Source organism: Pinus tabuliformis, chromosome 6, assembly GCF_031772625.1.
Source record: "Pinus tabuliformis cultivar Carrire ecotype Pingquan chromosome 6, CPIR1, whole genome shotgun sequence".
Classification (NCBI taxonomy): Eukaryota; Viridiplantae; Streptophyta; class Pinopsida; order Pinales; family Pinaceae; genus Pinus; species Pinus tabuliformis.
The window spans coordinates 942,195,032-942,339,210 of NC_142292.1; the positions used below are offsets into that span (position 1 = coordinate 942,195,032).

Here is a 144,179-nt window from a genome sequence, read left to right on the forward strand (position 1 = left end):
TAGGATCCATTGGAGGGAGGGTGTGGAACTAACATGAAGGCAGAGGCTATGGTGCTTTGGGGGATGCTCTGGATCGCAGACTTTCTTGACATCCACAACATCAATATTTATGGAGACTCCCAAGCCATCATCAATCATGTCTTGGGATCTTCTACCATTTCACATCCCCATCTATAGGGTTGGTTGAGGCACATCACATATCTACAGGACACTCTATAAGGTGTCACTATACAACACATTCACAGAGTTCACAACACTGTTGCAGATTCTTTATCTAAGCAAGGTCTCCTCGACACATTGGAGGGGTTTCATATCACTCTGGAGGTGGATGGATGCTCGATAGATGTTGGTTTTATGCCTTTTCCTTGACTTTTGTCTACACTATTTTTTCTCATTGTGTTTGTTTCTTTTGCTGTGTCCACATCAGGATGCTCATTGGGTTCATATATTTATGATATTTATGATATTTTTTTGAATGATTTTATCACTAAATGTATTTCTCCTTCCATTTTTGTTTTTGGAACAATGACTGTTATTATATAGATCTGGACTATGTGCACACACTGGACCAACCCTATTTTTCAATATACACTGAGCAAGGCTACTATTAATTTGTGCAACAATATAAATGACATATCTAGAAAAATCATAATGTACTGATTTTAATATATATAATAAAATCAACATTTTTTCGTTTTCTGAACCAAAAAAAGAACTACTTAAAATCCGATCTTATCCACATTTCCAAACTCTAAAATCATTTTACCATAAGCATGGTCATTGAACAATTTTTTTTTAAGTTCCTCGAAAAGTGATTCTTATGAAATGTATCGTGAACATCCAAACTCTCAAATCATTTTACCATAAGTATGGTCATTGAACAACTTTTTTTTAAGTTCCTCGAAATGTGATTCTTATGAAATGTATCATGAACAAGTCAAATAAAAATATTTCGGGTATCTAACCCATTTCCAAAGGAAGAATGTAATAACTCTCCTCCAAAGCTCCTTTAACACGTCAATAATAATCTTAAATCGTTAGAAATATTTTCAATGCTTGCAATGTGATACCAATCAACGCCTATTCCTGCATCATACAATTTGAACTTATTTGGCATAATGTAAGAGTCACCAAATACACTTAGTTTAAGGATCAAGTCTCCAATCCCAAACAATAAGGAAATTATTTTTCTTAATAAGATAAGACAACTATGTTGTCATGCATGAAATTGAATTTTTTTTTTTTTTTTTTTATTTTTTATTTTTTTTTTCTTCAGAGAGAAAATCCACATATGGTCAAAGCCTACAGCTATTTTTTATAATATGGCCGAAGCCAGCAGAATTAATGGCCGAAGCCAGCAGAATACGGCATAGCCGTTCGAAATCGCCCAGCGAGGACCGCCGCAGGACTCGATCATAACTGAGGGGTGCGAAAACCAACCGCCCCAGCCGTCCTATCATGCACGTCATGTGCATGAAATTGAATTTTATTCTTACAATGTTAGAACTAAAATAAAACAAGCTCTCAATTTATAATATGATATAATACTAAACCGGGAGATTCGATAAGGATGTAACGTAGCATATTCCTTGCGAACCAAATCCTCGGAATTTAAATGTCGTTGAGAATGTAACATTATTTTAAACTTCACTTTCCTAAGCAAACATAATTAAATTAAGAGGGATTATAGTATATAACTACATATTCGATTGTTCAAATTTTAATTAATTTTTGTAACTCAAATTTCAATTAATTTTTCTAACTCAAATTTTAATTAATTTTTCTAACAGCCTCGACATTGAAGTGAGTCTAGCTAAGCAAAACTTGTGCACATGGGAGGCAGACGTAGACATTGAAGGAATGGAGTGGTCCCTTGGAAATATGAAGGGAGAGGAGGTTGATGTGTTGCATCACATCAGAGAAAAATGTAAAAGTGGTGGGCATACCCCAGGCATATGGGACACACCCAACAACCATATTGCTTACCCCTTTTAATGAATAAAAAGGTTCTATTTAAGCAAAACATCTCTTATTCAAGTCAACCGACTTTCATGTGTCAAAGGGGGAATGTAAGGTAAGGTAATTGTTTTAAGAAGGATGCGAAATGAGGATGATGTTTTGAATATGTATTATATAAAATATATAAATTTTTTTAGAGTAGAGAAATAAATGAATTATATGATTATTGAAGTAATTCCTTATTTTTTAAAAAGGGAGATTTTGAAAATGATTAATGTGAATTATATATTTATTTGATTGGCTAAAAATATATATTTTTAATCTTATTTTAAGATAGGTATGTGGATACTTAAAGGGAAAAGATTAAATTTACAGTTTTTATAGCATTGCTGCATTGCCCATTTTAAATTTAAGTGTACCATACATTTTTACCAACACTTTAAGATAGTGATGGGAACTTTTAAGGGGGAATGAAACCATAGTGTATACGTAAAGATATTATTTATATTTGGGAAAGGGAGAGGTATAATTTTTTCCTTTATCTCTTCGATAAAGACATTTATGATGCTTGTAAGAGGTGTAAGATCTATTTATCAACGTTTTGAATAAGTAAAAACTTTAAAACTTGGAAAAGTGGTAACATTCAAACCTCTTTAATGCTTGGAAGAGGGACAACATTCACATCTCTCTCTGGATGCTTGTAAGAAATGCGAAGTTAAAAGCTTGAAAGCGACAGAAGATTCAAATATTCCCTCTTAATGCTTATGTGAGGTGCAAGTATCAAAGCCCAATGTTGTTAATGCCTGGAAAATATGTAAAGGTTTTATATATGTTGTGGTTGCATTATTCTTCTCCATATTAATAATTACCCATCATTGTGTTGTTAGTGATTAGTTTCTACAATTTTAAACTTTCTTCTCTCCTTGTGTGGTATTTTATATTGGTTGTGAGGTTTGGTTTATTGCAGTGTGTAAGTCTTAATATGTCATGATCCTTATGCCAACGGGGATGTCCCCAAAGGTAGTGGTCCTCATACAAACATAATGGTTGATTTGTTGCAGGGTGAGTATGTGTGTTAACTTGGCCTCCCCCTCCTCTTTTTGTAGGATGTATGTCACATTTGGAGGTCCACTTTTGTAGGATGGTTCCAGTGCGAATATGCATGCACACTCAACCCTCTGTTTAATGTGTATGACAATTGAAGGATGACTAAACATGCTTAGTATATGATGAATATACATGGTTACTTAACATATCCTCATTTTGTATGTTGTGTAGGACAATTGTAGAGTGAATATGTACATGGGTTTGCCCTCTCCGCCTCTGTGGAACACTAGTTGAATATATGATTGCATGTTGTGTTTGTATGCGCGCACGCACATTCTTTACCTCACCACCCATCCATTAGGCATGAAATGTTGTAGTGAGGTGGGTAAGTAAGGAACATGATGTGGAAAGGAAGGGAAGATGGATAAAAGTAAGGCTCTATAGCAAGAAGGAAGAGGTAACACTTTTTAGCAGGAGGAGGCAATGTAAGAAGATGCGGTGAATATGCATTCTTTCTCATGCTCCCCTCATTTGTAGGACATCAATCATATATGTTTGTTTAACATCTTTGAACAATTTAATATCACTTTAACATCTCTTTCCCTTTATATGACGTGTATGATGATTAAATGATGAATATACATGCTATTCATCCTTCCCTCTTTCGCTATGACATGTTGGATGATTTTATATGTTTATTATGAGAGTAATTCATGCATGCTTATTCAACATCCCTTTCTTTTGTATGACACATAAAACAACTACAAGAGAGATGAATATGCATGCTTGCTTAATTTCCCCACCTCCTTTGTAGGACGTTAATTGGATATGCAACTATTGGGTAAATACATATGGTTATTTAGCATCCTCTCCTCACACAAATGTGTAAGATGGCTAGAAGATATATCTCCAAGTTTATAGAAGGATGAACATTCATGTTTACTTGTCCTCCTTTCCTTTTGTACAATGTGTATAGAATGATTGTAGCAAAAATATGCATACTTTTTTCGACTCCCTCTCCTCTTTCATTGAACACCAATTACATATACTAATACCATGTTTGATTTATTGGACTACTAGTTTGAATTACTTTAAAATCTTCTCTTCTGCATACAACATGTAAATAAATTATATGTTGAATGTGTCAACATCACCTCCTTTATTATATGTAAAATAATTACAAAATAAAGATGCATATTTACTTAATATCTAATTTTTCTTTATAAATTATTAATCAAATATACCATATTAGTATTAATAGTGGTGTGATTAATCCAAAAAACATGCTTACTAAATTATAAATCGCAAAAAACTAAAATCTAACAAAAATATACCATATTTAATATCTTTTTCATTTTACCATCTCTCTTCCCTTATAATATACATGTTTACTCGACCATGCCTCCTCGTTTCTATTTGTTAAGACATTCTTTGTTTTCATTTTACCATCTCTCTTCCCTTATAATATACATGTTTACTCAACCATGCCTCCTCGTTTCTATTTGTTAAGAAAATTGCAAAATAAACGTACATGTTTCCTCTCGCAACATGTAAGACATTTATACATCCTCTACTCCTTCCTTCTGGAATAGGTCTCCTCCTTTATGTGACGTCAATCAGTGTGTTTGGAATGAGTTTGTACGAATTTAAAATTCCATCTATATTTACTATTTCAAGAAAGGCATTGGAAAGGAAGAGGGGCAATAGAGGCCCATGACGATTGAAGGACTTTGACATTAACTATTTGACCTCTAAAGCATTTTGACATTAAATATGCGTTGCGGGAGCCACAGCCCACAAGCCATGGGGTCCCACCTAAAGGGCTATAAATCAAACGGTAAACGCTCTCCAGTGATATCGGAAGCCCCACATCGTGGGAGCGCACGCTTACGGGTCTCCCCTTCCCGCCCTTCGGTTTTGGCGGTGACACGCACGGAAGAACGGGAACATAAGGACATAGATGCTGCACCATATGCCCGTGGGGCGATCGCTAAGGGCGCCTCGGGATGCACTACGGACGGTCATTTATTATATTATGCAGGACGCTCTGTTTTGGTACACATACAGCTGCACACACCTGCTGCTGCTGCCGCCTGTATTCTGGTCTAACAGAAAGATGAGGTTATATTTCGCGTAATAAGAGGCGAAATGATTTCACAGTAGGCTTTGCTGATATCCAATGGTACATTATCAGTTGATGTGGAGAGCAATGTGTGAATGACATCCTTTTTGGATCGACCACTGAACGAATCTGATGCGGTCTCCGTGATTTCAGAGAGCTGAATACAGAATGCAGAGTGCGCGGCTGTTTTTTCAGAGTGGACTTTGGTGCATATGAAGTAAAACAAAGGATTTTCTGTTTTGTGGCGCTTCACTGATAAGTCCGTGGAACGGAGCGGAAGATTCACCATCTTCTGTAATTTTTTCAGATTCCCCTCTATTTTGAGGTCTTTTTAATCGGGCAGAAGTGTGGACATAATGACGTTCATGGCTTGTGAATGTGTAGTTTGAAGTTCGCGTAATTTCGAAGTAATTACGGTGAAGAACAGACGATTTCGCCAATTTATGAATATCTATCTACTAAAAAGACCTATTTGTTGAGCTTTTCCCCTTTTCCAACGGATGTTTAGACGCCTTTTTTACATCTATCATATTATTTAGGACGAACTTAACTGTGTTGTCTGTATTTTTTGGGACAGGATTCTGTTGCATTTTAAGATATTCGCGGAGCATGAGAGAATTTGCCTTTGTTGCTATAGCGGGAACCATTTTTGGCTTCAAACGCTTAGAACAAAGGATTTGGCACCATACAAATGATTTTTAGCGAATATTGTGCCGGCTTTATGAGCAGGTTCCCTTGTCTTTTCAAGATAAAAAGGTTCACTAGAGTGCTTTGCAGAGTATGAATTTTATGTTGAAAGCTTAGTGCAGTTTTTTTATGGAACAGATAAATCTGAGCAGGAACGAGCGACGGTGAAGGGCCCGGCATTTGAAGTCACAGCGCAGCAGAGCGATATAATTTTCCCGAATGTTTCTGGCGTTTTTGTCGAGTTTCCTGCAGGCGCCTTGGAGATTTTGGGACAGAAATGTATAAAGATTCCAAATCGTGGCACATCATTGCTGCTACATTGTGCCAGGAAGCTTATTTTCCGCTGAATTTCAACTGCAGAGTCCTACATTAGGTAGCAGAGGGAACGCTGCAAGCTGAAATAAATAGAGTTCTAGAGATCGATTCCGGCCGGCTTCGTTATTTATGGACAACTTAAATGGAGTTCAAATAATTACAAAGATTCAAAATTAAAAATACAGAACTGCAAATATAACGGTAAAAATCGGAGCTCCCGTACGCCATTGATTTACTACTGAAAAGATAATTGTATCAGAAGCCTTTAGACATAAGTTTACTTCCTGATTATGTGCGAAGCTCATGGCGGCGTGTGGAGTTGATGCAGGCAAAATTTAAATCAGAACCTCTTCCATGATGCGTACGATTCGACCCCCGGAATCTAAGCAAACGACCACGCTACTGGTCAGTGCTGCCGATTGATTTCCTCTGGGGTGTTTATGTTCTGACGCGTTTTCACCTGTTTTTTAATATATTTGCTTCTCTGTTCGCACAGGTGGCCGTTAAATCTCGGCCTTTAACAGCAAGGGAACGGATCAAATGCCGGGATATACTCAGGGTAGACGATGCAAAGGTGAGGTTTCAATCGTATTCGTTTTTTGGCTGCAATGAATCACTAATTTTTTGTTATAATACAGCGAAGAGGATTAGGAATTAGATCAACTGTAGAAAAATCTCCAATGCGTCTGAATAAATTGTATGTAATGGAGGATTATTAGTGTTTATCTTTAGGGTAATATGAGTGTGTTTCCGGGGTGTTTATGTGTCCAGGTTGTGGTTGTGTTAGACCCGGACGTGTCCAAGGAGTATCTCGATCGTATCCAGAATAGAACTAAGGAAAAGAGATATGCCTTCGATTTCGCGTTTGGAGCAGAATCAAAGAATCGAGTATGTTTCTTATCTTTTTTGTCATTGAAAGACAATTTATCTGCCACATTCGAGCATTCTTTTCCCCTGGATTGGTAGTGTTCATTACATAGCATTTCTAAATTTTCACTCCATGTAGAATCCACTTCCGAGAGATCGGAGGTTCCATGCAAACAGCTAAGTTCAACTGAAAATTAGCCTTGCAATTAGTTAAGAGTGCTGGTATACTTACAATAAAGAAGGAAACGGAAACGTTTATGGCCACTTACATTAAGAGAGCATTTGATTCAGTGATCTGACTTGATATTGCATTAATGATAACCCTGTGTTGGTACCGGACATCTGCTAACTACTTAATTGTTGGATTCAGTTTCTTTGTAGTAAAATTTAGGCTAGGGTCACATGCCCCTCCTTAAAGGCAGGGAGGTTTAAGCCCCTCTGCAGTTTGCTTTCTAAAGCAGGAGAAATGCTCAACTGCGTTTTAAGAGAGCTATTAAGAAACATTTATTTACTTTCACCAAGCCATTTCTGTCCAGATGATGGTGGCTGGCTTTTAAACTGAAGGTATCCCTTGTGGCCTCTCCTTCCTGCCATGATTATAACAGAAGTTCTCTGCTATTTTATAAGGCTAAAGTTCCTGTTTTACCAGTACGGCTATTGAACTATCACTCAGTGTCATCAACTGCGTCATGTTACAGGAAACAATGCCTATCTTTAAGCAACTCGATGAGACCATGCTCTTAAGTTGCTCCCAAAACCAGTTGACTGTGGCTTACTTCAAAATTTTCAAGAACTTCAACGTTTGGTAAAGACTAAAGCTAGAGCTAAAGTAACTTCAGTTAAGAAAAACTTCGCATAGATACAATTCTAACTTCTATCCATTTACAGATGCTATGAAAGTAGTCAACAGAGAGTACATGGGCTATGGAGTTGCTATAAAAGAAAGTTCGTCTTCTTTGAAATGGAATTGGCCTCTGGAATTGAACACATACTTTTTGGTGACTGTGGCCTACTTCAAAATTTTCAAGAACTTCAAAGTTTGGTAAAGGCTAAAGCTAGAGCCAAAGTAACTTAAGTAAAAAAAACTTCGCATAGATACAGTTCTAACTTCTATCCATTTACAGATGCTATGAAAGTAGTCAACAGAGAGTACATGGGCTATGGAGTTGCTATAAAAGAAAGTTCGTCTTCTTTGAAATGGATTTGGCCTCTGGAATTGAACACATACTTTTTGGCTTCATTAAGACAAGTTTGGTAACTTTGTTCAATTCCATCCTATTGGAGGCAAGGGTTGAATGTTTTATTCAACTTTTTACACAAAGCACAACTTGCTCCAAGGCTGATTTTTACAGTCATATCCATAGAAGTAGTAATATTTCAAGAAAATCAAACGAGATAGGACATTTATAGTTTCTGGTTAAGTTCACATTGAAGTCTTTGCACTGGTGGCAGAGGACAACTAGACTCTGACACAACTAGGTTCCTCTAGAAATAACTGCTTGTATATGTAGTAGTGCCAAATAGAATAAAATGAAACAAGAGGTATGGTGTATCGCTTTGTTAGGCTTCATATAGCCATAGCCTGCCAGCCATAAGCTTCCCAATTCTCACTCATCTAAGAAAAGATTGCCATTTCCTGAGGAGTATAATCAAGGAAAAGTACACTACAAAGTGAAATTGGCATTATTCATAAAGGCTTTGTTATAACAGTTAATATCACTGTGAACGGTTGGTGAATAAGGCTCAACCTTATAATATACTTTTGGAACAAATTTCTCTTTCTTTGCTGTCATGTGCACCAGCTCCACTCGCTGCATGCAAATATGAGATGGAACGACATGATATGTGATACACATTGCTCACTGCTGGACAACTTACAATGAGTAAATGTTAGATCAACCTACAGAAGCACTGGATGGTTCCATCTTGAGAGCTAATTTGGCATGAGCACCACCTCTGCAGTTTCATAGTAATGAGAAAAGAAAACCTTGCTCAAGAGGTCATGCTAGCATGATTATGGTATTTTCTACAATAGTAGTTTTACTTGCCAAAATCTCAAATTCTTGTGAGTCACACTCTCTTGGCAAGAAACTCTTATGCTGAAAGCATATGAAAGCTCACTTCGACCGGGGTGAAAGTCAAAAACTTAGTGAAAAACCTGTGAGTTCATTTAATTTTTTTGAAATGCTGAATAACTTTGCTAAAAGTTGGCCAAAAAGTGTTTTTGTCAAAATTTAAGTATATTGCATATCTTTGTGTTTCTGAATTTTTGTTGAGCTTATGATCTATTTGCAGAGTCCTGAGTTGATGTTGACTCTTCACTTTGCTAGTCTGAATTAAGCTTCTATGCTTCCTAATGGTGAACCAATCCAAGTCCTAAAAAATGAATATCCAACCTTGTGCATCCCATGAGCATTGAAGAATGAGGCTCTTTATCTAGCCACAACCCCACTGACATTGTGTTTTATTCTGAGATACCTTTTTTTAAAAGAAAAGTGACACATTTTTGAGGACTTGACGAGGGGTAGAAGAGAAAGGATGATAACAACAGTCTAGAAAACATCAAAATTTTAAATCATTTCAAAAGATATAAAGAAAAATGCTACTTCAAAGAGAACCACAGAAATTTCTGGTTTGTCATTTGTTTCTCTCCATCATCCCTATTATCTACACTCTCTGGTTCTTTTGTGGAGAACTTACACAGAAGATGTATTGAGAATTGCAGCCTTAATATCATTAAAGTACCTAATGCATTAGTGAATTGAATAATTGATATTCATGCACTTTTTATAAGGTCTAAGTAGCACACCTCATAAATGGTAAAACCTACACTTCTGGATTAATTATGTGTCATCAGCTAAATATCCTCTTGTGTTAATTATGCATCATTGATAGAATATCAGGTTTGTTGTGTTAGGCCAGGGATAGGTAATTCCACGAATGATTTGCATTTCATCAAAGTGAGCCATACATTAATACAATGACCTTTGGTTTCATGTTAGTAGATAAATTCAAGTCACGATCATACAAAACATCCATATCATTTACCCCATCTGAATATGTGTTCCCTACGTCAGCTCCATCATCATGACTTGTTGAGCTTCAAGTTCTTGTCTTTCCAACCTCATATGGACAAACACTTTCAAGTTTCTTTATGAGCCTCTTTGGAAATTTTTGTGATGGTCCAGGTTGCTCCACTAATTGAGATGGCGTTGCATTCCCATCAAGATTCAGCCTTTCAATCATCTTAATCACATCATTCAATTGAATTTCCTGTTTTGATGAAGTGGTTGGATCTTCTCACGAGTTGGAAAATCTAACTAAGTTTGGTCTTCATAATTTTCATTATACTCATGTCATTATGTATATCTTATGTTACAAGAAAAAGAAGAAAGAAAAATATTATTTTTAAGCATGGGTTTCATGCTCCATTTTTGTTGGTCAACTAGGTCAAGCATGCATTTCATGCTCCTAGGGTTTGTCAAGTCAAAAGAATATTTTTCTTGAGTCAAGAGAGTCTTTATCATTTGTATAAGACCCTATTGGGCAAGTTGTAACATGTAAAAGATATTATTTTTGAGTCTAGAAAGTCAAATTTGACCTCCAAGACCAAGTCGACCCTGCTAGAGGAAGTCGGCCTAGTTTGAGGTAATTCGATCTCATGAGAAGGCTATATAAAGGAAGAAAGTTCGATTCATTGGGATACAGTTCAACAAGTTCAATCTGCAACAAGACAAGAAGAAAGAAGAGCAAGAAAGTTGAGAAGAAGAAGGAAAAAGACAAAGTGAAGAAGTCTTGGAAAAACATCTTTTTTGTCCACACGTGTGAACTTGTCTAGGGTTTCTGTGCGAATTGCAGGCGCTGAAGTTGTAGGTTTGAAATTGCAGACGTAAAGTTGCAGTACTAGGATTTTGACAGAAACTGCTTTGACAGAGTTTGACCCTTGTTGACTTTTGCAGAGTTTGACTCGTTTGGGAAAGATCTTGTTGGGGGGATGACTTGGTGCTTGGAGGAGGTATTGGCTTTGGTCTTTGGGTCTTGGATTTCTCATTTGATCTGATTCTATAAGAATAAAAGAGATTCTTTTTGGGTTTTCTCCTTTGGAGGGGTTTTGCCTTGGCTTGGAGCCTATATCTTGTGTTCTATGTGTCTTTGTGATCTTCATGTTTTGGTAATTGCTTGATGAAGAAGAATTAGATGTAATAAAAGGCCAACTAATATCACAAGTAATTATCAAGAAGGAAAAGTCAAATCTAATCTACAAATACGTTGATTTTCCAACATGGTATTAGAGTTCAGGTTGATAGAAGGCAGATTGAAGATTACAGTATTATTGACATATGATCGATTCTTGAAGGAGCTCTCTGTATTGGATGAACTCTTGAGAAATTACTATGAATTGAATGAAGTCCTGGATCTCTCGTGGATACAATTTAATTTATGTGGCTTTAACAAAAATCCAGGTGAAATTTTCCTCTCTCAAGGAAAATATGTTGTGAAGATATTGGAAAGATTTGGGATGGTGCACTGCAAGCTTATGACTACTCCGATGGAACTTAACTTTAAGAAGTTATGTGGTAGTGTTGTTGGACCTAAATTGAGAAATGCTTCTGAGTATCGTCAACTCATAGGATCATTGATGTTCTTGGTGAACTCCTGTCTGGACATATGTTTTGCAGTTAACACATTGAACCAATATATGGTTAAGCCTCATCATATACGTTGGATTGGTGCTAAGAATATTCTGAGATATCTTCGGGGCACAATCACTCATGGATTGAGATACACTGGCGAAGATGTGAGGCTGCATGGTTATTCTGATGCTGATTACGCTGGTAGTGTGGTGGATCGCAAGAGCACTTCTAGATTCTGTTTTTCTTTGGGTTTTGCGTCGATATCTTAGATGAGCAAGAAGCAGAAATCGGTTGCCTTGAGCACCGCTGAGGCCGAATACATAGCTGCTAGTATGGCCTCCTGTGAATCTGTCTGGTTGAGGAAGCTCTTCAGTGCGCTGTTTGGACATGTGTTGGATACCACCGTGATCCTCTGCGACAACCAAAGTGGGATCCAATTATCAGAGAATCCCTTGTTTCATGATTGCTCCAAGCATATAAATATCAGGTACCACTTTATTCAAGATATGTTACAACGAGGAGCAATAAGGCTCCATCACATTGGGACTGATGAGCAGGTCGCCGATATTCTGACAAAGCCCCGGGGAAGGTCAAGTTCTTGGCCTTTCGAGAACGACTTGGAGTCGTGGAGAGACCCTCTTATGAAGGTCCTATATGAGATGGACATTGAGCTCTGGGAGCTCCGGGGGGCTTGGGGTACTTATTGGAATGATGAGCAACCATAGGGTGAGTGCTTCAGCCTTCCCCTAGTGGTTTGCTGTGTACAGGGTGAGTGGTTCAACCTTCCCTTGCGATACCCCTTGGCGACATGTAGGCAGGATGAGTGGTTCATCCTTCTCTTACTGAGACATCCTACCCATGCAGTTTGGGACTCATGGGAAGTACCTCTCATCTGGCCAATGAGTAGGGAAATGAAGATAGGGACCATAGTACTACCGATGGACGCATCGTGTACTACCGTACTCCTTATGCTTGGATGACCGATATTGATCTGGGATCAATTGGAACTGACTTCGGGCCAGTAAGAGTGGTATGGGACACTCTCGTTTGATTGGAACCGACTTCGGGTTAATAAGAGTGGTATGAGACACTCTCTTTTGGTTGGAACTGACTTCGGGTTAGTAAGAGTGGTATGAGATACTCTCTTTTTGGAATTGACTTTGGATCAGTAGAGAATGGTATGATACATTCTCGATCACTTCTTCTTCTTCATAGTTCAACAGAGCAGAGCAGTGCATTGATGGCGGAGATAGTACATATTGGTAGATGGATTAGCAGATGGAGTTCACCCTAATTGAGAGGGAGTGTTAAAATTGGCAACTGGGGCCAAACTCGACATTGGTCATCTTATTTATGACACCTGAGATTTTTCTTGGATTCCTCTCTCCGAGAGGTGTAGGATTGGTCTAAAGATCATTTGATTATGACATGTACAAATGAAGTTATGAATTTATTTTGATTATGGCCAAATTGTCAAGGTCAGCCAACAAACTTATGTAGGCTCAAAAGCCCAACAGTCACGTCTATTCATCCTCAACGTTGCATATAAATAGAAGGTGACTTAGCCTCATTTGGACGCACTTATCTTCACACTTCTCTCTCCCCTCATTGATTGGGTACAGATTTCTCGGCCTCTCTCTCTCCACACGTTCGAAATTTCAGGAGGCTGAAATTTCAGGAGAGCGAAATTTGCGGAGGTCGAAATTTCAGGAGATCGAATTTCTGGACAGAGTGACCAAGCGTTGACCAACATGCATTGACCTCCTTTGACTGTGTTTTTGTGAGGACTATCTCTGTTTGGGCAAGCTGCATTTCTGGGCATAGAAATTGAGGCTAAATGTTGACTGTTGACCAGCGTTGGTAGCAGCCAGGGCTGACTGCAGGTGGGTTGTTTGACCAGATTTTGACTGGGCTGTTTTGAGGGCTGATTCATCTTGCTGTTTGGAGGCCGAAGTTGACTGAAGTTGACTAATTTGTTGAGGGTCAAATCTGCCTTGTTGACCAACGTTGACTTTTCTGGTTAGGGCTCTTTTGCTGCTGTTATAAATTATCAGATTTGTAAATTGTACTATCTCTCTTTGCTGAACTATTGAAGACTAAAAGAAGATTTGATCAAGGGTTTCCCCACATTGGGGTTTGTCCCTGGCTGGTGCCACATCTTGTGTCCTCTTGTCTTGGCTTGTCTTCTACTGTTTATGTTTATGTTCTATTTGCATTTTACTATCATGTTGATGTGATTACTAATCTGAATATTGATACCGGGCTAATAAAGAAATTGAAGTAAAATTGCTCTAAAGCATAGAACATACCATTGTTCCCTAACAGTTTTTGAATTAACCCTAGAAAGGAATATGATAGAAAACCCTAAACCTAGCTATTTAAAATGAAACCCTAGCTCTTTAAGAATGATATCTAGGTCTTGGAGGGTTGAATATTTCTTGATATTAAAATCCCTAGGATATGTTCTTGAAAGTATAATCACAGGGTATGTGTTAAAAACCCTATCAAGGGTTGGAATCTGGATTAAGAGGGCTTGGAGTCGAAAACCTAAAATTAGGTGGTTCCATAAAATTCCATAAGGATGGATCAAGGAATGTTTAGGGTTTATAGCTAGAACCCTAGTAAATCATGGAAAAACCCTAGATTGACAAAATTGATACTATGATTTTCTCTTGGTATATTTTTCTTGTTTGCTCTTGCTAGTAAAAATTGTTGGTATAAAATGAAGTCATCTAGCTGACAAGAATGAGAAGATTGGGACCATCTTGCACATCATAGTTCATCCAAGTATTTTCTAACATAATGTTAGAGGTAGTCATCTTGCAGAAAGGATCATCAAGATCCTACTATAAGAACCATCATTTAGGGAAGGTTCTTTAACTTAGAAGCATCATGACATGACTGGTATATATTCCATATAGTATGGAAACAATAGTCTTAAAGGATGAAGAGATGATGATGGTCAAGTTGCAGTTTGAGAGGTAGAATTAAAGTCTTTCTCCTCTTAAGGGAAACTTATCTTCGATAAGGAAAGAAGCAAGCTCATTCAAAGAAAGGATGGCTAGATGGTCAAACAAAGAATTGGTCATAAGAATTTGCTCGATAACATGAGCATGAGAAGGCTTCCATGTAATGACTTGATACTTGGAAGGAATTTGGCTTGCTTTGGAATGGTTAAGGATCAAGGCTCTTCGACAAGTTGACATGACTTAGACTTGATGATATTGATCAACATTGAATATGATTTCCTGAAGAAAGAAAAAAGAGTTGATAATGATAACTCCAAGGAAGAAGAAATTGCAGCTTGTTGGTCAGTTTGTTCCATGAACCCTTTGATTACAAGTCATAAAAGGCCATTATATTGAGGTAATTTTGATATTGATGTCTTGGTTTTGGTTATCTAGTCAATATATGTTTTTGCTACCTAGAAGGAAATTGCAGAAATGCATAATGGCAGTTGAGGCAAATATATCTACAATTGTTGGTTTTGAACTCAATTCAATGAATACATGGATTGAGTGGATGGTTTTGGTAATCCTTGAAGGATTGTGTGGTCAATATGTTTACATCATCTTGGGATTAAGAGGTAGCAGTACAAGAGATAACATGATCATGTTTTGACGACGATGAAGATCACCACGTTCAAAGGGAGCTATGATTATGCTCTACTTTGATTGGCTAAATATAATGCCTTTGTTAATGATAACTAGAGGAAAGTGATATGAAAGGTTGATGGCCCGAATCCTATCACAACTTGGCTTCATTACATTTAGGAAGATGAAAGCTCAATTTGATGAAGATGCGAAGAAGAGGAGCCATGTAGCCACTTGAAGATCTCCATAAAGGACTAGTAGTTGATGTATTGATGAAGACAAAGCTTCCCAAATTGAAAGGAAGTAAAAGAATCTCCTCTATGATTTAAAGGAAGTAAGAAGTCTCGTTAAATGTTTGAGAAGGAGCAAGGATCTATTCCACAATCAAGAGGGAATGGGAATCTCCTCTCTAGGTTGTAAGGGAGTGATAATGAACATCATATTTATTCTCTTCTTCATGTGTCATGCACTAGGCTAGGACTAACGACCGTACGTTTAGTGAAGGCCATCGAGGGAGAATGGTGAATGGAGGATTGGATCAGCGTTTGAGATTCTTGAGGATAGAAAATCCAAGAGAGGCAGTAGACTGACACTCTTTGAGGATTAGACATGTATCTAAGACAAGAGTAGTTGAAGAGGACCAATATTCTTCGAGGGTTGGAAATCCAATATAAGAATAGTCCTAAAAGGACATACCTTGTGAACATCCAGATGGGGCATGTGCCTTGAGAGGTAATGTGGTGTCGCACGTAAAGCCTCCCAGCATTATGCTTTGATATAAATAGAGCTTGTCAAGTTAAGGCCTTACTATGTTGACAATTCAGGTTATGATGTTGATACTTTAAGATAGCTTATCAATCCGACTCTTCTTATGAGAACTCTTCAAATTTGAGAATATCTTTGTACTAGTTGTACAATTATGAATACCTCCCTAGTTAAGAGTGAGTGATGGAAAATGTAACTAGTTTCAGTCTTCATAATTCTCATTATACTCATGTCTTTATGTATCTCTTATGTTACAAGAAAAAGAAGAAAGAAAATTATTATTTTTAAGCATGTGTTTCATGCTCCATTTTGTTGGTCCTAGGTCAAGCATGCATTTCATGCTCCTAGGGTTTATTAAATCAAAAGAATATTTTTCTTGAGTCAAGAGAGTCTTATCATTTTTATAAAACCCTATTGGGCAAGTTGTAACATGTAAAAGATATTATTTTTGAGTCTAGAAAGTCAAATTTGACCTCCAAGACCAAGTCAACCTTGCTAGAGGAAGTCGACCTAGTTTGATGTAATTCAACCTCATGAGAAGGCTATATAAAGGAAGCAAGTTCGATTCATTGGGATACATTTCAACAAGTTTGATCTGCAACAAGACAAGAAGAAAGAAGAGCAAGAAATTCAAGAAGAAGGAAAAGGACAAAGCGAAGGAGTCTTGGAAAAACATATTTTCTATCCACACATGTGAATGTCTAGAATTTCTGTGCGAGTTGTAGGTATGAAATTGCAGACCTGAAGTTGCAGGACCAAGATTATGACAGATGCTGTTTTGACAGAGTTTGAGCCTCGTTGGCTTTGGAAGACTTTGATTCGTTTGGGAAAGATCTTGTTGGAGCATTGACTTGGTGCTTGGAGGAGGTCTTGGCTTTGGTCTTTTGGTCTTGGATTTCTCATTTGATTTGATTCTATAAGAGAAGAGATTTTTTCGGGGTTTTCCCTGTTGGAGGGGTTTTGCCTTTTCTTGGAGTTTACATCTTGTGTTCTATGTGTCTTTATGATCTTCATGTTTTGGTAATCGCTTGATGGAGAAGAATTAAATGTAATAAAAGGCCAATTAATATCACAAGTAATTATCAAGAAAGGAAAAGTCAAATCTAATCTACAAATACCTTGATTTTCCAATAGGGGAGATGGCACTTCAAAAGGAGATTCCAGAGATTGACCTAAGATAGGGGTCCTCCCTTCAAGATTGTGGAAACTCATGATATGTCTTTACTTAGATGAATCTATCTAAAGGATCAAGCTGCCACTCAACAATCTTGTCATTCTTGGTGCATTCAAGAGAAATCACATCTCTCGAAAGAATGAACTTCTTGTTTTACTCATCATAAAGATGATATGCCTTGGTCGTATTTGAGTTCACTAAGAAGATGCACTTTCAACTCCTTGCACCAAGTTTGTTTCCCTGTTCCTTAGGAATTAAGACATAACAAGTGGAATGACAGACCATGAGATGCGTCACTGAAGGAATGTGGCCACACCACATTGCATAAGGAAAGATGTTCCCAAGAACCTGAGATGGACTTCTATCATAGAAATGCATCAACCCAAAACATTCACATTCTTGAAAAATAACATTGAATGTAACATGTTCAAGAGTGTTATGTTCATTGTTTTGTTACACCATTTTGTTGAGGATTGTATGGAACAATGGTTCAATGCTTGATCCCATGTTGGCGAAGATAATTTTCAAACTCATTAGAAGTATATTCACCTCCATTATCAATATGAAGAGTGCAAATATGAGATTGTATTTCGTTTTCGATCCATAAATGGAAGTTCTTAAATGTTTCAAATGCTTGATATTTTTGTTTCAACAAATAAGTCCAACACATGCTAGTGTAGTCATTAATAAAAGTTGTGATATATTTATTACCAAAAGCAAATGGAATAGGTATGGGGGCACACAAATTAAAAAGTATTAACTCTAGCTTTCTACATGCTCTCAAAGTGGAATCATGAAAGGTTTGCTTGTTATGTTTACCAAGGATACATGCCTCACACCGCTTCAAATTCCTTGGAATGGTGGGAAAACTAGAAACACCATTTTTCTTCAACATATGAAGATTGTAGCCCACAGGGCATAGAATAGACGGTGATGGGGTGTACTGTTAAGTCACTCTGTGATGTGAAGGTCACCAGTTTGAAACTCCGTGGGCAAAAATCCAGTCATGTTAAGGGTTGGTGTGGTCCAAGCCAGGTGTGATCCCCGGGTGATTTTGACGGCTTAGATGTCCCTGGGTCGCGGTTTCTTAAGCCAAATGTTAAGCTTGTTGTCATCTTTGGATGACATAGACAACTTGACAAAAAAAACTCATGAAGATTGTCATAATTGATGTGCCCATATATGGCATGCCACAAGAGAGTAGAAGACAATGTACCTTCATCATGGTGAGAAAGGTATAGAATTTGTCCCTGTGCGAATGTCTCTTTTAGCTTCAATAATTTGTTATCCTCCCATTCTGTCATAATGAATGAAATGGCCTTGTTGTCAGATGTGCACAAGAGATAGAAAGTTCCTCCGTGACTCAAGAAGATAGAGAACTGTTGAGTTTTGTAGCTCGGGTAGGTATTTTTGCACAAGCCTAATTGTCTAGGCGTGTAGAAATCGCCCACAAGATCTCCATAGGATACTTGCTCTAGGTTGAGCAAGCTTCTTTGTAACTTTGGAAAACAGACATTAATATGCTGGCTTATTGAGCTAAAAGAAACTTTGGAAAAGTAAAGTAATTTACTTTAGTGATTTTATTTTAATCGTAGCCAGTGATCTCACGTGAGACGAGATCTAATTTCGACTGTTAATCACTTTGAGATTAGGGTTAGGGATTTAGCTCAATGTAAAGTCATAAAAGTAAGGCTAGGGATCAAGCACTAATCTAAGGAGATCTGCTGGATCAGTACTAAATCATTTGTATTTTCTTAGTTGGGCCATTTTCCCAGGACGAGAGCCCAAGTAGGTTCTGAATCATTGTTAATGAAGAACTATGATTGGGCTTAATTTGTTTGTCCTTGTGATTGGGATCAATATATTTGCTTCTACTGAATTTTACTGTGTTAGAAACCTAGCTGTGCATTTAAATTAGTGGATCAATTTTTTTGCTAGTTATTTAATTGTCGAGTGTTAGGTTTGCAGGAAATATAACATCGTATTAGAGCTATATCTCTGAAGGTTTGTACAAGATGGCTAGGCTAGGTTCGGTCGAGATTGTGCAAAGGCAATTTTTTTTTTGGGCTGAAGAAATTGACTAGCACTAAGTTTAAATTTGATTTTTGCGACTGTAACAGGGGGGCGATTTTTTTTAGATTTAAAAGAAAACAAAAGAGGAGGGTTGTGGGTGGTCGACAAGATTAACGACCCACCCAACGACACCCAACCGACACACACTGTTTAGGAAGCCAAGGAAAGACATGTTATAGAAACACGGTTCGCAGGAACGCAATTAGCTGAGGAAGCCCCATGAGTTGAAGGGACGACAACTCCAACTAATGACCATCGGTCACATACAAAGAAGCGTAGTCACAACAGAGAGAGGAACATGGCCCAGTGAAGAGGTAACATGTAACTATGTGCAGGGGGTGTGTAGGGGCCAACAACTTTGTCATTGATGGAGCGTTCAACTGCCGCTAATGGTGGTTGATGTAAGGGTTGAGCCGAGAACGTCACTACAGGTTCGAGACTGAGTAGCATGAGCCAGGGCCCAGTGTCAAAGGATGTCGGTCGATGTGAGGTAACTGGGGTCAGCCACCAAGGGCACAACCAACCCTGTTAGGGAGGTTGTATAGTCAAGCCAACACTGTTAGGGATGTTGTACGGTCATATGTGGGGATCTTAATCATGCAATCATCGAGGCTGCATAGCGGTAACAAGTGGCCGCTGTGGTGCACGAGTTCAAGGTCAGAGCGCTTACAGGTGCTGAGAGCAGGGGAAGACGACGGACCAATTGCTGGAATTTTTTGGCCACCAACAGTGGTTCAATAGCATACGACACAACCCATTTCGAGGAGGACACAAACAGGGGCTATTGTGGACTAAGGTCGGGAGACAAAGGTTCTATGGATGAGCCAGTTGCAAAGGGAGTAGCAGGGTCCAGTCCAGGTAATGCCACTAAGCAGAGTAAAGGATCGTGCCACGGGAAAAATGCCATGCTGGGCATGATCAATTGTGGAATGTAGTGGCTAATAGAAGTCACTGTGCAAAGGATCTGTCATGATAGGCATGAGCCAGTAGTTGGCAAAGTTAGTTGTAACCAACAGTAGGTATGGAGAATAGTACTGACAAAAAACATGATTGACAGAGGTCAACCCTTAGAAGGAGAGAGGGAGATCGCACCAGTCGGGGAATTGGAAATATGGTTCGTGGGTGTCTCAAAGGATCGAGACCAACCCACAAGGAAGATCTTTGCAGATCTATAAACAATAACTTTCTTGTGGGTGCTAGAAGGACTTAGCATAGGGGTCACAAGGAGAAGTAGAGCAATTGTGCTAGAAGGACATAACATAGGAGCAATGACAAGAAGCATCACAACAACAAAGAATAAGGAACAGGAGGCTTTGAAGATTGAGCAGCTCAGAGGGAGTCGATCTTCAGGTTCAAGTAGGGAGGAGCAGTTGATCGATTCCTCTGAGATTGTCAAGAAGGTCTCTAGTACCAAGAGACCTTACAGGATGTTCAAGAGAAGGAGGCTTTTAGGAACAATGCTAAGGGGAGTTGGACTTTGAGGATCTTTCGAGGCTAGGTGGCAAAGAAGGCTTTTAGCTCATAGGGAGCAACCAAGGCAGCGAGTACAAGTCTAGGATCAAAGACAGTTCCATAGGACAAAAGTACCTCCCTCGCTAATAGGGAGGGAGTGTTGATTTTTGTAGCTTGGGCAGGTACTTCTACATAGGCCTAAGTGTCCAGGGGTGCAGAAGTCCCCCACAAGATCTCCTTAGGATACTTGCTCGAGGTTGAGCAAGTTGCTTTTTTGTTTCCACTGAATTTTATTGTGTTAGAAACCTAGTTGTGCATTTAAATCAATAGATAATTTTTTTTGATAGTTATTTAAGTGTCGGGTGCTAGGTTCACAGGAAATCTAACAAGACCATTATGCAAAAGAAAATCCAAGAATCTAGGCAATGTGAGCTTGATGATGCCAATTCTTGCAGGTTTGAGATTGGAACCATTTGCAAAGTTTACTAAACCCTCTACATTGTCATTCAACTCTTAAAAAAGTCTCACTAAAAATTCATGTGGCAAGTAGCACCAATGTTAAGCAACCAAGCATCTCTCTAAGAAGCAAATGAAGTTTTGAATAAATCTTCATTTATGCTAGTTTTGCAATGAGAAATAACTGATTGATTAGATTAGGAGCTTTACCATTGATCTTCTCCCACAAGATCCTACATGTCTTTGCTTGATGTCCATTCTTTCCACAATGGACATAATGAAGATTGATTCTTTCATCATGATTGTGCCTACACCCCTTGCCTCTGAAATTCTTCTTTCTGCGTCCTCTTGTACGACCTTTCCTCTAGAAGAATCTACTGGCTTCGTCAACTACAATGGATCCAACTCAACTTCGTCTTTTTCACTTTCTTCAATTATGTTGGTTGTATGTGATGGAAGTGGCAAGAATCACTATATTTGCAATGTTGGAATTTCTAAGTCTAACCCATTAGAAACCCTTCATGTACTTTATGATTTATTCCTACCTACTTGTTTTGTTAATTAACAAGTTATTTACCATTAAATACTGGAAATAAATACAAGTACATGCTCAACACATTACAGATCATCAACTGAAGGAAACAAAACGAACACACAGGTGACACCGTTGTTTTTGGACCAATGTCCCCGGAGAAACCCAATGTGGGAAAACCGGTGCAGCTATTTGAGTGTTTTATTATTATGCAGTTTCTGAATACAATTTGGGTGCAAAAACTGGCTCACCCAACAAAGAATAATCTCGGTAGTAGTACCTCTCCTTCGGAAACCGATGCTCACTGAAACCCCGGATAAACACTCCAGCAACTCCTTAGCTCCAATCTGCCCCACAAAAAACCCCAGCGTCAGCCTCTTCTGCCCTCTGCGTCGAGTTTCTCGGCAGTTCCCGACAGTTTCGGCGGTTCCCAACAGTTCCGGCTTTTGCCCTCTGCGTCAGCGTTCCCGGCTGTTCTGGCAGTTTCGGCTGTTCCCGACAGTTTCGGCTTTTTCCCTCTACGTCAGCTTTTTCGGCTGTTCTTGACAGTTCCAGTTTCTGCCCTCTACGTCAGCTTTCCCGGTTGTTCCGGCAGTTCCCGTTAGTTCCGGCTGTTCCTGACAGTTCCGGCTTCTGCCCTCTGCGTCAGCTTTCTCGGCTGCTGCGCTGATCCTCCCAGAACTATCTCTGCCTCTCTGCTTCTCTAGTCACTGCCCCTTAGCTGCAACTCTTATCACTCTCTCGACTTCCTCAGCGAACCTTGCCCCAGAAAGTCGAAATCTTGATCAACTTGGTGTGTTCTCCAAGTGACCTTCAAGCCTCCTCTTATACTTTTCTCGTTGACAAACCGACGACCGAGATTAAGTCCCTAATCAACGACTAAGATTATATCTGGCTTGAAACATGACTTTTGGACCATTCTAACACAGTTTTATATCTAAGTCACTTGACACGGGGATTTGGGATTCGTAGGATACGGGGATTCGAGTGTCGGATTCGGACACGTTGACCCCCCGGAACAGGACACGTAGGATTCGTTATATATTATTTTATTATATATATATATATATTAAAAATTAGATATTTCTTACACAAATTCTCATTAATGATACAAATTCATTGATTTCAAACATAGAGCATCTAGATGTTAGTTTTACTGTTTACAAAGTTAGTAACATTATAGCAATTAGCATGCATAGTACATACAAAATTCAAATACATGTCACATAAAATGATAAATCATGATTCATAAATGAAAGACAACTTATAGTTACAAGATAGTAAGATACAGAAACTGACAACTGTAGTTTTCTCATTAATTCATCAAATCAAAATGTGTTACATAGGTAATGGCAATGCCGTAATGGCAAATAGAAATAGAAAATATCAAACAACTACAGGTATACAAGCCTCAAGACAATAGGTATCCCATGACTCATGAGTCAAAAATCCTCATAGTCATCATCAGAATCAGCATCAATGCCCTCATCATCATGCTCCAAACCGTTAGCTCCTTGCCCACAACTCAATGTATGCAAAACTGAAAGAGAGAAATGGTAAATGACTGAAAGAACAACGCCTTTTTAAGCCCGCGGGTTTCATTTTTTTGGGATTTGAATCCCAAAATCGGGACACAGTTTGTCCTAACGGGACACGTATGGGATTCGTACGTGTCCCGTTAGGACACGACATGTCCCATTTTGGGATTCGAATCCCCAACGAATCGTGTCCGATTCTTGGGATTTGGACACGCAGGGGATTTCCAACGAATCCGGTTTCATAGTTTTATATTAATTCTCATTAATATTTTATTTTCCTTAAGTTTAGACTTAGGGACTCCATTAAAAATATTAATTATTTTAATATCTCCCAAACTGTTTAGAATATGCCCAAACGCTTTCTGGGTATTGGAGATCTCATGTGCCTTAGCCTCTCTCCCCATTTTCGTGGCTAGAGCACATTTGATGCTACCCCAAATCAACACTCCTCCTTAGCGAGGACTATGCTCTAGTAATACTCCTCACTGAGTATCACCTTGATCATTCAGCATCGGTCCTTGTGCTGATGCTAGGCCTGCTGCCCATCATCTGCATTGCTACATCCTGTATTGCTACCCATGGCCCTGCCACTGCGACTGCTGCATCCGTACTGCAACTCCCTCTGCATCCGTGCTGTTGCCCATGGCCTTGCCACTGCCACTGCTGCATCTGCACTGCAACCCCTCTCATCATGTTGCCCATAGAACTACCACTGCTAACTGCTACACTACAACTCAGTTACTGAGAAGTAACTAACTGATCTCCCAACTCTGACCTCTTTGTTAGGCTAGAGTACTCTTGATGCTGAAGCTCCCTTTGCCACTGACAAGTGCTCCCTCTCTGACCTTTGCGTTGCTGCAACAACTCCCTACATCTCACACCGTTGCACACCTCTCTGTGCCATCCTGCACTGGTGCAACACTCCCATGCCTCTCGCACTGTTGCAACCTGCTAGCCTTGCGCTGTCCTGGGAATTTTGCATTGTAGCTTTCTCTTCCGCTTCATCCGCATCCGTCTCTACCCACATCTACCAGTCCTGCTACTCTTCGGGGTTCCTGTAACATGGTCTAATCCAAGAGGCTGGGTACCTCGAGGATCCTACCCCTCATCGCCTGTAGTTTGTTTGAATACAACTTGATGTCTTGCCACTTCTTCTCAAGTGGCACATGAGTACTCATGGCACAATCGTCATCCCTCAAGGCGAAGGCCTTGATACAATGCTTATCTAGAATGGACAAGATCCTAGCCTTCCAGACCACAAAGTTGGACGCTCCGTCCAGCCTATCCTGATCCCTCATCCCATTCATGGCCATCCCTCTACTCCTCTGTCGACTCTTCCGAGTCTCTTTACTTCCCGCCTGGAAGTTCTTGGTTCGACTCCTGCTGAGTCTCTCTACTTCCCATCTGGAAGTTCTCTGTTCAACTCCTCCGAGTCTCTCTACTTCCCGTCTGGAAGTTCTCTTCTGGACTCCCTCTGAGTCCCGATTTCCCTCTTGGAAATCCTTCTGCCAACCGTCAAGTTGCCCCTCTCCGATCATTTTGTGCAACTACACCACTGATCTGGATTCCTTGGCTAGAAATCTGCCTCGACAACGACTCTCTCCCCTTGGTCTTGCCCTGTTAGGTACTGTTTTGACTACAATACCCCACCAGCTTCACTCTGCAACTTACCCACAACCTCCTATACCCCAGCAACTGAAGGATTGAGCCACTTGGCTCTACGCAATCCCAGCACCGGCAAATTAGCTCCCCCAACCAACTGCGTCAACCCTCCTAGCCTCTGCGTGAGCCTGATTTTGCCTCCCTTAGCCTCTGCGCTGTCTTTCTCTGGCCTAGAATGATGACACAGTCCCTCTGCGTCACTCCTTCCTCTGTTGCCTTCTACAAGGATCAGCTCTGTCACTCGGGACAATTGATTTCTGCTACTGCTGCTCTGCTCGGCTGATGTCCTCAGTTCTCCTGTGATCTGCAACCACGCTCTAATACCATGTTGGAATTTCTAAGTCTAACCCATTAGAAACCCTTCATGTACTTTCTGATTTATTCCTACCTACTTGTTCTATTAATTAACAAGTTATTTACCATGTAAACACTGGAAATAAATACAAGTAAATGCCCAACACATTACAGATCATCAACTGAAGGAAACAAAACAAGCACACAAGTGACACCATTGTTTTTGGACTAATGTCCTCGGAAAAACCCAATGCGGGAAAACCGTTGCAACTATCTGAGGGTTTTATTATTATGCAGTTTCTGAATACAATTTGGGTGCCAAAACCGGCTCACCCAACAGAGAATAATCTTGGCAGTGGTACCTCTCCTTCAGAGGCAGATGCTCTGGCTAAAACCTCGGATAAACACTCCGGCAGCTCCTCAGCTCCAATTTGCCCCACGAAAAACCCCAACGTCAGTGTCTTCTGCCCTCTACGTTAGCTTTCCCGGCAGTTTTGGCTTCTGGCTTCTGCGTCAGCTTTCTCGGTTGTTCCGGGAGTTCTTGGCAGTTCCAGATTTTACCCTCTGCGTCAGCTTTCTCGGCTGTTTCAGCAGTTCCTGGCAGTTTCTGGTTGTTCTTGACAGTTTCGGCTTCTGCCCTTTGCATCTGCTTTCCCAGCTGTTCCAACAGTTCCGGCTGTTCCCAGTAGTTTCGGCTTCTGCCCTCTGCATCAGCGTTCTCGATTGTTGCGCTGATCCTCTCGACACTATCTCTACCTCTCTGCTTCTGTATTCACTGCCCCTCAGCTGCAACTCTAAACACTCTCTCGACTTTCTCAGCAAACCTTGCCCTAGAAATTTGAAATCTTGATTAACTTGGTGTGTTCTTCAAGTGACCTTCAAGCCTCCTCTTATACTTTTCTCGTTGACATATCAACGGCCGAGATTAAGTTCCTAATCAACGACTAAGGTTAGATATGGCTTGATCCATGACTTTTGGACCATTCTAACACAGTTTTATATTAATTCTCATTAATATTTTTTCCCCAAGTTTAGAATTAAGGACTCCATTAAAAATAATATTTTTAATGATCTCCCAAACTGTTTAGAATCTGCTCAAACCCGTTCTGGGTATTGGAGATCTCACGTGCCTTAGCCTCTCCACCAATTTTCGTGGCTAGACCACATCCGATGCTACCCCAAATCAACATGCAAAAGCCCTATCGATAAAATCTGCAAATGTAATCATTAGAACTAGTTCCATTGGCAACAGATTTGTCCAATGTTTGGGATCGAACATAGTGGAATTGGCAAGCATTGCCATCTCTATTATAACCTCGTTGAAAATATCTACCAGGAGTAGGTAGCTTGCCATTAGAAGTAGGAGACTCACCGACGGGGGATTTGCGTAAATTTTTGCCTTGAATTTCACTATTTGAGTTTTCAACATTACCGCAATTCTAATCTAGGTGGGTTTTGTGAGCTTCTTGGTTCAAATTGGAGTTGGATTTCTCTATTTTAACAATGTAAGGGGTAGAGACCGAAACATCCTCACCAAAAACTTCTTCTTGTTAATCAAGGAATGGATGTGGGCGTTGATGAAAATCACATAAGTAATAATGACAATTTGGTTCTTATCAGAGAGGTGCTCATTGCTCTAGTTTGTCTTGCTTCACTAACACAGTTCTTTAAAAATAAAGTGTCATTTTGAGAGCGAGATTTGTTCAAGGTTATTGTTCTTGGTGAAAGTTGGTCAGGAAAGGTTCTAGAGTCTAGGTGTTGCTTTCTATAAAGGAGTAGATGGTTGCTACTCGTGTTGATGTAAATGTGCTCAAGTCATTTGATAACCTAAACAATTGGTGCAAGGTTGTGTGAAGGTTCTTTCTAGAGAGTACACTGAGTGCCTACACAATACACTGCAGAAAATAAATGATCTGCACCCTTAACCCAATTTACAAGTTTGCATTGTTGAAAAATGTGTAACTAGGTTAAGTATGAAATGTATTCTTGTAAACATAAAATGAAAAAGAAATTATTATTATTATTGGAGCATGGGTTTCATGCTCAAGTTCTTTTATTTTATAGGTCAAGCACCTATTGAGTGCTTCTAGGGTTTGTCCTAGATATAAGAGTCGTTGTCATATATTGGAGACCCTATGGGCTCATTGTAAATTGTAAAGAAAAAATTATTTTGTCTTTAAAGTGTCAAAGACCTCCAAGATCAAGTTGGCCCAATGAGCTGTCAAGTTGGCCTACATGAAGAGCCATGTCCACCCTTGAAGAAGCGTATATATAAGAGGAATGTTGAAATTTCTAAGTATTACCCGTTAGAAATTTTATCTGTATTCTTTGGTTTATTTCTCCTACTTGTTAATTACGAACAAGTTATTTAAACATATAAATATCAAAATAAACACAATACAGTCTCAACCATCTATAGATCAACCGCTAAAAGAAATAACAAACACAAAAGTGAAACTGTTATTTTTGGACAACTCGTCCCCAGAAAAACCCAACTTGGGAAAACCGGTGCAACAATTTTGAGGGTTATTTTATTATGCAGTCTATCTGAGTACAACTGGGTGCCAAACCGGCTCACCCGACAGAGAAAATAATCCGGCAGTAATACCTCTCTATTCGGAAGCAGATATTCAGAAAATCTGCCCCACGAAACCCTCTCCAGCACAACTAAAGCACTGCGTCAGCCCTCCTGGCCTCTGCGTTAGCCTGAAAACCCCGTGTCAGCTCTCTGAGGCTCTGTGCAGCCTCTCTGGCTCTCTGCATCACTCCAGCAGCCTCTGCGTGGATGACGCAGGCCCTCCTAGCCTCTGCGCTGTCTCTGCTAGCCTCTGTGTGGCTCCCTCTGGCTTCTGTGTCTGCCTCTGTGCCTCTGTGCTGGTCTTCTGGCACTATCTCTGCCTCTCTGTCTCGTACTCACTGCCCCTCGTTGCAAACTGATCACTGATTCAATTTCTCTTAGCAAACCCCGCTTTAGAAAATCAAATGACTGATCACTCTAGTGTGTTCTCCAACTGTCCCTCTAGCCTCCTCTTATACTTTTCCTGTTGGTCCTTCAACAACTGAGATTACATTTCTAATCAACGGCTAAGATTAGGTTTGGCTTGATCCATGCCTTTAGAACCTTCTAACCCAGTTTTATATTAATACCCATTAATTTTTTTCCTAAGTTTAGACTTACAAACTCCATTAAAAATATCAATTATTTTAAAATCTCCTTAACTGGGTAGAATCTGCCCAACCATTTTTGGGTCTTGGAGATCTCATGTGCTTTAGCCTCTCCACCAATTTTCATGGCTAGAGCACATCCGATGCTACCCAAATCAACAAGGAACTCGTCCTCCATTTGTATCACTCACTCTCTCATCGCATATTTGAAGAAGTAGAAGAAGGAGAAGTCGAAGAAAGAAGTGCGAAGTGTTTCTGGGTCTTATCTATTCTTTTGGAAGATCGAAGTTAGGGTTTTTGCATTGGATCTTCTAGGGTTCGATTTTGGAAGCAAAAGAGAAGGAAAGACAAGCAAAGGTCTCTTAGGGCATCTTACGAGCCCTAGGACTCAAGTCAAGGCAAGCGAAGTCAAGAGGAAAGCTGTTAGAGGGAGTTCAACGTCTCCTAGAGAAGCAGCAACAATTGTAGCAGTTGATGGGGAGCAGAATCTCGGATCTACTGGGAGGTCGAAGATATTGCAACAGGAGGTTGTGGTAGACTTTATCTTGGGGAGTATTTGTCTGAGTCTAGGTCATGGTATTCGTCAATTGAAAGATATGAAAGCTAAAGAAGAGATTTACGGGATTTCCCCTCAAGAGGAGGGGTTTTGGCCCTGGTTTATTGCCTATATACTTTGTCACTGTTCTTACTATTTTGGTAGTTGTTTGATGTATTGCACATTGGAATAATAACGAACAAAGCTAATAAGTCAAAGGTAACACAAAAAAGTTATCAAGTTAAGAGAATTAACATATTCATTGCCCTACTGAATTCTCAACATGGGATCAGAGCTTTGGTTCTCTAAGGGCATCATGAAAATCTCCTCTTCAATGAAGAAAGTCATTATGAAAAGTGCAAGCCAACTCAAGAAAGGTATCAAGGAAGCATGGAGTTTCCTATTCTCTTCAAAGAAGGCATCAATCAATAAAAGGGATGAAGGTCTCTTTTGGCTCTCTCTCGTACATTCCAAGACGAACACATCTAGGTAATTGATAGTGGTGCATCAAGGCACATGACGGGCCACTCCAACCAACTGAAGACCTTATCAAAAGGAAAATCCACTTACTCTATGGAACTTGGAGACAACAAGAGCTATCCTGTGAAGGGCATTGGATCAACTTCCATAAAACTCGAAGATGGAAGCAACATCCACCTCAACAACATTCTATTTGTTCCAGTTTGCACAAAAACTTACTTTCTATTTCAAGTTTAGAAGACAAAGGAGATATAATAGCCTTGATTGATGGAAAAGTAGTTGTTTGGGGAAAAGACTCAAGCATGATCAAAAAAAAGTTATTGGTATCCGAGAAGGGAGGCTTTATAGATTAATATCTCCCATAAACCAAGCCCTAGTTCACACTGAGATTAGTCCATGTGAACTTTGGCATCGAAGGTTTGGTCATCTACATTTCAAAATACTTCCAACTTTAAGTTCCATAGTAGATGGAATATCGAATTTGAAGGAGGATCATGAAGGTGTCTGCAAGGGATGTGCATTGGGCAAGAATACCAAGAGACCATTTGGAAGCAGTGCTTCATGGTCGAAAGAAATCTTGGATCTCATTCACTTTGATGTGTGTGGCCCTATGACTCCAAAATCACTTGGAGGCCATCTATACTATGTCACATTCATAGATGATCATTCAAGAAAGACCTGGGTTTACTTAATGAAAACCAAGGATGAAGTATTTACAAAATTTCAAGAATTCAAGGCTGAAGTAGAGAACCTTACAAAAAGAAGAATCAAGATACTGAGATCTGATAATGGAGGAGAATATACATCCAAAGAGATTATAGCATTCTGTAAGGAGTCTAGGATTAAGAGGGAGCTGATAGTCCCATATAATCCCGAACAAAATGGAGTCGCAGAAAGAAAGAACAAATCCATTGAAGAAAGTGTAAAAGCAATGTTACACAATCAAGATCTACCTAAGTTTCTGTGGGGAGAGGCAACAAAGACAACAATCTACATTCAAAATCGATGTCCTCACAGATCTCTAGATAACAAGACTCCAGAAGAAGTGTTCACTGGGAAGAAGCCATCTGTAGATCATCTCCGAATCTTTGGGTGTCCTGTGTATATTCATATACCAAAGGACAAAAGAAAGAAGTTGGATCCTTCCGGTATGAAGGGAATATTTGTTGGGTATAGTAACTCATCAAAGGCCTATAGAATCTATATGAAAGATGGACATCACATTGAAGTTAGTCGTGATGTCATATTTGATGAGAGTATAGCATTCAAGAAGTCAAAAGAACTTTCCATAGATTATGATGACGAAGAACTTCCGATATTTTAGGAGGAAGTTGACAACGAAGGAGAAGGATCACACCATGAAGAAGAAGGGCAAAGTGAACTTGTTCAACCCGTGGTCATTCTAGAAACAAGGAAAATACCTAATTGGTTAAAATCCACACTACTTGATGCAGAAGGTCATGGGGCAGCACAAGGATCATTTAGAGAAAGTAAGATGCCCAAGAAATATTCTGGGTATGTTGCATACATGACAAAATTAATAGAAGCAGAACCATCCACCTTTGAAGAGGCTGAAGAACATCGAGAATGGAAGGATGCCATGAATGAAGAGTATCAATCTACAATGAAGAATGGAGTCTGGGAAATTGTATCTAGACCGGGAGACAAATCTGTGGTTACTTCCAAGTGGATCTATAAGATTAAGCATGCAACTGATGGAAGTATAGATAAGTATAAAGCAAGATTTGTGGCTAGAGGGTTCTCTTAACTTGAAGGCATCGACTATGAAGAGACATTTGCTCCAACAACAAGATATACAACGATTCGATCATTAGTCTATTTTGTAGCATCGATGGGATGGAACATCACCAAATGGATGTCAACACTGCGTTTTTGAATGGCACTATAGATGAAGAAGTCTATATAGAACAACCTTTGGGATTCAAATTCAAAGATAGGAAGGCATATGTTTGCAGACTGAAGAAAGCATTATATGGCCTCAAGCAAGCACCAAGGGCATGGTATGCTAGAATGGATGCATACCTTCAGAGAATAGGCTTCACAAAAAGTTTTGTTGACTTGAACCTTTATATTAAGGTTGTAAACAATGAACCTGTAATTATTCTTCTGTATGTAGATGATCTTCTCTTGACAGGTGTAGAAGGTCGAATTGAAGAATGTAAGAAGCAATTGGCAACAAAATTTGACATGAAGGATCTTGGGTTGATGCATTACTATTTGGGACTAGAAGTCTGGCAAGGAACGAATGAAATCTATTTGGGTCAAGGAAAGTATGTGATCGAGATTCTAAAGAAGTTCAACATGATGGACTGCAAACCTATGACCACTCTGATGATCACAAACTTGAAGAGACTAAGGAGTTTTGAATCAAGCCCTATGGATCCTTCCAGGTATAGACAACTCGTTGGCTCATTGATGTACTTGGTGAATACTCGACTAGACATATGTTTTGTAGTAAATATACTCAGTGAATTCCAAGTGGAGCCGAAGCATGCTCATTGGATAGTAGCAAAGCATATTCTGAGATATTTGCGAGGAACCATCAACTACTGTCTGAAATACGATAGAAGAAATGATGTCCAATTGATTGGATATACAGATTTCGACTAGGGAGGCAGTGAACAAGATGGAAGAAGCACTACGCGAGGATGTTTTAGTTTAGGATCCTCCATGGTCTCATGGACGAGCAAAAAGCAAGACACCGTTGCTTTGAGTAGTGCTGAGGTTGAATATGTTGCAGTGTGTGAATTAAGCAGAGAAGCAGTATGGTTAAGGTAGCTGCTATCTGACTTGTTGGGAGGACCGATGAACCCTACAGTGATACTTTGTGATAACACCAGTGGCATTCATTTGTCTGAGGATCTAGTGTTTCATGGAAAGACAAAGCACATCAACAACAAGTATCACTATATTCGAGAGCTAGTACAAAAGGGTGTGTTGCAGCGATTGTATATCTCCATTGATGAACAAATAGCTGACATATTGACAAAATCACTTTCGAACAAGAAGCTTGCATACTTAAGGGACAAGCTTGGTTTGGTGGATTTGTCCTCCCTAATTGAGAGGGAGAGATAAATACTACATTCTTGTCTTCAATTAGGAAGAAAGAATGGAGGATTGGGTAACCATCTGGCATTTGATACTCTTTGAGAATGTGGTAGGGCATTCAAGACAAGAGTAGTCGTGGACTGATATTCTTTGAGGATTAGCTACCCAAGAAAAGAATAGTCCAATGGGAGGTCATACTCTGTGAATACCCGGGTGGAGTATGTACCTTGGAGACAATGATGATGGTGTCTATACGTCATTGGTCTTGCCAACATTGTGCTCTGATCTTGTGGAGAGAGAGTTGTTACTCAAGGCCTTGCTATGTGACAATGTTGGTTAATATGATGCTAGACAGATGGGTTACCAATCCGACTCTCTTTTTGAGATCTCTTTAGATTGAGAATGACCATGTACCTCTTATGAATACCTCCCTAGTTAAGAGGGAGTATTGAAAAATGTGTAACTAGGTCGGTCTTCATAAGTATGAAATGTATTCTTGTAAATATAAAATGAAAAAGATATTATTCTTATAAATGGAGCATGGGTTTCATGCTCAAGTTCTTTTATTTTATAGGTCAAGCACCTGTTGAGTGCTTCTAGGGTTTGTCCTAGATATAAGAGTCATTGTCATATATTGAAGACCCTATGGGCTCATTGTAAATTGTAAAGAAAAAAATTATTTTTGTCTTTAAAGTGTCAAAATACCTCCAAGATCAAGTCGGCCTACATGAAGAGCCACGTCCACCCTTGAAGAAGCCTATATATAAGAGGAACTTGTCCTCCATTTGGATCACTCACTTTCTCATCTCTTATGCGAAGAAGTAGAAGAAGGAGAAGTCAAAGAAGGAAGTGCGAAGAAGAAGTCAAAGAAGTTGAAGTGTTTTGGGGTCTTATCTATTCTTCTAGAAGATTGAAGTTAGGGTTTTTGCGTTGGATCTTCTGGGTTCGATTTTGGAAGCATAAGAGAAGGAAAGGCAAGTGAAGGTCTCTTAGGGCATCTTACTAGCCCTAGGACTCAAGTCAAGGCAAGCGAAGTCAAGAGAAAGGCTATTAGAGGGAGATCAAAGTCTCCTAGAGAAGCAACAACAATTGCTGGGGAGCAGAATTTCAGATCTACTGGGAGGTCGAAATTGCAGGAGGTCATGGTAGACTTGATCTTGGAGGGTATTTGTCTAAGTCTAGGTCATGGTATTCGTCAATTGAAAGATCTGAAAGATAAAGAAGAGGTTTACGGGTTTTCCCCTCAAGAGGAGGGGTTTTGGCGCCCTGGCTTGCAGCCTATATACTGTGCCACTGTTCTTACTGTTATGGTAGCTGTTTGATGTTTTTCACATTGGAATAATAATGAACAAAGATAATAAGTAAAAGGTAACACAAACATTTATCAAGTTAAGAGAACTAACATATTCATTGCCCTACTGAATTCTCAACATGCATGTGTTTGATTATGCCCAACCCACATGTTTTGTCATGCTGATATGAATTTCAGAATGCATTGATTGTAAACATAAAGAGTGTTTCTACTAATTTTTCACTTTCCTATCAACTGATATTTAATGCAAAAATTTAGGCAAGCATTCAACTCATTTGAGACACTAGTTTTTGGTCAATCTGACCCCGGAAAAACCCCACAGCCTCTTGGGGAAAGCCAGTCTTCAAAGGAGGATTTCATTGCTTGAGAAAATTATAAAATAAGTGCATAAAAATTCACTGTACTTATCTCCCTTCTTGTTGTAGCATTAAATGCTCATTTCTGGAAATTAGTGCCCACTATCAAATCAGATTTCAAATTTTTAAGCTCAGAATTTCTGCATTTTTTCATAGCTCAGCTCCTCGAATTTTGTGCCCAAAATTTGCCTCTAAATTTGTGCAGATCCTGCCTCGATTTTTTGTGCAAACAGGTTATTGTTTTGCCTTGATTTTCGTGCATGACAATAACAGAACTGTGGCTCGATTTTTGTGTTGCTTGTAGCAGTTGTCCCGAAATTGTGCCTCGAATTTCAGGCCTGACAGTTGCTGTTTTCTGCTCGAAAACAATTGCTCATAACCTCCTTGAAAATTGTGCTGCTGTCCCTCGAAAACCATGCCTCAGCTCCTAAAAAATCATGCTGCTCTCTCCTCCTTGATTTTCGTTCCCGTTGTACGCCCTCCTTGGGATTCAAGCTCCTTTTCTCTAACTGCAATTTCTCTCTTCCTTCATGAAGTTTCTCTTCTCCTCTCTTCTCTTGTCTCCTTGGAAAAGATTGAATCCCTAAACCTAGGATCCAATGACTGAGATTACGTCCTCAAATCTCAAGATGTGTGGTTGAGATCAATTCTCCCAAATAACCCCCCTCATACATTGGCCCCATCTCTTAAAAGTCTCTTAGTACATTTTCAAGTTGTGTACTTTCCTAATTTTTCTCATAAAGTGAACTTTCACCTCATTTTAATATTAGAAAAGTACACTTAGTTCTTCTCACATAAAGCTACTTTATAAAGTACAAGTGACTTTAATAATAGAAAAAGTACATGATACAACACTTCTAAATACCTTTTACACCCATGACAATAATATAAATCATAAATGTCATTGAGACAAAGGTAATTAATGTGCTCACTTGGCTAAAAGGGATAAAAGCTTAGTAACACCTCTCCTTGGTACTATTTTCAACATATACCACTAAGCTCAATCGATGAGATTCTCCAAAAAATGGGAGTCAAGATGCCAAGATTGATTCCACTAAGCTTCTAGAAGCCCTTGGCCTATTGTTTTCAATGAGGTGTTCAAAAATAGGGATGAGAAGAAGAACAAGAGAGAAGGGAAACAACTCCAGAGATCATGGAGTTATCAAAAATAATAAGCTCTAATACCATTTTCATGCAAGAGATGAGTAACTCGAGAAATGAATTGCCATTCCTTAAGTAAGCCATACATTAATACAGTGAGAAGTGACTTTTGGTTTCATCTTCTAGGAGGTACAAATGACTACTCTTATTAACATATGACTCTTCATATTTCTCCTAAATTAATATTTACAATATACCATAATCTGGGGATTAGGTATCTAATGTGTTGAATTGCCACTCATCTTCATTATCTGCTGATTTCTGTAGCGTTGGAAGGTCTTCCACATAGGCTTGGTGTCTTAGCATGTGGAAGAGATTTCCTCTTTAGGTGTTTGTTCATGAGAAGCAACTAATATGATTTGCTTTCTAAGTTTTACTTGGTAAAAATACATTGATTGATTTAAGTGAATTAAGTATTTAGCCTTGGAAAATTATAAAGGAGCCTAGGGAGAGGACGAAGACATAGACCCGTGGTATTTTGATGACCCATGGTATTCTGACAACCCATGGTATTGCACCCTTTAGAAAAGTATAAGTACAAGGGTGAGTTATACATTCTTGTGTTGAGTGATTGGGAGAGAGAGCTTCTCAAAAGAGCAACTCGAGTTGACTAAAGAGAGGCAGGAATTTCACTGAGTGGAGGTCGAAAGGAGACAAGTGGAAGAGAGTGAGAGAGGGCCAAGAACAACCAGATAGAAGGCTGAGTTATTTGCTAAAGACAGTCCGATTTAGCAACCAACTGAGCTCATGTATGCACAAGCCATATAGGCTTGAGGCAGCAGAGTTAGGGTGCAGAGAAGGGTGCCATACAATGTTGGAACAGGGTCGTACAATAAACCATACAGTATGGGTAAAGAGGCCAAATTTATTGTAGAGAGGGGCCGGATTTTTGAGGCATTTCAGAGGCTGATTTCTTCCTACAGCAGGCTGATTGATTTCCTATCGCAGGTTGAGTTACAGGTTTTGTTAGAACTGATAATTTTCTTTGCAAAATTCTCTTGAGGGCCTGACCCTAATTTTCCTAATAAATATAAAAGTGAAGGACGATTGTTCTGAGTCATTCCTCTGTTGTTATATGTCTAATTTCTCTTGTTACTCCTTTGCAAATTAGTTTTCAAAACTTAAAATCCCAAGGTATTTATTTTACAACAGTTTCAGAAATTTTATTTGGGTAAAATATTTTTCTCGTTTTGTGTAAATTGCTGGGATAAAATAGATATGATCTGGTATTAAAGAAATGACATGGCATCAGAGCTTTACAAACTCTGTGGGAGAGATCAGTGAGCTTGAGTGTGAAGACAGGTTGGAAGGGGATAGTAAGTTCTGTCCATGGAAGGCGCGCATAACCATTGTCTTGAAGACTAATGGTTTGTGGGAGTCTGCAGATCATGAGGTTCCAGTTCCTTTTGATGTTACCCTAGCAGCTGAGAATGAGTTAACATATGTGAAACATAGTTTTAAAACTCGGACTCGTACTCGGAACCGGCTGAGGGTCAACTCCGACTCGGATTCAGACTCGATATCGACTCCAGACTAGTTGATTCCAATGACTCAGTCTTTGTAAAAAGTACATTAAATATTTTATTTTTTAATGAAAAAACATATTTTTAAAGATTTTCATTCATGTTTCCAAACTCAAAGCATTAGAATAATAGAGAGAAGACAACATATGATCAAAGTATGCTCATGAATATATCTATTATATCAAAATGGCACCTAGTGCACTGTCCAATACTTGTAACATATAGAGATTTGAACAAAAGCACATAACCAAGGAGGCTCTAAATGGTCTCTAGAACAAAACAATACAATTTTAGGACTACAAGTCACTAATACAGAATACTATCTAGTGATTATTAGTCACTACTGCTAGACAAGGCAACATCATCTGGCGCAGACTCTGACTCGGAGTCAGGCCTCCTCAATGTTGCTACAAAAGTCCAACTGCTCACAAACTCCTCATGAATGCTCACACAAATGTCATGAGATAGTTGTGAGGAAATATGAGGGGGTTGGGTCACCTTTATAGCCGTGGGAGAGGGGTAGAGGGGCTAGGAAATAGTTTAAACAAAAAAAAATGATTTCAAGTCTGCCCAGCCCACCTTTTTTTCCTGCCACCGAGGCTGGTCCGTCACTGAAATGGCGAATCGGTGACCAACTCAGCCGGTTTGGTAACGGATCGGCGCTGAATTGGATAATTGACCTAGTCAGTCCGTGAACGGGTATGGCTTGGTCAACCAGGCCAAGTCCAAGTCAGGCTGACCTAATTTTAAAACATTGGTGTGAAAGCAAGGGAAAATGGCCCTTTTACAATGCTCAATAAAATACCAAATAACAAGGGAAAACTTACACAGAAAAACCCTTGTCCTTACTATTGAAACCCTCCTCACACTCCATGCCACAGTTTGCTCACTGTTGGCTGCTCTTCCAATTCTCCAATCAGTGGAATTCAAGGGCAAACTCAACCCTTCTCTGCTGCAGTCCTCCACAAGGGCTACAACCCCTCCTTTCTAACCTTTTCAGCCTACTTGGCCTCTCCCTTTTTGCTGTCACAACTACAACATATTGAACAACCTTACTTGGCCTACCTAAGGCCCACTTTCCACAAGCCCTCTTGGTTCTCCATAGGTCTAAGGCCTACTCGAACTTCTCCTCCACAAGACGCTCTCTTGCCAAAAACCAAAATGAATCACTAACCCTTGTACTTATACTTTTCCAAAGGGTGCAATACGATGGGTCTATATCACGGGTCATCAAAATCATGGGGCATCAAAATACCATGGGTCTATGGGTGCAAATCCCCATCACTTAGCCCACTTGCCCCACACGTGAGAATGCTCTCGATGTTACTCAAAGATCAACACTTCCTCTTAGAAGTTAGCAAGGGATGTATTCGCACAACACCACTTTGAAATGGCTATGCCTTTGAACTTTGAACACATTTCTACCCTTGATCCGCTACCACCACTGCTCCCATATGACACAGAAGCAATTCCTGTTGTATGATAGGGACTCTTCTTCAAAGACACCCCACTCCTAGAAGCCTGCTGCTCCTAAGCATCTTGCATGGCCATCTTCTACTATGACACAATCTTGGAAGACTGCTCTCTGCCATCTGCACAGCCATCTCGTACCATGACTCTTGGAAGACTACTCTCTCCCACTTGCATGGTCATCTCGTACCATGACTTCTAAACCTGAAGGTTGTCTTCCTCTGAGCTGCTGACACCCCTTGAGCCTACTGATTCCCTCTGAAGACTGACTCCCTCCTAAGCTTGCTCACTCCCTTTGACACCAGATCCCAGGCCTTCTCGGCCCTCGAGGTCTCTGCTTGACCTTCACTCTGAGTTTCTTACTTGGATCTATGATGGCTATCTCAGCCATCTGACCATCTCGATCCTGCCTTCTTGGCCCCTTTTCTATCACAGGAACAAATTTGGCCCTTACTTGCCCCCCCAAGCTTAGATCTCTTCACAAGACCTTCACACCTGGATCATAATGAATTTCTCATTCATTTTCTTTGTCTATGCACCAGGCTGCAACTGTCCACAACTCCCTCGTGTGAATAATCTGCTCATTGTCTCACTAAGCCTGCTGATCCTGGCCTTCATGGTCCATACAAGCTGTCTGCCATACTTAGCCAACTCTCTTTGTATGGTTTTTCAAAACACTGCTGCTACCTGCAACAATTCTTGTAGCTCACTCTCAGAGCTGTCACCTATGGAAATCTCAGATCCAACTGCCGTGCTCTGATACCAAGTTAGATTTTGGCACTAGATCTGGTAACAACTTCCACCCAACTTTACTCAACTAATAAACTGAAACACACTAATTTGTCTAACTTTTACACAGCAGAAACTTTAAAACTAGCAATTAGATCATGCATAGTAACACAAAAATTCAGCCTCTCAAAAACATAATTCTTGTTAGTCCTTCAACAAGAATCTAGGGCTCCTGTACAAGGGAAAATGGCCCCTTTACAATGCTCAGTAAATGCCAAATCACAAGGGAAAACAAACTTAGAAAAACCCTTGTCCTTACTGCTGAAACCCTCCTTAGTCTCTGTGCCACAATCTGCTCACTGTGCCTGCTACATTCTGCTCACTGTTGGCTGCTCCTGTAGCTGTCCAATCACTGGAAGTCAAGGGAAAACTCAGCTCTTCTCTGTTGTCCAAACAGGGGAAAACTCAGCCCTTCTCTGCTGCAGTCCTCCACAAGGGCTACGGCCCCTCCTTTCCAGTCCTCTCAGCCTTCTTTAAGCCTACTTGACCTCTCCCTTTTGCTGTCACAGCTACAGCATACTCAGCAGCCTTACTTGGCCTGCCTAAGGCCTACTTTCCACAGGCCATCTTGGCCCTCCATAGGTCTGAGGCCTACTTGGCCTTCTCCTCCACAAGATCCTCTCTTGCCAACAACCGGAATGAATCACTCACCCTTGTACTTATACTTTTCCAAAGGGTGCAATACCATGGGTCTGTACCATGGGTTATCAGAATACCATGGGTCATCAGAATACCATGGGTCTATGGGTGCAAAGCATCATCACTTAACCTACTTGCCCCACACGTGAGAATACTCCCGATGCTACCCAAAACATCAACACCCTTTCCCTCGGACCAATGTTACTTTGGGAGCGAAAGCGGGAGCGAAAACGGGAGCGGGAGCAACATTTTCAGAAGCTCCCGGTTTGGGAGCGAATCCCGGAGCGTTTTTTATATATATATATATATATTTTTTATATTTTGATGCATATATGTCAACAAAAACATGTAGAATAATGAATTAGATATAAAAAACATAGATTGAACCATATAACAACAATCATCTAGAAGTTATAATCTTCATCAACCACGTCCACAAGTTAGTAACATAGTAACATACAACATATTGAGTCTCATGATTCATCAATCTTAAAGTTTCAAGCTTTCAAAATTCAATATATAACATTTATCATCATTGATCACCAAAGTTGTACTTGTAAGCTAAGTGTAACCATTACAACAAATAATATCTAACATGAAATGAAATGAAACAACTTTCAACTTTCATGAAGCATCATATTCATAATTCATTACTAATGAGTTATAATTGCCAACTTCAAACTTAAATTGTCATATATTGTTTAAAAAAATATCATAATAAATATGAAAGAGTCAATAGTTATAAAAGCTACTAGAAATTAGAAAAGAGAAGTAAATCTATTATCTATTTCTTATGCTTGGGCCTCTTGCCACCACGAGAAATGTCTAATTTTTTAGTCTTGACTCTTGTTGGAAAATCAGGATCTTTGTCATTAATATCACCCTCTAAGCATTAATATCCAGAGGTATCTTTGTCATTACCTCTGTATCTGTATAGGGATCTTTGTCATTAATATCACCCTCTAAGCATTAACATAAGATAGAAAAAGCATAGCATGTCAAGTCAAGATTTTGTTTGAGTGATGCGTACATTTTTAGGAGGGTCATGATAGAGGAGTTCAACAACCAATGTCACTAACATCAAGGTACATAGAGGGATTGGTGCTCTTGATTAAATATGAGTTCCATACCCTAATACATGACAAAATTCAATGGAAACATTGCAATCCCCCAATCCTGAAAAACTGATAAGTCTGCTGGATTTTGAATGAAATCTAAAATTCTACTTTCTCCATATGAAATCCAATGAGGCCGAAACCACTTTCAAAAATCCTAAGTCATTTCATGGTAATGTTAAAAATTTAAATAAAATCATTTTCCTTAATGCTTTTACTTTAAGAATTTAACATTACCATGAATAGCATATCAATACTAGGGCCTAGACTTGATCATTAAGCTGCCCCACTCAAAAATTATTTGTTTCTTTCAAAAAAAATGCATTTCGAACATTACTACAAAAAAAAAATTGCAAAAAAGGCAAAACGCTCCCAAAAAGGCAGGGAGCAAAATTTTTTTTAGGGAGCGCACTCCCGAAATCGCTCCCTTTTCGGGAGCGATTTTGGGAGCACGCTCCCGACCCGCTCCCGAGTCGCTCCCCCGCAGAGCGCGGATTGGGAGCGGGATCGAGGGGGGGGGGAGCGCTCCCCGCAACATAGCCTCGGACAGGCCTGATTTTTGTTGTGTGTTTCTGTCTTTTTATGCTGAGTCATGTGCTGTCAAATAGACAACCCTACTTGACCAGAATCACATTTTTCATAATAACAACCTGGAGAAACTCCATCCCACTCTCCCAACATACAGATATGCTTATTGGCCATATTTTTCCTTTTAAATAGAAAAACCTGCAAAACTAATGATCTCTTGATCATAATTTGACATTTGAGGAAGATTGTCCCAATGTAGACAGGGAAAATAAAAAAAGGAATTGTGAAGTAAAGAAGGGATTGAATAAGTAGTTAACTTAGTTTACAGTTTAAATTTTTGGTCTCAAGCATGTATTTATTGTAAATACCTGGACGATTATGCTATTCCTTTTTTTACTTCTTCTCATACACTGATCAAGTCTTATTGTCAGGATGTCTATGCAGCTACAATTGCACCTATGATTGATGGAGTCATCCATGGTCTCAATGCCACTATATTTGCTTATGGATCGACAGGAAGGTATCTTTGTTACCTTGTGTTTCTCTTCTATTTCATTGGAAAACGATTTAAAACTTTGTGATGGCAATATTTATTGAAAAGTCATAAAGAGAATTTGTCCAGACAGATGCATGAACTTCTAATTAAAAAATGAGACATCAAGCACAATCGGTGTGGAGAATTTGGGACTCCAACATTTTGTTTTTTGTTCCCTTAAGATGCATTCCTGTATGATGGAACTTTTTGCAGTCTCATTTTCCTATGAATCAGGTTGTTACCTTAAGTGTTGTTTGAGAAAAACAGCCTTCAGTGTTGTTTGAGATAAACAGTCAGTAACGGTCTTCATTGTTTCATAAGTTGCTTACTAGTGGCTTTGTTTGTCTGTTCAACATACAGAGAGTGTCTAAGAATGATAAGGCATTCTGTTAACTTTCTTGTGTGAATGCAAGTTTGTATTTACGGTGACAGGCTCATGCAGGGCCATATGTCTATCAGTTTAGCTTGTTAGTTTCTTTGAAGAAATTTGTTACTCAGATTTTGGATGATAAAACAACAATGGTTCTGTGATTGGTCTAGTTTCCCTAATGGCAGACCAGGATAAAATAACACTATCTTTTGTTTGATATAATAGAATTCTGAATCTTATCTTACAAAAGAAAAGTTATATCTTTCCTTTGGATAAAGTCTGAAAGTTATGGCTTAAACCCCCACGGGTTAACTAGCTAATCTTGAGATAAAATTATGGAAAGTGCAAGTTGGTAAATGTTTTTATTTTCTATAAAATAGGAAAATGATTTTTTTTAAGTTTTAGAATAGGATGGTTGTTGAGATATGATTACCTTAGCCCAATATTACCTACAAGTGTCGGGTTGTGAATCATAACCACTCTTAAGTTGGCCTTGCACTTAGTACAACGACATGAGTTTGGAACTTTGGAGTCAAGAAGCCAATGTCGCCCCCACTTTTGTCTAAGATAACTCCACAAGTCCCCAAGTTCAACTAGGAGTGACTTCTAGCGAAGTGTTTCTAATCTTCTTGTCAATTATGGGATTGGTGGAGATCTTCACCTAGTTGAAGGTACCCTTGATCAATGTTATCCGAACCAATTTGGTTGACCCCTCAAATCGGGGAATGGTTTGGAACCATAAAAAGTTCAGACCACAAAAATGGTTGTCCAAAAAGTACATAAAATATTCAAATTTTAAAGAAAAACATATATATTCATGTGCATCCATATGAATCCAAACCATTTATGCACACATGCAAAAGTTCTCATTTATATAGCAATAGTGCATATAACCAAAATAGCACTTAGTGCAACACATATTTGAACCAAAATAAGTCATCAAAGAGGCTCTAGATAGCCTCTAGCATATATAATAATAATAATAAAAATGCTACAACAAATACCTACATACCATCAAAATCATTGCCTGTATTGGATCCTCCTCATCAGTTTCACCCTCTAAGCATTAAAATAGGATAGAGAAAGCTTAACATGTCAAATTGAGATTTTGTTTGAGTGATGGGCATATTTTTACTAGGGTCATGATAGAGGAATTCAACAGTCAATGCCACTAATATCAAGGTACATAGAGGGCTTGGTGCTCTTGATTAAATGATAGTTCCATCCCCTCATACACCAACATAATCCAATGGAAACGTTGCAATCACTCCAATCCCGAAATCTTAAAATCTATTAAGTCTTCTGGATTTTGAGTGGGACCTAAAATTCTTTTTTTTGTCTATGAAATCCAACGAGGTTTGAATCACTCAGACATCCTGAAACAATTAATTTTAATGTTAAAAATTTAAGTAAAAGTGACATTCTCATTTCTTTAAGAATTTAATATTACCATTAATAATATAGCATTAATAGGGCACTAAGGTTGAATATCAGGTTTCCCCACTGATAACTTATTGTCTTTTTTAATTTTAATTTGCGTTCAGAGGGTCCTTGGTGGCATTTTACAAAATCGACTGTTTCTATGCAGAGTCAGCCAGTCCGGTGAAAAAAGGTCAGTTTGATACAGAATCAACCAGTTCATACAAGGACCGATCAATTCTGTGTCGAACTGGCCTTTTCTGATTTTGTGCCACTGGTTTGATTGATTTAGGCATCAAAATGGTTGGATAACACTGCCCCTTACAAGAGTTTGTCTAACCATTGGATCTGAAAGCTCCAACATTCCACTTTGACCCACAACTAACTCCCCCTTCTACTTTATTGGCCTCCAACAACTAGTAGAAGGGGCTCGACTTGGTCCATAAGCCAGATCTCCAATGCCTTCCTTGGCTTCTTTGGACTTGATTGCTCGACTGTTGTCGAGATCTTTGACCATCTTCAATGTTCCACTAGCCTCAATGGCTAGTTTGATCTCTGTGCCTTCTCTTTTGACCCCAACGTGTCACTTAATGAGGATGCCACCATGAATGGAAAGTGGATCTATAACACCCTAGGGAATTTGAGGATTTCACTACCTGGGTTTTGTCTAGCCATTTTTGTAGATGACTTTTGATGTAAAAATTGTCTCTTTATGCCATTTTTTACCCTGTTTTGTCACCTGGAACCCTCATGTGTCATTGGACCACCTTTTACTGTCATTTTCTAACTAATGTCTTCATCTTTTGCAATAATTTCCACATGGCATGCCATCTATATTTTAATCTGAGCGATCTGAGAGTAAGTTGACGTTTTTGCCATATGAGACCAAATGCATCGGGAAACGTGAATTGCTGAAAACTGTAAGACTGTCATGTTGAGTATTGGCTAATAAATATTGCACCAAAGCCAAGGATGCATATAGACTCTATGACATGAACATGTGGTAAAACATAGTTGTGGACAACATGGATTGATCATTGGACTGTTACAATCAGCCATACATAACCAAAGGCTCCCATAATCCATGAGTCCCAATGTGATTCATTTCAATTCCTCCAATTCTATCCAGGACGAAAGGAGCTAAGAACCAAAGGGACCAGCCTAGGACACTTTAATATAAAATCTCACATGGCCTATAAGGCTTTAGCTTACAATGGCATTATGAAAAGTGAAAAAATGTTTGTATGTACCCCTATCAAAATGAGGGTTAACACGTCCCAATACTCAAAATGGAACTACAACAAATGACAACAATAAACTCAAGTAAACCGGGGAAGAGACGATCAACTCAAATTTTGGGTAGGGGTCTTTTTGGGTGACAACACCTACATTGGAAATCATGAATTACTGAATATTGGATATCTAGGCTTAGCTACAGTGCACAGTAATAAACTTGTACAAAAGTTTTATTCCCTCGATAAAATCTATAAGCGAAATCATTTGAGAAAAGCAGATAAATATATTTCATTATATAGAATCATGTACTTACTAGTGGTAGAGGTACAAGGTTGTTACTTCATAAACCTTCTGTTATTTCCAATATTAACATCATTATATACTTATACTGCCACCCTTGCATCAATTATTCCTGAAGCAGGCAACACTAAGGGTCAGCATTTCAACATTTCAGCCCTATAAATGTTGTTTCAAGTACTTAATTAAAAATGGGTCTCTGTCTGCTTGACTGAATGAAAATCACTATTTATTTGCAATTCCTTCCTTTGTCATACATCTTAGTTTATACATTACTTAACCTTTTTTTGACAGTGGTAAAACATACACGATGGCTGGGACACCAGAAGATCCTGGACTCATGGTATTGAGCCTGCGAACAATTTTTGATCTCATTGCAAAGGAAGAAAGTGTTCATGACTTCGAAGTCACTTGCTCCTACCTTGAAGTATATAATGAGGTAGGTCATAGAACAGTGAACATCAATCTATAGCTACCAATCTAGTGCCGGTTCTTGGAAATTAGACTGCTACAAGGTATGATCCATCTTTGAAATGGATTTGTTATTTCTTCTGCAGGTTATATATGACTTACTCGAAAAATCATCAGGACATTTAGAGCTTAGAGAAGACCCTGATCAAGGAATAATGGTTGCTGGCCTCAAACGTATTAAGGTATTTCGTGAACATGAATGAATGATCTATGCTTGAAAATTACTGTTTTATCTAAAAATTGAAAGGCATACATAGCAGTTGATTGCATAGATATCTTGGAACTTAATGTTGAATTTGTGTCTTGCTGCAAGTTGAAACTTTTCCATCAAACAATTGTTCATTATAGCAATTTCAGTTGCTGCAATCATACTGTGTTAGACCATAAAATTTTTTATAGGATCGTATCTCTTGTGGTACTTATTTTTCAATTGAAGGGTACAATCTCCACTTTGCTTGGACTTTCTTTGGAATGAAGGATAATAGGTACCATTCCCGGTGAGCCTTGTGTGGCCTGGCCTAAGTATGAATCCATTGTTTTGAGTGTTTTCTCACTCAGGACATTGCCTGGTTTCCTCCTAAACTTTATTTCGTGGAGCAGAAATTCACAAAACTAATGGACACTATGGTATTATCCAAGATGAATTTGTTTCGAGCCATGTTGCATATGGGAAAATTCCTAGATCTAACAATCTCAGGAATCCTACTGCAACTAGCTGAATCTACTTCTCCTAGATTGTAAATTACATTACAAGCTTATTTCAGATTTTTTCTTGAAATATCGAAGCAAATTACTGAAGCAGCCTACACCAAATTGATTATGATTTTGAAACATAGAAACTAAGTAAGGAAAATAGAAACACATAGGACACCGTTATTTTTGGACTATAGTCCTCGGAAAAACCCAATGCGGGAAAATTGGTGCAACAACTCTGAGGGTTTATTATTATTAAGCAGTAGCAAATTCTGAATACATCTCCGAATACCTCACAGGGTTATTTAGTTATAGAGAGAAATACTAGTAGAAAGACTTGTGAGGTTACCTTACACATTTAGTGGAAATCCCTGGCTGATCCAGCCTCAAATTGACTGCCTCCCGGCTTTTCTAGCTACCTTTGCGTCAACCCAGCATCAAGCTCTTTGGGTGCTGCGTCACTTGGATAGTAGATCTGCTGCCCAGGAGATTCGATTTTTGCCTCCCGGTCTCACACCCTAGCTCCTGGCTTCTGAAAATTGAATTCCTCTGCAAATTTCAGACTCACTGGCTTTTGTGCTGCCTCTGTGTCAACCCCTCTGGCTCAGCGCTGCTACTGCTGGATTACTCTTTGCCTCTCTTTGATGATGATTTTTCGGCTGAGAAAATCACTCTCTCTCTGGAAGCTATATCCCTACCCTTCTTCTGCAAAAGATCTCCTCAATCGATTTTTCCTCCTGAGAACTTCTCACTTCAGAAAATTGATTTCCTTAATCAAATGACCCTCAAGCCCCTTCTTATATCTTATTGTTGGACAACCAATGGCCTAGATTAAATCTTAATCAAAGGCTCATATCGTTTTGGCTTGATCCGTGTCTTTTTCTAGAATTTTCACTCATGATTAGGTTAATACCCATTAATATTTTAACTTTCTTAAGTTTAGACTTAGGAACCCCATTAAAAATATTACTTATTTTAACAAAATCACTTATGGGTGGAATTTTCGAAAACGCTTTCTGGGTTCTTTGGAATACATGTGCCCAAGCCTCCTTGCAAAATTTGAGGCTCAGAGCACATCCAATGCTACCCCAAATCAACACTCCCTCTTAGCGAGGAATGTGCTCTAGCAATATATTGCTACTGCATACAGCTCTGACTCTAAAGCATCGTCCTCTGCGCTGCTGATGCTTGACACGTTGTCCATCAACTATTGCGTTGCTATTGCTACTGTACTGCTACCTTTGACACTACCACTACTAATGCTACATTTGTACTACAACTCCTTAAATGATGCATCTGCTATGCTGCTAGCAATGCCACTGCTAACACTGCTTTCGTACTGCAACTCAATTGCTGAGAGAAGCAACTGAAAACTCCCAAAACTGGACAAGTATCCAATAAATACACCTCGGTGATGAAAGCTTGCCTACTGCTAGTCCCATGTTGTCTTCTGAAGCCATTGCGCTGTTGAAGCTCTGCACTGTGCCTCCATGCACTGCTGCCTCTTTGCTCTGCACTGCTCAAGTTCTGGCTCTACTAACTACTGCATCTGTTGAATCAACAATCCATGGCACCAACTTAAAACTCCTCCATCCTGATACCACTGATCATGGGCTCTCGTAGCAAGGTGATGATCCAAGAGGTGGGCTCCTCAAGGATCTTGCCCATCTGTAGCTCTATTGAACTACAGTTCTATATCAACCCACGTCCCTCCTGGAGGTATCTTGGCTGTCATGGCAAACTCCTCCTGTTTGATGTTTGCGGCTGCAACCTTAGGATCGTGCTTCTCATCCTTGTTCCTTTTCTTCAAAGGACACTGGGATGCATAGTGGCCCATCTCGCCACATCTGAAACATTTCACCTTGGAGACCTCCTTCTTTCATCTTTGTTGCCCCTACTGTCCCTTTGATGCAAGGGCTGCATTATCCTACTCCTCCTTGGGCTTAGACACACTGTTGCTGTTGCTTCCGTTGAGTTTGACCTTGGCCAAATCTCTCCTCAGCTCTTCTTGTTTTAGCGCTGCCCAGATCTCGTCCCAATTTGGCAACGTTGCTCTGCACAAGATACTCTGAGTCGGAATTTAGAGTAAGCCTCACTAACTCCGAATCCTGAGGTGTGTGTCCTGCAGCCGACAACTCATCACATGTTTCCTTCAGCTTTGTGATGAATGGATCCACACGCTCTCCCTTCTGCATCTGAGCAGATCTCAGCTTCTGTTCTAAGTACATCTTCTGCTGCTTGGAAGATCCCTGATACAAAGTGGCCAAGGCATCCCACATCTCCTTAGCAGTTCCTTTGCTAGCAATGTGGCATACCACGTGATCCTTGACTCCATCCAGGATCATCCTTTTGGCCTTTGACATCTCAGCCTTGTACTTCTTTAGCGGATCTACATCCACAGGTTCAACTACCACATCATCAACATACATCTTGAGGGCATGCTCATTTAGAAGGAAAGACATTCTAGCCTTCCAGATGGCATAGTTGGAAGCCCTGTCCAACCTGTCCTGATCCCTCAAGCCACTGGTTGCATATCCTCTGAAAAATGTCGAACAACTCCCTCTTTATCCCTATTGCGTAGCTTCTAGGCTGGCTTACACACTCCCTGATGGATCTGGTAAGTCTACTGCTCCTCTGTTGCCCAGTAAGTGAGAAACACTGATTTCCTGGGAAAGAAATCACTGACGAAGTATTCCCTCACTATGCGATCTGCTTCTTCCTTCTGACGGCTTTTCTGCCCAACACTCAACTTGCACAAAAGGGCGCCCCTCTAGCTCTGCACTGATGCTCTGTGTGGCTCCCTCTGCCTTGGCAAATTTCGATCTAACAGTGTTACCTCTCTGTTGGCTCACTCAGAGAGAGACAATCTCGAAAATATTGCCCTCCTGGCTGGAACTGCGCAATCCCTTAAGGGATTCGAACTACTGCTTGCTGCAGCTAGTTGGCCCTTGCTTCAGTGCTAGATCTGCTCTTCCTGTTTCATATCAACAACTCCGATACCATGTGAAAATTCCTAGATCTAACAATATCAGGAATCCTTCTGCAACTAGCTAAATCTACTTCTCCTAGATTGTAAATTCCATTACAAACTTATTTCAGATTTCCTCTTGAAATATCGAAGCAAATTACTGAAGCAGGCTGCACCAAATTAATTATGATTCTGAAACATAAAAACTGAGCAAGGAAAATAGAAACATGTAGGACACCGTTATTTTTGGACAATAGTCCTCGGAAAAACCCAATGCAGGAAAATCGGTGGAGCAACTCTGAGGGTTTATTATTATTAAGCAGTAGCAAATTTTGAATACATATCTGAATACCTCACAAGGTTATTCAGTTACAGAGAGAAATACTGGCAGAAAGACTTGTGAGTTACGTCACACTATCACTGGAAATCTTCGCTGATCCAGCCTCAAACTGACTTCCCCTCAGCTTTTCTGGCTGCCTCTGTGCAGTGTCTGTGTTAGCCCAGCGTCAAGCTCTTTGGATGCTGCGTCACTTCTCTGGCTGGTCGATCTGCTGCCTAAGAGATTCGATTTCTACCTCCTGGTCTCACACCTTGGCGCTCGGCTTCTGAAAACCGAATTCCTCTACAAATTTTGGACTCCTCACCGGCTTCGGCGCTGCCTTTGTGTCAGCCCCTTTGGCTCAGCGCTGCCATTACTAGATTACTCTCTGCCTCTCTCTGCTGATGATTCTTCGGTTGAGAAAATCACTCTCTCTCCAGAAGCTTATCCCTTCCTCTCTGCTGCAAAAGATCTCCTCAATCGATTTTTCCTCCTGAGAACTTCTCACTTCAGAAAATCGATTTCCTTGATCTTTCAGTATGTCTTCCAAATGACCCTTATGCCCCTTCTTATATCTTCCTGTTGGACAACCAATGGCCTTAGATTAAATCTTAATCAAAGGCTCAGATCGTTTTGGCTTGATCCGTGTCTTTTTCTAGAAGTTTCACCCATGATTAGATTAATACCCTTTAATATTTTAATTTTCCTAAGTTTAGACTTAGGAACCCCATTATAAATATTAATTATTTTAATAAAATCACTTCTGGGTTCTTTGGAATACATGTGCCCAAGCCCCCCTGCAAAATTTGAGGTCTAGAACATGTCTGATGCTACCCCAAATCAACAACATAGGGATGCATCCTCCAAGAAACCTCTTGTACTCGATGTTCTGGTGTTTTAGGGACTTGGGGATGCCAACGGAATGTTCTGAATTTTCCAGGGACTTGGTTGGGGATGTGTGGACGTTATGAACGTACCCAATTTGTTCCCTGTGAATTCAAAACATGGACGTATTAATGCAGAATATGCTTCTAAGTTCTATATGAACCGGCTGTAAAACACTTGTCAAACCTCTGCAATAGTGTCTTGGGCATTAGAAAACACAAATTAAACCTCTGTAACAGTGTCTTGGGCATGTACAATGTAGATCAGATTTGCATGTTCTTATCGCTGTGTATGAATTATGCAAGTTAGTGCTTATAAATTAAGACCAATGTTGCACGAAGCGGGGACGTTTTTTTGGAAGCGAAACATAATAAGCGTCATTTTCCAAAAGTCTAGGAAGCAAAACGTCTACTATATATATTATATTTTTTTGCATTTATATTCAAAAAACCATCCAAAATACCAAATTAGTTGCAAAAGATACGAAAACATGCATATTTGTACATAAATCAAGATAGATATGGTATCCATTGTACATCAATGATTAATTATTCAAGCATTAACGATCAACCATCTATATTCTAGCGATTACAAACATACATCAATTTTTTAAGCACATCATAAAACATAAAACATAAAACATAAAACATTTATAAGATAAAATCATAAAACATTTAAATAACTTATCTAGCAAGTGAGCAATTGTTAACATGAGTCATGTCCAAAATTCAAATAATAATGTTTACAAAGTAGGCCACCTGGCCACCACCAAGTACACATTGTACTAGGAAGAGTAAGACAGAAAAGTTCAAATTCACAACAAGTCTAATCTATGACAAAAGTAGTAAACTGTGAATATATCTACTAATTTCTCTTCCTTCCACCACGAACAATATGTGAGCCTCCATGTGGTGGCAGCAAAGAAGATGGTGGTTGTAGAAGTTGTGGAACTAATGAAGATGAAACCCCTGTTGTTGGTGTTGAACCTGGGAACCATGGGACCAGATGCGGGTGGCATCCTCAACTTGATCATCATCGTTTTGGAAAAGAGCATCGTCCAATTGCTCTAATTGCAACACTCCATCCTCCAAATTGCCCGCCTCTAGATTTTTGTTCCAAAGCCTAAAGTCTTTATTATTCTTTGCATCCTCACAATAATGGGACAACAATCACAAGCTGTAGTGAACATAAACTAGGCTCTTTGCCCGGTCTAAATTTACCCTGTTCCTTTTAACACCATGGATGAAAGAATAAGAGCTCCAACACCTCTCTGCAGAAGAAGTGTTTACCACCTGTGATAGCACACGTAATGCCAAAGTTTGTAGAAGTGGAGTAGCACCTCCATGCATGTTCCACCATTCAAGAGAAGAAAAATTCTATCGATCTTTGATTGGATGATTTCTCCCAAATGCACCAGTGCCAAGCATATAATTGCTCAATTGTTTACATAGCATGGCAGACTCCTCCTCATTAGGGACTAATTTATCCACTGCTTTCATATAACCAAATAGAACCTTTTGATCTAGGTGTGGTTTTCTCCTGCTCTCCCCCTCCCTCAAGTGATGGTGTTGAAAGCCATGATGGATGATAGTATTTAGGTGTGAGAACATATGCTAAGGCATGCAATGGAATGCTCAACAATGTCTTTAATATGCCCCAACATGTTATCCATCTGCTCATACACCTCCTTAATTATTGGCCGATTTGAATCTGCAAAGTTGATCGTGTAATAAATTGGTTTGGTGAATTGCAAAACATATTTAATCTGTGACCAAAAGTAACTGTCAAGAATAGTGCCCTTGACTACATTAGCACCATCTCTTTTAGTGTTAATGTCATCCCATGATTGACATGTCACCATATTAGTTAAAGCTTATCTCACCTTCACTAGCCGCTTAAAGGTGAGGTAGTAACTTGCAAATCTTGTTTTGAAAGTTTAAGCAACTACAACTTGGAGTAAGTGCCATAAAAGTAGTTTAACCTTGTATGCCCTGTGACGAATTTAATGAGCTGCTTCACTTTCTTGTAAAGCTCATTAATCCATCCACATTCTTTATGCTTCACAATATCATGCATCAAAGTGTTCAATGTGTGCACTTGGACCAAAAGATGTGTGGATGAGTACACTCAATAATTTTTTAAATGTTGGTTTCTAACACCAAGAACATTTATCAAATATTGGTTTCTAACATTTGTCCAACCATCTAATACACTGGATACCCCACAATCTAACCACTCATCTGTAAAATGTGTCAAAGCTCTTTGAACCTTGCTTTTTCTCTTTCTAATAACACAATTTTAGCTTTCTCATAGTTGGGGCTCTTGTATTCTATAGGAACTTCATTGATGGCCTTAACCATATCATGCCAATAGGGAGAGCGAAACACATTAAATGGTACACCACAAGCACAAAGAAATCGGACCACCTTTCCATCCACATCATCCCTCCCAACATCATTCAGGAAATCTGCTATTGTTCTTCTATTTTTGGAGGTTGCAGAAGTACCATGAGGAGATGAGCTAGAATGAGTTTTTTGTTTTTCTTTTGTGCAAGCTCCTCTATTTGGTCATATTTCTCCTTTGTTCTATTGAAACCTTGGGGCAAATTGAAATCCCTACGGAACCCTTTTTTTCATCACAATCCATTACCCCACAAAGATGCCTCCTCACACGGGTATATGTATTATGAACCACTATATGGTTTTCCTCTATGACAACCATGAGGGCACACAAACTTGTGACTTCCACCAACTCTCCCCCCCTCAAATTTTGTCACATAATTTTACAATGGTGTCAGTCCAACTTTTCCCTCTTGCATTTTAGTGTCCTCATCCCCTTCCTTTTCAAACCCTTCCTCCTCATCATACATTGGGTCACTCATATGGGGATAACTATTCTCTTGTTCTTCTTTCCTTCCATTCCTACTCCCCACCACCATCATGAAAACCAAAATTGGAATGGTATATATAAACCAAAAGAACACCATTTTGGAATATGAATATATGAAATGAGCAAGAAGAAAGAATGGGAAATAGTAGGAGAGGAAGGAGAAAAGTTACAAACAACAATGGCAAAAAAGTGAAGGAGTTTGGGGTTTGCAGTTCTTTAGCTCTTGTAGATGGCAACCCTCCTTTACTCCTCAAGCTCCTCCTCCTTCACTCCTCTTAGTTCTCTTCTCCAAGCTTTGTTCTTCTCTCCTCTCCTCTCTTCGTCAAGCTCTCCAAAGATGCAAGAATGAGGAAAAGAGGGGGAAATGCATTTTAACCGCAGCTATCCTTTCCCTAATTCACCTTAAACCCACTTTAGCCCCACGCCAACCCAACTGAAGTAAAAAATAAAAATAAAAATAAAAATAAAAATAAAAATTAGAAATTAGGCCCCCTGCGGAACCACCCATCTCCCTTCGGATCCGCTCGTGACCCTGCTTAGATCCGTGCCCGATCCTCCATGGATCTGAGGCAGATCTTTTTTCGGATCCGTGGATAAATAATTTGGAACCACAAATTGGGCCCACGCAGTTTTGGATTTCCAGGAATCGCCCCAAAACAACATAATCAAATCTGCGGTTCCATTGGAAGATCGGCCGTAGATTTGTACGGGACGCGGTTCCGACCTTAGATCCTTGGGGGAGGGAGGATTGTGCAAAATTGATTAAGATGATTGCTAGCCATAGGAAACATGAACATGAATCAGGTTTGAACATAGAAGGTTTCAAAGTTAAATCAGAACACAGGTGACTCTGTACCTTCAACACATGAAACATTAGATCCCTACTAAGAGGATGCCTTGCCTTAGTACCTCTGAGTATGTACTATGAAACCTTTCCTCATTTTTAATTTAGGAGGTTTTCTTGTATTTTGAAATTTTTCTCTTCTTCTAAATTTCGATTTTTCTGCTGGATAGAGTGTGAAATGTGGCATGGTTAGATCCTAGCTAGATCCTAATACAAATCTTTTTCCTAGCTAGAGTTGGATGTGTGATGGGGATCCACAGACCCTGAAGGTAAGATTGACAAATCTGGTAACTTAGAATTTAGGTGATAAAAAGGACAATGATCATATCTAACACGCAACGAGAAGTTTTCCTTTATGAAGTAGTTAATACAAAAAAACTACAATAGAAAAGGCGTTAAACGCCACTGATCAAAAGCATCAAACTAAACATCATCATACATATGATATTCAATGATTTATGTTTACGAGAGGTGCTAGAAGTTCCTTCTGGCTTTGAACCTAAGGAAGACCCAACTTTGATTAAAAATGAATCTTCAGCCAAATCGAGATGGGAGAAAGCAATTTCCAATTTAGGATAGATTTGTTTAGTTTTGACAATGGATAGTGATTATATTTCAAAGCTTAACACTAAATAATTTATTTGAATTTCATATTTAGGCTTTGTAATGTAAATTTTTTAACGGTTCTAATTTCTATTTCAATGGCTTTAATTGTAATATTCATCATTCATGTTTATGGCAAATTCTAAATTTGTATAATATTTTTGATCTTATCCCAACCCAACTCCCCCCTCCCATATACATACATTGTTTTGTACCCAACCCATCGCCCCCAAAAGAATGTAGGGGTGCACTTTACTCATCCCAGACACTTGTCCCCATTGTCCTCTCGTCCCACAACCTAGTGCAACATAGGTTTTGAATGGAGTTGCATGAATATAAACGATCATTTTCTATTCTAGAGAAGCAAGACAATAATGGTAAGGCTGTTGAGGAAATAAATCATTACAATTGATGTTTTTAGAGTAAAATACGGTATGGGGATGAGAAAAAAATGTATTTGCTTAGATTGGCTTGAGAGGACGTATATTCTCAAATGCCTTCTCCAAGTAAATCATTATTTAAAATTATCTGAAGGGGCAAAAGTAATTGCACTTGTGGTCAATAATTTTACTTTTACAGTATACCATAGCAACAATATAATTCTATTAAGGCTACTAAGGAAAGAAATGCTCTCAAGTGATGTCTCTGGAGTAAAGCACTTTACAAGGTTGAAAAAAATGATTTACTTCAATTTTTAGTAAAGGAAATATATTGTTAGGTGCCTTCTCCAAATAAAACATTCTTTGAACATTATATTAAGAAGCAAAGTTAATTGGATCTGTGGAATTTAGTGTGGTTCAAACATCGTAGCCAAAACTAGGATCAAGGTTCCCAAAATCATGAACATGATGGGAATTAGAAGAAAACCAAGTTGAAGAATCGATTGACTAAAAAATATGTGTAGCATTCAAATTTTTATTAAAATATATTCAAGACACATATGTCAACGTTAATCCCAACCATTAGACACTAAGTATGCAAAGCTTTCTAATCTATATAGTACGTAAGGGTGAATATAGCAAAATGCTATTGAGATATAAGATTTGAAATGCATAAAACTGAAGCTCTAGATAAGAATACATAAACATTGAGACTCTAAATGATTTGTGGAGTCCAAAAACAATCATACTATGTAATACAATGTTACAAACAAATTACTATGTATAAAAAAACTCACCCCCTAAACTCAACATCCTCTACATTGTATCATCAGCATCTCTTCCTGACCTCTAGATGCAACCCTATTGCTTAGAACCTCTAATGGGGGAAGTGGCTCGAAATCCATCCAAATCAAGTCATCATTTAAAAACATTGCTCACCGACCCTCCATAAACAACTACAAGGGATCAGTGTCCTCCAAGACAATAGGATCTACATTGGGTGTTTTGTTTAACCACTAGTAATTGCATTGCACGAAAACTAAATCATTCAAACATCATTGTTCCAAAAAGAATTTTTTGTGCTTAAACACACTTTGGTTGTGCTTAAGCCCAAAAGTGCTGAATTTTTAACTCAAGTTTCCAAATTGTAATCTTTTGCAATTCAAGTCATTCAATGCCAAACATCCTGTTAAAATTGGCAACTAGGGCCAAAAGTCCATGTGGGTCATCTTATTTCTGGCAGCTGATATTTTTCTTGGATCCCTCTCATCGAGAGGTGTAGGATTGATCTAAAGAACATCTGATTTCGATAAGTATTCATGGAGTTATGAATTTATTTGTGTTATAGGACAACTCGTCAAGGTCGGCCAGCAACCAAATAAACCCCACATGTGCTCAACGTTTTAGTATAAAAGGAGATGACTTGAGAGTCATTTCACTCACACACTTCTATTTTGATTTTCTCTCCACTTGTCTTGGGTTTTAGTGGAAGAGAAATCTAGGAGTGAAAGCCCTAGACGTTGGAGGATAAGAGGCTGCCCTAGCCGCAGTCAAGAAGAAATACACTGCCCTAATCTAGAGGACGCAGTCAAGTGAGAAGCCCTAATGCTACAAGGAGGACAACCCTAGTATCTACGTAGTCAAGTGAGAAGCCCTTACGCTACAAGGAGGACAACCCTAGTATCTACGTAGTCTAGAAGATAGCCGAGTTTGTGGACAACCCTAGTATCTGATCATTGTTTTGGGTGCGGATTTTAGAGAAGAAGAGCCGCAGCTCTTAGCCACATTGCAGGAGGCAAGAAGGATGGCTTGAGGACTGTTTTGTGACACGTTGGAGTAGTCCTACCTTGCTAATCAAGCCGCAGACTATAGGTGAGTTTTGTGCATGTTTTTGAGGTGCATATCTCTGTGTATAGGGCCGCAGTAAGGGACTACTACAACAGTTGTTGGGAGGTGAAAGTTAGATGGCCGAGAGGCCTAGAAAGGCCCTCCTAACCAGGCCGCAGTCATCTCTAAGGGACAGCATAAGGAGACAGCGTGGAGGGCTGTGATAGGAGCAACTGCTGTAGGTGACAACGGATCTATTAAGGGTTAGTTTAGGGCTGTTTCTAGGCACAATTAAGAGTAGGAAAGGCAAGCAACTAGGCTGAGGAGAATGGGAGCAATACATTGCTGTTTGTGGACTGATAGCTGGGTGTGTAAGGGTTGCCAGATGCCCTAACCAGTCACCATATAAGCAACAGTGAAGGCAGCATTGGAACAACAATGTTGTGGACAATAGTGCTTGTAAATGGGACAACTAGGAGCTTGGTGGAGCCAAGATGCATGGGACAGCAAGGTGACATAGCGCTGATATGATGCATGGGACAACAAGGTGACATAGTGTTGCTAAGGTGCATGGGACAACAACAAGATATGTTAAGACATATGGGACAGTAGCAAGGTATGGCAAGGCAAGCGGGACAACAGCGGTGACATGGCAACAAGCATGGTGCAACATGGCAAGCATGCACAACATGGCAAGCATAAACAACATGGACAATGGTGGCAAGCATGGTGCTGTTAGCACATGAGACATGTTGTATGAGCAATGCAGCATAAGGTGCAATAGTATGATGTATATAGCATGGTCATGAGGTCCAACATTATGATGATGGGTACAGCATGGTGCAACGCAGTGAGGTGCAACATGATGACGAGATGCAACACAATGATAGGTGAAGGAGTCACCTTGGAGAATCAGTTGAAGCAGCATGTCTTCAAATGATCTCATGTATCATCTTCTTAGAGATTATCTATGCTCTTATCTAGATAAGTCAAAGTGTTGACTTCTTGTAAATGTACTATCTCTCTCTCTCTCTTTGCTGAACTATTGAAGAACATATAAGAAGAATTGATCAAGGGTTTCCCCACATTGGGGTTTGTCCCTGGCTAGCACCACATCTTGTGTCCTCTTGTCTTGTCTTGTCTTCTGCGATTTATGTTTATGTTCTATTTGCAGTTTACTTTAATGCTAATGCAATTGCTAATTTGGAAAAGATATTGAGCTAACTGTGAAAATTGAAATAAATTGCTCTAAGCATAGAACATACCTAAAAGTAACACGTTATTAGAGCTGAGGTGAAGACAATGCCCAAGCAAGAGTGAGAGCAATCACTGAAGACAGTTGGGAAAGGACAAAAGGATCAATGGATTCCTCATCCCTCTTCAAATTCACCAAGGGTGAAGTCGGAGTAGAGAATATTATCAGAGTAGCGCAGCGGAAGCTTTTGATGGCCTACCTATAGATCACTTCAATGGGAAGTCTGGATCGCAAGGTGAAAGGAAAGGCAGATGCCTTACTTCGGCCATTATGCGAAGGAGTGTCCGAATGGCAGGGACACATCACTTGATGATGATAACAATCATTACAAGGACATCTTCAATGATCGAAGGAATGACAGGTAATGCAGGTCATCAAGGAAATAGCTAACTCTTCAAAGGAAGCAAGGAACCCCAGGTATGAAGAATCAAATGTTGTTTCTAATAAGATAAAGAAGCGTTATCTTGTATTGGCCCCTCCTTCAGATTCTTTGGGAATCTAGCTTATTGATTGTAGTGCTTTAAGGCACTTGATCAGATAGAAGGGTGCTCTCTCTAATTTAGTAGAGATGGAAACAATTGTGGGATTATACTTGGAGCCGATGCCTACTATCTCGGAAAGGGTATAAGGAATGTTACCCCTCAATTGAATGAGGGTAACTCGATTCATTTACAAGAATCTATTTTGTGTACCTGATTGCAAGAAGAACCTGGTGTCCATTCCGGCAATGGAAGCAAAGGTTTCAGGGTGGCATTCATCAATGGAAAGGTACGTATTTGAAAATGGAATTTTCAAAGATGCTTTTGAGTTTAGGGTTGTATCAAGTTGCAGGATGGTCCATTGGGGACCATGTCAATTGACACATTTCATCTATAGCACCGGAGGTCCCTTATGGGGCCCTACCCGATGAGAGTCAGATGGTGACTCAGATGCCTGAATTCAAAAAGAGCATGAAGGTACATGTCTGAGATGTACGGAAGGAAAATCTTACAAGGGGACCATTCCTCTCATGTAGCAGGTCCACAGTTTTGGAACAACCTGAGGGGTTTGAGATTCATGATCGGGAATCTCACGTATGCAGGTGGAAGAAAGCCCTCTATGGCTGGAAGCAAAACTCCCCCGGCATAGTATGAGAGGATTGATAGCTGTCTGATGAAGTTGAGATTCACTAGGAGTGAAGCCGATCCAAAACCATTGCTCGAAGGTTGTGGATGATAGACCTCTCATATTGGCACTTTCTGAGGATGACCTATTTCTAACAGGTGCAGACCCTCTCATTTGTAGAAGTAAGAGGGAGTTGGATTTCGGATGTGGAATGGTAAACTGCAAGCCTGTGACTACCTCAAGGATCTTAACTTTCAGAAGTTATATGGTAGTGATGTTGAACCAGATTTGGGAAATGCCTCTAAGTTTCATAAACTCATTCGCGTTGATGTTCTTGGTGAACTTCCGTCCGAACATGATTTGCAGTTAGTATGATGAGTTCATATATGGTTGAGCCTCACTAGATTGGTGCCAAGAATCTTCTAAGATATCTTTGGGGCACAATCTCTTATAGATTGAGATACACTGCCGGAAATATGAAGTTGCATGATTATTCGAATGCTAACTAGGTAGGCAGTGTGGAGGATCTCAAGAGCACTTCTGAGCGCTGATTCTCTTTGGATTCTGCTCAAGATCCTGGATGAGCAGGAAGCAGAAGACGGTTGCTTTGAGCACCGCTGAGACTGAATACATAGCTACGATGTGAACTCGTGTGAAGCTGCCTGGTTGCGGAAGCTCTTCAGTAAGCTGTTTGTACACATGATGGATACCACCGTGATCTGTTGTGTCAACTAGAGGGGGATTTGATTATTGAGGAATCCTGTATTCTATAATTTCTCTAGCATATAGATATCAGAGACTACCTTATCTGGGATATGGTATGTTGATGAGTGAGGAGGCTCCATCGCACTGAGATTGATGTACAGGTCGCAAACATTTTGTCTAAGCCCCGGGGAAAGGTCAAATTTGTGACTTTCGCAAACGACTTGGAGTCGTTGAGAGACCCTCTTATGAGGGTCCTGCATGTTGCATGCATTGAGCTTTGGGAGCTCCGGGTGGCTTGGGGTACTTACTGGAGCAACATGCGACCATAGGGCAACTCACCCTCCCTTAATGGTGCGCTGTGTACAGGGTGAATGGCTTAATCTTCCCCAGTGATACCCCGTGGCGACTTAGGGACAGGATGAGTAGTTCTCCTGTCGAGGCATCCTACCCATGCAGTTTGGGACTCATGGGAAGTACCTCTCATCTAGCCAATGAGCAGGGAAATGGGGTTAGGGACCATAGTAGTACTATTGATGGATGCATCGTTGTATCTACCGTACTCCCTATGCTAGGATAACCTCCATTGATTTGGGATCAGTATGAGTGGTTTGAGACACTCTCTTGTGATATTGATCTGGGATCAATAAAACTGTTTTCGGGTCAGTAGAGAATGGTAAGAGACATTCTTGATTAATTCTTATTCTTCATGGTTCTGCAGAGCAGAGCTCAACAGAACAAACAAAGCAAAGTAGAGCAGTGCAGGGCACTGATGGCAGAGATAGTACAGTCGGACATATGGATCAGTCGATGGAGTTCTCCCTAGTTGAGAGGGAGTGTTAAAATTGGAAACTAGGGCCAAACTCCATGTGGGTCATCTTATTTATGGCAGCTGATATTTTTCTTGGATCCCTCTCATCGAGAGGTGTAGGATTGATCTAAAGATCATCCGATTCCGATAAGTATTCATGGAGTTATGAATTTATTTGTATTATAAGACAATTCGTCAAGGTCAGCCAATAGCCAAATAAACCCCACATGTGCTTGACTTTTTAGTATAAAAGGAGATGACTTGAGAGTCATTTCACTCACACACTTCTATCTTGATTTTCTCTCCACTTGTCTTGGGTTTTAGTGGAAGAGAAATCTAGGAGTGGAAGCCCTAGACGTTGGAGGATAAGAGGCGGCCCTAGCCGCAATCAAGAAGAAATATGTTGCCCTAATCTAGAGGATGCAGTCAAGTGAGAAGCCCTAACGCTACAAGGAGGACATCCCTAGTATCTATGCAGTCAAGTAAGAAGCCCTTACGCTACAAGGACAACCCTAGTATCTACGTACTCTAGAAGATAGCGAGTTTGTGGACAACCCTAATATCTAATCACTGTTTTGGGTGCGGACTTTAGAGAAGAAGAGCCGCAGCTATTAGCCACATTGCAGGAGGCAAGAAGGATGGCTTGAGCACTGTTTTGTGACACGTTGGAGCAGTCCTACCTTGCTAATCAAGCCGTAGACTAAAGGTGAGTTTTGTGCATGTTTTTGAGGTGCATATCTCTGTGTATAGGGCCGCAGTAAGGGACTACTACAACAACTGTTGGGAGGTGAAAGTTAGATGGCCGAGAGGCCTAGAAAGGCCCTCCTAACCAGGGTGTAATCATCTCTAATGGACGACATAAGGAGACAGTGGAGGGCTGTGATAGGAGCAACTGTTGTAGGTGACAGCGGATCTATTAAGGGTTAGTTTAGGGCTGTTTCTAGGCACGGTTAAGAGCAGGAAAGGCAAGCAGCCAGGCCGAGGAGAATAGGAGCAATACGTTGTTGTTTGTGGACTGATAGCTGGGTGTGTAAGGGCTGCCAGATGCCCTAACCAGTCACCATATAAGCAACAATGAAGGCAACATTGGAACAACAATGTTGTGGACAACAATGCTTGTAAATGGGACAGCTAGGAGCTTGGTGGAGCCAAGATGCATGGGACAACAAGGTGACATAGTGCTGCTATGATGCATGGGACATCAAGGTGACATAGTGCTGCTATGATGCATGGGACAACAAGGTGACATAGTGCTGCTAAGATGCATGGGACAACAACAAGGTATGTTAAGACATATGGGACAACAACAAAGTATGGCAAGGCAAAGCGAGACAACAACTGTGACATTGCAGCAAGCATGGTGCAACATGGCAAGCATGGAGTAACATGGCAAGCATGGACAACATGGATAGTAGTGGTAAGCATGGTGCTGCTAGCACATGAGACATGTTGTATGAGCAGTGCAACAGTATGATGTGTACAACATGGTCATGAGGTCCAGCATTATGATGATGGGTGCAGCATGGTGCAACACGGTGAGGTGCAACATGATGACGAGATGCAACACAATGATAGGTGAAGGAGTCACCTTGGAGAATCAGTTGAAGCAGCATGTCTTCAACTGATCTCATGTATCATCTTCTTAGAGATGATCTATGCTCTTATCTAGATAAGTCAAAGTGTTGAATTTTGTTGTAAATGTACTATCTCTCTCTCTCTCTCTCTCTGCTGAACTGTTGAAGAACATATAAGAAGAATTGATCAAGGGTTTCCCCACATTGGGGTTTGTCCCTGGCTAGCGCTACATCTTGTGCTCTCTTGTCTTGGCTTGTCTTCTGCGATTTATGTTTATGTTCTATTTGTGGTTTACTTTAATGCTGATGTGATTGCTAATCTGGAAAAGATATTGAGCTAATTGTGAAAATTGAAATAAATTGCTCTAAGCATATAACACACCTAAAATTAACACATCCTCTACCAATTTATTGTTAAGAGTTGGAGAGAGCGAGACAAGACAAGCGAAGTGGCGGAAAAGGCTTAAAGTCTTTCTCATACTTTGTTTTGATCCTACGATATGAATTTATAATACATCAATTGACCTTCTAGATCTGGATCTCACTGACAACTCATCGTTGAATCATGACAACACCTCATCAAGATAAGAATTCAACTCAAGACAATTGTATTCTCGAACTTTGTGATTGTCTATGTACTCACAGTCTAAAATCCCCCCCTCCCCCAATCACAAGTCTGAATAATTGTACAACACCTGTACCAATAACTTTTGTGATTGTCTATGTACTCACAGTCTAACATCCCCCCACTCTCCCCCAATCACAAGTCTGAATAATTGTACAACACCTGTACCAATAACTTTTGTCATCTTCAATTTGAAACAACTGAACTGAGCTTTGTTAATTTTTGGGCTAGATAGTTCTCTGATGTAGATAATTGTTTTTTTTTTTAACTTTTCAACATTTACACATTACATTGACCCCATAATTTCATATCATCATTAGCAATTATGTAGAGAGAACAATAACATCAACAATGCAGCAAAACAATAAGGAACAATAGAGACACTCGGATTTAGGTCAGAGACTAGGGAAAAACCCCACAAGGGGGAAAACCCGACCAAATTCTTCTTCTTAGATATTCATCAAATGTTCAGCTAAGATACAATGTACAAATATCATGAGACATAAATCACATTAAGCCACCTAGGGCTAATCTTGGATCATATAGGATTCTCATGAGATGGTAGTTGTCTAGACAATCAATGAGGCATTCACACTGCCTCTAGATCTCTGTAAGTAACATAGATCTCTCTCTTCAAGAAGAGCACAAGTAACATAACCATACATCAAACTGTCATGAGCCATGTATCACTGTCATAGGGTCATTGCCACATAATACTATCATATAGCATACTGCCATACATCACCAATGATGTACATCAGTGTCATAAAGTACGACCACACATATTTATAATAGAAGCATTGCCACACAAATTAGTCATCAATGCCATTAGAACAATTACCGTTTTCATCAAGAGTGTTGTAGACATATTGTGATCACTGTCATCAAAATTATTGTTGTCATCAAGATTACTGTAGACATATCGTTATTGTTGAAGGTCACTCTGCCATATATTATTATCAGAACCCTATTGTCATGAGGATTTCCATAAGTATCACTTGCTAGCATATATAACTGCCATAGGTCACTTTCATGGGACTCACTATCATATAGATCACTGCCATCATGCTATCATTCTCCACTGTCATAGGCACACATGTCATAGTAACAAAAGTCAGTGAACAAGGGGTATTGTCACAACTGAACAAGGATCACAGTCATACATAACTGTCTCAAATACGTTGCCATATATATCAAACATATGTATGAGTAGCATTGCCTAGACATCGCTCTTAAAGATCACATATACCATTGCTCTAAAGTATGTCATTGAATGAACAATCCTCATCATAAATGCGAGTCACAGAAATACATTGAGAGTCATAGAGAAATAAATACGAGCCACAAAGAAATGAATATGAGCCATAGAGAAATAAATATGAGCTACAAAGAGGAAGTGTGAACCATAGAGATGAGATACGAGCCATAGAGATAAGTGTGAGCCTCAAGATGAACATTTGAACCACATAGATAAATATGCAAGCCTTAGAGAATGCGAGCAATAAATAGATGTGAGCCATTGAAACAATGCGAGCCACAGATAGATGTGAGCCACTAAAACAATGTGAGCCACAGATAGATGTGAGCCATTGAGAATACAATATGAGCCACAAAGAATATTCGTTGCCCAAATGCCTTAGGTAGTGCGAGCTCATTCTTCACTAAGAAATTTAAATCAAGAGTGTCGTGTATTGAACAATTGACAAGTCTCTTATTTATATAATCTTGAGGTGCAACGACTAGCTCTTTCTAGGACATTCCTCAATCAAGCCGACTTGATCTTTTCATTATTTAGCCCACTATATTAATAAAAATTCTTTTAAATATATATTTACCAAATTTATTTGATGATGGCTTGCCCAAGTAAAGTTGTCACATTAAAGAGGAGTGCTAAGAACACATTAATAATAATATTTTCCTTTAAGCAATATAAATACTTTTTGGGTTAAGATGGGATTTCCTTGGGGTCGTTGGGTTTCTCTAGGGGAAATTCATCCCATAGCTGCTCCAAATTTCAACAAGCTTCTATGAAGATGTGCCTTAAAAACCACTAATATATGGATGTCTGGAAGTGAACTGTGCTATGTCTAAACATTCCCAATGATTTTTGTTGATTAGATGAGTTTCTATGCTGGAATTCCCATATGCAAATTGAATGTTGATTGATAAGACTTCGGAACTTGATGCCTGATATCTGATATTCCCCCTTGTCAGGTGCAAGGTGAGAAGTTTTTCAATAATCTATTATGGAAAGGATCCAAGCTAGGGCTTTGAATTCTTTAGGTGGTGGTTTTGTTGGTTGACCACTGACCATCTTCCATGGAAATTGATGGTTCATGGTTTGCCACTGACCCACTTGCTTTGAATGATGTGGTGGTTTCTAGATGACCACTAACAAATTTGACTTGAACAATGTTGTGATTTTTGGATAACCACTAACCTTAAGGTGTGGAGAGTACCATCCTTTTTTGTAATAATTGGTTGAAAACTTTTTGCTTTGCTTTGTTATTTCTTCAGGCAGCTTTGTCTTTACCTCTGTCTTGACCAGACTATAGGACTTATGTAGCTTCTTTACTTCTTGATTCCATCTCCAAGGATTTATCTATCCATAATGGATTGTTTTCATAGCTTTCTTCTGCTTTCGACATCTTTTTGATAGGTGATTTGTCTTCCCACAATGAAGACAAGGATGGAGATCAAAACATTAACTCTCCATATGACCATTTCTTTTACAATGCTGACACCTTTTAACAAAATTTTGAACATCTTCAAGGAATAATGCATTCACAAACTGAATTGATTTAGAGTAATCTAGAAAATGCAGGTTATCATAGTTGGTATATCCCAATCCATGCCATTTTTTTTGAATGATCTCTTCCCAATGTCTGACAACCATCTTGGAAACCTCTTGATGTTGTTCTTTTGCATCTTCAAATTCACTGTTGTTGTTGTTGTTACTGTCATTCTGTCCTGGTGACTCATCTGCAATCATTAGATCTTTTGTATCACAAGAAGCATCGATCATTTGCATTATTTCGTTTGTGTTACATGTTGCGTCACACTTTTGAATAAGATCTTTTGTACAACATGTTGCATCACTTGGCTCTATTAGCTCCTTTGTGCCACAACTTGAATCAACTATCTAGATGAATTCATTTGTATAACAATATGCATTAGCCTTTTGTATTACAAATTGCATCGATCATCATTTTATATGTCACATCAATCTGACCTTGCTTTTCTTATGGTTTATGGTCGGGAAGATTGTCCTGATTACGCTCTAAGGTCATTGAGATTGATTGAGAAACCAATATGGCTGGGGAGTTTGGTTTTGAGGCTTGGAGTGATCCCTTAGGTCATTGTGTTTGAGTGAGAGACCAATGGGTTTGGTCGGGAAGATTGATTTTGAGTACTCTCTTGGGTCATTGTGTTTGACTGAGAAACAATTTCATATGGTTGGAGAGTTTGGCCTCATGAATGATATTGATTGATCCTATGGTCAGTTGGGTTCTAACATTGATGCCATTGGTTTTGGCTTGTGGGATGAGCTTGATGCTATCAACCTTTCCTTATTATGAAATTTGTACATCTGTTGAAGTCAATGAAAAATACCTCCCTGGCTAAGAGGGAGTGTTGAGAAATCGTAGTTGTGGTTGGTATTTTCATCATCAAAGTCAAAAGAGAAATTATTGATTTTTCTGCTGCCCTAGTCGGCCCCACTTCATGAAGGGGTTTGTCTCAAGGTCAAAACCCACTTGATTGGTCTACTATATATTGGCATTCGTTGGACATCATTTGGGCATCACATCAACTCATTCATTCGACCTATCTAGCAAGGAGATCTGCTCACATGTGTGAAGAAGAAGAAGAATTCTCTCAGCATTGACCAGCTAGTTTGACTTCTGTTGACCAGCGTTGACTTGGCTTGATTCTCTGTTGTTTGACCAAGTTGCTGACTATGGATTGGAGGTCGAATATTCTTTGTATCTTTGACTGTTCATTGACTGCATTTCTGCTTCTGTTTCTGGGTGTTGACTGAGGTTTGACCGAACTTTCTCTGTGGAATTGCAGGACTGAATTTTGGCCTTTGACCAGCAGCTACAGGTTGAAATTTGGCCCCGTGACCAAACTTTGACCAGTGAGCAGATTGTTGAGTTTTCTCTCTCTTTTGAATGATTTCGACTTCACATTTATTGTAGTCAAAGGTCGACATTTCAACTGGAAAATTAGATGTACAAATTGGATGAATTGACCAATTTTTCATAAGGAAAGATTTCTGGGTTTTCCCCCTTGTGGAGTTTTGTCCCAAGAAAATTTGGTGTCTCTTGTATCATTGTTTCATTGTGATCTCTACTGCACTACTGAATTTTATGGTTGAAATTTTCTAACTGCTTTATGATTTGATTTGTATCATTGGAAGTAGTTATCAGGTTGAAAATTGTTCCAGTCTATCTTGTTACTAGAAAATCAACAACAACATTTATGCACACACAGAAAATGGATGCCAGATGAGTGGAGGAATGGATGTTCAATTGATGACGACCAGTCTGTTTGAGACTGACAGGAAAATTGGATGCTTCAGTCATCAAGAAGAACATGCTTGTTTCTAACATGAGTTCCACCTTCCCAACATGGATGCTAGACTATAATGTCTCTAAAATAGAAGAGATATCATGAGAATGATTATGGGACATAAGAGTATAACATCCTTAGTGGTATATGAAAAGTGGTTCACTCTAGTGTTGCAGGAACACCCCCCCCCCCCCAACCCCAACCCCAAGGATTTGGAGGCATAACCGCGTCCCGTACAGATCCGCCACCGATCCTTGGACTGAACCACGGATCTGAAAATCGGATCCGTGGTTCCGCCTTTTTGTGGTGATTCTTGGAAATTTGGATCCGTGGGGGGCCCGATCCGCGGATCTAGAAAGGATCGGGTGCGGATCTGTGGAGGTTTGGGTGTGTATCCACCGCGGATCGTGAGCAGATCCAAGAGAAGGTGGATGGTTCCACGAGGCTTTTTTTGGTTTTTTTGGGAAATTTCGAATTGTTATGTGAGGAACTACACTTTCCAAATACTCCAAGGTGCCCCTTGATGCTTCCTAATGGTAATGTTAAATTTTTAAAGTAAACCATCCTTTTACTTAGATTTTTAACATTACCATGAAATGACTCAGGATGTTTGCGAGTGGTTCCAACCTCATCAAACTTCATATGGAGAAAATAGAATTTCATATCCCATTCAAAATTTAGCAGACTTAACAGTTTTCAGGATTAATGGGATTGTGGCGTTTCATTGGATTATATCATGTATGAGGGCATGTGATTGGCATTTAATCAAGAGCACCAAGCCCTATATGTACCCCAGTGTTGGTGTTGTTGATTGTTGAACTCTTTTGGCATGGCCTTAGCAATTATGTACCCTTCACTCAAGTCAAAATCATTGATCAGGCATGTTAAGCTTTCTCTACCATATTATAAGGCTTGTATTAAGCTGTTTGATCAAAATTAGGCAATGTTGACTAATATCCCTATAGAATTGACGTAGAGGCAAAGGCTAGACGAGAGAAGAGGAATCTAGATTCTAGATGGTTGATGCTGGGATAATTAATCATTGATGTACAATGGATGCCATATCTATCTTGATTTATGTAAAAATATGCATGTTTTCATGTCTTCTACAACTAATTTGGTATTTTGGATGTTTTTTAATATAAATGCAAAAAAATTTATATATATATATTAGACGCTTCCAAGACGCTTTGCTTCCTAGATTTTTGGGAAATGACACTTCCGTGCCCACGCTTCCAAAAAAAGTCCCCGCTTCGTGCAATATTGGTTCACTCAGCGGACGCCTACACTCTCTCAATCAAGCGTGGTTATTACCTGTATGGAAGAATTACTAAAACTATTTTTATTGGATCAATATCCTCCCGTGTTTGTAAATGTTTCTCCTTAAGCCCAGAAAGCCCGAAAAATTAGTTGCATCAAAATTCCAAAGCTACTCAATCCTTTACCTTTGCTTTGAGCTGAACATTCCAGTGTCATCAAAACGTTTAATGCTGCAAATGTATTCTTCGCATATTTGTATATTTTTTTCACTGTATACATTTTGCTCATTGTGCATGGGGAAGGCACTTGCCCAAGTATGTAATCCAGTCTTTGAATTTATCTGAGACCTCAAAGTTGAGGTATTGTTACTTGCCACACTTTAGCTGCATTCCTAGTGGAAGAGGCACTGCTAGTATCATGTGTGCTTGTAACGGTGCTGATATAATAGAGCTACCAGAATACCAGTTCCTGCAACATTTATAGAAAAGCATCAGCCGCACAACATTGTAGAAAGGCGACTATGCTTAGTCTATATAAAATTTAAAATGCTTCTAATGCTTAAAATTCACCAGCCACTTTCCCCAAGATCCCCAGAATTTGTTGAGATCGCTAAAAAACCTTAATGGAGACGACTTACAATTAGATTTTATTTGTTTGAAATAAAGTGTGGAAAAATAAAGATAAATCAACAGAAACAATTTCCATGAATAAGTTGTGTTGTTTAACTCTTTAAGAGGTCATTTATTAGTCTACTCTTGTGTCATTTAGTAGCCAATATCTTCAAGGTTCTTGTTTGATTATATTGCTTTTGTTGAAAAGGTCAATTCAGCAGACAAAATTTTTGAACTTCTACATGTGGGAAATAGTCGTCGTAAAACTGAAAGCACAGAAGTAAACGCAACATCTTCACGGTGAGCTGCTTTAAGTTTGAACTTTACTTTTTAGCAGTCAAGACCTTGATAATTTTCTTAGTACTAAAGTTATGAAATTATCCTTCGGCAATATGTGTGCATGTGTAATTTCAAGCCATAGAATAGTTTAAAAATCTCATTTAAGTTGGTATTTTTATTCTCAAGGATTGCTAATGTTTTCTTTTTCCTTGGTGTTTGAATATCAGTTCCCATGCTGTTTTAGAGATCACTGTCAAAAGACAGCAAAAAAATCAATATCGATCTCAGGTTTTGCGTGGGAAGCTTGCCTTGGTTGATCTTGCGGGCAGGTGAATTTTAGCTTGAGCTTAAATAGTTCGATATATATGTTAAGTATCTCTGGATTGCATAGGTTAGGGAAGACTATATATTGTATTTAGGTGGAAAGCATGCACCTTATATCATGGTAAAAAGGTGTAATTATAAATGTAAGACCATGAGTTGGTTAGATGATATGACAACTGACTCTCTCTTCCAGCATACGTGAGCAGAGCCAAATTAAAAGCCAATGCATCCATCTTAGCACCTATCTATATAAAATCTCTATCGTTTTTATACATGCTCATTTTAGCTGCTATTTGTGCTATTTGATGACTCTCTAAGGCAAAAATCAATTGAATTATTGTTAAAAGTTGCTCTATACCTCTTCCAAAAGAATGTGATCTCTGTAGGCTGTTACTGTATAGTGCACCAGATTTCCTTTTCATTTTGTTTGACCATCCATACGTCTATAAACATTACCCTTTTCTAGTTAGGAGGCCCAACCAAAAGGCTTGCATATTCTAGAGACTCTAGAGACTTTTTCTAAAGATCTAGAGCAACATAGCTCCAAAACGAATGTTTGGTTGTTTCTTTTTTCTGACAAATTGTGCAGTCCATTACTTAACTCCCACTGATGAAGTCTGGCCTTGACGGCTATGCTTTGATTGATTACCAACCATCTGTGATCCAATAACTTGGATGTATTTCTTGTTGTCCACATGCATTGGTGTCTTTTAATTTACTTGTCTTTAAATCCCGAATCCGAATCTTTTGTTGAACCTTTCCGCTACTGGTGGCTTACCTTTTACACTTAAGTATTTGCATGTGTTGTTCCAGTATCATAACAGAAGACAAACCTGCTATAACTTTATCTGTAGTTGTTCAAGATACATGCTCACATGAGTGGCATCTAATTGCATCTTATAAATAATGTACTATCCCAAATAATTTTGCAAATAAATGCAACTTTATTTGTAGGTGCAAGGTGCTAATCGCTGAGTGATTTACATCTCTCCAAGCCAGCCAAAAACTCTCCCTGCCCCCCAGGTCACCCCACGTCTTAAAACCTCCTCTGGGGATTCTTTTCCTTGTATGATTGGGAAAACATCTTGTCCTTGAATTGAGGGGATGCTCCGTATTGATCTGGTAGCTAAATCCATTTTTTAGGCCCTCAAAATTCCACTATAGTTCTTTGGAGACAATTCTGAATATGGAAGGTATCGATACCCTTATATCAGAGTTGCGGGGGAGCGCCCCCCGGCTCCCGAAGCGCGTCCCGCGGTGGGAGCGGGTCGGGAGCGCGCTCTCGATAAAAAAATTTGCGCTCCCTGCCATTTTCGGGAGTGTTGTAGGGAGCGATCGCTCCGTCGCTCCCGGAGCGAAATTTTAAGCCCGGGAGCGATCGCTCCCGAGCATTAAAAAATCGCTCCGGGAGCGTTTCGGGCGGCGCCGGGAGCGATCCGGCGGAAAAAAATTCCGCGGACCCGAAAAAAAAATTAATTTTTTTTTTTTTTTGTTTTTAAAAGCCCAATGGGCCTAAAAAAATTCATTATCACTTCATTGAGTTGAGTTTCTTGGAGAGATAGGAGCAAGCCTGCAAAGAGGTAAGTAACTTAGTAATTTAGTTAGTTTAATTTAGTTAATTTAGTTTAAAAATCATGAATTTAAATTAAATTAATTAATCCCAATAAATTAAATTAATTTGCAGATTCAAAACCCTACAAACATCAAACACCATGGATCTGGCTATATTTCTTAGCATTTTCCTCTTCTTGGTCCCTTTTATGGTTATTATGGTGCTGGAGAGTAGGAAACGGAGGGGCCAAACTGAAGAGGGGGATGAAGAAGCTGGAGAAAGTCGAATTGATGAAAACCCCGGTGAGGAGCTGGAGGAGGGTGAACATGACCCTCAAAAAACTAAACAAGACCAAACCCCATTGTGGAAATATGTTAATAGGCTGAAACAGGGAGAGGGGGTGGAACCACTAAATTTCATTGCCCCCATTGCAACAATGATTACACAGGTTCATACACCCGTGCTAGAAGACACCTCTGCGGGAAAAGGCCATGGGATGGAGACAAACAAATAGGAATCAAAACTTGTCCAGTGGTGTCAGCAACGGATAGAGCCAAATACATAAGGGAAGAGGAGGAAGCCCAATACAAATCAAAAAAATCAAGGGGTTTCTTTGAACCAAGCTCACAATCACAAAGAACTCCTTCAGCATCCTCCTAAGGCAATGGATATGGAGGCACAGGGTCATCAGGTTTAAGGCGTAGAACCATATCAGATTTCCTTGATGAGGGGTGTAGGAATGATGTGGATTCTAAGGTTTACAGGTTTCTCTATGCATGTGGGATACCATTCAATGTTCTTCGCTCACCTTATTGGCACGAAATGGTTTCTGCCATAAATGATGCCCCTAAAGGATACAAGAGCCCTGGGTATGACAAGGCAAGAACCGTTGGCCTTGATCATGAAAAAGCAAAATATCACATTCTTTGAATAGAATGACAAGTTCTTGGACTGACCATGGGGTGTCCATTGTATCTGATGGATGGACAAATGTAAAAGGCAAGCCATTGATAAGTGTTCTTGTTGTGACTGTTAGTGGTCCCATCTTTCTAACTACACATGATTACTCAGACAAGTTCAGGACCGCCATCAACATTGCAGAAGCATTACTTGAAACAATTGACCGTATTGGGCCATACAATGTCATCCAAGTCATCACTGATAATGCTCCTAATTGTAAGGCAACAGGAGCAATTATTGAGGATAAATACCCCAACATATTTTGGTCTGCATGTTTGGTTCACACATTGAACCTTCTGATGCATGATGTTGTCAAAAACAAAAATGCACAATACCAATGGATTGGTGATTTGTACAAGAAAGGCAAACAAATGATAAAATTTATTACAAATCATAGCAATACCCATGGCCTTTTCCGCAGTCACTCGAGATTGGAGTTGTTGAAGATTGCGAAGACCAGATTTGGTAGCTATTACCTCACCTTCAGGCGCCTTTTGAAGGTAAGAGAGTCATTGGCTAGCATGGTATCAAGTCCACATTGGCAGGTATTAAAGGAAAGGGCTACAAATGTAGCTGACAGGCGAGGTTTTGAACTGGTGGAGGAGGCCGCTCTTGATGGTTAGTTTTGGACAAGTGTGAGGCAAGTATTGGATTTCACCAAGCCCATTTATCACATGATTCGGTTTGCAGATACAGACAAACCAGTGATTGGCGAGGTGTATGAGCAGATGGATACCATGTTGGGGGAAATAAAAGATATTGTTCATAACAGAGATCCTGACTTGTACAATCTGATTCACGATTGTGTGTGTGAACGGTGGAATAGACTTAATCTTCCACTACATTGCTTGGCGTATATCCTTACGCCAAAATACTACTCTACATCTTGGTTGGGCCAACCTGCACCAGGGGGTGGGATTAGGACCAAACCCCATTTAGATGCAGAGGTAACTAGAGGATATTTGGAAGCATTAGAAAAGTTGGTACCTGACAGGGAGGAATGTGCAGTTGTGCGCCTTGAAATAGGCAAATACTTCAGTGGCACTGGTTTGTATGGTAACTTCCATGCAATGGACGACAGAGATAGATTTGATACTCTCACATGGTGGGAAACATATGGCGGCCAGGGACTTTTGCCAAAATTGGCAAAAAAAGTTCTTTCACAGGTTGTAAATACTTCTTCTGCAGAGAGGTGTTGGAGCACCTACAGCTACATACATAATGTGAAAAGAAACAGACTCAATGAAAACCGAGCAGAAAGCTTGGTTTATGTGCACTACAACTTGAGGTTGTTGAGTCATTACTGTGATCGGGCTTATGAGGATCCCACATATAAATTTGGGACAATCACCCAGAGGATGACAATTTAGAGCATGGCATTGTACATCTTGAAGAACTGGAAGAGGAACTTGTAAGGGATGAAGATGAAGCAGCTGCAGCAGCCATGCCACCTCCACCTCCACCATCCAGTAGCAGTGCTCGAGGTCCGAGTCTTGTTCCTTTGCTGTCGCCACCTCCATCTACACCCTCACGTGGAGGTTCTAGTTCTGGTCTTCAGTCTGTGCGGGAGATTCTAGAAGACCACCACGACTTGCTTATACTCCTGGAGACTCTCGTGGCAAGGGCCACATGTAGATTTACAGTTTACTTGTCTTTTTTAGTTTCTATTAGACTTTAGTTTTCATAACTGTTGAGTTTTGAGTCCTTGACTCTTGACTCTTGACTCTTTCATATCATAATGATATTTTTTGTAAACAATATATCACTGTGACAATGAAAATTTGAAGTTTGAAGTTGGCCTTGGAAATTATAACTCATTGGTAATGATTGTGAATTATGAATATGATGCTTCGTGAAAGACTAAAGTTGTTTCATTTCATTTCATTATTCATGTTTCATTTTATAAATTTATAACATTTCATATCATGTTAACAGTTAGAAGTTAGGACTTAGAAATATCTAAGATATTACTTCTTGTAATGGTTAAACTTAGCTTACAAGTACAACTTTGGTGATCAATGATGATAAATGTTATTGAATTTTCAATTTTGAAAGCTTGAAGTTGAAACTTTAAGATTGAATTTGATGAATCATGATTCACAAGACTCAATATGTTGCAGTTGTAATATGTATTTTACTAACTTGTGGACATGGTTGATGAACTTGATGACGATTATAATTTCTAGATGATTGATGTGATATGGTTCAATGATCAATCTATGTTTTTTTATGTTTTTTATGTCTAATTCATCATTCTACATGTTTTTGTTGACATATATGTATCAAAAATTAAAAAATATAAAAAATATATATATATATTTTTAAAAATTCGCTCCCGGATTCGCTCCCAAACCGGGAGCTTCTGAAAATGGTCGCTCCTGCTCCCGCTCCCAAGCAACATTGCCTTATATTAATAGGATTTCTAACAATCTGAGGGCACCAGCATCTCTAACACAACTGACCCTATTCAATATCTAATAAAAATTGCCATTGAGCTTTTCCACTGAGAGCTCTTACCTTCCATGTCGCTGGCAAAACTACTCCCTTGGTGCAAATATCTCAGTCGAAATCCTTGAAAAGTGTATAGGTTTCTTAATCAACTAAAGGCAATCCCAATTCCCCCATTGCTCCCCCCATAAGAATGTCGAGAATTGTCTCCATTTTTTTTTATCCTGGCATAGAGTGGAGGCAAGAAGAATATGATACATGCTTAAGTTTAGACTGCTAAACCGAAATGATGAGTTTTTTTCTAGAAGATCATGACTTTCCTACAACTTTCCTCTAAAAATTGCCACTGAGAGCTCTTACCTTCCATGTCGCTGGCAAAACTAGTCCCTTGGTGTGAATATCTCAGTCGAAGTCCTTGGAAAGTGTATAGGTTTCTTAATCAACTAAAGGCAATCCCATTTCCCCCATTGCTCCCCCCATAAGAATGTCGAGAATTGTCTCCATTTTTTATTATCCTGGCATAGAGTGGAGGCAAGAAGAATATGATACATGCTTAAGTTTAGACTGCTGAACCAAAATGATGAGTTTTTTTCTAGAAGATCATCACTTTCCTACAACTTTCCTTTAAATCTCTCCAGGACCCAGTCTTGTTAATCTGCCAGTGAAACCTCAATACCAAAGGAATGCTTAGATACTTAATGATCTACCCTGGAACCTCTCAGAAGCCAATCTGGATAGTCTTCCTACCCAGTGATAATAGAGTTCACTTTTACTTCTCCAGCTATAGCCCTGATGCGTGTGAAAAGCTCTGGAGGTACTGTAGAGTTCCTTAAACAGACTATTGTTGTAATTCTGGAGTGAGCGCCGAGTCATGCAAATGCACATCAAGCAATTGAGTACTTCTTGACAATGTAATGCCTATAATATATTCTTAAATCCAAGCTGCTTCTAGAAGATGGCTGATGGAATTTGCTGCAATCACATATAAGGGTGAAGAGGGCATCCCTGACAGTGAGATATTTACAAAGGTATAGCATGTGAAGGCATGATATTCATAGAACTCTGGCAGATGCATTAGACAAGTGAGCCCCTACCACTCAATAGAATATCAAAAATGAAGCTCCTTTCCATTCTTGAGAAACGATATTTTCTGCCCTCTTTCTTTTGCCCAATTAATATATTTCCAGGCAATAATCAAGCTGTTGAAAATATTCTTCCTCTGATAAACCCTGTTTTATCTGGTCAAACAACTGTAATTCTATTTGCCAAAACTTTAGCCAGCATGTGATCTCTCTTCATTCCTTTTGGTATGCTTTATCAGCAATCACTTATAAGCTATGTTGCACGAGTTTCTGGAGTGTGGGAACCTTGGGAACTTGGGTACGGGTATCGGGAATGGCTAGAGGTTTCCCCAAAATTTACTGGAAACGGCTAATTGGGAGCGGTAATATTATATAATAAAAAAATAAAAATAAAAAAATAAAAAATAATTTTTTAATTATATAATTTATATAATAATCAAAATTAATATTGAATCAAAATATTCAAATATTAAAATCAATTTAAATATATAAATAATAAATATATAATCTCTCTTATATATAAATATATTCTTTGGGTGTCTCTCTCCCTGAGTCTCTCCCTTTTATATATATAAAATATTAAAATGTTAAGTTCATTATGACACATGACGAGTCTTTGAAACAATCTGGCTTAAAAATACAAAGGAACAATTTTACATATGTTTTTCTAGTTATTCTTAAGAGAAAAAGTAAAGAAACTCTAATGTTTAAGCATTGACTGCCACATACAATATGCACACACAATCTTCTGCCATATATATACATAAACAACAAAAGAAATACTCATCAGCATGACATCCCAGATATCGCCCTTACATCGAGGTGCCACACACTTCCTTAACCCATCAAGAGATTGCTCCAGTTTCTCAATTAAGGATATCAGTGTTAAGGATGTCTTTGGCCTTTCTTCCTGCGAAGGTTTCAACTTAGGCTCATGTTTTGTGGGTAGTTCAACATATTTCTCTACAGGCTTTGTATTCCCCAACCCCAGGGAACGCCGGAACTCCAAAAAAAAAAGTCTTCAAAGCTCCCGGAACTTTCCCAAGCTCCCATTGCAGCTCCTGCTGAAAAGGGAACGTTCCCATACAGTTCCAAAGCTTCCGGGAGCGCGGGAACCATTGGAACGGGTTTCCCAACTCTTGGGAGCAGTTCCTGTGTAACAGAGCATATAAGGGTAGTGGTTCTCCAATTCTCTGCTTGATCTCTTTTGGCTTCTTTTGGTATAAGCTTGATTAACCCTTTAATTACTTGCTCCCCCAGCCTATAAGCCGCCATAGCATAATGGCATATTTTCATATGATCCTTTCTTTTGAGTTTGATAAAACTCATAATGTAGGCCAGAGCTTCTTCCTTTAATACTTATGAGTTATAACCATGCAACGCTAGTCACTAGAGACACTGACTCGTTGAATGCTTGGTTATTTTGACCATGTAATCTTTGTTGATTTATCTATAGCTACTTTGACACAATAATTTGTCAATGTTCTATATTCTGAAGCTTTTACAAAATATGCATTACACAGTGAAAGAGCTTCAGAGACGAATAATGCTGGACAAAAGCTCAGAGATGGAGCAAATATCAATCGTTCTCTACTTGCTTTAGCAAACTGCATTAATGCTTTGGGCAAGCAGCAAAAGAAGGGTCTTGCATATGTACCCTACCGTAATAGGTACTCATCTGCTTTTATATAAAATTTTAGATGCAAGGGACCTCCAAGTCAGTATTGAATCTAATAGACAGATTAATTGCAGCAAGCTTACAAGAATTTTAAAGGATGGACTCAGTGGTAACTCTCGTACTGTTATGATTGCTACTGTATCACCTGCGGATGATCAGTATCACCATACTATCAACACACTGAAGTATGCTGACAGGGCCAAAGAGATTAAGACCCATATACAGGTAAGTGATTGCAAGGCTATTCATGATGTGGAATACTGTAATAAATTTCTATGTTGTTTTCAATATAAAGACTTTACAGCAATGCATATACTAGGAGAGATAGATGTAATGTTTGAGACTCATGGTGCAGAAAAACATTGGTACTGTAGATAGTCATGTTGCAGATTATCAGCGCATGATTGACAATCTTCAGGTATGGCAATTGAGAAAGAAATTAGAGCTAAAGTCTGTAGCATTTATATTGCAACAAGGAATTTGGTGCTTACTATTGCTTATTACATAAGATGGATAATGCAGGTTGAGGTGTGCCAACTAAGGAAGGAATTAGCGGACAAGGAATCTCAATTGAGTGTCAAACCTGCTGAAAAAGCAGTTGACGATGAGCACTCCTGGTTGGATGTATTGAGCCGTGACACGAATGAGAATGTTGAAGAACGAATAAATCTACAGAAAGCTTTGTTTGAACTTGAGGACATTAACTTACATAACCGTATTGAGCTGCAACAGTTGGACGATCTTATTGCCAAACAGCAGGTTATTACCTCATGGATAGCTTTTTTGTTTTGGATGGTAAATTTAATGTATTTACTATGAATGCAGATGTAATTTTATTCACTTTAGTTCCCTGAGTTTTAAACGTCTTCATGCTAATTTCTTGTTTTCTTGAATGACATTGCAAAACATTATTTGTGGATGTAGGCTATTGAAAAGGAAGGAACAATTGTACAGGCCTTAAGGGCAAGGAGGCAGGTTATTCTTGACAACATTCGGGATAATGATGAAGCAGGAGCTAACTATTGCAAGGTACATGATATTCAGTATTATTGCTTGATGGGCGTTGGAAAACAAAATTGAAGCTGATTATTCACATACATTCAGATAACCCATTTTGCATCTTTAACTGTCAATACAGGAAATAGAGATAAATGAAGCACACCGCAGTGAGCTTCAACAGACGATTGATGAAGCAATTCATAACAATGGAAACAAAACATACTTGCGTATTCTTAGCCAGTACCGGCTACTTGTAAGAAGCACTCTTTATTCCGTCATCTCCCCTATTTTTTTTATTTACCTATCTGAATGATGCCTTTTAGACTTCAAAATGACCATTTTTAAACAAAATGCAGGGAATGACAAATGCAGAACTTCAATTCCAAATAGCAGTACGTGACCAAATAATTCAGAACCAAAGAGAGGCCCAAAGTAATTTATGGGTGTTGCTTGTAAGTTCAGGTTTAAATCATAAACAGATATTGGAGCTTGCTACCAAACAAGGTATAACAATAGAGGACTGGATTATGCCTCCTGGAAGTCCAGTTCTAAGGAAACAGTCTCCAGTTCCAATTTCTGCAAGATACCCACAAATTTTACCTCTACCACGAAATCCTACATACGAAAGTTACGAAAAGTCTGATGTGACACCTCCAAGAAATAATCCCTGTGATTTCAGAAGACTAGAAAGTTCCAACAACCAACGGAGTACCCAGATCAACAGCAGTCCTTTTGGAGGAATGGATTACAAACCTATTGAATATAGGAGGCCTGACGGGGGAAATATGAATCAGCCCGATGTCACATTTTCTAGAACTTCCGAAGGTTCTCCTGCAGAAGTTGGTAATGGCATTTGCACAATGAGGCAGGAGCATCACAGCTCTTTCCAGATAGTGTCTCATCTACATTCCCCCTCGGCGTTATTGGGAACTAGAACTGGAAATTTCACGAGACAGGGAAACCAACATTGGTCTGCAGGAACTCACCTTCAACATTGTTGTTCTTGTGATACAACATGTGTAGATCCCTTGCCCAGTGACAGTGAAACTCAAGGTTTAAACTATCGCTGGAATGAAGCTTATGGACAGCCAGGGTACAAATACAATTCTCCCTCAACAAGTCAACCATTCACAGAGTATGAGAGGCTGCAAAAGGTAATGTAATTCTTGTTTCTTGTTAGGTCTGTTGTTTGCAGAAAGTGCTTTGGAGTAGCTGGAGTCAAATTTTGGCATTCATTTTGTACAGGAAATGTGGCATGTAAAGACTCAACCGCCAAATCTTCAAGTTAATACAGATAAAGGAAAAGCATTTGCAAATTATATTAGTAATATTAATGGGGCTCACAAATCAAAGGTTGGAAAAGTTTTGTTTCCGACATCTCCAGATCGAGGTGAAACATACTTCATTCCAAATGAGAACTCGAATGGTATATCCCCATTAATAAATTCTCATCATATAATTTACAATAGTCATAGCACTTATTACCAAAACTACCCAGTTTTCTCTCAGTTGCAATCTATCCCCTCAGAGCAACAGGCAAGGAAAAGCAATACCATTGATCCTGTGTGTGGATTGCCTACCTCCTGGTCTGATCATGGGTTCGTGTATCCTTCAAGTCGGCCACAACAGTTATGGCCAGGACAAAATAATGTTTGGCAGCAATGAAGTTATATGTGACAAATGTTTGTGCCATGAATTATACTTGGAGAGCTCACTTGGTTTCCAAATATAGGCCTGTGATGGGGTGCACGTTTGACATGTATCAGGGAATCGTTTTCTTTTTCTTTTTCCCGTGTGTGTGGGCACCGGGCTCATTTTTTGGCTTGTAGTTTACGGGCACACTGTAATGAACTCTGGTCACAGTTGTACAGTTGGTTGGTATTAAAGTTGTGGAACCACCAGTAACATGCAAAATGAACGCCATTTTCGAAGTTTTAGTGTAACGTTGTAATGACCAAAGGAGATTTGGGTCAGCACAAACATAATGACATTGGTGACTTCGAAAACAATAAATCTCAGTCGCCAGTTTATAGATTAAAGCTCCTATACATATTCAGTAGCCAACAGACACCGGTTCCATTCAGTGAAATTGCTATGATCTTGTACTGCGGAGAAGCATTCCGATGTTTTGGAGGAAATGCTTAGTTTATGGTACAAGTGTAAAGGTGGAAGTTTGGATTTACATTGCAGGTTGCGGCTTTTCTTTGAAAGAGGAGATGCCACATAATGCCCTAGCTGCTAATTCAACAACATAGGATTAAGGCCTGTATACATTGTTTTGAATGTAGTAAGGGATCCCAATAGTTTTGAGTGCAGTATGGGATCCCAATTAGTGTATTTGTTGTACAATTTGCTAGAGGCCTTCCAAGTAAATTTGTGTTGGGATTCCTTTTTTGTTTTCGTTTTGGTTGTGAAGCTCTGGATTTTAATGCAATGCCTTGACTATAAGAATAAAAGGGTTCATTAAGTGTATGATGCATACGTGCTGCTCCAACTGAGAATAGAAGAGTAGATCAGTGCAATTAGTACTAAATTGAAATATAACTGTTGATGGTCATCGGTGGGATTAGTACCATTTAAATTTCAATGATCAAATTTTAAATTTGAACGGTCATATCAAATTTTGAGAGTTGTTTTTTGTTAATTGAAAACAGAAGACTGCAGTTTCCGTACGCTTCCACATGCCCGGAGATTTTTCATAATCCTATAAATAAATGGCAAAAATGGAAAGTCCCTCCGTTTTAATTTTTGTACCTTCAATTTATAATATATCTTAGATATCTGATAAGTGTAAAATGCCCCAATTCGAATTAAGAGAGTTTGACTTTTTTTCAGAGCGAAAAAAGCTAAATTATATTATATAAGATATATAATGGACAAAAAGTACATCATGTGTGCTTGAGATAGCTGGACCATTCTGTACAGAATTCCGAAATAGGATGGAGAAACATAGTATTCCACAAATGGACACTTAGCCTATCCGAATAGTCAGTCAGTTAGCATGCAGAGTGAAGATATCACAGCGTCAAAATGGTATATAGAATCCTATGACAAACAGCTATAACCATATGTGTCATTTTAGCCACCAGCAGGTATCAGTGGCGAAAAACATAAACACAAAATTTAGAAGACTGGAAAGATACAAAACAGAATGGACATACCTGGGATTCAGCAATGAAAATTGAAGTTAAGAACCAGGGAGGGAAAATTCCTGGATGAAGAAAATTTCCCCGTCCGATATTACCTCCATGTTCCATATACCTGGTATAGATAGAAGACCTTTCTTGGATAAAGAGTCAGCTTGCTGGTTCTGAGATCTGTAGATGTGTTGTATAGAGTATCCCTCCATCCTCCTCCAAAGATACATGATTCTGTCCATCCAGCGGATAAGATGTGGCTTGTTGATATGGTTCTTCCCCAATACATAATCAACAATGATTTTGGAGTCTCCGCAAATCAGAAGGGAATGAATGTTTAGGAAATGGCAGATGGAAAGCAGCCCGCCAGTGCCATCGCCTCAGCTTTGCAATTGGTACCCCTTCCCCATTCCAGGAAATCAGATATTGTAAGTTTTCCTCCATAATGATATGAACCCCACAACTGCAGGAACCATTTTGAGCAGCTCCGTCAAAATATGCTCTTGGGAGCACATTTTGATCCTGTGTATGTTCTGATTGATTTGACATTTTATGCTTGGATGATTTAGCAGGTAAAGAGTTATAGAGGGATACAATACTGTCAAAAACACCCATGAAAGGCTCCTTTCTGTCCTTGAATATAATATGATTTCTCCATCTCCATATAAGCCAGAGGACAAGAATAACAATAGGCCGCCAGGATTCTTTCTGAAAGCTCCACCAGAGAAAGGCCTCTTTTATAGAGGCATGAGCAACATGAGGGAAACCAAAATAGTCAGCCAGGGCTCGCCAAAGTTGCAGAGATTTATGACATTGAAAGAACATGTGATAGTTGCTTTCCTCTGCTGATTTGCACGCTAAACAATACCCAGGTCCAAACCAACTTCTCTTCTGCAAATTATCCCATGACAGGTTTCTGTTATGGAAGACCAACCATGAGAAGTATATGGTTTTGGAAGGACATCCAGATTTCCAAAAAGTAACTGGAAAGATTGGGTTAGATGGAGCACCCTTTAAACTAATCATGTTCAAGTAAATATCCTTTACACATACAGGCACCATGCCTTTTGTGCCCTTCCAAATGAGGACGTCATCTTCCAATGAACGACAAAAACCACAGTTCCTCAACACATATTTGATCTTCTCCCACTGCCGGGCCAAATCCCTGACATCCCCATATTCTTAGCATTCTTCCAAAGAGGGAAAGGGCCCTGCCATGCTGCAATAAGCTTGTTCCAGGTAAAGTAACCTTTTCTATGAAAGAAATTTAGAAGCATCTCAGACAAAATGATATCTTCCCCTCCGCTCAAGAATGGATCAATCCCAATGAGGATCCTTTTACCAGTTTGGAGACTCCATACCAAATTTTTTAAGAAATAAGCTTCGACCTTATGGAAACTCATCCATATTGTCGATCCATAAGTGGATCCAATCCTTCCCAATCTGAACCAATAATTAATATCTTTGTTGGCCATATATTTTATTTTAATGGCCCCAAAAATACCTCTCCAAAGAGACTTGCAAATAAGAGCCTTTCCAAAAGTCCTCAGGTCCAGAATGCCCCATCCACCTAGCTTCTTTGGCAAGGTGATATTTGAAAGTCTAGATAGGTGATATTTTCTTTGCTCCGATTGACCACCCCAAATAAAGTTTGTAGTTAATTTGTTCATCATAAGGATGATGCTGGCAGGAAGAAAGAATAAGTGAGCCCAGTACACAGCTAATTGAGACAAAACCGATTGAGCTAATACAACTCTGCCTGCCAAAGATAGGCATTTGAATTCCCACCCTGAAATTCTTTTATAATACTTGTCTAGGATCCATTGCTAGTCCGATTTAGAATATCCATTAGCTTTTAGTTGGAATCCTAAGTATTTCATTCCCTCCTTGATGGACCGTGCCTCTATCCCAAAAAGAGAAGATAGCCATTCGATAAGTTCCAGATTAACATCATTATGATAGAAAGATGATTTGGATTCATTTATTTGCAAACTTGTGGCTTTTTGAAACCTTTGCAAGATGTCATGCAGATTTATCCAGGAAAGTTTGCATAGCATGCCAAAAATAAGGATGTCATCTACAAATAAATTATGGGATATAAAATTATTTCTGCAAATCTTCAATGGACGGCACCTGTCTTCCCCAACTGCCTTATTAATATGGAGACTTAGAGAGTTCATAGCCAAGATGAATAGTAAAGGGGATAGGGAACAACCTTGGCGCAGACCTCTGGCAGCTAGGAAATAAGAGGAAGGAAGTCCATTTATAATGATTGCATAATTAACTTGCTCCACGCAGGCCATGATCCAGTTTATCATATTAGAATTCAAACCAATTTTTGCAAGTAGGCATCTCATGAAACCCCAGTCTAGACAATCATATGCCTTTCGAAGATCAACTGCTTCACTTTTTTTAGTATGCATGGTGTACAAACTTTCCTGTGTATTCCCAACAACATCCAATATATTCCCTTTTTTTAGAAAAACACCAATCAATTAAATCATATATAATTAGCAAAAGAATCATATGCTCCAATTTAATTGGAAGCACTTGTATTTCTTAGCTTTGTATATTAATATTATAATTTATCAATTATAATATTTAAAATGTTATTTTAACGAGGCATTGGAATACTTTCGATTTATAATATATCATAGATATTTAATAAGTGTAAAATATCCTAATTCAACTTAAAAGACTTTTTATAACCTAAGCTAATGAACAAAACACAAATTAGTTAAACCATATATAATTAACAAAACATAAACCAACTGCCGTACAGACATATAATTAACAAAACATAAACCCAATTGCCACACAAACGTAAATCATTTTAAATAGATACGATAAAAGGAATAATATGCTCCAATTTAATTAAGGACTTAAATTTTTTTAGTTTGGTATTTTAATATTATAATTTACTAGTTATAATATTTAAAATGTTATTAAATTATAATATTTAAAATGTTATTTATAGATTATATGGATTATTTATACAATTTTAATTATAGAATTTGTATTTATAGTTAATATTTTATTTTAAAAAATATTTATCAATATTGTATTAGTGAAAGTTTAAAATATAAAAGTGAGTGGATTTGACAAGTTTACTATTTTCCAATAAAAATTAGGATTTAAAAATAACTTTGATGAAATTGTGTAATGTAAATTTCAAGTCATTCTTACAAAAGGGGAGTGTTATTCAAGTTTCATCTTCATTGAAAAGCTTATTCATAGGAACTAAGATTTTTCATTGTGGAAATATGATGGCATGATTTCAAAATCAAGAATGATAAATTTGGTAATCCACTAGGAAGGATTTTATGTTATATTTTTTTTCTCAACATGATAATGTTGGTTGTTATGTTTTTAATAATTTAAAGCATATTATTGAAATTAGGGTATATTGAGAAAAATGGTCCTCAAATTTTGAAGGTTATCTAAGATCAATGTTGGATGGAATGTGCATTCATGGAGTCTTTAATTACATTTAACTTTTAATCATCTAATTGGATTACGTAGATATACTATATAATAACAATTTTAAAATCCAATTATTCTTGTTACAATTTGTTTGCATTCATGACATCTAGTGACTTGTGTACTTTGAAAACTATAGAAAACAATGGAGGATCTTAAAATCTTCATATTTTCATGTGTTGTATTGTTAGTGTTAGTACATGCATACCCAAATTTGTGTGTTCCATCTTCTAGTGATTTGGTGCATGTTTATGAAAGTAGGTCAACAATGAGTTTTGACAACACTGTTAAGTGAATTTTCAAATTGCTATTCATAGTAATTGCGAGTCATAAAGGCTTTGAAGTTAACTTTCAAGGCAATTTCATTAATGGAAACTATAAATATAGGAAAAGCTTGCATTTCCTAATTATATAGTATAGTGATAACCTCGTGATTACAAATTCAAATCAACATTGTGAAAATTTGCAACTTTTGCCAACATTATTGAAAGACAAACATTAAACATGATGGCATTCTCAATCTTATTTTCGATGATGTTTATACATAATATTTATGACCCTAAATGTTGTGTCACATCTCAACTTCATAGTGAGCCAACATGTATTAATGAAACTAAGACAACTTGACAAAATATAACTACCTAATCAAGCAAATTTCAAGTTTCAAGTCATGGTGCTCCTAAAAATATGAGGCTATTTTAATTTTTTAGGGGATTTGTTTATAAGAATTTGTTCATTTAGGTCCAAAATAAGTTGAAAGTTTTATTGTCCAACTAGGATCTTAGAGTTTCACTACCCACCTAGGATTTTATAGTGACATGGATTGAAAATTAAGTCAATTTTGTAAGTATTCAACAATATTTTACAATACAATTGAAAGGCAACTTACAATTTATATTTATGGCATTCCAATCTCATCTTTGTCATTGCCTTAGTCATTGGTGGGTGAGATCACTATTCAAAGTTTAATTTTCCAACTTAAATTCTTGCAAAATTAATGATTAATGAAACATAGGCAAATTTGTATGTTATTTCCCCATGAGGATACATTGATATGATTTCCAAATATTGTAAATGCTCCAAAAAATTAACAAGATTTATGAACACCATTAAAATAAAACTAGAGACTTGTGAATATTTGAAGGGTTTATAGTCATTTTTTTCAACATTTTATGATTGAGAAAGTCATGTACATAACCAAATTTCATGTTTCATATTAGTTTCTTGACCATTAGGACCTAGAGTTGGGTGTGCCTTTAATCAAGGTGCATGCCATCAACAAAATCCCCATCATGCCATTTGTTTATATCACAAATAATGTGATTCTAGTAAGTAATGCGGGACTGAGCGACAAGAGAGTGGGGATGATGGGCGAGCGAGTGGATGGTTAAGTAGGGATGAGCCAAGTGAAGGGAAGCTGGCCCAAACCAAGGTTATATTGTGAGAGCGATGAGCTACCCCAACTAAAGCAGTAGGGCTATGGAGGGAAGTCACGCCATAAAGGCAAGTCCCATATAAATAAAGGGAAGTGAATAAGGGAGAACACAACAACAAAACCACACACAAAATGTAAAGGATCTTAGATCAAGTGCAAAGGAGAGTAGTCGAGACAAGCCAAGGAGCAGGAACTGAGGGAGAGGAGCTCTACGAGTTTGTGAGTGGGTAGATGAACCAACACGTCTACGAGGAAACTAAAAGGAGACGAGGTCAGGGGGAACGACCCGTTGGGTCGAAGAGGTCGATTGACACGATTTTCTGATAAGTATTTATGTGGCTTGTTGTTGTAACTCAAGGCCAAGCCATGTCCTCAAACCCTTTTATGTAAAGAAGATTTACATATTTAATAAAAGAAGGTTGAAGAGCTATTTCATATAAATTCTGGGTGTGTGATGATATTGTTGATGGTGTGATATTTTACATGCATTTCTCATGAATGAATAGAAGTTAACTGAAGTAGAGTGACAATAAGAATTACTTGCACTATATTGAAGGGTTATGATATTATGCTAAGTAACCAAGAGATTATATAAGTAAGCTTATTGTGAGGCGTAGTTTGGGTGGAGTAACAATGTACTACCTTAGGCAGTTGTGAAACATGTCAGTGTCACACGATGCTTGATGGGTCACAGTGCAACCATGAAAGCGCCTTGCAACCATGCAAAGACCCTGGGGTTATGACAAGTGGTATTAGAGCTACCAAAAAAAGAGACAGTAGTACAACTCTTTTCCACACAAAGGTGGTATCAGAGCTACCACATAAATAGAAGCAGTGTAGTTCTTCACCACACAGAAGTGGTATCAAAGAAGCATGATTGGAGGTCCATGCAGGGATCTAAACAAGTGATTTGCAATTACCTCAAAGAAGAAGCTTAAGACAAAAGAAGATTGCATGTCTAGTTGCCTTTTTATCTTGCAGGTTATCGGGGAAGGGAACTTCTGTAATTGATTCCCAGGTGGGCAAAGGTGTTTTTGGCTATTGGTTCTTGTTACAAGTTACATTGGGGGAAATTGAAGTGAGCCTTAGCAATGTCACATCCGAAGTTTGAAGGAAGCAAGTCACGATGGTGAAAACTAGGTTTAACCTAGTGGACCAAGAAGGGGTGGCACTGACAAATAGAGTCCAAGATGTTGAAAGAAGCTTGGCAAGGATGGTAGGCATTATGGAAGACCATGGAAAATAATTTGATGAGATCAAGAAGAGATCTAGGAGATTAAGGGATTCATTGAAGCAAATTCATATTCTATCAATTATGCAATAAGGCAGGCCTATGATCACAAGGATCGAATGAAAGACTTGGAAGATCAAGTGAGGTCACTTGTGGCACTCACAAAAGACCAAGTTGACTCTATAACAATATTGAAAGATGCCATAGGGAAGAGTTTGATTAGTTCATCTATGAGGGTGAAGTTGAAAGAACCAGAGATGTATGATCATACTAGAAGTGCTAAAATACTTGGGAATTTATGTTGGGATCTAGAGAAAATATTGGAACAAACAAAAGGGTGTTCTGAATAGACAAGGTTAATGTAGTTGTCATGTATCTCACAGACATAACAAAGCTATGGTGGAGAAATCGAGTTGAATATTTAGTATATGGTCGGATCACAGATAATATTTTGACTTAGACAGAGCTAAAGGAAACTTCGTATGCACAATTTGGACCAGGGAATAAAGAGTGGGTGGCAAGAGATCATCTGAAGGTTTTGAAGCATAACAGGAAGATCCAAAGTTACATAAACAAATTCTCAGGTTGTATGTTGGAAATTAGAGACATGCATGATAAGGATAGGATGTAAAACTTTATTAGCAATCTCTAGCCATGGGAAAAGAAGGAAGTCATGACGCAGGGCATCTATACTCTTGCAAAAGCCATCACTGCAACAAAAAATCTTTTAGACTACTAAACATAAGGGAAGGACAAAGATGAAGTGTGAAGTGATAATAGCAAGCAAAAGGACCGGGAGAAGGGGATGGCTTCTAAAGAAGGAAATATAGCAGGTACAACCAAAGAGAAGAGGCCCATGTCATATTGAATCTGTGGAGAAGATGACTTGGCAAGGAATTGCCCCATTAAGTAGAAGGTGGTTGCTTTAGTGCAACAAGATGCATCAAAAGTAGTGAAGACTCGGAGAGGAGACATGAGTGCAACAATGAATATGCAACAACTTTTTGGACTGACATGTGGAGGTATGAGCAACAATGAGGTAGACTATGTTCTCTCATAGCATGTGGATATTATGACCGCTTTGACAAATAGGATAGAGAAGTTGGAGAGGAGAATGCGTAGTTTGGAGTAAAAAGGGGAGATTGTGGTGGCATCAGTGGTTTAGAAGTGCGACCTAGGGAGTGTGTCTTGGTATGTTGAGGCCAAGGAGAGAGTTGGTACATTGTCATTAAGCCTAGGAGTATGATCACAAGACCGTGAGCTAGAGAGACTTGTTGAGGAGGTAGATAATAGGATTGGGTCATATCCACTTGTGTTGACTTATGTGACAAGGAAGTATAGAAGGATGCTTGTAGGCGAGTAGATGAGGGATATAGGTGGGGGTCACCATGAATACTACTCTCTTCATCACATTGAGCCACGAGTATATGTCTTGTTGTTGCAGTTGGATGGCAAGCCAAGATCATGGGGGTTCCTAGGTTGGTACCTCTACAACAGGGAGATGGATGAGCTTGGATGATCTGAGGTCGAGATATTGCACCATGAGGCATGAGTACTTATCGATTGGTGTGACGATCATATTAGCTACTTGATTCACTGAGCGAAAAGAGGGGATCCAACACATAGGAATATGCAGAGGTGATTTCTAGAGATGTAGTCAAAGATGACATCCACAGAAGCTATATATAGTGATGCCAATATCAGGTGGGAAATAATCATATAGCTATGGTTGGACTATTGCCGAGATGACAATATTTTTGAGTGGGGGAGGATGTTAGGACCCAGAGTTGGGTGCACCTTTAACCGAGGTGAATGCCATGGGTGAAATCCCCATCGCATCATTTGTGACATTTATATTGCAAATAATGCAATATTATGGAGGATTCAATCGATGTAGTGATGGCTTCAATGACATTATGAAGTGGAGAAAAATCGAGACTTGGGGTTTCCACTTGGGCACATATGGACAACTTGGTGGCATGAGTGCGACAGGATCGAGCTCCCAATCTACTTAACTAATGGACACAATCGAGATGGATGAGAGTGCATGTGGCTCGAGGGCACATGAGCCACAAAGGCGTGACACGACCAAGAGGTGTTGATTTTTTTAGGAGAATTTTGATCTTCTAATATGATAATTACTTCTAATTATTTCTTAATCAAGTGAACTTATGTCACATGTATCATCAAGTAATTATACATAGAAAATCTCAACAGTAATGATAGTAGGATCATAAAGAGACAGCGAAGCACACAAAGAGACACAAAATTTCACTTGGGAAACCCAAACTCGGGAGAAAACCCAAAAATCTTTTCTAGGAGAAATTATTCAGTTCAACAAAGTTACAAAATGAATTTTCCAAGTCAAATTTAGTCAAACTAGATCTTCAATTTACCATAGGTCAAACTTAGTCAAACTAGCCATCTAAACAGGTCAAATTTTGGCCTGTTTCTGCTGCCCAAAGTTCGGTCAAACTTCCCAATGACTCGATCAAAATAACGGGTCAATCTATGATCAAAGCTGCCTAATAACAGATTCAGTGAATGCCTCGGAAAACTCAGTGAAATTGACCTTAGAATAGCTCGGTTAAAGCCTCAAAAAAACTCAGTCAAACTTCTTTGGTCGGACTTTGGTCTTCTTCTCTCTCTCCTTCACACATGTGAATATAATATTATATGATTTTATGATACTTAATTCATGCCAAAGGAGGTCAAATGGTGTCTATATAGTGGTCAAAGCAGGTGGGTTTTGACCAAGGGTCAAACCCATTCAACTCATGGGGCCAACTTGTTTGTTTGGAGCCTACATGGGCTCAAAATTAATAAATTTATTTTCTTTTCAAAAATGTTGATTTGAATATCAACTATAGCTACCAAAAATCAACATTCCCTCTTAGCTAGGGAGGTATTTAACTTTGACTTTCTCAGATGTCCTCTTTGTTGAAAAATTTCTCCATCCAAAGGAAAGATTGAATGAACTAGCTATGTTAATGTACCCATCCACTTCATGTTCTAATCTAGAACCATGTGGAAAGTATCTTGTGTCAACATCATGCAAAGGATCTAGTCACCTACTACTCAAATCCCTTTTGCAAATGGATCTAGTCACCCACTAGCCAAAAACCTTTTGGCGATATGGTCAGAACCTTCTGACTAGGGTCATAAAAACTAGTCCTGGTTCACCTGCTCAACAAGTCGTCACTTGGAGCAAGGTCAATACCTTGAACAAAAATGGTAAATCCATGGGCCAATTACCATTCTTGCATGCCAATTGAATGGTAATACACTTGCCTGGTGCTAAAGACACTCACTCTAACCATTAGCCAAGTACCTCTTGACAATATGGTTAGAACCTTCTGGTTAGGGGAGCACTCTAGGCCTTGATGCTCTTTGGCCAATATCCCTAGCCACATTACATGGCTCTTGGTCAATACCCTGACCTACAGAGAATATCTTCCCATCAATGCTACAACATCTACACTCCCTCTCACTAAGGGGGACATTCTCAACTACTCTAAGCTTGTCCCTGAAGTAAACAAACTTCATCCAAGGGTAGAGGCTTTGCGAGAATGTCGGTAAATTTCTTGTCTATAGAAATGTATTGGAGCCTCATTGCTCCCTTATTTACCATGTATCTATACTTGATCTCAATGTACTTCTAATTGTCATTACGGTCGTCCCTACTACCTGATCAAACAATCTTATGAGTATACTATGAAGCCACACTACTTCACAACTCACCAAACTAGTTGCAATATACTCAACCTTTCCAGTGATGTGTGTGGTAGTTGTCTGCTTCCTTCCAATCCAGGATATCATACAGAAACCAAATTGAAACAATATCCTCATGTTCTCTTCCTATCTTCCACACTCCCCGCTCAATCTAAATCTATATATCCCTGCAATTGTAATTCATCATTTCAATTCATATCCAAATATATCATGTTGGTACCTCAAAACATGTTATGTTGCATGCCTCAGCTTGACCATAAATTGACCAGATTCCTTCACTAGATCCATCACCACAACTGCTTTCCAGTCACCCTGACTGGGTTCTCCCTCTAAAAATAGATCTTGCTGTGGAAAACTTGGTTACTCCCTCTGCCATTGTTGCTTCCTAGTCACTGAAGCATATATGTTGTCTGGCATGGTCCACTCATAGAAGGCATACTATTAGAGACTTCCCATTTCTGAGCATCTAGTTTGACAATCTCAATCCTATGTCATCCACTTAGATCACTGGTCCTTTGCTCAAATCTGAATCAGTGTCTCTCAACTTCTTCAAATTTGTCACCATGGGAGGGTCCATGGACTCACAATCCATCATCCAAATCTATGAATGATCTCAATAGTATGCTTCCCTTGACCAAGGAAGTGATGTATCAAACCTACATCCTTCATCTCGACCTCAGAGGTCAACTCCATTTGACACTGGCATAGGGATTCACTGCTCCCTTTATCATGAAAGAAAATCCTCCTGCCACTAATGCTCCCTCTACCACGTGAGTCCTTCTGCTCCAGTCAGAAACAAGTCATATAATAACAAGATCAACCAAGTCTCATAAGATATCCATCAATCTGAGAATACCATGCTCGAGATCTGTACAAAGCTTTCTTCAATCTGCAAACATGAGACTCCTCATGTACCTCAAAGCCCTGAGGTTTTTCTATGTACACTTATTCTTGAATCACTCCACTAAGGAAGGCAATTTTTACATCCATTTGATGTGACCTTCAATCCATAACATAAGAAATATAAATAATGGTTTTAACGGAAGTGTGTTTGGAAACCGGAGAAAATGTCTCATTATATTCCTCTCCCTCTTTCTAGAAGAACCCCCTTGCCTCGAATCTCATTTTATACTTCTCTGTGTTTCCATCTACCATATGGGTGATCATGTAGATCCACTTGGAAGTAACATTACCTTCCCTTCAAACCACGACATAGTTTCCTTCATCATGGCATCCTTCAAACTTGTTGGCCTTCTTGCTCTCTCTAAACTAGGAGCTCTTTCGGTGATCAATATAATTTCTCCCTTTTGAACACAAATCACTCTAGTTAGTTTATGCTTGATCCTGGGAGAATCCTCTTGTCACAAACTTTGGTTCGTTCTTCCCGATGCTTCCATCTGCTACTAGAGCCTTGGCATCCTTCACGATGTACCTACAAACCTCATTAGGATACCATGGAAGAAACGATTATAACCAAGCAAAAGATACAAAGACAAGACGCTGACCAGAAATAAAGTATAATAATCAAAGAAGAAAGATATGAGGATTGTAGGGAATTCTCAACTCCCTCTTGATCCTTGCCTTCTTGCAGAAATCACTACAATCCATCTACAATCTCATCAAGCTAGAAATGCTCATCCTCGTCCTCATCATCAACTACTAATGCATGTAACTTTCCTTTCCTTCCTTGCATGAATTGTATGAGCTAAGGTTTCTTCATTCAACAGATTTATTGATTTTTAGCACTTTAGGTCTAGCTATAGGGTTTTGTCCACAAACCCTAGGTCTTTCTAAATTATAATCTTAAGGGATTTTCTAAGGTTTACAGACCCTAGGTCTACAAAGTCTTCTAAGAAGGGCTCATAATTTAGCACAAGTGTCATGAAAATATATGACAACACTCCACTTCTGCAATTTAAAGCAACAACTTCAGTTCAACCCCCTTTAGTAGGTCTTATCTTACCTTGAACTATACCTTATTAGTGACCACATACTTGATCTTGCAACTCAACTTTCTAGAGTTTTGTTCAGCCCTATACCCAGTCTCGAATCAATGTTAGGTTAGCCACAAAAAATGCCTTAGAATACAACTCACATTCTGCCTTAGGAAAAGGCTTGCCTCGGAAAATATGAATCAATGTTCAGGATGGGGCTCAAATTTGTCTTAGAAATATCAGGGCCGTACTGCCTTGAAACAGAGTCTTGAAATGACTTCATTTAGGGCCTTAGACAGAAGTTTATTGGGGACACGGAAGGGACAGAATTGTGTCCAACAATGCCATAAACAAAATATAGAAGTAGGCTTAAAAATCCTACCAATTTTCAATGTAGAGCTCGATCAGGCTTGAGGTTAATTCCTTAATGTCAAAAATAGCTTCGAAAAAATGTCCTATATTAGATTTCCAATCAATACTCCAAGCTTTATTGAGAAGAGATGTCTTGGTATTCTTCAAATTCTTCTTTTAGGGTTGGTTAGACTGGGCCACATATACCAACCTTCTCTAGGGTTTGGATCTCTTTATCAGTTCCCTTTATCACATAAAATTGGATTTCTTGTACTCTTTAATGGTTTCCTTTCACCTAGACTCTAATACCATGTTGATTATTTTAGGAGAATTATTATCTTCTAATTTGATAATTACTTCCAATGATTTCTTAATCAAGTTAACTTATGTCACATGTATCATTAAGTGATTATACATAGAAAAATATCAACAATATTGACAGTAGGATATAAAGAGGCAACCGAGCACACAAAGAGACACAAATTTTCACTTGGGAAACCCAAACTCGAGAGAAAACCCAATAATATTTTCTAGGAGAAATTCTTTAGTTCATTAAAGTTACAATCTGATTTTTCCAAGTCAAAATAGACAATCAATCTAACATAGGTCAAACATGATAAAACTAGCCTAAATCTGGCCTTCTGTAATTTGGTCAACTCAAAGTCAAACAGGCTAAATTTTGGCCTCTACTGCTGCCCAAAAGTTCGTTCAAACTACCCAATGACTCGGTTAAACTGGCCAACCAAACTGCGGTCAAAACTGCCCAATAACAGATTAGGTCAATGCCTTAGAAAACTTGGTCAAACTGACCTCAGATTAACTCAGTGAAATCCTTAGAAAACTCAATCAAACCACTGCCCATAAACTTAGTCAAACTTTTGGTCAACACAAGTAAAATGTTGGTCAAACTTCGTTGTTCAGACTTTAGGCTTCTTCTCTCTCTCCTTCACATGTGTGAACATAAGATTAGATGATTTTATGAGATTCAAATTGATGCCAAAGAAGGAGGTCAAATGGTGTATATATAGTGGTCAAATGATCGTAAATTATCATGGATATTCCACTGGACAGTTCGTCACAACAGATATGATAATATTATATTAAAAAAATATGAGATTCTACATTATTACAGTTTTATTTAATTTCTAGATCTGTAAACTTGACTATAATTAGTGCATGCATGTAAAATTAAATCAAGCAGAAAATTAAATAACGAAAAAATAAGCTCACACACACATAAATACACAATATATTCTCTCTGGGAAACCCTTTCGGGAGAAAACCCAGCTGGAAGGTGAGGCTGCTTCGCTCTCTTTCTCTGTCTAGAAATACGGCTGCAGATACAAATAAGTAATGTCTATGGCTCATGGGCTACTACAGTGCAGAGATCCTCTCTATGTGTTCTACCTCCTATCTCTCCTAGCTACCTTTTCTCAACTATGGAACAAAATACTCTTGAAAGAATGGAATGCCTCTTCCTCCTAGTGGCCCAGTTATAACACAGCCCGATAGCCTACTAGTGGTTAAGTTTGACTACATCAACTCTTAAATAGAGTTACAAAATAGACTCTTATAGAGTATTTTACATCAAAAACATGTGGCTAGCCCCTTTTCCATGAATAATGGGGGCTGATGCAACATCCTCCCAAACTATAGGTGTGAAAATAAGAAGGTCAACTTTTGAGTGGCATAACTTTTGCATGCGGACTCCGATTGACGCGATTCTTGCGTCGTTGGAAATCTCTCTATGTGTAGAATAACATAAATGGTGCTTCACTCAAGCATCAAAGTATTACCACCAAAAAATGTCGTTTGATGCCTCAAAACAATCCCGAAAGGTTTTAGACCCCGTTTTGCCAAACTGGGTCTCGCTGTAAAAACGGTCTCGTGAGCTGATTCCTCCACTTTTTCCACTCTAATGCATCAAGATGGATGAAAAACATTATACTGATCCAATTCAAATCATCAAATTAGGTGGGTTTTTACCAAGGGTCAAACCCATTCAACTGATGAGGCTAACCTATCTGTTTGGAGCCTACATGGGCTCAAAAATAATAAATTTAATTTCTTTTTAAAAATGTTGATTTGAATACTGGTCGTTCCTGCCAAAAATCAACAAGATGTGCACCCCTTGAACTAGAAGAATGAGGGGCCCAACGTGTCATTTAACTAAGTGGACAAGTTGGAATAAAGCAACATGGGACTGAGTGGTGAGGGAGAAGGTATGATGGTCAAGTAGGTGGATGGTTGAGTAGGGATGAGCCAAGTGAAGGAAGGTCAGCCTGACGCAAGGTTGTATTTTAAGAGTGATGAGCCAACCCTAATCGAAGTGATAGGGTAGTGGAGGGAAGTCACACCATAAAGACAAGTCCCATATAAATAAAGGGAAGCGCCCAAGGGAGGACACACAACAACAAACTCACACAAAAAAATGAAAATGATATCGAATCAAGTGCGAAGTTTGTAGGGAAAAGGAGAGTAGTTGAGACGAGCCAAGGAGGAGGAATTGAGGGTGAGGAGCTTAGGTGAGTCTGCGGGTGGGAGAGAAAGTTTGTGAGGAAAATAAAAGGAGTCGACGTTGGGTGGCATTACCCATCAAGTCGAACATGCCAGTTTGTGTAGTTTTTTGACAAGTAAAGTATTTATAGATTGTGCATGTGTGATGTCAAAGATGGAGAATGATATCCATAATGTGCCATAAATAGAGAAATTTTTATGAAGTATGGAAGGATGTAGTGTACCACCATTCTACCAAGGGAAATCGCTTGACCCATTGTGTTTATTTATCATATGCAAAGCAACAAAGAAATACTTCTGAACATTTATTCATAATTTCAATTTTCCCATCGAATTAAGGATGGTATCAGATGATTTGTAAGTCAATTATATCCAAACAAGAAAAATTTAGTCCAAAAATTTCCAATGAAAATCGGATCTCTCTCATTTATAATAACATTCAGGATTCCCTGTAGGTTTTGTAATATTTACATGAATGTTGTTGCTGCTATACTTGATTTAAAAGGATGAGAAAGCAATTAAAAGGGGGCATACTTTGTCAATCATTCTATTACTACCATAGTGACATTCTTTCCTTTAGATTTGGATAAAATTTGGGATAAAATCCATTGAAACTTCTTCTCAATGTTGACTTGGTATAGTTCATTATTGTAGGATACCCAAGGTATTAAGTATCTCTACCTTATTTTGTTGTTAAACCACAATTTCAACAACAAACTTTTGAACATTTTTTTTAAAACCTTCCAAGAAAAATCCTTCTTGATTTTGTGGTAGGTTTTCAAGAACATTAAATGACCTCATATAGGAGAAGTGTGTAATTTCAAAAGGACCTTTTGTTTGAGTTAGGAATTAATACATAAATATAGGTGATCTTGATGCCAAAACCTTTTTTTTTGCACACAAATTTATCAAATGCACTTAGAGACTCTTATAGTTGTTGTATGATCTTGTATACCTTCTGATCTTGGTTCCATTCAATGCTTTTTTTTTCCACCCAATTAGATTGTGAAATGGAAATAGCACATAGTAAATCCTTTACTTTTTCTTTCCTTGAAAGTGCATATGCCACCATATTAAGTTTTCCATTTTTGTAGATAATTTTAAAGTCATAAGGCTACAACCTTTGTAACCCATTTTTGTTTCTCTTTTGAAGATAATAGTTTTTGCAAAAAATACTTCAACCAACATGCTTTTTTTTATCTTTGAAGTATCTTTGTATTAGGTAAGGGCGTCATTTTTTAATCGCATGTAGTCCGACCAATGTTTTTTTTTTCATAAATGGGTTTGAGAAAGTGTTTTCATTTAAATTGGATGCTTTCAAAGGCAAGGATCCTTCATCCTTGCATTAAAACAATATCAATTCCATGGCTTGAGGCATCACACTCCACAGTGAATATTTTTGTGAAGTAAAGTGTGGCCAAGATAGGAGTTGTACCCACAGCCTCAAGTTTTTCGAAGGAATTGGTTACTCGTGTCCAAGAAAATGCCTCCTTATTTAATAATGTTATGAAAGGTGCTTTTTTTTTTTACTATAATTCTTGACAAATTTGTAGTAATATTATGTCAATCCTAAGAATCCTCTAAGTTTCTTCGAGGTTCTTGGGATTCACCATTTCATCATAGCTTTAATTTTGTTAGGGTCCACTTAGAAACCCTCATGAGGTACACTATAACCCAAGTATTCCACTTCTTAAACCCCAAAGGCACACTTGAAAGGCTTTATATATAATTGTTGCTCTTCTAATAATTTTAAGACCCTCTCAACATGTTGTACATGCTCTTCCCAAGATTTTCTTTAGATTATCATGTCATAAAAATATATTAACACAAATTTTCTAAGGGCGGGCTTGAAAATAGAATTCATCAAACTTTGAAACGTTAAAGTTGCATTTGTAAGTCGAGATGGCATAACCAAAAACTCATAATTACCTTCATGTGTTATCAAAGTTGTTTTGAGAATGTCTTCTTGCCTCACTTTTATTTGATGATATCTCGAACATAGATCCAAATTAGTAAATAAAATTGCTCAATGTATTTCATCTTATAATTTATTAATGACAAGAATAAAAAACTTATATTTAATGGTCATTTTGTTGATTTGTCTATAATTTGGACACATATGTCACGAACCATTCTATTTTTAAGCATCATCCCTAGTGAAGAGAAAGCACTTTGGCTAGGTTGAATGAGACCTGTCTCTAATATTTTTTGAATCATATGCTCAACCTTGCTCTTTTGTGCATATGGATATCAATAAGGCCTAATATTAGGTGTTACACTTCTAGGTTGTAAATGAATTGCATGGTCATGATCTCAAGCAAGTGGAAGATCCTTAGGCATATCTCCAAATACTTTGGAATGATTGTTGATAACTTTTTGGATATCCATTAGAGAAAAAGATCTAGATTTTTGAACATCTAGTGAGCAAAATACTGAAATTACACCATAGTGTCCCTTTTTGAGTGTTTTTCCATGTTGTTTGAGATCATCACTTTCTAGGGTTTCCCTTGGATACCTCTAAGCTCAATGTCCTTGCCTTCTAAGGAAAATATCATAAAATAATCTTAAAAATTAACGACCATTGTTCCTAATGATTGTAACCATTGTACCCCTAATACAACATAAACATGACCCATTTGGATTGCAATCATGGGACGATCCAATAAATACTCCCACATATCCATCTTAATGTTATGGCACTTCTATAAACAATTTATGGTACCTCCATCTGCAATCATTACTTGAAATTCTAATGTTGGAAATAAAAATCATTTGAGAATTTTTCTAATTTTTAATTCATGAGATCATAGGTACTACCTACATCAATCAACATTATTACCTTTTTCATTTTGATATAACCTTCTATCTTGAGGGTTTGTGGAAAATTGATTCCCGTTAATGCATGATAAGATATTGTTGGAGAAGTATATTCCACCTCTAGATCTTGTGGTGGTTCTAATTCTTGATCTTCTTCCTCTTCACAATGTAAGTAGAATAATTTCTTCTCAATGCATTACTATACTTTCTATCACAATTGAAACATGGTACCTTTACACTTCTTTCATCCATCTGTTGAGGTGTCAATCTTTTCGGTTGATTGAGGGTAGGGGAAAGAGCATAATGTTATTTATAGTTGTTAGTGACCACTCTTCTACAATCATATTTTTACTTCCAACTTTCCTAGACAAATTAAAATCATGCTCTAGGGATTTAGGTTGAAAGAGGCACACCCCATGTTGGATGCTTTCCTTTAAAGTTGTCATAAATAGGTTCATCAAATTATCCTATGGAATTTCCTTTACATTGAGACTCAAATTTTGGAATTGTTGAATGTACTTTGTGTAACACACCCCCTAATATCCCTAGTGCCTACTAAGGGTAGAATGAGGTAGTTACTATACTGATCTGACCTTCAATGTCTTGTTATGGAAATGGAGTCTAAATTTTTTGAAACTTTTCAACTTCATTAAAAATTAAAATGGATAACATTTTTGCATTCGTCTCGTCAAGACCTTTCCAACAATATATTTTTTTTCTCAATTTGACTCTTGGATAAAAAGATATGGCCAATTAAAGGTTGGTCTGTCAGATCTTGTCACATCATTATGCCCTTCTATGTGGCACCTATGTGGTCCCCATGTAGTGCATACATGGACATCCATGTCATTACCCACATGGAAATTTTCGACCCGTTCATGACTGACATCATGTTATATAGGCGGTTCCTCTTTATTGGTGGTTCAATGTGCACACAAGGTTTATCACACTCCATTTACTTATATGTGTGTGTGTGTGTGTGAGGCACGCAGACCCCTATGTCGCCACATCACCCTGGAAATAAAATCCCAAGAATTCCCATTGCAATCCCTCATCAAAACTGCGAGGGAAGAATTGTCAAGGTTACATGGAACTGCCACCTTCCATATCACCACATAAATCCATCGGGGAAACACTCAAACAATCGTATAGGGCCATGCCTCCTTTATAGACCCCTCCTCCTAGTCACATTATGTCGCATTTACTCATGGTCTTGCATATGGGCTCTACCTTAGCCACATCACCCTAGGAATAAAATCCCAACGAGATTGCACCAAATTCCAGAAAAAATCGCAAAGGTAGAGGCACTAGGATGACATCATCGACTTTTATTGTCGAGGTGACATCACACCCACCAAGTGGCTCCACTTTTGGAGTGCCACGTGTCACATTTTTATAGGCCATTTTTCCCCACAAAAGCCTCAAATCCCACTGACATGTTTCCTATCTCCTAGGTTTCCACGTCACCTTGAAGCCCTATCACTTACCATTTTAGCCATGGGACCCACTAGGTCCTTCGATGCATGGTAAAGAGCATATTCAAGTTCTAAAATATGTGTGGGGTACTCCACCAGGTTACGTCGAATGTTAGGCAAATGGCCCCACTGCACCACGCCGTCCCAGCAGTAAGATCTTGATAGGGTTGTCATAGTATCCCTTCGAAATCTTCGGGGAAATACTTTTGGGGTTCATCCAATAATGGTAGGTCCTCAAGGAATCTAACGGCCCAAATTTCCTCCTCTTATGCCCTTGGGCATGGCATCAGATCACATGGCATATAAGGCTCAATCCTCTAGGCTCCTTTGGGCCTTGAAATTCCAAACCCCATGAGAGAGAGAGAGGGAGAGAAAGGGCCTTGAAATTCCAAGCCCCATGAGAGAGAGAGAGACAGAGAGAGAGAGAGAGAGAGAGAGAGATCCTTTGGGCCTTAAGCATGGCATAAGTGTTCAGTGCTTGGGCCCGAGAGAGAGAGAGAGAGAGAGAGCTCCTTTGGGCCTTAAGCATGGCATAAGCGTTCAATGCTTGGTTATGCCTTAAGGCTTAGCCAGAGAGAGAGAGAGAGAGAGAGAGAGAGAGAGAGAGAGAGAGAGAGAGAGCTCCTTTGGGCCTTAAGCATGGCATAAGCGTTCAGTGCTTGGTTATGCCTTAAGGCTTAGCCTGAGAGAGAGAGAGAGCTCCTTTGGGCCTTAAGCATGGCATAAGCGTTCAGTGCTTGGTTATGCCTTAAGGCTTAGCCCGAGAGAGAGAGAGAGAGAGCGAGAGCACCTTTGGGCCTTGAAATTCCAAACCCCATGGCATAAGCGTTCAGTGCTTGGTTATGCCTTAAGGCTTAGCGAGAGAGAGAGAGAGAGAGAGAGAGAGAGAGAGAGAGAGAGAGAGAGAGAGCAAGAGCGAGAGAGAGCGAGCTTTGAAATTCCAAACCCCATGGCATAAGCGTTCAGTGCCTCGGTATGCCTTAAGGCTTAGCCAGAGAGAGAGAGAGAGAGAGAGAGAGAGAGAGAGAGAGAGAGTGTGGGAGAGAGAGCGAGAGAGGGAGAGAGTGGGAGAGAGGGAGGGAGAGAGAGCGAGAGTGTGTGGGAGAGAGAGCGGGAGAGGGAGAGAGAGAGAGGGAGGGAGAGAGAGAGAGAGAGAGAGAGAGAGAGAGAGAGAGAGAGAGAGAGAGAGAGAGAGAGAGAGAGAGAGAGAGGGAGGGAGAGAGAAAGAGAGAGGGATGGGGAGAGAGGAGAGAGAGAGAGAGGGAGAGAGAGGGAGAGAGGGAGGGAGAGAGAGAGAGGGAGGGAAGGAGAGAGAGAGAGAGGGAGGGAGAGAGAGAGAGAGGGAGGGGGAGAGAGAGAGAGAGAGGGAGAGGGGGAGAGAGAGGAGGGAGGGAGGGGGGAGGAGAGAGAGGGAGGGAGGGAGGGAGGGGGGGGGGAGAGAGAGAGAGAGGGAGGGGGGAGGGGGGAGGGAGAGAGAGAGGAGGGAGGGAGGGAGGGGCAGAGAGAGAGAGAGAGGGAGGGAGGGAGGGGCAGAGAGAGAGAGGGAGGGAGGGAGGGGGAGAGAGGGAGAGAGGGAGGGAGGGAGGGGGAGAGAGGGAGGGAGGGAGGGGGAGAGAGGGAGAGAGGGAGGGGGGGGGGGAGGGAGGGGGGAGGGGGACAGAGGGAGGGAGGGAGGGGAGAGAGGAGAGAGGGAGGGGGGGAGGGAGGGGGGAGGGGGACAGAGGGAGGGAGGGAGGGGAGAGAGGGAGAGAGGGAGGGGGGGAGGGAGGGGGGAGAGAGAGAGAGAGAGAGAAGAGAGAGAGAGAGAGAGAGAGAGAGAGAGAGAGAGACCAGATCACATGGCATAGAAGCTCAATCCTCTAGGCTCCTTTGGGCCTTAATGCTTAGCCCGAGCGAGAGAGAGAGAGAGAGAGAGAGAGAGAGAGAGAGAGAGAGAGCGTTTAGTTCTTGGTTAGAGAGAGAGAGAGAGAGAGAGCGTGTTTAGTGCTTGGGTAGAGAGAGAGAGAGCGTTCAGTGCTTGGTTAGAGAGAGAGAGAGAGAGACCGGATCACATGGCATATAAGGCTCAATCCTCTAGGCTCCTTTGGGCCTTGAAATTCCAAACCCCATGGCATAAGTGTTCAGTGCTTGGTTATGCCTTAAGGCTTAGCTCAGAGAGAGAGAGAGAGAGAGAGAGAGAGAGCGTTCAGTGCTTGGTTAGAGAGAGAGCATTTAGTGCTTGGTTAGATAGAGAGAGAGAGAGAGTGTTCAATGCTTGGTTAGAGAGAGAGAGAGAGAGAGAGAGAGAGAGAGTTCAGTGCTTGGTTAGAGAGAGAGAGAGAGCGTTCAGTGCTTGGTTAGAGAGAGAGAGAGAGAGAGAGAGAGAGAGAGAGCGTTCAGTGCTTGGTTAGAGAGAGAGAGAGAGAGAGAGAGAGAGAGAGAGTGTTTAGTGCTTGGTTAGAGAGAGAGAGAGAGAGCGTTCGGTGCTTGGTTAGAGAGAGAGAGAGAGAGCGAGAGAGAGAGAGAGAGAGAGAGAGAGAGAGAGAGAGAGAGAGAGAGAGAGAGAGAGAGAGAGAGAGTGTTCAGTGCTTGGTTAGAGAGAGAGAGCATTCAGTGCTTGGTTAGAGAGAGAGAGAGTGTTCAGTTCTTGGTTAGAGAGAGAGAGAGAGCATTTAGTGCTTGGTTAGAGAGAGAGAGAGAGAGAGAGAGAGAGAGAGAGAGAGAGAGAGAGAGAGAGAGCGTTCAGTGCTTGGTTAGAGAGAGAGAGAGAGAGATAGAGAGACCCATTCTTTTTCTTTTTCAGATACAGTTCTGTCCATTCTTTTTCCTTGAGGCCCATTAGAAAAATTTATCATGCCTCTTAGGCTAATAATAAAAAGAAACGCACTCATAATAGTTCAGATATTTATTGGTCTCTTAGGTTGATAAAACTAGATCATGAACACATACAAGCATTAATTCATTCACCCAAGAACCTTATAAGAAATCAACATTCCTCAGTCATTCACGGAATCACATTCCACATTATATCACAAGTGATAATCCAATACATTTAATGAATACCAAAATAGGCTTTAAGCCAACACATAAAACATATGATTAACATTTAAGGTACAAAGGCTTAAGTATGCACTAATATTTATAAAATGTGGTCAACAACTACGATTGTGACTTCAACTATCGACCCAGCCTTAGATACACTGCAACGAAGCCTTTCTAGTAGTAGTCACCCTTGAGCTAGATTCTAGAGCTTGAGGAGGAGTGATTAACACTGTAAAAATAGTGCTTCCAGCTGAAACAGATCCCCCAAAGGTAACATCAACCAGTAAGATAACCAAATGCATAGGAACTTACTTCCCTCAATTATTCTCAATAGTTTTCCCACTGTCATATCACAGAGCCTGATATTGGTTAGGTTCACCATAGGGGTCTTTTATATAGTAGAGAATCACATCTTTAATTTAGGAGTGTAAGTTCATTATTATACAGAAAGATTCCCAAGTGAAAAGCTACTAATAAATCAATAGGTTCTTCATACCACAAGATTCCCTGTGGTATTCCTTAGCCTTAAGCAAATTATTGCTCAATCTAAGTAAATTTAGCTCAATCAACTTTTATCATAGGGGTCCATTGTTTCAATGAGAATCACATCTATAAACCAACAGAGTAATCTTATTATGACATGGGAAGGTTATTGAGTGGCAATCTACTAATAAATCAATAGGATCTTACAAACATGAGCTTCCCATTGGTTTCTTCAGTCCTAAGGCAAGCCATTCTTTAGCCCTAGACAAGACACTACTCAATTACAAGAGGAGGAGAGCTCAATATGCAGATATGAGAAGGTTCTTTAATGGAAAGCTACTAATGAAGTAGTAGGTTCTGCAGAACACAAGATTCCTAGTGGTTTCCTAACAATGGCCACACTTGGTGGTTTCTTCAGTCCTCAAGCAACCACAAGAGGATGATAGTTCAACATGGGAATGTTCCTGAACTAGAAAAACTACCATGGGAGTACAAAGATCACCCTTAATACTTAAATTCAAAAAGAGTGAAGGGAGCTCTACTTGAATGGTTCATGAGGCACAATACTTGCTAAGGTTTTGCAAATGGGGTAGCAAGCTAAGTGGGCCTGATTGTGGGGAAAAATCCACAGTTAAGCGCGCTTGAGCCAGAGGAGATCTGGGATGGGTGACCTCCCGGGAAGTCCTGGTTACCGGGTACAAGCCCCGGAAGTGACGATTGACGCTATGTGATTCATTTCACTAGTTTCAATCCCACTTCTTCACCCCTGTGAGCATCACCCGATGCAATGAGTGCTAAGTGAACAATTCAAAAATCATGAGAAATTAGTCAGTTACGACTACCTCTCATGGAAATGGTCATACGTTAATGACTTACTTAACGCAGTTGAATCCTAAAAACGATATCTAATATAATGCACTGCGTAAACCCTTAATACTTAAATTCAAAAAGAGTGAAGGGAGCTATACTTGAATGGTTCATGAGGCACAATACTTGCTAAGGTTTTGCAAATGGGGTAGCAAGCTAAGTGGGCTTGATTGTGGGGAAAACTCCACAGTTAAGCGCGCTTGAGCCAGAGGAGATCTGGGATGGGTGACCTCCCGGGAAGTCTTGGTTATCGGGTGGAAGCCCCGGAAGTGACGATTGACGCTATGTGATTCATTTCACTAGTTTCAATCCCACTTCTTCACCCCTGTGAGCATCACCCGATGCAATGAATGCTAAGTGAACAATTCAAAAATCATGAGAAATTAGTCAGTTACGACTACCTCTCATGGAAATGGTTATACATTAATGACTTACTTAACGCAGTTGAATCCCAAAAACGATATCTAAAGATCACCCTTGTTAGGTATTTCTTCAATGAGTGCAAGCACTAGTGTCCCCAACCCAGGTTCACACCTAGTGTTTTGTCAGCCACCCCAAGTACCTCAGTATATCTATCCCCTATCCAATACCTTCATCAATCCACACACTTCCTAGTGGGTTATTTAGTCCAAGGAAAACCACTCTTGGTGCTTCATGAATCCTTAGCAAGCCACTACTCTCTATCCTCCACCAGCGAACCCTTTTGGCTTCTTCAGTTGGTCTATTTTTCAGTTTGAGTTCTCCCTCTTTGTCTAGTTTCCTTCTCTTGTGTAGAAATTAATTTATAGATTCAGTATTGCTCATGAAGTTTACTAAATCACAATATTTAAAGCTACTCTACTAATCTGCGGAAGTTAATTCACCATCTAAAACAAGAATCATAGACATGCAAAAGGAAACATCACACATGCAAAATTTTTTATCTAGGGGAAATAAATTTCTCAAAACCCCTTACTATCTATATTGCATTAATTAGAGAATAGAGAAGAAATACATATGCTTTCTCAAGCTTGAGCACACCCTACAAGTTAACTGGTTGATCACTGAGCGTGGTTGAAGTTCCACTTCCACAACTTGACCTCCACGAGTTCTTCTGACGGTTAGAACTAGTTAAATTAACAATAACTAAAATTAACTAAAATATATTGGTACAAATTAGCAATCAAACATACTAAACTAAAATCAAGTTTCCCCAACTTGAATTAACTAAGTTAACTGAGTGACAAGTGCCATGTCACCTCAGTGAACTACCACCAAGTATTCTGCTAAAATAGAAATTCAAATTTTAATCTAGTTTGCCAAAGGCAAGTCAAAACTAGATTTTCTTACTACATTTTCAACACTCCCTCTCAGAAAGAAAGGGATTATCAATCACCACTAACCTGCACCTGTGAAACTTGAGCTTCCCTCTTGATAAGGCCTTTGTCAAAATATATTCATATTGTTCTTCTATCGGAATGTATTGCAACAACATAATTTGCCTGTGCACACAATCCCGTAGATGGTGATACCAAATATCAATATGCTTGGATCGGTCATGAAAAACATGATTCTCAGAGAGTTTGACACAAATTTGATTATCCCAGTATATCACAGTAGGATACATCATCTGACCAAAAAGGCCAACAAGTATCTTCCTCATCCAGATTGCCTCACATTCTTCTTGACTTGCAGCCATGTATTCTTCTTATGATGAGCTGAGTGCCACTGATCTCTGCTTCTTGTTGTACCAAGAAACCACTGCAGACCCAACATTGAAAATTCCACCTGATGTACTCTTCCGGTCTGATGGAATTCCTGCCCAATCTGCATAGATGAAGCCACACAACTTCACTCCCTCTGTCTGTCTCTACCAAAGTCAGAACAGGGTAGTGCCTCTAAGGTACCGTAGAACATGCTTTTATGCCCTCCAAAATAGTTTGGTTGACCTAACCATAACTTGACTCAACTAGTTGACTTCATAGCACATGTCTGGTCGTGTGTTCACAAGATACATGAGTGAACCCACCAACTTCTGGTAAACAGTTGCATCCACTTCCTCACATGAAGTGGCATCCTCTTTCCTCCAGTTGGTCAGTAGAGGAGTCTCCATGGGTTTGCACCTGTCCATGTGGAACCTATGAAGTATATCGTTGACATACTTTCCCTGAGAGACAAATAGTTCCCCATCACCTTTCCATACTTCCAATTCAAGGAAGTAGTTCATGCGGCCTATGTCCTTCATCTCGAACTCTCTTGCAAGGTCCTCCTTGCAAGATCTGATCAATTTCTCATCACCAGTCGGGATCAAGTCATCAACATGTAAAACAATAATAAACATTTTACCTTCTACCAAAATATGATAGAGGTGTGCATCTGCTTCACTTTTGGTGAAGCCCAAAACGGTGAGATTATCTATCATAGTGTACCAAGCACAGGGTGTTTGCTTGACATCATACAGTGCTCACTTGAGTCTGCACACATGAGTTTCTCAGTCAAAATTCCCGAAGCCTTCTAGTTGTTCGATATACACCTCCTCCTCAATAACTCCATTGAGGAATGTTGTTTTCACATCCATCTGGTGGATCTTCCACCCCATCTTTGCAACCAAAGAAAGGATTGATCTGATGGATGAGTACCTTGCTACATGAGAAAATGTATCCTCATAGTCAATCCCCTCCACTTGAGAGTACCCATTGGCCAAAAATATGTTCTTGTACTTTTCTATGCTTCTGTATGCTGCATGCTTCACCTTGAAGATCCATCTTGAGCCCACAATTTATTTTTCTGTTGGTCATGGGACCAGTTGCCAAACATTGTTCTTCACAATGGATTCATACTCCTCCACTATTGCATCAACCCATACCGGTTGCTCTATTTCTTCCTCAAAATAGGATGACTCAGTCTCTACTAGCTCGATCATTAGAGCCATATATCCAGTGTACCGACCTGGTGACCTTCTCTACCTGTGTTGATTTGAAGGAGTACCCACATTCTCCCTCGCATATTTCACAAGTCTCTTAGCTTCTCTAGTTCTCTTCCTGCTTTCTTTGGATGGTTATGCTTGAGTGGTTGTCTCCACTCTTTGCTCCTCAACTTGTGGTTGCTCCAAAACTTCTTAAGGCTCCTGTTTTGGAGCTAAAAGCTCCTCCTTTGGTGGGGTATGAATCTCCCTCTCAAGAGAGCACCGCATGGATTTGTCTTCATCAAATTTGACATTTTGTCACACAATTGTCCTTATGAGGGATGGAAAATACACACAATGGTTGTGGGGAGTTTCTTTGTAACCCACAAATACCCACAACTCTGCTATCAGCTCTAGCTTCTTCCTCTATTCTTTGGAGACATGGAAATAGACAGAGGCTCCTAATATCCTGAAGTGTGACACATTCGACTTCCTCCCTGAGAAAGACTCCTCTGATGTTATCATGCCAAGAATCCGATGAGGACTCTTGTTATGCAAAGATACTATTGTGTTGCATGCTTCAGCCCACAAGTGTAGAGGTGGGCTTTGGTCATGCAACATTTCCCAAAATTTTAAACTCGTTCAACACGTACTCACCTCCATTATCTCTCCTGAGAGCCTTCACTTTCTTTCCTGTTTCTTTCTCCACCAGTGCCTTGAACTCTAATAACTTGGAGAAAGTCTCATCCTTCTTCTGCATGAAGAAGATCCAGTAATTATGTGATTAGTCATCAATAAAGATGACAAAATACTTGTGCTTGGCAATGGAGGCTGTCAAGAAAGGTCCACAGACATCAGAGTGGATCCTTTCAAGGACTGCATGTGCTCTATTGTCCCAATCATGGAAAGTGGATTTTGTGTATTTCCCTAAGGTACACCCTTTGCATGTGTCCTACTGCTCTAGTGCTCCTTTGGGGAGGCCTGTGGTAATCTGTTGCATGATCTTCAAAGCTCCATGATGAAAATGGCCAAGTCTTCTATGCTAGATTTCACTGAAATCACAGCTCTGCACCTTCTCCTCCTTTGTGCTTGTTGGGTAACTTAATTGTTCTTAAATTACTTCATTAATTGTCAACCAAGGTTTATGTACTTGTGAGATGTATGTGCACCATATATGCTAGGAATTCTATCTATGGATTGAATTATTTTAAGTGTGAAATTATCCTAGGTATGGATAAATTTTTGAATGAGATTTAGAGAGTAATTATGCACAAGTTCTTTCTATCCAAAGTTACATCAAAACCCAATTACTTAACTGAATTGAAATTTATTGCTTGCATAATTCAAAATATATTTTAATTGCAGAATTCAAAACCTATTTCTACTTGCATAAAAGGAAATGCTAACACTAGATTGCAGGAAAAATATTTTAATGCTACTTGTAGAATTGAAAACACTACAACACTACTTTGCAGAAAGGAACCTATACACTAATTGCATAAGGAAGACTTAATTCCTAATTGCAGAAAGAAAAGAAATTAACTACAATTGTAGAAAGGAATGTTAGTGAAACTTGTAACTCTAAATGATTACTGATGTGCACAATTAATTTTAAAAGACGTTTTTTTTACCATCTATGAAATTAATTGAGTAATGAAACTTAATTGCTAGAATAAAATGCATGTGAAAATCAAATCTTTTTGGTATTTTTCTTTTATGAGTGCTCTAAGATTGAAATAACAAATGATCAAAACGTAATTGTAACTTCAGAAAAATATCACACTATGAGCAAATAGAAACACAACTAAATATTCTTACAACTCGCCAGGGGGCCCTCCCATGAGTGTAAGTCTATCATTGATCAATTGATTTCTTAGTCACACATTGAAGAACAAAGGATTCTATTAATTCGAAACATAGTTCAAAATACTGGAAATAAACCATAGCGTACTTAACTTCCGAACTGTCTTTTGATTTTCGCCTTATGGATTTTATGCAATTTTTAGTAAAACTAATTCAAGAGTTCTATGCCAATAAGAAATAAAATTGTTCTGCCATCTAGGAAATAGAATTAAACTAGAAATTTATCTCATGATTTGCTACTGAAAGAACAAATAATGAGAGATTATTCTCGAATCATATGCTCGTGATTGACCAGATCTTTTTCACGCTCACCTGATGTCGTCATGATCTTTTGCTTATATTCGCTTGATCGTTGCACCGTTATTCTCAAAGTTTGACTTTGAGTTTGAATCTTAGATATCCTGATCTCTATAGCCTGTCAAGTCATGCTGATAGGTGGTCATCCATGTGGTGAACATTTGTCATCTTCAAATACCCTTCATCCCTTTGCTGATGCATTGCAACCTGTCTAACCATGGATATGGCTGCGGAATTCAAAATTAGTTGCAGAATGGTCAATATTATGTAATTGTAGAGATGTTTTCATTATAATTCATAAAGAGGCATAGATTCTAAAACATGGGTGATTAGTACCTTCTATAAGTTGAAATAACTTTGAGTATGCTGAGACTTCTACAAAAATGGCTACAAAAAGATAAAGGAGAGGGAAAGAGATGGCAAAAAAGGAAACAATTTCATACTTCAATAGTCCCCCACACCGAAGGTCTTGCATGTCCTCATGCACCAAAAAATCAAATTTGGTTCTTTTTTCTTCTTCAATGTATGATTTCTTAAGCTTGTGCAAACACATCCAGACTAGTGCTCTTATTTCTTTTTTCTAATGTCGAAGGTAGCCCTTGATCTCTTCATCATGATTTTACTTTGCAAACCCCTAATATTATTCTTAAGGAACTTATTTTTTTTCTTATACCAATGGCAAAGATGTAAAAGTATGTTACCATTACGAGTTCCTAATATCTCATTCTATAGCTTTGATGTTTCTCTTTCCTTTGTAAGATTCTTATTAAGAACTTATATCTCATATATGTCTTGCTTCAGAGTATCCTCAAGTCTATGGTCTGACAAAGGAGTTTTATTGAATGAATTTTCTTGATTCTGAGAGGAACTTACCTTATGTTGCACTCTTTGTTCCAAGGATTCAACAAAGTCATAAATTTCTTGTTGCACTAGATCAATGTCTGGTACTTTTCTTTTCCAGATCATTGTGTGAGGTGGTGTTCTGTATTGGTCTTCTTCAAGATCGATCATTTATGGAGACTGTGTATTTGAAAGTTTTGAAATTCTCCTACTTCTTCTCAATTTTACCCCTGATCCTTCAGTGTCTTGACTTTTTTATTTTCTAACCTCTTGTTTTCTCTTCTCTATTTTTTCAATTTCTTTAGGTAGCTTAGGACTTAAGTTGGTTTTCTTTCTTCTAAGACTTATTTTTTCATTTTTTTTTGCTTACATTTTTCAAAGTACTGAGAGAGCGAGGTGTCATCTTCAAACGAGTCTTCTGGCGCTTCTATTTCATTATGTTCTGGATTTTCTTCTTCCATTTTCTCCTAAGGGTTGGGGTTTGATGCTGAATTTCATTGACTCTTTTTCACCCTCCTACTTGTATCTTCTTCTTGAACTTCTTTAAAGTGGTTATGAACCAGAAAATCTTGCCAATTGTCTCCCTTGGATTCTAAATGTGCTTCTATGAGAATTTTGATCATTCCATGATGGTAGAGGGCATTATCAATGGATACAGACTCTTTATGTATATTGGATGCCATATTTTTAAGACTTTGAAGAAAAAAGTAAGGCAAATTGATTTCATTCTCGTCAATAAAATGCATCAAAAGTCGGGCATGGTAGAAAAACATAGTTCTGAACCTTCCTTCACAAGTTAAAAATTTTTGGATAACCAACAATAAATTTCTCCATTTCCCTTTTAGTGTTATAACTAGAATTTTATTTTTAAAGATGGATATATCCATACCTGATTCTCTAAGGAAGCGTACCTAGTCATTCTCCTTGATTTTCCTATTCTTGAACCAACTTTCTCCGTTTTTGGGAAATTTTGTAGCTTCTGCCATGATAGACTCTGTCAAAATAAGCTTGATGCCTCTAATTTCTGCCTCAACTCCATCAATAGCCTGAGCAAAAGCTTTGGTGACCTCTGTCTCATGCCTATCAAAATTTTTAAAGAACTTAAGCCACCCTACATGTTGCAATTGATCTCTAACTCTTGGGCATGCTTGAAGAAACTTGATTTCGTTTGGTTCAAACTAGACAATGTTACCAATGGTGGACAAAAGTCATAGTCTTCGATTGTTGCCTTTCGACAGGGATGATAGAGGGTTAATACAAAATGAGTAGGGTTGACTGGTGAGGGTTTCATAATGGAGTGAAATGGGATGAGGTTGAGTAAGAATGATGGTGAAGTAATGCGCTTACGAAGTATTAGTTTCATGATAGGAATGCACTTTTTCATAAGATCTCCCATGATTCTTAGATTTGATTTCATAGGATCAGCGAGATATATGTAGAATTGATGTGACCGAATGAGTAATGATTATGGTGGGGTGTAACAATTATGATTTTTAGGGAGTCTTATAAGGTTTTCTAATGATTCAAGCTTTTCTTTAATAAAATCATCCCATGAATTAAAACCTAAGTTCTTATATGAAAATAATTCAGCATCATACATACCTTTTCTTTGTGAGTTCCTTTGATGTTCCTTTTTTGTGTATTTTCTGATGTTGATGTAGATGTAGAATTAAAACTTGGCTACAGAATTGAAGGTTGGTTACAAAATGACATAAATTTTGATGCTGCTCATTTTACAATTTTGTTGCTCTGATCAAAGAAAATATTATTTATTGTTGTTGCTGCTTTAGTCATTAGTGAAGAAAAACGGTCTTTAGAAATATTGCTTATGACCTGAAATTTATTAGAAAAAGAAGGATAGAAAGAAATAGGGACAAGAAAATGGAATTATGAAAATCTAAACCACCAAGAAATCTTGGTTTTCAGTTAATATTTTTTGTATAAACATGCCAACATAGTTGGTTTTCATGTTTATACTTATATATATATATATATTTTTTTTTTTTTTTTAATAAGAAAAATTACAATGAAGTTGGAGAATGAGGAGAAGAATCTCCTTTCTTGACCAACTTGAATTCAAAATTCTCTTGCAAATATTTGACAAACTCTTCCTTTGTTAGTGGTTTATGATACAACCTTAATTTATGACCATTAACAAGGAAAGTAACTTGTTAATCATCAATAGTTTTGATTTTGACTACTCCATTAAAAAATAGTATCAATCTCATAAGGACCAAGCCAATGAATTTGAAATTTCTGTTGAACTTTTTAGCTTTGATAAATTTTTCATGCCACTTTGATCTTTGTTGTTGAACTATGCTGGTTCTTTGAATAACATCTTGTCGGATCTCATCTAGCTCATTCAATTGTGCTAGTCTCTGTTTTTGAGCTTCTGATATATCAAGGCCCAATTTAGTTGATGTTTTGAAGGTCTCCACTTGGAATTAAATTGGACATAAAATTTTCTTTCCATAGACAAGTTCATAAGGAGTATGTCCAGTTATGTTCCTCCATGTGGTTTGATATGCCCATAGTGCTTCTGGAATTTTTTCTGCCCAATCCTTCCTATGCAAATGCACAGTCTTGGTGAGAATTGCTTCAAGTACTTTGTTGGTGGATTCCACTTGTCCATTGGCTTGTGGATGATATGGAGTATAATTTCGATGCTTGATCTTATATTGCTCCATGATCTTTTGCACCAACTTGGATGTGAATTGAGTACCTTGATTTGTTACAATTTCTCTTGGAACACCAAAACGAGTAAAAATATCCTCAAAAAGAAATGTAACTACAAAATTTTCAGTTGCAAATAAAAGAGGTTTAGCTTCTACCCATTTTGTAACATAATTTGTGCAAACAAGTATGTACCTTTTTTATTTAGATAGAGGATTTATTGGTCCAACAAAATCTAGAGCCCATTTTTCAAAAGGATCTACAAGTACCTGTGGCTGTAGAGGCATTTCATTTGATGGAATAGGCTTCCCCATTCTTTGACAACTATCACATATTTTGACATATTCTTTGGCATCCTTGAAAATGGATGGCCAATAATATCCCAAAAGAAGGATTTTGTAAGCAATTATTTTTTCAACAAAGTGTCCTCCACATGGCTCATCATGGCAAGCTTTCAATATTTCAGGTACTTCATCTTCTCGAACACAACTTCAGATGATCAAATCAAGTCCAATTTTGTACAACTCTCCATCCATCCAAGTCAAAAAGGTGCATTGGTTTTGATCATTTTTTGCTTTTCTCTCGCTGATAGTTGTGGAGGTAACTTTCATTTAGCCAAATACTTAGCAATATCTACAAACCAAGTTTTTTTAGAAGATACTGCAAGAATATATTCATGAGGAAAGTTATCTTTTACAAGAACATCATCATTATTATTCTACATTCTAGAAAGAAAATCAACAACTGTATTTTCTTTTCCTAGTCTATCAAGAATAGTAATGTTGAATTCTTGTAACAATAGAAACCATCTTGTAATTCTACCATTATTAATTGGTTTGTTCATTAGATATCTAATGGAAGAATGATTTGTATGAATGAAATTTTCATAACCAGTGATATAATGAGAAACTTATTAATGGCATGCACAACAACTAAAAACTCATTTTCTGTTACAGTGTAATTTAACTCTGTTGGAGTCAAATTTTTTCTTGTATAATAGATAGCATAAGGAGTTAAATATTTTTGTCCCAACACAAATCCTAGAGCTGTATCTGAAGCATCAATAGAAATGTGGAAAGGAAGAGACCAATTAGGTCCCCTTAGAATTGGTGCTTTAGTAATATTTTGTTTCAATGTCTCAAATGCTTTTTGACAGTTAGAATTCCAAACAAATTCACAATATTTTGTAAGGAGTTTGAAAAGTGGAGAGGCTATTTTTGTGAAATTTTCTATGAATATTCTATAATATCCAGTAAATCCAAGAAAACTTATAACATCTCTTTGAAAAATAGGAATTGAAATTTTAGAAATTATTTATACTTTAGATGTATCCACTTTAATTCCATCACTTGAAATATGGTGGCCTAAAACAATCCCTTCATTGAACATCATAAAACATATATCATGGCTTAATGAAAGGTTTGCCTCTTTACATCTAATAAGAACTTTTTTCCAAATTTTCAATAGCTTCCTCAAAAGTATCACCATACACAGTAAAGTCATCCATGTATACTTCCACACAATTATGAACTAGATCAGAGAAGATACCTAAAATTTCTCTCTAGAGTGTGGCAGGTGCACTACATAATCCAAAGGGAAGTACTCTATAGGCATATGTTCCCCATGGACATTTAAAAGTAGTTTTATCTTGACCTTCTGGTGCTATTTGGATTTGGTTATATCTGCTAAAACCATCTAAAAATTAAAATAACTTCTTTCCTGCCAAGGTATCTAATACTTTATCTATAAAGGGTAGTGGAAAATGATCTTTCAAAGTAGCCTTGTTTAATTCCCTATAGTCAATACATACTCTCAATTTTCCATTTTTCTTTGGAACAATCACTAAAGGTGACACCCATTGACTATCTGATATTGGATATATGAAATTCACATTAAGTAACTTTTGTAATTCCTCCTTAACAATTTCTCTTGGATTAGGATTCATCCTTCTTTGAGGTCGTCTAACTGGTTTGGCATTTTCCTGAATATAAATATGATGCATACAAGTTTTAGGATCAATTCCTTTCACATCAGTATATGCATAAGCAAAAGAGTGTTTCTGTAGCATATGTATCAATTTCCTATTTTGAAATTATTCCAAATTATTATTAATATTCAATGTTTTATTTGGAAAAAAATTTATTTGAGAATTGCCAAACTTTTCCATGGAATATAAATCCATTTGTTAAGATGATAGATATTCAATATTGCATTTCTCTTGAAAACTTTGATCTTGCTCACATTATGAAGAAGAATCATTATTATTCATTAAATTTATCAATTAATATTCTTCATATAATTGTGAAAGAGTATAAATTGGTTGCATATCATCAAAGCCTTCATTATCATCATCTATCCAAATTTCACTTTCTACTTCAATTATTTTTTTTGCAGGAGGTATTTCCATCAGATATATACATGTCACCAGATCTACAACTTATGAATTCATCAGTTGTAGCTAGCCAAGGTCTACCAAGGATCAATGGATGGCCTCCTAAATTATTCTTGGGAGTTAAAATCATGAAATCTACATGATATTCCCAATAATATAGAGAAACAGACACATCTTCTAATACTCCATCTAGTTTGATAATAGATCTATCTTCCAATTGTAATAATGTAGAGGTATATTAATTAGAAATATCCTCTCCAGATCGGTGAGCTACGCGCACTCCAGTGAGCTCCCCTGGTGCGCCCTGAGGGCCTCCGTCGCCTTGATTCAAAACAGACCTCAGCAGCCTCCTGCAACATCCATGGAGCCACCAGACCCATCAGAGGATGGAGATCCTCCTCCAGGAAATTAGTTGGAGCAAGAAGAAAATTCATATGCCTTTGCATCTTTGATTTCATCCATTGGCCCTCCAAAAACCAGACCGTCGATATCTAAGTTTGTGAAGAAACTTGAAGACATCCCAGAGATCTCTCTCCCTCCGTCTCTCCCTCGTCGGGCGACACTGTCTCTAGCTGAAAGGGGATTGGTTGGCCAGTTTACAGGATTATGGTCATCTCCTCGTTCGGTTCAGAAATGGGTTGAAATGAACTAGACTTCTTCAATAGGTGGAAAAATATCCATAAGATTTTGTGGAAGAGGGTATTATACCTTTCACTTTGAAACAAAGGAAGATCAAGATTTAATCTTCAAAAATGGTCCATACTTCATGGGCATGCGTGGGTTATACCTAAATAGATGGACTCCTGACTTCGATCCTAAAATGGATGTTCCAAGCGTTGTGCTGGTATGGGTAAGACTTCCTCACCTTCCTCTACATTGCTGGGGAGATGAATCTGTCAAGGCCATCGGGAATGTTGTGGGGAAGTATATTGATAGATGCGAACCAAAAGAGAACATGCATGCATGTGCAAGGATTTGTGTCAAAGTGGACCTAGGGAAGGGCCTTCCGGAGGTAGTAAAGATCAAAGTAGATCAATGGACGCACATACAATAGCTGGACTATGAGCAGATATCGTTCAAATGCAAGGTATGTCATGAATATGGTCATTTTGCAAATAGATGTCCAAAAAAACAAGAAAGTGAAAATTTAGAAGAGTCTGAAGCAAAATGGGAACAAGTTAAAAATAAAAAATTGGCAAACAAACAACCTCCCTCCTCATCAAGCCATCCTCAGGCCCCCCCGATCCTTCTCCATCATCCCCCATCTCAGCCAATCCCCCCATAATCCATTCATCCTTCATCAATCCCAACCCCTTTGGACCTCTTGATGACCCTCCTATACCTCTCTCATCCCCCCCTCCCCACCTCATCTCTCCCCTTCCCATATCCTCACCTCCTCAGTTCCTATTACCCAACACAACCCTCCTCCCCCCTTAGTGGACAAAATTTTGACAAGAAACCAATCTAAGGAATCTCTTCAAATCTTAGATCACCAAAAGAAAGCAGGAAGAAAATATAACAAAGAGCTTAGAGATGAAGCGACAGCAAAAGAGATGGCTTTAGGAATGCAACAGCCCATGGACTCCTTTTTTGGGAAAAGCTCCGGGAACAATGAGAAAAACCAAAATCATCAAAGAGGGAAAGGACCCTCAACCCACCAACCAAATAAATAATGATTGTGGTCTCCTGGAATTGTCGTGGTTTGGGGACACCTTTTAAAGTAAATGCAGCAAAAGATATTTTAGTAAAGGAAAACCCAGATATTCTTATGCTCCAGGAGACCAAAACTAGTTGTCAAGGCTCAGAAAAAATGATCAAAAATCTAAAAAATTATGAGGGAACAACTCAACAAGCCATAGGGGCCTCAGGGGGGATTTGCACACTTTGGAGGAAAGGAAAATGGGAGATGCTATAGCAAAAAAAGGAACAACACTAGATTAGAATAGATCTAAAAGAGACAACCACCAATGATCAATTTTGCATCGTCAAAATATACTCTCCCAATCACTTCAGGGAAAAAGAACAATGCTGGAATACGGTTCAAGAGACCTTAAATGAAACTCATAACAGAAAAATAATTTTTGGAGGGGACCTCAATCTTGTCCTAAATGTAGAGGAGAAATTTGGAGGGACTTACCAAGCAGACCCTTCAAGGGATTCCATTGAAACCATTATGGAGAAAAACAATCTAATAGACATCCCTCCCAACAATGGTAAGTACACATGGAAAAACAAAAGGGTAGGAAACACCAATATAAAGCAAAGATTAGATTTTATTTTGGTTCAGGACAACATCATCTCCAACTACAATTCAAAAAGATCAAGAATCATTCATACAATGAATTTATATCACAAGCCGGTTGTAATTACTATGGGCTGATGGAAAATCAAGGCCCAATACCTTTCAGATATTTCCCAATATGGAACAACAATGAAGAATTTAGAAAACCTATTGCGGAAGTGTGGTCTCAAAAGGTTATGGGGTCTCCCTATTATGTGTGGGAAACCAAGCTTAAAAACTTGAGAAAGGAACTGAAAATATGGGCCATAGAAAACGAAAAGAAAACCAAAAAAAGAAAGTCCAAGCTATTAAAAAAGATGGAGAAACTTCAAGAGGCAAAAGAAAACAAGGAGGAGGACAAAGAGGACCATCTCCAGGAAAGGGGTCTCTTTTGGGAAATATATAGAGAGAATCAGAAAGAAGAGGAAGAGGCGAGACTAAAGTCAAGAAGCCTTTGGTTAAAAGCAGGGGATAAAAACACAACATTTTTTCATAATACTATGAAAATTAGAAGAGCCAGAAATCAGATTGACAAAATCCAAGTAGATGGACAAGAAATTAGAGGAGCAGTTGAATTAAAAAAAGAAGCTCATAAACATTTCAAAAACCTCTTAACAACAAATGGAGAAATAACAGATTATGAAAGCTTTTTGCAACATGTACCAAATAAGATAAGTGATGGGCAAAATGCGGAAATCATGCAAGAAATCGCAGAAGAAGAAATAGAGGTAGTTGTTTGGAGCCTTCATCCGGATAAGGCACCGGGCCCGGATGGATTCACAATTTCATTCTATAGGCAGCACTGGCAGATAATAAAAAAGGATTTAGTAAGAATGATAAGGAATGTGTTTAATAAAAAAAAATGGGAGGTTTTACCAAATCTTCCTATCTGGAATTAATTCCAAAGGATGCTAGACCCTCCACCTTTAACAGATTCGACCAATTTCTTTGTGCAACTCTTCTTATAAAATAATAATGAAGATCATAGCCAACTGAATAAAGAAATTTCTCCTTGAGATTATATCGGAAAACCAAGGAGGCTTTGTACCAAATACACAGATTATAAACAATGTACTAGTCGTCCAAGAAGCTCTCCACTCAAGCATGCTGAAAAAAGAAAAGGGAATCATCATAAAATTGGATATGGCCAATACCTTTGACTGGGTAAGTCTTTAGGAGAAAATCCAAAGTTGGGGAATGTTGTGGCTGAACATTGCAGGTAGAGTGACTCTAATCAAAGCCATGCTCACTGCGTTGCCAATTTAGCAATATGCCACTATTCTGGCTCTGGCTAGTATCCACAAACAAATGGAATTAATAATTAGAGGTTTTCTATGGCAGGGAGGGAAAAAGGAGACCTAAAAATTCAACTTGGTAAAATGGAAATAAGTAATTATGCCCTACGAGAAGGGAGGCTTATCTATAAGGCTGCCTGGACTAATGAATGCTTCCCTAGGGGCTAAAATTATATAGACAATGATAAATGGTAAGGAAAACTCGTGGAAACAAACTTTGGCTTTGAAGTATATGAATCACCAAAGAACTCACTTGCTGGATGAAAATGTCCCAATAAGGCCATGCTCGCAAGTATGGAAGCTAGTTAAAAAAATGATACCTACTATCATCAAGTACACTCGAAGATGACCGAAAATGGTAAAAGTATCAAGGTATGGGAAGACAGAATCATGGGGAAGGAACCTTTAACATCCCTTCCAGGTTTCCAAGAGATAAAAGAATGGATGCAAGCAAAGGGGATAACTTCCCTGCATTCTATTTCTCGTTGGGAAAAAAAAAACTGGCAAGATTGGCACTTTCCAAATCTTCCCCCAAAATTAAAAGGCCAATGGGACCTCTTAGTGCACCATCTCAAAGGATCAGCCCCAACAAGCATGGAGGAGGAAGATACAATCATATGGGATCCTAGTGGGGGTGCCTACTCGGTCAATTCGGATATAATTCTCTCCAAACTCAACAAAATGAACAAGATTGGGCACCATGGAAATCTATATGGAAATCAGAAAGTCTCCCCAAAGTTAAAATATTTAGTTGGACCCTTCTAAAAGGAAAAATCCTTACTGCTGAAAACCTTAAAAGAAAGGGATTTTCCTGCCCATCAAGGTGTTCAATGTTCCTAAATGAAGAAGAATCCATTCAACACCTTTTCTTGGATTTCCCATTTACTAGAGAGTGTTGGAAGCCACTTTCTAGTCCTCTGGAAATGGAACTCAACTTCTCCATAACCTTTAATGACTTCTTTACTGAATGGAAAAAAAATTATCCTTATTCAATGAAGAACAAGCAAACCATTAAAAGGTTTTGGGAAAGTCTCCCATCTTTTCTATGTTGGCAGATTTGGCTCTCAAGAAACAAAAGCATTTTCAAAGACCAAGCCCCAATGATTGGAAGTTCTGTCAAAAACTTGGGGACTCACCTCAGATTTTTCAAACATAAAAGGATTAAAAGCAATAGACAATAGCCTTCTCCAACAAGAAGAAAGGAATTGGATTAGTCAGGCAACTATAAGAAGTAACTGGAATAACAGTCCTAATGGCAGACCTCCAATCCAAAACTAGAAAATTAGATTAAACAAGGAAGAATTCATAACTTGGAAAGGAAATTTGAAAAGGCATTGTCTGATCCGAATTTAAATAGGAACGCAACAAATTATAGAGATAACCATAAACATAGAGATGTAGCGGAAATAATACTTCATTTCATTAATGTAAAATATTGAAATATGCTTACAAACAGCAATGGAAATAAACCAGCTAGGGCGATGGTAGCTTATCTCTGAGAAGAGATGTGGCGGCTACATGCCTCTCAACTGTGTTACAATGAGGCTCAAAGGCCTATTTATTGTTGAGAAACAATGGAAAACCCTTAACATCCAAAAACCTAACCCTAGAAGATGAAACGCCAATATGTGGGCCTCGTTTGGGTAAATTGGTACATCAATTTCCCGGGGTCATAACTTTGGCATACGATCTTCCTTTGACAGGTACAATAGCTCGTTAGAAAGATATATCCGAGCACTACAACTTTGGGAAGACAAATATTGGTCCATGGACCCATGTTGCTCCCAGATTTCCCAAAAAACGTCATTTAGGGCCTCAAAATGGTTCCAAAAGTTCAGGACCTGAAAAAGTTCTAAAAATAGTAAGTTGTGCTATAATTAAGGAAACTAAAAAACTGAAAGAGATAGTTGTGGGGGTCCAAATGGGATAGGTGGGTGGCCACCAACATCCACCTGGATCATTCCTCCCCCATTAGGAAGCAATGGTCCCCATTGCGTTGAGTTCCTCCCTGAGACGAGGAAGCTTTTGCTGAGCTGGGTTTCTGGTGAGCTGTTCTGCAATCTCTGATGTGTCTAGTAATGGTGGGAAGCATGGTCGATGGCGGTACACATTGAACACTCGGTGTAATCGAAGGAATGGGGGAATGCTATGCTTCAAAGTATTAGTTCCCATAGCCTTGGTACTGGTGTAAGGACCATGTTAGAGTGGTCTGAGTTTCTGATGGGCTCTTCTAAGGCGTTCTTTCTGCAGATGCAACCAGAATTTGTTGCCCACCTGAAACTTGTGTGGTACCCTTGTGGGTGAGGAGAAGTTGTTCCTGTGTTCTTTCATGACTATATCCTTCTGCTGTTGCTGTTGCGTGGAGGAACCCTTTGCAGGGGTCATGGATGTGGCTACAATCTTCCCCTTACTTTGGGAGCGAACCAGACAGAAAATGAATTTCCTAGTCTAGGAAATGAGCTTGCTGCCTTTCTTGGCAGTGATCAAAGAGGTTGCGGTAGGTGAGGCTACCTCCGGTATCTTGTATAATGAATTACCCAAAGAAATAATGACAGTACGAGGCCTTGACTCATACATAGCATGTCGCCTCCACAAGTATGGATGGCGTAATAGTACATCACAAACATCCAGAGGTGTAACATCACACAATACCTCGTCTGTGAAGGGCTTGATGGTGTAGGGAAGGCGGCACTGCTAGCGAACTTTGAGATCTCGTCCTTCATGAAGCCACCCGATATTGTATGGCTGCGGGTGTGGTGTAGTCGGTAGGCCCAACCGCTTCACGACCTCTGCTGAAATGAGGTTCTTTTAGCTGCCACTATCGACAATGAATTGCAGCGACGAACCCTTCACCCACATCTGTGAGTGGAAAAGACACTTCCCCTCCTCTGGGTCTTCGGGCTCATTCTTCTAGATCTTGGCGGTGGCAACAGTGACGCTGGGCTCCGCATCAATGATCTGCTTCCCTTTTCCATTCCCCTTGTTGGTTTCTGACTCAGGGTCGAAACATGCATCTAATTCGAGGTGTTATTCTTTTCTTGTGGCTTCGACAGGTTGTCTTGGGTCACCCCGCCTTGGCTTTGTCCTTTGGATTTGCAGATCCAAGGTCTCGCTTCTTCTGTTTGAACTTTTGCTCGATTTTGACAGTGTATCGGTACGCTGTGCCGAGCGAGGAGATGTTTTGGAACTCCATCTCTTCCTCGATGTATCTATGTAGGCAGCCACAATATATGAGTACCAAATGCAGCTCAGAGTCCTTGATACCCAACTGTGTGTGAAGGGTATGAAAAATGTTTGTGAACTCCTGCACATCTTGGTCCCTTCCCTACCGCAGTGTGGTCCATTTGATGTATTTTTCCTCATAGCTTTTGATAGGGTAGTACTGATCCTTGACGACATCCCGGAATGAATCCCAACTGGGTGCGGCTGAAAATAGTGAGCCCATACTTTCATTCTTCTGCTCGCAGTAGGTTTCCCACCAGTCCTTGACGTGGGGGGCTGCTTTGAGAAGAGCGGAAACAATCTTTTCCCGACTTGAAAATTCATAAACAGAAAAATACCCATCTAGCAGGTTTAACCATTTATCTATGACATTCGCGTCTATTTGACCCTCGAAGATGGGGATTTCCAAATTAAATTGTACCTTAAATGGTGTGGCGTTTCCAGAGTAGCTGTTGGAAGTCGATGCGTCGCCTCTGGGTAGCTGCTGAAGGATTTGCGCAAAGCTATCCATCATCGCGTTCCTTTTCCGCGTGAGGGCTTCTTCGAGCAAGATTTTGATAGGATCTCCTGCCCCCTCGTCTTTCTTTTCATCCGCCATGGGAGGCCATTGGGATTTGCGAGGCTAGTCTTGCAAAGGTTCGACCAGTTCAAGCCCTAACTCCTTATATCCCGACCTCGTTGGCGACATGCAAAGAAAAACAAAGAAAAAGCAGACCGCTCTGATACCACTGATCCGGATTTAAACAGGAATGCAACAAATTACAGAGATAACGATAAACACAGAGATGTAGCAGAAATAATACTTCATTTCATTAATGTAAAATACTGAAATATGCTTACAAACAGTAACGGAAATAAATCAGCTAGGGCTATTGTAGCTTATCTCTGAGAAGAGATGTGGTGGCTACATGCCTCTCAACTATGTTACAATGAGGCTCAAATGCCTATTTATTGTTGAGAAACAATGGAAAACCCTTAACATCCCAAAACCTAACCCTAGAAGATGAAACACCAAATTGTGGGCCCTGTTTGGGTAAATTGGTACATTAATTTCTCGGGGTTGTAACTTTGGCATATGATCTTCATTTGAAGCGTACAATAGCTCGTTAGAAAGATCTATCCGAGCATTATAACTTTGGGAAGAGAAACATCGGTCCATGGACCCATGTTGCTCCCAGATTTCCCAAAAAACGTCGTTTAGGGCCTCAAAATGGATCCAGAAGTTCAGGACCCGAAAAACTGCTAAAAATAGTAAGTTGTCCTACAATTAAGGAAACTGAAAAACTGAAAGAGACAGTTGTGGGGGTCCAAATGGGATAGTTGGGTGGCCACCAACATCCACCTGGATCATTCCTCCTCGCTTAGGAAGCAATGGTCCCCATTGCGTTGAGTTCCTCCTTGAGATGAGGAAGCTTCTGCTAAGCTGGGTTTCTGGTGAGCTGTTCTGTAATCTCTGATGTGTCTAGTAATGGTGGGAAGCATGGTCGAGGGTAGTACACATTGAACACTCGGTGTAATCGAAGGAATGGGGGAATGCTATGCTTCAAAGCATTGTTTCCTGTAGCCTTGGTACTAGTGTAAGGACCATTTCGGAGTGGTATGAGTTTCTGAAGGGCTCTTGTAAGGCGTTCTTTCTGCAGATACAACCAGACTTTGTTGCCCACCTGAAACTTGTGTGGTACTCTTGTGGTTGATGAGAAGTTGTTCCTGTGTTGTTTCATGATCGTATCCTTCTGTTGTTGCTACTGCGTGGAGGAACCCTTTGCAGGGGTCGTGGATGTGGCTACGATCTTCCCCTTACTTTGGGAGCGAACCAGACAAAAAATGAATTTCCTAGTCTGGGAGATGAGCTTGCTGCCTTTCTTGGCAGTGATCAAAGAGGTCGCAATAGGTGGGGCTACCTTCGATATATTGTATAATGAATTACCCAAAGAAATAATGACAGCACGAGGCCTTGACTCATACACAGCATGTCGCCTCCACAAGTATGGATGGCCTAATAGTACATCACAAACATCCAGAGGTGTAACATCACACAATAACTCGTCTATGAAGGGCTTGATGTTGTGGGGAAGGCGGCACTACTGGAAAACTTTGAGATCTCATCCTTCATGAAGCCACCCGATATTGTATGGCTGCGGGTGTGGTGTAGTCGGTAGGCCCAACCGCTTCACGATCTCTGCTGAAATGAGGTTCTTTTGGCTGCCACTGTCGAAAATGAATTGCAGCGACGAACCCTTCACCCACATCTGTGAGTGGAAAAGACACTTCCCCTCCTTTGGGTCTTCGGGCTCATTCTTCTAGATCTTGGTGGTGGCAACAATGACGTTGGGCTCCGCATCAATGATCTGCTTTCCTTTCCCATTCCCCTTGTTGGTTTCTAACTAAGGGTCGGAACATGCATCTGATTCTGTAGCCTTCAACTCGGCCACCATCGACTACTTGGTCTGACACTCACTTGTGTTATGAGTGGGACTCTTGTGGAACTCACACCACTTTCCTGTGTCCTTCTTCGACTTCGGGGTGTTGTTCTTTTCTTGCGACTTCGACGGTTTTCTTGGGTCACCCTGCCTTGGCTTTGTCCTTTGGTCTTCGGATTTGCAAATCCAAAGTCTCTCTTCTTCTGTTTGAACTTTTGCTCGATTTTGATAGTGTATCGGTACGCCGTGCTGAGCGAGGAGATGTTCAGGAACTCCATCTCTTCCTGGATGTATCTGTGTAGGCAGCCACAGTATTTGAGTACCAAATGCAACTCAGAGTCCTTGATACCCAACTGTGTGCGAAGGGTATGAAAAATGTTTGTGAACTCCGACACATCTTGGTCCCTTCCCTGCCGCAGTGTGGTCCATTTGATGTATTTGTCCTCATAGCTTTTGACAGGGTAGTACTGCTCCTTGACGGCATCCTGGAATGAATCCCAAGTGGGTGCGGCTAAAAATAGTGAGCCCGTACTTTCATTCTTTTGCTCGCAGTAGGTTTCCCACCAGTCCTTGACGTGGGGGGTTGCTTTGAGAAGAGAAAAAACAATCTTTTCCCGACTCAAAAATTCATGAACAGAAAAATACCCATCTAGCAGATTTAACCATTTATCTACGACGTTCGCATCTATTTGACCCTCGAAGATGGGGATTTCAAAATTAACTTGTACCTTAAACGGTGTGGCGTTTCAAGAGTAGCTGTTGGAAGCTGATGCGTCGCCTTTGGGTAGCCGCTGAAGGATTTGCGCAAAGCTATCCATCATCGCGTTCCTTTGCCGCTCGAGGGCTTCTTCGAGCAAGATTTTGATAGGATCTCTTGCCCCCTCGTCTTTCTTTTCATCTGCCATGGGAGGCTGTTGGGATTTGCGAGGCTGGTCTTGCAAAGGTTCGACCAGTTCAAGCCCTAACTCCTTATATCTCGACCTCGTTGGGGACATGCAAAGAAAAACAGAGAAAAAGTAGACCGCTCTGATGCCACTAATTTGGATTTAAACAGGAATGCAACAAATTACAAAGATAACCATAAACACAGAGATGCAACGGAAATAATACTTCATTTCATTAATGTAAAATACTGAAATATGCTTACAAACAACAATGGAATTAAACCAACTAGGGCGATCGTAGGTTATCTTTGAGAAGAGATGTGGCGGCTATATGCCTCTCAACTGTGTTACAATGAGGCTCGAAGGCCTATTTATTGTTGAGAAACAATGGAAAACCCTTAACATCCTAAAACCTAACCCTAGAAGATGAAACACCAAATTGTGGGCCCCGTTTGGGTAAATTGGTACATCAATTTCTCGGGGTTGTAACTTTGGCATACAATCTTCGTTTGATGCGTACAATAGCTCGTTAAAAATATTTGTCCGAACATTACAACTTTGGGGCCTCAAAATGGCTCCGGAAGTTCAGGACTCGAAAAACTTCTAAAAATAGTAAGTTGTGCTACAATTAAGGAAATTGAAAAACTGAGAGAGACAGTTGTGGTGGTCCAAATGGGATAGGTGGGTGGCCACCAACATCCACCTGGATCATTGTCTCTATTTTGACGGGGCCTCCAAAAAAAATCTGGGTACAACTGGTGCAGGAGGGATCCTCCTCGGCCCCGAGGGGGAATCTTGTCACTTATGAGTGGTGGTTGGGGGAAACCTCCAACAAGAAGGCTGAGGCATATACACTAATAACGAGAACCAAGATCCTTAAAAAAAAGGAAATCAAAGGTCCAATAATAATGGGATATTTAGCAATTATAATCGAAGCCATGGTCAGCAGAAGAAATCCTCCAAACATTGCCATGCATCGAATATTCCAAAGAATAAGGAAAAATTTGGAAGGACTGGGAAATGTCACATTTAAGCATATACTGTAGGAAAACAACAGTTCAACGGACTACCATACAAATATGGTAGTGTCCAGGTCTGAAGTGGAAACAAGAGAGGATGAGGATGTGTATCATACATCTATCCCTTAGTACTATTGACTCTGTAAGAAAATCATGACAAAATTCTCATATCCATATGACATCCTGTGGTTCAAAAAAAAGAAGACATGTAGCATCATTACATATCTTTACAAGGATATATTCTCAACTGACATAGCATGGAGGTCCTGTGACTCCACACAAACCTCTCTGCGCATAATCTGCCACTTCAACAGCTCGAAAATTGACAATTTACATCCAAGTGCATTCCTTCATGTATGCATTACCTCTAAGCAGTATGGATCTCCCTTCGCACACCTCTCTCCTTTAAATGTCGGGCTTCCCTCTCCTATTTTCACTCACATATTTCTCTTCGCGTGTCCCACTGAACATTCTTCCTACCAAGCTCCATGCTTCTTTGGTCCTCTCTCCCATCAACGTAGTCTGGGTTCCACTCTTAATCGCACCCTTGCTTCCCCTCAGGGCAATCCCATTCCTTCTCCAAGCACATTGTGTGCCGATCGTTGCTCTCCTCTTGCCCTCAATACTATAGTGAGCTTAATTACATTGCTCTGTTTTCCTTTTGGTTGTTTGCACATTTCTTCTTTCATCTTTGGCATCTTCATTTCCCCCTACTTCTCCGATGTCTTTGCTGCTAAGATTATCCTCCTCTGCTCCTTGTTTCGTTCCAAACCAGTAGGTTGTTGCTACACCAAAGGGAAGGTGAACCTGCGTTCCTACAACAAGAAGGATCATTCGTGTCATTCTAACAAGTAAATGGGCACAATAGCAGGGCATTCTTCAAGCAAAGATATCAGGAAGCATCAACACAACATAGAGGATCAATTCATAGATCAAAGGAAAGTAGAAGAATGATCAACCATGGATTTAAATCCAATTGATCGAGCCTCTCAAAATGAGAAATGTGCCACTTGTAGAGCCAATAAATTTATGATCACCAAGATAAGAGAGACAATTCAAGATTTGAGGTTTCAAATGAGGTCTGAGAACTGTGATCTGAAAAGACAATTGGAGAGTCAGAAGGAAAAAATAGATTCCCTCAACAACAAATGCACTCACCTTGAGGAGACAGTCAACTACCTCAAAAACATACCGTTGAATCAGGAAGGAGAAAACTCAAAATTCCAGAGAAGCAAACAGAGATCTCAACAAGACCAATCAGTAAACAAATATTACACTACCCTTAAGTGTTTTTGAAGTCTGATAGTTATTGAAAATTATGTTATGTAAGTGTATTTTATTGTTGTCCCTGTTTGTAAGGCAGTATGCCAGAAATGTAATAGGAATCTCTGGAATTTTTGGATTCATGTCTAAAGGTTTCTGGGACTGCGTTCCTGACCTTCTATCCTTCTACATGTTTCCATCCAGCATCAAATGTAATAGGAGCTAGCTCCTTTTTCTTTTTTGGAATATATAAAACCATAACCAATCTTGTTAAAAAAAAATGTAGGGGTATATTGAAGATTAGGGAGCTTAAGTTGCTCCATTGTCTATTTACTCATAATATTGATAGCTTCTCCTATATCAATTAAAGTGTTTGGAATTTCAATACCATTGATATGAATTTTCACAATGGGACTACCAGGATCTAGATATTTTTGAAAAATAAGTTTCCCCATCATGATATCAACAATTTTTCCTACCAATTGGATTTTTTTAACATCTTTTCTTTTTCTTCCTGGTTTTCTAATGCATAGCTCCTTAATATTTTTTTCAAATATTAGTATTTCCTTTATAGCTTGGAGTAAAGGAATTTTGATGCAAATATTCTTAAGTTCATCTAGCATATCATAGTCTGGTAAAACAATTTGTCTTTCTATTCCTTTATCAATTTTGAGCCTTTCAGGAAAAGGTGGATCCTGCAAAGAAATAGAAGGTTGTTCTACTAGAGGAACTATAGGAGCTTGCTTTATTTTCTCATCCTTTGATTGTATAGGAACATATTCCTTTAGAGGAATATTTTCTTGATCAAGATTTGCATCTTTTTCATGAACTTCATCCTCTTTAGATTTTTGGATGGCGATTGTTGGTGACTTCTTTTGTAAAACCCTATCAGATCTAAGTTGAACATAATTTAGACCTAATGGGGTAATCATACAAGCTTGAAAATTTTGTCCTTCAACATTATAAATAGCTTGTTGATTCTTATTGTTTGGATTCGGAAGCAGTTGAGCAGGTAGTTGATTGGGTTTTTGAGGAAATGGTAATGAAAGTTGTTGATTTGGATTTTGAAATTGAGGAGGTTGGGTTGGTTGAGGAGGATAATATTATGGTGGAAAAGAAGGATAAGGTTGTTGTAATTGAGGATATTGAGGATATTTTCCATAAGGATTTTTCCAACCTTGTGCCCAAGATGGATTTTGAGATTGTGGGGGCCAAGGTTGCCAAGGCATGGGTGCAGTCCAATTTTTCTATGGTTGTGCATATGATTGTTGGTTTTTCCATGGTATTTTAGCGATAAAATAGAGTGATTCAGCTTGACTTGTTCCAGCTTCATCTTGGAAAACAACTTTAAGACCAGGTATTGACGGGCATTCCTTTGAATTATGATTTTCACTACATATGACACAAATTTATATACTACTCAAGGGGACATTCTCTCTTTAGCGATAAAATAGAGTGATTTAGCTTGACTTGTTCCAGCTTCATCTTGGAAAACAACTTTAAGACTAGGTATTGACGAGCATTCCTTTGAATTATGATTTTCAGTACATATGACACAAATTTATATACTACTCAAGGGGACATTCTCTCAAGGCATGTTTCTTCCTACATTTGGGTCATCACAAGTTCTCTTGGATTTTTACCAGTTCTAGCCTTACCCCTTGAAATATGCTTACACAAATCACATATTTCTCCAAATGAAAGTTGTGAAACATCTCCCTTGCCCATTAAATTAAGAAGGTCAATCCATTCATCTCTGATGGATTTTAACAAAAGAGATTTTAATGTTTCATCATCTAAATTATGCATCTTAGCCCTTTTAATATTGTAAGAAAATCTTTCAACTAGGTCTTCAAGGCTTTCATCCTCTTTCTGCATCATCTTAAAGACTTCATCCTTAAGGTTATGGGGCATGCAATAATCCTTATATTTTTCTAAGAACACATTTTTCATTTCTTCCCATGTTCTAATAGTATGTGTTCCTAATCCCATGAACCATTTAAGTGCTCCATCTTTAAGAGTAGATGGAAATAATTTCAATTTTTGAGGATCAAGTAGTCATAAGATCTACATAAAACTTCAAACTCAAAAATAAATGTTTTAGGGTCCTCATTTCTCAAACCATGGAAATTAGGAAGGATGGAGGGTGAGATGTTCTTCATTGTGGTTGTGGTATCCTCATAAAAAATGGGAAATCCATAAGGATCTGGTTCTCCCCTACCACCTCGTCCTCGACCTCCTCCTCTATTTCCTCCTCTGCCTCTTCCACCTCCAATCCTAAGTTCACCATTTACATTGTGTACTTCTCCTTCTCCTTCCCCTGCCATTGTAGATTCCTCAGAGCTAATATAAGGTTCTATGATAGGATTGTCTAGCTCTTCTTTCGGTTCCTCTACTAATGGTATATTATAATAAGTTTCTTCTTCTTCTTCACTAGGAACCTCTAGTTCTTGTCCTAGAAGTTGCTCTCTTGTTGAAGAGAGGAAAATTACTCCTTTTGTTGGGGATGTAGGTTCTTCAACTACAACTTCGGTAGAAGAATTTGGTGAATCTTTTGGTTGGATTTCAGATCTATGCACCTCAGGAAGTCTATGTCTACCTGCAAATGATGGAATGTGAGTATGAGTGGATGGTGTGGCACTACGAGGTCTAACGGGGGTGAGTGGTGATGTTGGAATTGAACTTCTACCTCTACTTACAAATCTACCCCTAGAATCCCTTTCTTTATGCATAAATTTTTACCATGCTTTAATTATGCATCTACAAAATTGAATGCACCTAAAAAGATATGCAAACCAAGAATGGAATCCTGTATACACCTCCCCAGCAATGGCACCAAAATGTTGGGTAATTTAATTGTTCTTAAATTACTTCATTAATTGTCAACCAAGGTTCATGTACTTGTGATATGTATGTGCACCATATATGCTAGGAATTCTATATATGGATTGAATTATTCTAAGTGTGAAATTATCCTGAGTATGGACAAATGTTTGAATGAGATTTGGAGAGTAATTACGCACAATTTATTTATATTCAAAGTTACATCAAAACCTAATTACTTAATTGAATTGAAATATATTGCTTGCAGAATTCAAAATCTATTTTAATTGCAAAATTCAAAACCTATTTCTACTTGCATAAAAGGAAATGCTAACACTAGATTGTAGGAAAAAGATTTTAATTCTACTTGCAGAATTGAAAATGCTACAACACTACTTTGCAGAAAGGAACCTCTACAGTAATTGCATAAAAGGAAATAGCATAAGGAAAAATTAATTCCTAATTGCAGAAAGAAAATAAATTAACTACAATTGTAGAAAGGAATGCTAATGAAACTACTGACAGAAGCAAAAATCAAATGAAACTTGTAACTCTAAATTATTACTGATGTGCGAAATTAATTCTAAAAGACATTTCTTTTACTATCTATGAAATTAACTAAGTAATGAAACTTAATTGTTAGAAATAAAATGCATGTGAAAATAAAATATTTTTGGTATTTTTCCTTTATGAATGCTCTTAGATTGAAATAACAAATGATCAAAACGTAATTGTAACTCCAGAAGAAAAGAAACTTCAGAAAATTATCATGCTATGAGAAAATAGAAATATAACTAAATATTCTTACAACTCGCCAGGGATCCATCCCGTGAGTGTAAGTCTGTCACTAATCAACTGATTTCTTAGTCACACATTGAAGAATAGAAGATTTTATTAATTCGAAACAAATTTCACAAAATTGGAAATAAACCGCAGTGTAAATTTCTGAATTTTATTTTGAGTTTTGCCTTATGGATTTTATACAATTTTCATTATAACTAATTCAAGAGCTCTATGCCAATAAGAAATAAAAGTGTTCTTCCATCTAGGAAATGGAATTAAACCAGAACTTTATCTCCTCATGATTTGCTACTGAAAGGGAAAATCATAAGAGATTATTCTTGAATCATATGTTGATGATTGAATAAATCTTTTATACGCTCACCTGATGTCACTGTGATCTTCTTCTTATCTTCGCTTGACCGCTGCACCATTATTCTCAAAGTTTGACTCTTAGATATCTTGATCTCTATAGCCTGCCAAGTCATGCCTATAGGTGGTCATCCATGTGGTGAACATTTTTCATCCTCAGATACCGTTCATCCCTTTGTTGATTCACTGTATCCTATCTAACCATGTATATGGTTGCGGAATTCAACATTAGTTGTAGAATGGTTAAGATTATGTAATTGTAGAAATGTTTTCATTATAATTCATAAAGAGACATAGATTCTAAAACATGGGTGACTAGTACCTTTTATAAGCTGAAATAACCTTAAATATGTTGAGACTGCTACAAAAATGGGCACAATAAGATCAAGGAGAGGGACAAATATGGTAAAAAAGGAAACAATTTCAGACTTCAACAATGTTCAATGCAACACAATCCTCTACATCTAATTGTTAGAGGTTCTTCACCCGAACCCCAATCTGCTTCACCTATCTCGTGGCTATGTACCTCAAGAAATCCTTTCCTTTGATGAGAATAACACCATAGCCACGGTCTTCTAAAATTGCAACGAAGACATGATTCTTCTTTTGACCCGGAACAAACATCGCATCTTTGAGCCTGAGAGGGGAGCTCTACTCCCTCTAAAAGGTGACTGTACCAATCCTGGTTGTACTGTACCTTCCATCATCTCCCATATCGATGTGCATATGGAGATCATTATCCTCCAAATCAATAAAAAAAACTCTATTCCCCATCATATTGAACAAGGAACCTTTTTTGAGATAGCACACACTTCCCATCATTGTGTTGGCCATGCATGCAATGAGTGTAAAATCAAGCTCGAACTGTGAAGCCAAAGCTTCACCCGTTGCTCCTCCTGAGGTCTTCCTTCTTGCTTTATTGTGTGGACACTTCATTGCATAATGCTCGAATTCATGACGGTGAAAGCACTTGATTTTGGACAAGTCTTTATCCTTGCCCCCTTGACTACATTTTGCTTTGGATTGGGATTTCTTCCCTGTCCATTTCTTTTCCTTTCTAGCCAAGGAACAGTTCTCCTCATCCTCGCCCTCTGATGAAGTCTCATTTCTGGTATTCTGCCTTATTTCCTTTTGTACCAAATCGTACCACAAGTGTTCCCAATTTGGTAGTTTTTCCCTCCCATTCACCGAATCTTGGTAGTTTTACCAGTTCTTGGGAATGCCTAGAAGGGCTAGGCTCACCAAATCATCCTATGCTAAAGTAACCCCAACTTGAACAAGTTCATCATGACATTGTGTGAACCTTCTCAAGTACCGTGGAATGGTCTCATTACTCTGCATCTTGATATTTCGAAGTTTTCCCTTGAGTGATAATTTCCTGTGATCACTACTATTCTGGAACAAATCTGTCAGTGCTTGCCACATTGCATATGGAATCTCTTTCTTGTGCATATTTGAGAAAATATGGTCTCACACTCCCTCCTCGTCTTAGCTACACACTTCTTCCATTCTACCATATCCTTAGCGTCAGATGCTGATGGTTTTGGAATATCGTTACCAATGAATTCCTTCTACCCATTATCCTCCAGTACTACCTCCATGCAGTCCTTCCATCAACATAATTCAATCTTCCTAGTGAGCCCTAGTATTGCACCAAGAGTTTTGCAGCTCGCAAGGGCATCTCAACTGAACTTATCAACTCGGGGTTCATACAAACTTAGAGGTGATATTGTTGTATGCATAGTAGGTTAGGTTATACTCATGCCACCCTTAGTCATGACATCAAATCAAGGTGTTTAGAGACCATTCCTCTAACTTAACTATACTAAAAACTCCCGATGTAACTAATTTTAACTATGAAAGTGAAAATTCCATTCATTCAACTTGTAGATGCTAATTAACATTACATGAGAAGGAAAGGGCTAGTCTACTTGTAGAAGTGAAGCTACTCTATTTTAAAAATTTCATCAAATCAATAACCTACTTGCATGTATCATTGATCTACTATATATTTTCTTGAAAATCATAAATCTAACTTGTAAAATGCTTGTGAATAAAAGCACTAATTCTACAATGTTTTGCAGTGAGGAAAAGAGGAGGGTGGAGTGGTCTAAGAGCTTATCTTAATAATAAAATCACAATTTGGGGGTCATTATTCATATTAACCAAGCTAAGGTTTAAGTGGGGAGAAAAACAAGTGGAGGAAAATGGTGCTACAGGCTTGCTACAAGTGCTTCTACAGGAGGAACTACATTACTACAGGAGGCCCCGTATTGCTATAGGAGGGGTTCCAAAAGCCTTTTGAGGGTGTAAATGGTGTCTTGAGGGAAGGAGAAGATTGATGAAGGTAGGAGGGAGTGAATGAAGGTTGGGGAAGCCTCTTGGCTAAGACCAGGACCTATCAGAGGTATGTCTTGCACCAAGGTGGATGCCCACGACGTCCTTAATTTCCTAAACAAAATGACTGTGGAAATAGAGTTTGAGAGAAGTGTAAAGAGTAAAGGGAGAATATGGAGAAGTCCAAGTGGAGATGAAAATATGTGCCCACCCCTTCATATCAATACAACCCTACAATTGGCCAAATGCATGCATCAAATGATCAGTGACAGAGTGAGATAAATTGTCATGGAAAAGATGAGTTGAAATAGACTAACATCCATTTTATTTCACAAAACTACTCTGGGTTGGGCCCAAACCTAAGGGTTTCAACCCTCTATAACTAGCTCAGATGCAACTCAATAACAAACTTCTCATTAACAAAAAATATTAGTCTCATACATCACATGAAAGTTAACAATAACAGGGTCAAGCCTTGAGCTCAATAGCTACTCTTAGCTAAACAAAAATTTTAATCCTAATGAGCCTTTCAACTGGTTTCTTTATACAAAAAGGTAGATGATGGCAACTCCCTTGAAAATAGGAACAATTCCCTCCAAAATCTCGAAAATTGTGGATTTGTTCCTTCTTGAGCTTCACTTGCACTTGGATTTACTCGACTATCAGTGAATTTTAGCTTGTGAGTGAGGATTTGGTGATCTCAAGTTGAGTTAGAGAGTTAAGGAGGTGTACAAGCCTCCCTAGATTTTCTCCTGGTTGTCTCTAGCAAGCCCCTGCATAGTAAATGCCTAAAAAATGCTTCTTTTTCCTGCAATTTAATCACATTAGGCCACATAATATGACAAACACCTTTTACTCTTCTTGCTAAGAATATTAAGACTAAAAATGTGAATTAATGTGAGAAAAGGACAATTCTAAGGAATGGAGGATAGAATTATGAACCTCAAAATATACCTATTAATGGGACCCATCATCACCCCCTTGCTGAAGGTGTTTCTCATCCTCTCAGCAACTTATTTATCCATATGAATCTCATTCATGGCCTTGGTTTCCTATTTGACATCCCAAGGCACCTCAGATGGTGTACCCTCCTATGGATAAAAACCTGCATTTTCCTCTATATTTATCCATACATTTTGTTCCTTTGCTTGGTTTATTTCTTCTTGTAAAGCCCAACATCAAAGGTGGACTAAGTTTGAGTCCTATCCATTTTATCTTTAGTCTTTGCATGATTGTTTTGTACAACAGGGATCTTTCAAGGCATTCCTTAGCCTTTCAGGAGAGTGATACTCTCTGATTCACATACTGTGGGGTAGGGCATGCCACCTTCTTTGACAAGATTGTAGACTCTCTATTCCTAACATCCTAAAAGTGTCCTAAAAATGTAGAATGGATTTCTCTCAAGTTTCTATGTACTTAGGTGCTAAACAAGAATCAGAGAAGATGAGGTTGTGATTGCTAATGACAACTGGAGGGCTTACCAATTCTACTATTATGTATAAGGGCCCTTTCTCTTCCTTTTCCATCACCTTCTTTACTTCTTTAGCCCTTATCTCCTCATGTGTTAACCAAGATATTAATGCCATGAGTTGAATGTCTCCCATTCTTGAATTGGGGTCCCAAAAATTCAAATCTATTAGGATCATATTATGCATATAAAACTCATCTAGTTTTTCTCTCTCCTCCATACTTACCTTTTTGAAAAACTCAATAAATTGTCTATAGTCTTTAAAAGGTAAAGGCCCATATTATGCTAGTGTCTTAATTTGAAATTCCAACCAGTTCTCCTTGAGGAAAAGAGAATATGATTTGAATGGATGCCTGCATTGTATGGCTTCCATGGAGAGACTTGCCATAGTGGAAAGTTGTGTTTCCTTCTCTTGCAGCTATTTTTTAGTCTTGTATTTTCTGCCTGTAGTTGATCCCTCATGGTTGACTCCCTTAGTTTTAGGTCACTTAATTCCTTGCCCATTTCATTGATCTTTTCCTCCATTAGGCCCACATCTTCTACATTTTTGGATTTGGCAATCTGCATCCATCTATGTGTCCTTCCTCTTTCCTTTTCTAATTCAAAGAAGAGTGGGATGGCGAAATTTTGGGGTATAATCCTACCTCCCTCAAAAAAATTGTAGTAGGATTATAGACTGGGTTATGGATCAGGCTCTTGAAGCTCTTAGAGGCCTTTTTCATCTTCTTTTGAGGTGGTTTCTCCTTCCTGTAGCCTTTCTTTTTCTACTTGCTCAAGGGCAGTCTGTGTCTTGGGTTTCTTAAAGGTCACTGCCCTGGTTGTGTTCCTTCCCACAGATGTCACAAGTGGTTTGGTTTTTCCCTTAGGATACAAAATCTCCTCAATTTTTCCTTCACTAGGCCCCACTTCTTCCTTTTTACTGAGTGACTCCTCAATAGTGATAGGGACCTGTAAAGGAGGATGTGGTTTCCCCTGCATGATCCTCATGCTTTTCCTTGTTTTGAAATATAGGGGAGCTTTCCTTGACTGCATCCTTTTGAGCTTGATCAATGTGTTCAATGTATCCAATGTTTCATCCACTTCTTCCTTAGTATTCCCTAGAGAGAGACTTGTTTGATGTCCTTTATTCTATATTTCTTGGGGCTAAGAAGTCTCCTTAGGGCTTGTTTTTTATACTACTTGTTTCTCTCCTTCTTCTTCCTTAGTCTTTGCTTCTTCTTCCTCTACTTCTGCTACCTCTTCTTCCTCTATTTTTCCTGCCTCTTCTTCCTTTATTTTTCCTCCCCTACCTCCAGTGCTAGAGGCTGGTGTTTCTCCAAGTGTGATGGCTTGGGTTTGAATGCATACCTCCGTGTCGATGTCCATAAAATCAGTCTATAGGACAGGGTTCCTTAAGTGGCTCCAAGAATCCATCATAATTAACTTGATGAGGCCATGGTGTGATATGTGTTGATGTTTTCCTTCCCTCACCTTCTTTCTCATTTCAATGATTGATTGCAGGAGGAAATGGGGAACACTAAGTCTTTGAGGGAGAGGCAATTATGTCTTGAATCTTAACTCATGGAGAAACCTGAAATGGTAGGAATATACCACGCTCAATCTCCATTCACAAGATATATATTTTAGGATGTGATAAGCCACCTCATCCCAAGGGTAAGGTAGGCTCTCCCTTCTCACTCCATTCTTATATTCTACAGTGTTTTCTTTCAGAATGAAGAATTTTTTCCTAGTTGTGACACTCACTGTTTTTTCCTCTTTTCTCCATCGAGTTCCCAAGGGCAAGGTGGTCACTCTACTTATATTTTAAAGTCTTAAAGAGACAGCCAATCCTTTGACAATAATGGTGGCACTATCTTCTCCTTGAGAATGCAATGACATGGCAAATTCATGAGTGATATCATCTTCATACCCTTTTAACAGTTCAAAGAAACCCAACAATTGATGCCTTCTAAAAATGTTCACTACAGGAGGGTGTTGGCAAATTATCTTGGTGTCTGTGGGTTGTCTTCTATTAAATCATCCCCCCATTTCTTCTTCTTCCCCTTATTGGTGTTAGGTGCGAAATTCAATTTTCTTCAGAGAAATCTCAGTGGTAGAAACAATGTTAAACCTACTTTTTATCAGTGAGGGAGAAGGATGTTATAATCTATATCAAAACATATTATTTTTCTCTACCCCTATCTTGCCTTCACACACAAAAATTTCCAAAATAAATACTACTCAATTGTCTATTACTGGTTACCAACTTCAAGTAGAATTTCTTATGTAATTGTATGGAAATCAAGGAGGGAGGAAGCCACTTACTACTTTTCAAAATAGCTTTGTATGTGCATGAGGGTTGAAGACAATTCGGGTAATTGTGGCTCTCTTTCACCCTTCAATTCCATCTTTGATCTCCTTCTTGTCCCTCTTATAGTAGTTCAGACCCTCCTGTAGCTTCCTCCTATAGCACCTGCAAACAGATTTTGAAAAAGCTCAATGAAAACCTAGGCAGTTTGATAGCAATAGCTCATCCTTCCTCTAACTACCTTTTTTTTTAAATGAGTGATGCTACAAATGGATTTGAACCCAATACATAATATTCCCTTTGTGGTAAAGGCTTAGATCACTTTGGTTACATGGCACATACATGAGTTTCCTTTTTTCAAACCATTGTCCCCACTCCTTGCAATCATTACCCTTCTCCTTGTGATTATCACTCACCCCTCGTAAGCACCACCCCACTTGATTTGGAATCTCCACATTGCATGGGTGACATATTATTAACTTTAGTTAACTACCCGAGGGTGCCCAAGTTCATTGGCCACCTCCAACCTATTAAAACTCCTTATCGATCATTACATTTTAGCATTTTATGCATAGGGAAGAGGTGAGGGTTGTCATACCTGAGCCTACCTATGGATAGAATTGCTAGAGATAGTTACATGCTGGAGCTGGGCCTCATATCATCATGATATTGAGGGAGTTGATTTCCTTGGCTTGTTTCTGTTAAGGTCTTCATAACTTAATGATCTTCTGATTGATAACCTTGTTGTGTGTGCAAGTGCCTTCCCTGTGTCCAAGTTTTTGTTGGTGGAGTAGATGGGATGCTTCTTAAGGATGATGTGCCTCCTCTCTATAGCAGAAATGGCTCCATGATGCTCTCTATGGGTGAAAAAAAAGAATTTCAAGGAGTTTTTCTGTGACTGTACAAACTGCTACAGGAGGAGTCTCCTTCCTACAACAGTCATTTAATCCTCCCTTCAAGTCTTCATTTTGCATGCTAGGTTGAGGGAAAGTGATGAAAGGCATGAGGACAGGATTATGATCATGAGGAAATGGTGTAGGTGATAGAAGAATAGAAAACAAGGATTTCTGACTTTTTTTACATGCATGACAGAGTGGGATTTTTGAGCAAATTTTGGCTAGATGGAGTGGATGGCTGATGGTTGACATTGGATGACCCTTGTTAGAATTTCCTAGAGACAACATGGCCTTCTGGTCTATTTTTCCATTGGATCCTCCTCCTGTATCCTTACAGGCTCCTCCTATAGCATTATAGAACCTCCTGTAGCATTATAGGTTCCTCTTGTAGCATGATAACGAGGAGGAAAAATTGGAGTCTTTTTTTGATTGGATGATGGAGATAGGTGGGTATGTGAGTGGAGTGTATAATTTCCTGTAGATTCACAAGCTCATGCAATTTACTAAAGCACAGGACAAGAATCTACTTCTACTATCAACTAGTGGAAGCGAATAGATCAATGAAAACAATATGAACAAGAATAAGACAAATCAATGGCACATAACACAATATGTTTTCCTAGGGAAAGCCACAAATTAAAAACCCTACTATATATATTGCATTAATCAGGAATTCAAGATGGGAATACAATTCTTGTTCTCACAAGAACAACCCCTACACAAGCATAATCAACTCTCAACTCCCAAGCTAGCTCAAGCCAAATCCTTAGCCTATTCTGCAGCTCTCCAAGACCCTATTTCCTTGCTCAATTCCTAGGATGAATAGCCCATATTTAAAGGTAATTCATGTTTCCAAAATAGCGCAATCCAAACATAGGTCCTTCTTTGATTGCATGCATGATATTTACAACTTAGTAAATCATACAACTGATAGTACACTATCCCTGCACTCTAGTCTCAACTGGGTCTTTCTCTGAACTAACATGCATGAGTTTCTCATGAGGGAATCTTCAGTTAACTGGAGTAACACTTGTGGATGCAACAATGCACCAACTGAATGTTAGTCCTCTATTAGTTCCACAAACAGTTAGAACTAATTTAACTGACCATAACTCAGTAAACTGATTTAATCTAATTACAACTCAAATAAACTCATCCTGGACCCCTAAAATTTAGGGAGAACATATACATGAATACATAAAGACTTCCAACTTGAAATTTCTAAGTTAATTAAACTTAATTAACTATTTACAAGTTTCTATGAGAATGGAATTCGATTTTAATTCATAGTTTAATTCAAAGACAAATTAAACTAGAATTTCTTGTTGTCATTTCTCAACCCTCCCTCTCAACAAGAAAGGGATTATTTGCTACCTTGATCCTGTCACCATGAAACTCGAATTTACATTTTGACAATGTCAACATCTTTCTGCTTCACGGTAATGTAATCTAACAACATGATCTGCCTCAATACACAATCTCTGAGATGATGATATCAGATATCAATGTGCTTGGACCTATCATGAAAAATTGGATTTTCAGAGAGTTTGATACAACTTTGATTATCACAGTAAATCACTGTCAGGTCCATCTGCTGACCAAACAAACCAACCAGGATCTTTCGCATCCATATAGCCTCACATGATGCCTGACTCGCAACCATGTACTCCGCCTCAACCGAACTGAGTGCAACCGATATTTGTTTCCTATTGTACCAAGAAATTTCCGCTGACCCAATACTAAAGATCGCTCCTGATGTTCTCTTCCTGTTATATGGATTCCTTGGCCAATATGCATCTATGAAGCCTTGAATCTTCACTCCCTCTGTCCATCTGTACCATAATCCGTATGAGTAATGCCCTTGAGGTATATCAATACATGCTTTTCCGACTTCCAATACAGATTGGTAGGCCTAACCATCGCTCGACTTAGCTGGTTAACTGCCTAGCATAAATCTGGTTGTGTGTTCACCAAGTACATGAGTGGACCCATAAGTTTTCTGTAAACAGTAGCTTCCACTACCTCTCCTGAATTAGCATCCTCCTTCCTCCAGTTACCAGCTAGAGGAGTCTCCATATGCTTGCAACTCTCCATGTGGAACCTACTAAGTATCTCGTTGTCATACTTTCCTTGAGACACAAACAACTCCCCATAACCCTGCCATACTTCCATGCCCAGAATACATGAGCCCCAATTACTTCATCTCAAAATCTCTTGCAAGGTCCTCCTTGAAATATCTTATCAGCTGATCATCACCTGCCAGTATGAGATCATGCACATAAAGTACAATGATCAACAGTTTACCTTCCACCACTATGTGGTAGAGGTTTTAATTCTCTTCACTCTTCGTGAAGGCCAACCTGGTGAAGTAGCTATCTATCCTGGTCTACTGAGCACGAGGTGCTTGCTTTAGCCCATACACCGCTCTATTGAGTCGGCACACATGCGACTCATGGTCAAAGGTTTCAAAACCTTTAGGTTGCTCTATGTACACCTCTTCCTTAATCGTGCCATCGAGGAAGGTTGTCTTTACATCCATCTGATGTATCTTCCAACCCATTTGTGATGATAGTGCCAATATAGATCTGATCGACGAGTACCTTGCAATAGGAGAAAATGTCTCATCATAGTCAATCACCTCTACCTATGAAAAGCCATGAGCCACAAATCTAGCCTTATGCTTCTCCACACTACCATATGCAGCTTGATTTAACTTGTAAAGCCAATAGGATCTCACCACAGAGTTATCCTCCAGTCTTGGGATCACATCCCAAACACTGTTACGAACTATGGAGTCATACTCCACCATGGAATCAACCCAAATTGGCTGTTGCACTGCTTCCTCAAAGGAAGATGGCTCTGTCACAACACATCCACTCATAAGAGCCATGTACCCAGTGTACCTTTCAAGTGACCTCCTCTATCTTCACTGTGATGTGGGTGCTCCCACATTCTCTCTAGCATCCAACAACAATCTATCTGCCTCTCTGGTGCACTTTCTCCCATCTCTAGAAGACTCTGCTTGAGTGGATGTCTCCACTCCCGGATCCTCTGCATGTGGCTGCTCCACATCAATCTGAGGCTTCTCAACCTTAGGAGCTAAAATCTCCTCAATTGCATGTATTTGAATCTCCCTCTCAAGGGAAACTCGCATGGCCTTCTCCTCATCGAATCTGACATCCCTGCGAACCACTATCATCCTGCTGGTCAGCAAGTACACCTGATAGTTGTGAGGTGTATTAGTGTACCCCACAAATATCCCCAATTCTATTGTCGAATCAAGCTTATTATGTGCATCTTTGGTCACATGGAAATATACCGATGACCCAAAAATCCTGAAGTGACCAACATCTGGCCTCTTACTAGAATAAGCCTCCTCTGGTGTCTTCATTACAAGTATCCGATGCGGGCTACGATTCTGCAAATAAATCATTGTGTTGCATGCCTCAACCCACAAGTGTAGTGGTAGGCCCTGATCATGCAACATTTCCCTTGCTACCCCTACTATGATTTTGTTCTTCCTCTCAGCCACCCCATTCTGCTGAGGGTTATGGGGTGCCGTCAACACCCGTTTAATCCCTTCTGCTACATAAAAGTTATTAAACTCGTTTGAGACATACTCACCACCTCTATCACTCTGTAGAGATTTAACCTTATTTGCAGACTCTTTCTGCACCAATGCTTTAAACTCACAAAACTTTGTGAAGGTTTGATAATTTTTCTGCATGAAAAACATCCAACATTTTTGAGAAAAATCATCAACAAATATAACATAATACATGTGTTTTTTTCGTGGATGTTGTCAAGAATGGTCCACACACATATGAATAGAATCGCTCTAGAATAACCTCTTCTTGATTGTTGTCTAGTCAATTTAACGTCTTAAATTGCTCTACATAAATTATCAATCCGGGTATCGTAAACTGATGAAGTGTGGTGCACCATATGTGCTTAGTCAACCTTTTTCTTACTTCTTTGTTTTATAGATTTTATTTTGTTTTGGGGTTTTGTTTTTGTTGGTTTCCTAAAGTGTCTAATGCAAATGGAAATCCTATTCTAAGGTCTTAAGAATACTTTTAAAGGACAAGTATGGATAGAGATTTCAAGACAAGGCCTATGTCCCTAATGGTAACTTCCAAAACTTAGCACTTCAAAAGATCTTAAAACATGTTATTGATGGAATTAGTACTTAAACAAAAGTGTAAATATGCAGCTACTTCAATCAAAATAAAATGAAATAACCAATCAATGAGCTAGTGACTATGAGACCCAGTATCCTTGCTGCTGTATAAAAAGAAAACTGAAAAAAAGCAAAAACTGAACTTAAAGCAACTCAAAGACTGAAAGCAAAGCAACTAATTCACACTACTTCAACTCTTCTGATCCTTTACCCTTCACCTCAATCTACCTTATGGGAAGCAATCATGAACAAGTTAAGCAATATGATATCTAAATTGCATAAAGGAAACTAATCACACTACTTCAACTCTTCTGATCCTTTACCCTTCAGCTCAATCTA

General features: G+C 39.1%; 1 protein-coding gene across 4 annotated transcripts; it reads left to right on the forward strand.

The window, feature by feature from the left end:
* Nucleotides 1-5,004: 5,004 nt before the first annotated feature.
* On the forward strand, nucleotides 5,005-81,284 carry LOC149262021 (P-loop containing nucleoside triphosphate hydrolases superfamily protein). 4 transcript variants are annotated; one of them, XM_089423247.1, is made up of 19 exons: nucleotides 5,005-5,544; nucleotides 5,706-5,857; nucleotides 5,954-6,331; nucleotides 6,459-6,535; nucleotides 6,627-6,704; nucleotides 6,902-7,018; nucleotides 41,744-41,832; nucleotides 45,464-45,608; nucleotides 45,727-45,822; nucleotides 69,771-69,862; nucleotides 70,069-70,170; nucleotides 77,731-77,877; nucleotides 77,960-78,110; nucleotides 78,241-78,303; nucleotides 78,408-78,644; nucleotides 78,810-78,914; nucleotides 79,024-79,137; nucleotides 79,241-80,038; nucleotides 80,130-81,284. In XM_089423247.1, the coding sequence occupies exons 4-19, from the start codon at nucleotides 6,485-6,487 to the stop codon at nucleotides 80,547-80,549; spliced, it is 2,805 nt and encodes a 934-aa protein (XP_089279373.1). In that variant the 5' UTR covers nucleotides 5,005-5,544; nucleotides 5,706-5,857; nucleotides 5,954-6,331; nucleotides 6,459-6,484; the 3' UTR covers nucleotides 80,550-81,284. The 4 variants fall into 4 exon arrangements, with proteins under 4 accessions (XP_089279373.1, XP_089279368.1, XP_089279355.1 ...); XM_089423242.1 differs by having other exon boundaries at nucleotides 5,005-5,535; nucleotides 5,938-6,331; XM_089423229.1 differs by having other exon boundaries at nucleotides 5,005-5,535.
* The last annotated feature ends 62,895 nt before the right edge of the window (nucleotides 81,285-144,179 follow it).

What these genes read in the sequence shown, in the direction of transcription:
- LOC149262021 (XM_089423247.1), top strand. Translation starts at nt 6,485, where the DNA reads ATGATGCGTACGATTCGACCCCCGGAATCTAAGCAAACGACCACGCTA. An exon ending in GCTTATGGATCGACAGGAAG is followed by an intron (nt 41,833 to 45,463) that starts GTATCTTTGTTA and finishes TTTTTTTGACAG; the next exon opens with TGGTAAAACATACACGATGG. An exon ending in TTGGTTGATCTTGCGGGCAG is followed by an intron (nt 70,171 to 77,730) that starts GTGAATTTTAGC and finishes TGCATTACACAG; the next exon opens with TGAAAGAGCTTCAGAGACGA.